The sequence below is a fragment of the Lygodium microphyllum genome, chromosome 25, assembly GCF_053477565.2.
Source record: "Lygodium microphyllum isolate KBCC chromosome 25, Lygodium_microphyllum_v1.1.10, whole genome shotgun sequence".
In the NCBI taxonomy this organism is placed as follows: domain Eukaryota; kingdom Viridiplantae; phylum Streptophyta; class Polypodiopsida; order Schizaeales; family Lygodiaceae; genus Lygodium; species Lygodium microphyllum.
Window position 1 is genome coordinate 68,868,228 of NC_141159.1, and position 144,179 is coordinate 69,012,406.

A 144,179-nucleotide genomic window follows, 5' to 3' on the forward strand; every position below is an offset into this window, starting at 1 on the left:
ACAAGTACCTCTCATATAGCTACCACACTTCCTCTCACAACAATCCATCTACTCTTCTTTGAATCCACAAAGCAAGAAAAAAAGATTGATATCAAGCATAGAGAGTCTTAGATATGCTCAATGCCCTGCCCTCATAAGGTGCCATCAATGATCCATGATGCTCTAAGTTGTAAGGCCCCCGTTATGAGGAGAAGCCTTGTGTGAGCATGGATATTGGGTGGGTCTGGACTTGTATGTCAGATGAGGTCTATGTGATCAGATGGCAAAAAGATGACCTTTGTGGATCTAGCCTTTGAGTTAGGTAGAGTAGTTATGCTGGTAGTAACTCGAGGAACAATAAATTAAGTTGCGAGGTGTGGGACTTATCAAGGGCCCCTATTTTGAGGTCCGAGGATACATGTATAGTAAAGGAAATATTCCCTAGAATACTAGCCAACTAGGGAAGGTTTATAATATGCTTGGACATGCCAACCAAACTACCTTTCCAAGCTATAAAAGTAAGACCTCTCTAAAGTCATCGTCAATCTATCTTTCACTTAGTTAGAGTCCTTCTAGCTACCCTTAAGCTCTTCGCCTAACCTTTATCTAGATTGCCATCTAAGCTTCACAATGGAAGCGTACGGGTGGATAGAGCCATCTTTGTATCATTTTTTTGAAATCAAAGCAACCTCTATTCTTCTCAAATTTGTTGTGTGTTCTCTACTTCTTGCTTAAATTCTATCCATTGTCCATATAATTTCTATATGGTATCAAAGCCAAGGGACTTTGATGAGGAGTGAAGAGTACTCGAGAGGTAAGAACTTCAACATCTAAGAGGAGAAATGCCACTAATCTTCATCACAAAGGCAAGTTAAATGGTACAAACTATACGTTGTGGAAGTTCAAAATCACAACTATCCTTGATTCGTATGAGCTTTGGGAGATGGTACTAGGGACTGGTGGTCCAAAACTACAATCCACCCTTGACCCATCAAATTTTAGTGTTATGATTCCTCCAAATATAGATCTTCTATAAGTTTCCAAGGAAGGCAGATGCATTGTGTGCCTTAGTTACAAGTTGTTTTGACAGTGTTTTGACCTTAATTAAGTATACAATCAAGGCAATAGAGGCTTGAAATGTATTGAGGAGTCAATACCAAACACAAAATCAAATAAGGATTCACAACTTGGATAATCAACTAGCAACAAAGAAATTTGCTAAAGGAGAGACAATTGAAGCATTCATCACTTGAATTAAGAATCTGCATGACTAGATGGCTAGCACTGAGATACAAAAGACTAGTGAGGAGCTACCTCTAAGGTGTCTTTGGATTTGTCTACCAAAGTTTGATGGATTGGTAACTGCCCTAAATATTCAAGTGAGACCCCAAGCTTTGATGTTTGAGGACTTTTGTGCAATACTAAATGGAGGAGGAGTTGAGGCTTAAAGCCTGAGAAGGTAGCAATAATGGAAATGCTGCATTCTTCGCCAATACAATAGGTAAAGGTGGTTCCTCTACCAACAGTGTGACAAAAAAGAGAAGAGTGGTAAGAAAAAGTTTCAAGGAGAATGCTTCTACTGCAAGAAGAAAGGACATGCAATTGCATATTATCGTGTTAAGAAGGTATATGAAAAAAATAGCACCGTGAAGACTAAAGGGAATGAGACAACCAATACAACTAAAGAAAAGTGGGAGTTATTCATGTCAACCATTGAGAAAGTGTGTTCCTTGGTGCAAGAAATATCTAACATTGACTCTTGGGTATTGGATAGTGGCACCTCCCGTCACATGACCAACAAGAAATGTCTATATAGTTCCATGAAGCCTCTTTAAGAATCCATCATTGTGATAGTTGGAAATGACGCTAAATGCCGTGCTAAGGGCACATATGTTATTTTCTTTGTTACTAAAAATGGTAAACTCAAGAATCTTTCAAATGTATTGTATGTTCTAGAGATTAAGAGAAATCTGCTGTCAATTGCTTCTATAACTGATATTGGCCATGAGGTTAGGTTCACTAAGACAGGTGCAAAGATTATCGAGCAATAGTGCTAGCAAAATTGTTGGCAAAGGAAAAAGAAGGAACAACCTATATGAGCTAAGTGCTCTTACAGCCGCTGTTGGTGTGGGCACAAGTAAACTTTGGTACGAAAGATTTGGTCACATCAGTTTTTAGTGTTGAAGGAGATGCATAAGCAAGGAATGGTTGCTTACCTATTTGCAGTAAACTAAAATGAAGGAACCATGTGAAGCTTGTATAATGGGCAAGCAATAGAGAAAGGAATTTCCACAAGAAAGCAAGAACAGAGCAAAGGTACTTCTAGAGTTGGTGCATGCTGACTTGTATAGTAAAATGCCTACAAACCCTTGGGAGGAACTTTTTATTTTGTGTTGATCATTGATGACTATATTAGGAAGATGTTGGTGTACTTCCTTCGTGATAAGGCTTAAGCTTTTGGTAAGTTTAAAGAATGGATAAAACTTGTTGAGAATGAAACAAGGCAAAGTGTGAAGAAGTTTAGAAGGAATGGTGTTGGTGAGATCAACTCAAAGGAGTTTGAAGACTTTTGCAAGAACAAAGGAATTACACATCAATTGACAACACCTCATACATCTCACCAGAATGGCGTTGTTGAATGCCAAAATCATACCATTATGGAAATGGCAAGGTGCATGCTTATAGGCAAGGGATTGCCTTTGGGCAGAAGCTATTAACATTGCAATCTACATTCTCAATCGGAGTTACACAAAGGCTCTTAAAGGGCAAAACTCCTCATAAAGTCTATTTTGGTAAGAAACCATTTATCTCTCATTTTAGAACTTTTGGATGTGAATGTGATGCACATGTTCCAAAGGATAAGAGAAACAAGTTAAATCCAAAAAGCACAAAATGTATCTTCTTGGGTTATAGTGATTTGAGCAAAAGGCTTAGAAATTGTATGACCAAGAGACAAAGAAGATCATAGCGAGCCATGATGTGGTGTTCAAGGAGCAACCACATATAGTGGAGGAGGAGAATACAAGTTCTTTCACTTTATTGTCTAGCGAATAAGTAGTCCACTATGAACCTATCCCAAAAGTTGTCCATACTCTCAAGGAGGAGGAAGCATCATCTTTGGATGATGAGGACAAAGTTCACCAACCTGCAATCACATCATTAGAAAATCCATTGCCGTGATGGGTGAAGCAACTCTATGATCACAATAATCCTATGCCTACTACAATTGAGGAAAAGGCAGATGGACCAAGGTTTTTAAGAATAGAGAAGAAAATAAAGGCTTGTAAAGGAGCCATCAGACTTGGAAGAAGCACTTTCTGATCCAGCATGGAGAGTAGCTCTGCAAGCTAAGTATAACAACATAATAACGAATGACATTTGGGAGCTATGGATCAGCCAAAAAAGAGAAAAATTATTGGCACCAAGTGGATTTGGAAGCTAAAGTACAAAGCTAATTGCAATTTAAAAATGTACAAAGCCAAATTAGTTGCACATGTATTTTCATAGGTTGAAGAGTTTGATTTTCATGACTCACTTGCTCCAATTGCAAGAATGACCACTATTCACATAGCACTTGTAGTGGCTGCTCATAAGAAGTGGCCAGTTTACCAAATGATATCAAATCAATGTCCTTGAATGGTGACCTCAAGGAGGAGGTGTATGTGGCTCAATCACCAAGGTTTGAGGCCTCCCATTTCGAGAACAAAGTTTATAAGCTAAAGAAGGCACTGTATGGGTTGAAACAAGCCCCTAGAGCATGGTACCAGCGCAGATAGATAAATTCTTTCTAGGTTTGAATTTCAAAAGATGTATCTTAGATGCTAACTTGTACGTTTACAAGGATAGTGAAAAGTATTTAGATTGATTTCCCTATATAAGGAAGACCTTATTATTACATGTGACTACTATGAAGATATGTTCCATTAGACTCGAAAGGTTTTGAGCTTTGAGTTTGAAATAATAGACTTGGGCTTGTTGCACTATTGTTTGGGGATTGAAGTCTGGCAAAATTTTCATCTCTCAAAAGAAGTATCCCATCAAAGATCATAAAAGAATTTGGCATGATCAAGTGTAAGGAGATAGCTACACCTATGGAGGTCAATGTGAAGTTATCCATTGAGGATACATCAACACTAGTAGTAGCAAATATTGGGAGGTGCATGAGGTTGGTTGGAAGCCTCATCTACTTGTATAACACTAGGCCAGATAGCTAGATATCAATTTTATTGTTGGGGTTTTGAGCAACTTCTCAAACAAACCTTGAGAAAGTCATTGGAAAGCTGGGATGATGACAAATACTTGAAAAAGGGAACTATTAACTATGGTGTCACATACAATTCTAAAAATGCTCTTATGGGAATTGTGACTCGAATTGGGTAGGTGACAAAAATTCTAAGAAATCAATTTTTGGATATTATTTCTCTTTAGGTTTGGAAACTTTCTCTTTGATCAATATGAAGCAACCAATCGTGGCATTGTCTTCTTCCAAAGCAGAGTATAAGGCAGCTTGCTTTGCTGCATGTGAAGTAGTATGGTTAAGGAGAATCCTATGGCATATGGGAGTACATGATGAAGATCAAACAATGATAAGATGTGATAATCAAAGGTGCATCACCATCGCTAAAAATCTGTTCTTCATTCATGCACCAAATACATTGAGATCTAGTATCACTATGTGTATGACTTGATCAAAGGATGGGATAATAGAGCTGGTCTACTGTCCAATGGAGGATAATAGAGTAGATATCTTCACCAAAACTCTTATGAAGCATCTCCTTCAAATTCATCTTCAGAGACTCGACATTGGGCCAAGAATGTAGTTCACCTATGGGTGGTCACTTGTAGGTGGACATTGAAGGGGGGGTGTTAGATATGATCAATGCCCCACCCTTGTAAGGTGCCACCAATGATCCATGGTGCTAAAAGAAGCCATGTGTGAGCATGGACATTGGGTGGGTCTTGACTTGAATATTAGACGAGGTCTATATGACCAATTGGCAAAAAAGTGACCTTTGTGGATCTAGCATTTGGGTTAGATAGAGTAGTTATGCTAGTAGTAACTCAAAGCACAATGTATTGAGTTGTGGGATATGGGTTATCAAGGGCCCCTATTTTGGGATTCCTGGGTAGCGCCCCCATTGGATGGTAAAGGAAATATTTCTTGGCTGACTAAGGAAGGTCCATAATACGGTCGGACATGTCAACTAGACTACCTTCTCGGCCTATAAAAGAAAGACCCCTATAAAGCCATCGTTAATCTAGCTTTCACCCAATCAAAGTTCTTCCAACTGCCCTTAAGCTCTTCACCTATCATTTATTTGGATTGCCATCTAAGCTTCACAATGGAAGAGCGCAAGTGGACAGAGCCATCTTTGTATCAATTCATTTAAAATTAAAGTAATCTCTATTCTTCTCATATTTGATGTGTGTTCTCTACTTCTTGCTCAAATTCTGTCCACTATGCCACCGTGTAAATTCTATAGGGAACTCACCTTCTTACCTTTTGCATTGTATTCAAGACTTAAAAGTTCCTCAATGACTCCACAATTCAAGTGATGTACTTTTGCAAATGCAGTTACTCCATTGTCTCCATGCCAATCCCTACAAGCTCCATGGATGGAAGGAGGAGGAGGAGGAGGAGGCAAGAATGGAGAAGAGCTTCTTCTCGAGGTCCCTCACCCTTCCTCTCACTCTCTCCCTCAATCCCCTCTCACCCTCTCTTTCTCTCTCACTCATACACACTCTCTCCATTATTGAGGTAAATTCCAATGCCCAATAGTACCCCTTGTATAAGTACACACTATTCAATCACATAAGCGAAGATAACAAAAAATAAGGATACCATTTTTTTGTCCACCACTTGACTCTCTTGTGTGATTCTCTCTCTACCCCCTCTTGCACTCTATAGTCTTTACCTTGCATCCCACCATTGCTTTCCTCCTAAATCATATCATATTCGAGGGACCTTATGTTTGGAGTGAGAAGTGCAAGAAGTAAAGCTTCATTGTGAAGATTAATGATTTGAGTTTCTTCTATGACATTTTGTGCTTATTGTCTACATCTTGATAGAGCTACTATTCTCATCACCAAACTATATATACAAGTTGAATAGGTGTTTTAGCTTGAGAAGCCATTGAGGATCGATTTGGGGGCTTTCATATCCCACCAATTAAGTTGCATTTGGGCAGCCCCATCAATTGCTAGAATTCAAGCATAATAGCATGGTTTTAGATACTCGAGAAGAGGTTTTGCACACATGCCTTTGATGTATGCAAGCACATGTCTACTTAAGTAGTGGGCCTGCCTACCAAAAGGACATAGCTTAAGTAGGGGTTTAAGCAAGGCCCTCAAGCAATATGGGCCTACTATAGTACATAACAAAGAAAAGGAAAGAGAGAGACACTTGATGGTTTGTTGAGATTGTGATGCCTATAGACAATGCTACTCTTGCGGATGCATGAAGAGGCTATTTATAATGAAAATGACATGTATTGATACAGTGGCATTCATTGTGGATCTTTACCCACCTGTCAAGCACTCATGGCCAAGCATGGTGCTACAGACACATTCACACCCACTAACTATGACATGTGGCGACCAAGCATGCATGCTAGCATCCCAAGGTAAGTGCCAAAGGATGGAGGGTATGCAAGAGGAAACCTAGCCATCTATGCATTACTACAAGCTTGCCCTACAATACAATCATTTCAACATGGTTGAAGTAGAGCACTTCCTTATGAAGGACCAAGAGCATCACAATGCAGCCTACAAGGTGAAGGTGTAGGAAGGAGTGAAAAAGTACACAAAGCCTTGGTCTGTTTGGTGCTCAATAGAGTGCCATAGTGCTATGTGTCACTACTACTAACTATTGGGATGTATTTCTATTTTATGGGCAAGCCTTCTATGGAGGAATACTTCTCCAGGTGGTTTGAAACAACTTATCAAGGGAAAAGACAACGTGCTATTTGAGTTCAAGTTTGTTGGAATTTGGGAAAGGATTCTACATGGCCATTCTAGGGTCAAAAGCTGAACGTGGCTAGATCTTGGCATCTACAATTGGGTATAGGGGAAACTTGGTATATGCCCCCCCATGGTCATCCTTTCTTCTCCCTTGATGGAGTCCTCACTCTCACGAGTGCCCAATAGGGTGGAGATTTGTGATTTGTCCCCCTCACTATTTGAGGAGGTGGCCACAATTACTAGCACACTTGGCAAAGTGTTGTATTCTCCCAAGCCAACCTACTACTTGGCGCCTACTCAAATCCACTAGCTACACATGTGTCCTCTAGGACAAGAGGAATGAACCCCCGGAGTTCCTACAACTTCAAGTCAATGGAGATATGGAGGTGGTCCTCAACACCGAGTTTTCAACTTTCATTGATGCTTGCTAGCTGTGCAAAAATAATGGCCATTTTGCTTGCAATTGTCCTACAAAGTCTGGCATTGCTCTTGCCACTCAGTCTCAAGACAAAGGTCCTAAAGGTAAGGGAGGCAATGGTAGCCAAGTTAGCAGGAATACAAGGCATGAGGAGGACCCCTCAAAGAAGAAAGCTTGGTAAAAAGATCCCACCCCAAACAAGACAAAAGGGAAGGATCCCAAAAAACTAGCAGCTCAATAGCTTTGTAGGCCAAAATGGTCCTTGCTATTAGCAAAATTGAAGTTTTTCTCTTTGGAACGTGTCACTAAATTGAGACCATTTAGAGACCAGTATTCCTAGTGCATCACTTAATGAGGTGATCAGAGCACTGTGATGGGGATATCTGGATCTGATACAGGCAGTACAAGTTATGAAGGGGGAAAGAAGTGTGTGGCAAGTGTAAGAGTGTACACAAGAACCAAGGAGTTACATATAAATGAAGATGGATTAAGTTCTAAGAAGAGGAAGGGCATTAGCATTGTGTATATGTATTTATGTGTGCATTTGCAGACGTCTGGGAATATTTACTTGTGTGTAATGAGCATTGCATTCATTTGGGGTCGTCCTCTCCCTTACAAGTCAAGGTTTAAGGTCTTTTCTTTCATTAAGAAATACGAGAGAGGTAATGCTCTCACTAAGAAAGACAAGAGACGTGATCCTCTAGAAGTGAGGAGAGAAGTGATTTTCTCTTTCTAAGGTCTAAAATGACACAAGCTTTTGTGTGGAAGTCAATCTTAAGGTCGAGGCCTAATGCAATTTAATGAACTCTCCTTAAGGTAGTTACATGGACCACAAGTTAAGAGTACAGTTTGAGAAGCTGTTCTTTTTAAAAAAGACATGGTGAATCCATTTTTAAAATATCTCGCGATAGAAAAACGATCTCTAAAAATGGGCCACGATGGTTATCGGAAACAGTGAGATCTACAACTTTCATGTTGGACATTTTTTCATCCGAACAACGCACAGAGAGATATCTCGAAATTAGTGCTGCAGAGTAGGTCCTAGAACAACCACATCTTGCATGAAGATCAACTCAAGTCTCTCTCCAAGAAGAGAACTTCTTGAAATCTTATAAAAGAGGAGGCTCTCCTTGGGTGTGAGGGAGGTGGATGGAAGCATCCCTTTGCATGCATCCAAGAGGGGAAGAGAAGGTGCAAGTGCTGCGAAAGCTCTACTGAAATCAAGTTCCAAGAGGAGAAGAGAAGGTGCAAGTGTTGCGAAAGCTTTGTTGAAATCAAGTTCCAAGGGGAAAAGAGAAGGTGCAAGTGCTACGGAAGCTCTGCTAAAATCAAGCGCCAAGAGGAGAGCCCTACACATATTGTGTAGGAGAGAAGGAGACTCAAGAAGGATCAAAATGTGCCAACTTTCAAGTTGTGCGTGTTAGTCGGTTGTACACCGTGCAAGGAACCATGATCTTTTTCCAAGATCTACAAGTAAGAACCGGTTTATGTGTAACAGAGGAGCTTGCTCCTTGTCAATAATATAACTCCACAAAGGGGGGGGAGGGACTGGCCCATCTTCCAGTCCCTAGTGTGTTGTCAATTTCTCTCTCTCTCTCTCTCTCTACATCTTTCTTTTCTCTCATATGTTCTCTCTCTACGCCAGCATAATATTCTTCTATATATATTTTAAGTATATAAGAAAGTCAAGCGTGTATTTTGGATCTTTTAATAGAATGTGAGGGGCTATGTATTGGAGATTTTAAAAAAAAGTGATATTGGGCCACATTGAACCTGAAGGGGGAACCCACATCACTGGATGGGAGGCCTTGGTGCACAGATCGGATGCTGTATCCGTACGTAGCGAGCGTCGGAAGGTCCCCAAGAACAAAATAACTCTATTTTTGCACAAAAAACAAGAGAGAAGACTTGCACGACATGAAGCAAAAAGACTAATTGGGTACAATCTCCACCATGCCTTGTGTGAGCGTTCCACAAAGCATGTATTTAATATATTATTCATCTCGAAGCTAAAAAATAACCCAAATTTACAATTAGCACACGTTAGCTTTTGTGTTTGCTTTTGTCCAACTAAAGAATAAAGCGGTTGGGCGCCCAAAGAGTCGAGATGTGCCCAAATACAATGTCCAATAACAAATATTTAAATCGTGCGTCCATGTGCATACAAAATAATAAATAAATATCAAACACTTCAATAAATAAGCGCGTCAAAATAAATATTGGCGCCACACCTAAGATGCGCGCCCATCAAAATGATAAATTTTTCTAAATAACTTGAATACATGCTATTGCCCAGTGCTTTCCAACGCCACTGCTGCCTGCTCTACACATCAACTAAAGCATCCACAATTGTTAGAAAAATAATAAAATTAAACCGATAAAAGTGAATACCTAGCAGTCTTCAGCTACAAAATAAATAAATTAGTTAGAACTCAATCCTAACCTTAATTTATTACGAGTGTGCACTCTAAACTCATAAACGTCCATTAATTTAAATATGTATTTTGCGGAATTACCCGCTATGGAATCACCCACTTGCACATTAAATTAACAAGACACCCAAAAAGGACAGGTGTCCCCATCGACTTTTCGCACAAGGAATCCACATTGTGTATGAGCCTCGGTAATAAATATAATTTTATGGAATCCACTGCAAAACCTCATGGAATCCACCGTGGAATATGCCTCATGGCATCATACCTCCGGGATGGGATAGTAATTGTCCTCAATTGCTATTAGCTCAATGTGGAGCCAATAGTGAGGGGTAAGCACTTAGGTCTCGAGTGTGCATCCATTGGGCCTCTTCAACAGGATTATTTTTAAACTTAACCAAATATCTAGAATATCTATGGCTAGTTCTAGTGGTCATAAAGTTAGTATCTAGAATAGTTTCAGGTTCAAGGATTTCAGTTTCTTCTTCTAACAAAGGAGGGTTTTCATAGGCAAGGTGTACAGGTAATTGGCCTCTAAAAGGTCGTAACAAACTGATATGAAAAGTATTGTGGATTTTCCAGTGTTGGGGTAATTCTATAATCATCAACTTTGAAACTCATAGCTTTTCTTTTCTTGTTAGCTTGTTTTGTATATGATTGCTGGGCTTTCGCAATCATATCTTTAACTTCATAAAAAATAGTAGCATGCATGTTAGCAATATCATCAGCAGTTTGAACTTTGTTTGACAATGATGTAACTGGTGTAGGCAATCTATATCCATAAATAATTTCAAATGGTGCTTTCTGTGTAGCTGTATGTTGTGTGTTATTGTATGCAAACTGAAGTAAATGTAAATGTGTATTCCATGTTTGTGGTTTTGAAATTGTGTATGCATGCAAAATATCTAAAATTGTAATGTTAGTAGCTTCTGTTTGCCCATTTGTTTTAGGATGAAATGCAGATGAAAAGTCAATCTTTGTTCCTAAATTAGCAAACAAAGTAATCCAAAAATTATTGCAAAATCTAGAATCATGGTAAAAAATAATAACTTTTGACAAACCATGATTAGTGAAAACAGTTTTCAAAAACAATTGAGCAGCTTGAGATGCAGTTAATGTTTTCTTGCATGGAATGAAATATGCTTGTTTACTAAACCTATCTACAATAGTCTAAATCATATCATGATTAGCTTTAGTGTTAGGCAAACCAGTGATAAAATCCATTGAAATCTGTTTCCATGGTCGTTCTGGAATTGGTAAAGGCATTAATAAACCATATTGTTTACCATAGTGTCGTTTAACTCTTTGGCAAATTAAACATTCAGATACAAAGTTAGATACATCATATTCCATCTGTGGCTAATAAAAATCTTCAATCAATGTACGCAAAGTATAAATAATTCCTCTATGGCCTTGATATGGGGAATAATGAATTTCGTGCAAGACAAATGATCTAAATGGAATAGTTACCCATAATCTTTTTTCATAAAACATAAATCCATCAGCGTAAGACAATGAATCAATTGGAATCTAGTTATTTGCAACTAATTTATTCCGATCAGCTTGAAAACTAAGGTCTTGGTCATAGATATCTTTCATAGGGAGAAGAGAATCAAAAGATATCACCGAGATATTATGAATAGTCGGTCTTCTACTTAAAGCATCGGCAACAACATTTTCTTTTCCGGGTTGATATTGGATAAGTGGATGAAAACTTTGAATAAAAGCAACCCATTTAATGTGTCGGTCAGATATTTGTGGTTGACTAAGGAGATGTTTAATACTTTGTTGGTCAGTTTTGATCATGAATTCAGATCCCATTAAATAATGTTTCCATTGACATAAAGCTTGTACTACAACTAGCAATTTCTTATCATAGGTAGAATACTTAAGTTCAGAGGGTTTAAGTTTGTAGCTAGAGTAGGCTATGGGATGGGAATCTTGCATAAGGACTGCTCCTATTCCAGATCCACTAGCGTCAATGACTACTAGGAAAAATGGTCTATTAAAGTCATGTAATTGCAATACAAGAGCATGAGTTAAAGCATGTTTCAGTAAATCAAAGGACTTTCGTTGATTGTCGGACCAATGATACACAATGCATTTCTTTAATAATTTTGTCAAAGATAATGCAAGCAATGAAAAATTTCTCACAATTTTTTTGTAAAAGCTAGCAAGACCTAAGAAAGAACGTAATTCGTGCACATTTTTAGGTATCGGCCAATTCAAAATTGCTTCTATATTTTTAGGGTCAACTTTAATACCTTCAGATGAAACAATATGTCTTAGGTATTCAATTTGTGTTTGGAAAATTTCACTCTTTTTAGGATTAGCATATAATTGATTCTCTTTCAATAATTTGAAAACCAAGGATAAATGTTCATAATGCTCGTTTTCATTCTTATTGAAAACCAATATGTCATCAAAAAAAACAATGACACAATGTTGATGCTTCAAAAATATGCGATTCATCATACGACTGAATGTGGCTGGTGCATTAGTTTAACCAAAAGGCATAACAAGGAATTCATAGTGTCCAAATTGTGTTCTAAATGTAGTTTTGAAAATATCATATGTGTCCAATCGTACTTGATGGTATCCAGATTTAAGATCTATCTTACTAAATATTACAGACCCTTGTAATTTGTCCATAAGATCGTCTACCCTAGGGATCGGATATCTATTCTTAATAGTGATTTTATTTAGGGCACGATAATCAATGTACATCTTATAGGTATTGTTTTTCTTATTCACTATTAGGACAGGTGCACCAAATGGAGAAATACTGGGCCTAATGAGTCCTTGGGTTCAACTTGGACTTGAATTTCTTTCTGTTCAATTTGGTTATGTCTATAAGGTGCTTTACATGGTGGTTGTGATCCAGGAATCAGGTCTATTTTGTGATCTTTGGGACATATAGGTGGTAAGCCAAGTGGTAAGTCAATAACAAATCAATCTTGAAATTGTGAAAGAAATTGTGCGTACCTAGGATTCATCTGATTTTCTTTAACTTCAATTTCATTCACCCGTATTAAGTAGGATTTGCTACCTTTTCGTAATGCACGTTTTGCTTGTGTATGACTAAGCAATGGAAAATTATCAAAAGTGTGCATACCATGCAATGTGATTTGTTTCCCATTAGAATGAATCTTCATTGAATGCGTGGAATAATCTATATCGGGATTATACTGATGACGCCAAGGCATTCCTAAGATAATATCACTAGATTGCAAAGGCACAACTAAGAAATTTCTACGTTCAACATAATCGCCAATTTTCATTTCTAAGTCATGTACTTCTTATGTTCAATTGTATCTAATGCATAAGAATGCAGCCTTGATGCGATAATGAGTAGAAACAATATGTAATTTCAATTCTTTGACCAATTTTGCAGAAATAAAGTCGTGCGTACTCCCATCATCATGTAAAACAATATTTTCTCTACCATGCACAAGACATTTCATCGTTAATAAAGAATGGGGATTTGGCATACCTGGTAAAGTATCTGAAGTAGTACTGATATCGTCATCGTCTTCCGTGAAATCTGGCAATTCTTCATAGTCTTCATCTTTAGTCGCTCCCAAATAGTTGATGTGAACAGTTGGCTTTTTGGATTGACAATTCGCTGCTAGATGTCCAGGTTGATGACATTTGTAACAGACTATGGGTTTGGCCTTAGACACATTATTGGTAATAGCGAGAAGTTTAGGAATGTTGGGATTTGGCTAGAAACATGGCTTCGGATATGGATTTGTGTTTGATGGTAAAGCAGGGGCTCGTGTCCAAGATTTACGGAATGAAGATAGAAGGAAACGATTTTGATTGAATCTTTGAAAATTTGAATTGAATTGTTTTGAATCGAAGTTACCATTAGTTGGGAATTGTTGTGGTTGCTTCTCTCGTCCTCAAATTTTGTCTTCAGCATCATGGGCCAAGGAAATTGCATCTTCGAGAGTCATTGGCTTGAACATATTCACCTCTGCATAAAAATGTCCAAGTAAGCCAGACATAAACTTGCGTTTATAGGTTGCCTCAGGTATATCTTCGAGCATTCGAAGTTGCATTAAAGCATTCCAAAAACGCTCGGTATAGTGTGAAATAGGCTCACGATCCCTCTCTTGCAGAAGATCCCATTGTTTGATTGCTTTTTCATGGAATTGGGGTGGAAGAAAATTTTGCAAAAATTTCTTTTGGAAAGTCTCCCAAGTAGTAGGACAATCAATGCTTTTGCGGACAATAGTCCACCATAGGGATGCTCTGTCCACTAAATGATTAGTGACACCCTTAATTTTGTCTTTCTCAACATACTGTTCTTCATGGAAATAATCATCAAATTGACTGATAAAAGCAATTACAGTCTTTCCATCGCGTGACCCATTGAAAGTACAAAATTGGAAATTTCTTTTACTTATCTTTGTTTCTTTCCGAATAGATTGCGCTTCAAGTGTCGCATCGATCGTATGTCATATAAGATCGTCCGATTGCAGTCCATCTTGATCAACGGTAGATCGTTGCAGATTGGCCAATTGAGCTTGTAAAGTTTGACATGTTCTTCGTTCCTCTTGAAGCTGCATCATAATTAGGTCCAATTTTTGCTCCATCGTTGGTTCCGGTAAATCACCTTCGGCCATAAAATCTTCCATGGTTTGATCGGACATCTTGCAAAATTTCAAACAACCTCACACACTCGAAATCTTGTTAGTGGGATGAGCGTAGCTCAAAGTCGGGTTTACAAGGCTTATTTCTTTTTTTTTTTTTTAATGGCTTTTTGCAATATTTCTTCTTTGCGGATGTTGAAGTTGATGTCATGGCCTTCTTCCAAGAGGATACTTCATGCGTGTAGACTGTGTATAGCAATCTGCTTGCTAGAAATCAACACTGTCACAGCGCAGGTGTGAACAGGGGCTTGCAGGGAGGTTGAAGACGAGTTCGTGATTGTTTCTGTGGGAACTGCTGCTATGAAGAAGATTTAAAGAGGAAAATTGTTTTAAGATTTAGAGAAGCTTAAAATCTTTAAGCTTAACGTAAATTTTTTCGTTTCAGAACGGCGGCATGTCCTGATCACAATCGACGCCGTTGAGTTCATCCTGCCGCCGCTGTCATTGAATTTTAGGAGATTAAGCTTTTTATAAAGCTTATTAAGCTTTATAGTCACACTAATTGAAAATTCTTATCTCTTTTTTCTAAGAATAGAAGACTTGATGAAGAAGCTTCCCGTATGGTCCTCTGTCTGTAGAAGCTGGTCCTTCATGATCCAACAACGTAGCAGGGGGTTCTTCCCTGCCAACAACACGCTGGTATTGACAGATTCTCGTGAGACTGACTGTAGAGCTCGATTGTTCCAGGAGCTTTGCCTTCACGTGAGATGGTAAGCGATTGGAAGCCCTCGATCTCAGCTTCACTCTAATACCATTGGTGCACAGATCGGATGCTGTATGCATACGTAGCGAGCGTCGGAAGGTCCCCAAGAACAAAAGAGCTCTACTTTTGCACAAAAAACAAGAGAGAAGACTTGCACGACATGGAGCAAAAAGACTAATTGGGTATAATCTCCCCCCATGCCTTGTATGAGCGCTCCACAAAGCATGTATTTAATATATTATTCATCTCCAAGCTCAAAAATAGCCCAAATTTACAATTAGCACGCTTTAGCTTTTGTGTTTACGTTTGTCCAACTAAAGAATAAAGCGGTTGGGCGCCCAAAATATTTAAATTGTGCACCCATGCGCATACAAAATAATAAATAAATGTCAAGTGCGTCAAAATAAATATTGGCTCCACGCCTAAGATGCGCGCCCATCAAAATGATAATTTCTTCTAAATAACTTGAATACACGCTATCACCTAGTGCTTCCCAACGCCACCGCTGCCTGCTCTACACATCAACTGAAGCATTCACAATTGTTAGAAAAATAATAAAATTAAATCGACAAAAGTGAATACCTAGCAGTCTTCAGCTACAAAATAAATAAATTGGTTAGAACTTAATCCTAACCTTAATTTATTATGAGTGCGCACTCTAAACTCATAAATGTCCATTAATTTAAATATGTATTTTACGGAATCACCCGCTATGAAATCACCCACTTGCACATTAAATTAACAAGACACCCGAAAAGGACAAGAGTCCCCATTGACTTTTCGCACAAGGAATCCACCTTGTGTATGAGCCCCGACAATAAATATAATTTTACGGAATCCACCGTGGAATATGCCTCCTGGCATCAGGTCTACTCCTCATTTATGGTCCTAGGCTATGCCGCCTTCTATGACGTAGTTAATAGGGGCAAGGGTGGCATAATGCTTATTGATAGTGAGGAATTGAATCCTACCTTGGTATTCATTGTGAGTGATGGGAGTGCTATAGGAGCCTTGGTCAGGGTGTGGCAGGAGGAACTACTACTATGTTCAGTGTAAGCCTCCAATTGTTTGTTTACAAGAGCCAGATAGTGGAAATTCTTGTCCCAACAACTCTGAGGTTACAATGCCATCATTGGCGAGGATTGGAATGTGACATCTAGAATTGGTGATCACTCTCATGGTATCGACTTCACCACAACCTATGATTTGATAGATGTTGCCCTATTGACTAACAATGAAGATAACCTGATGGCATAATTGTCATATTGGAGTCACATGGAGAGGGTCCAATCTTGATAGATTCTATGCCACCAATGGAGCTTGGTAGCTCAATGCTCAACTTGCATATAGAAGGATAGAAGAAGTGGCTATCTCAGATCATGTCCTAAATCTTGACCACTTCAAGATTATCCTCCCCTTTGGTATAATCAAAATGGTATTCCCCCTTCAGGTTCAATGTTTCCTTTCTAGAGGAAAAAGCATTCATCCAGAGGTTGTGTAGCATATGGGAGAAGGTTAGAGATCCCTTTGCCTCACTCAACTTCAGATGGTTGAAGTGCCAAATTGTAATCATGATGGTGGCCAAGAACTATGGTAAATGCAAAGTGACATATAGAAGGAAAGCCAGGGAGCCGATGTGCATGGCAAGATCTAATGTGCTAGAGGATCTATCTCTCCAACCTAATGATGTAATACTATAGATGTGCTTAAAAGACATGAGGGAGTTTATCAAGATGCAAGAGGATGAGGCAATCAAGGCCACTAAAGTTCAACTAAGAGGTAAGTGGGAAGTGTTTGGAGCTGGGCCCAACAAGTTCTTCTTCTCCAGTATGGAGGAGAAACAAAGAAAGAAAACCATAGTGAGCATTGAAAATAAGGAGGATTTGTTAATGTGTATAATTAGCCACCCATTGCCAATGTCTTCAAGGTCCATCTAGCCTCCATCATTGGAACTAAGCCCTAAGACATCCCTAACTATGAAACCAAAATCCAAGAGTTCTTATTTGAAGCTATCTCACCCATACCCATATATCATGCACTTCTTTTGGATAGACGCTTCTCCTTGGCAAAGGTAAAGGTGTCTGCTTTTGGCTTCAAGATTGGGGAATCCCCATATAATGATGGGCTTTCTAGCTGATGTATTTCAACAAATTTGGGGGTCTTGTGGATAAGACCTTATAGATATTCTCAATTGGATGAGAACCTTGGATATGATACACCTTGCCATAGATCGTGGCATTATCAAGTTAATTCCCAAGTCCCAAGACCAAAGCAAAGTATCCAACTAGAGGTTGTTGACTCTCCAAAAATTTTCCTATAATGTATTTGTCAAAGCATGGCTTTGAGATTTAAGCAGCTATTTTCTAAGATAATCCATCCCAAGCATTATGGCTTTGTGCATGGTAGAAGCTTTCATGATGCTGTGTTAACTTTGATATTATCCATGGATTATGCCATGAGTCATCAAGTAGACTTTGTGCTAATCAATATAGACTGCGACAAAGCTTATGACCATGTTAGTTGGGAATTCATTTTGGTTGTGATGGCAGTTATGAAGTTTGGGCCAATCTATGTATGGATGGTAGCTACCCTCTTCAATCATTTTGTCACATCCATCAATATAAATGGGGTCCTCTCATCCCCCTTTGCCCTCCATAGATCTATCAGGCAGAACCCCCTTGCACCCCTTCTCTTTGCCATGATAGCATATCCACTACTTAGGACGATAGACAAATGCATGGTAATGGTGTGCTTTTGAATATGCCTTGGCTTGTTTAGATGTTGATGAAGATGAAATGTTCTTGTCTTGGATCTAGTCTTATATCAAGGCCTCTTCTTGTATCAATCTTGTATCAAGAAATATACTATTGTACTTCATCCTTTTGACATAAAGAAATAAGTTCTTCTTCTTCTTCAAGTTATTCTCTAGTAAGTTGTGAGACAACAATCCTTATCCTTGCCAAGTTCTTGTTGCCCTCATAACAATTAAAGGCTTTCTAATATGGCAAGTCCCATAAGGTATAATTGTCTACATAGCCTTGGTTGAACACCTATTTAATACACAATTAGCTCACAACATCACTTCTAGCACTAGAAGCCATGAGACAAAGTTTGCACTTTTACTAGGGCATTGCCCCATTTCCATATGAATATTGTGCTTCCCCTCAGCCACTCCATTTTGTTGTGAAGCATAAGGCATTGTGATTTTGGATACCCTCTTGAGCCATAAAGACATGAAAATTTGTGAGTGTGTGTGTGCGTGCATGCACGCACACTCCTTCTCATGGTCTATATGTAATGTTTGGATAAGACCACAAACATCACTATATATTAGCTCTAACTCATTAGTCACTAGGACAAAACCATCCTTATGAAATAGCCTTTACACATGTTTTGCATGGGCCTAAAAATGTGGCAAATTAGACATCATGTCTTATCAAATAAGATGCAAGAAGGAACCATAACTTACAAAGGAAACAGCCTTTACACATGTTTTGCATGGACCTAAAAATGTGGCAAATTAGACATCATGTCTTATCAAATAAGATGCAAGAAGGAACCATAACTTACATGGTCAAAACATTCATGACACAAATTAGACATCATGTCTTATCAAATAAGATGCAAGAAGGAACCATAACTTACATGGTCAAAACATTCATGACACAAATTAGCATCATCTACATTATTAACACAAGCATGATGTATGAGCCTCTTATAGGCATCCATCCTATAAAGTCCACAATACAATGTCCCTAATGTAATAAATATATCACCAACATTGTGATAATGAACTATAAATCTGTGACCCACAACCATAACTATAAAACTAGTCGTCATGATTGCAAAAACCGATAGTAGATTCTGTTTTTATGCTAGGTACATGAAACACCAACAAGAGAGTAGTTGCACTTCCATTAGTCACAATAACTTGCACTTACCAACACCATTTAATAGAGAGTATGAGATGTTGTTGGCATGCTAAACAAAACCTTTATGTGAAGGCATTTCCAAATAGCAAACTCCTTATGAGGAGAAATATGGTCATTGGCATTGAAATACCGAACATCATATTCAAAACTTCTCATACATGCATAATGCACACAATGATTATAATTGCAATGTGTGATAAATGCATGTTCCTCTAGAATATGATACACTATATCCCTCTCAAAATCAAAACTACCAAACTTGCTCTTTTTTCTTCTCCTTTTGCTTGCATATCTTTACAGTCCTTAATATGTGACTTCATGCTAACAATAACAACAAAGATCTTCTCCTTATCAGCATAGTCATTGTTTTTACAAAAATTTTATGCTTAGTCAAACTAAGGCTTTGATCCACCAACGAAGGCCCTTTCCTTGCCATTTTAATAACTTGTGTCACAAAATGACTCTGCCTAGACTATCTTGCTTGCATTGCACTAAAGTTATCTCATCAAATGGGAAGACATAGGGGTTGCCTTTTATCATGAGCCAAAGTGCAAATATCAAAGCTTGTTTTTTTTTTGTAGAACATTCAACTAAAGATACCATCTTGTATGATTTTTGTACAACATTCAAAAGATTGGTAGCTAATATACTATCTTGCATGATTTAATCAATTGCAACAAGTTGCTCCTTGACTCTTGAGGCAAATGTGTCCATAAAATCAACCTCATTCAAATGCTCAAAATCCAACTAAATAAACTTGGGCATTCTTTGCATTCCACCTAGATTGTTGTTCAATATGTGGTACATCTAGCACCACATTATTAGGACTTATCTCATCCTCCATTGTTCCTTCACAAGCAACAATAGGACTCATGCTACTTCTCAATACCTATAGTAAAATTCCATAGCCCTTTGACAACTAGCACCTCACATGATATAGGTATTAACTATAAACAAGCTATTGAAAACATCATTGCTCCAAACATTTTGACAACTAGCACATCACATGATATATGTATTAACTATAAACAAATTGTTGAAAACATCATTGCTCCAAACATTTTGATATATCAAATGTACCTCAAATTGCTCAAGATAATTGTGAAGTATCCCCAAATCATGGCAGTATGGATGCTTCCAACATGGGAGAACTATTGTATCTAGTATCCCCAAATCATAGTAGTATGGATGTTTCCAACATGGGAGAATATTGTATCTAGTATTGCAAAATGGAAAAGACTAGAGACATTTTAAAAAGGTCATACCATGAACGATAAGAGTGAGTTCAATGTACCACCAAAAAACTACCACCAAATGTTGCAAGGATTGCAAAAGATGCATAAGGTTGCTAGCAAAACTTTTTAACATGCTACTTTAGTGAAATAGCCCACAAAATTGCAGTTTACGCAATAGTGAGCATCAAGAAGAAGTCCACCTCAAATAGTGTAAACAATTTGAAGAGTTTGATACTTTGAAAGAACGACTTGCAAGGGGGTGGAACACATGCTTTAATACCAATCATTTGAAAAGAATGGCAAGAGGGTAAAACAAACATGCAGACCGTGATAAAGGAGCAAGAGCAATCTTGCAACTCTGCAATTCAAGATAATGAAAGAGAGGAGGATTAAAAAGGTAAGTATACAACCATAAAATGGAATAAGCTTATAAGGTGCATAGTAAACGAAGGATAAGAACCTTAAAATGGACCAAGGTAAGGTGTGTACTAACCTGAGGATAAGGACCTCTTAAGGAAGGGAAAACCATAAGTATATGCTACACAACTGGATTGTAAAGCCCAGGGATTGAATTGTCATGCTCCAAGTGCCCCATTAATGGATTTGTTTGAGCCGTTTGTCCAAGCAATGTTCTACAGTCTAATATTTGAGAAGAAAATAAAGTAATTGTGGACTAAAATTAGTAAGTCTTTGGTAGCTTAACATGGATACCCAATTAGTGGGTGTAAAGGGACCTCACTACCCCTACTTCCTGGAGGGAGCAGCTCTGAATCTTCTTCAGTTGAAGCAAGATAACAAGTGATCTGACATGATTAGCACTATAGCCTAGCAGAGAACCAAAACCCTGAAGCACTCTCCAATCTTCTTGTTCTCAATCAAGAACCCTAGAGCCCATAGGACAAGATCAAACCACAGCCACTTCCAACTCATTAGAGTTGGAGGAACTCTGCCGTTAATCACTAAAATGTCCAATTAAGAAGATCAGATTTTGGCTGTCAGAGGAGAGTCAATTCTGATCTACAGCTTGCAGACCCAATTGCAGGTATCTCAAGCTGCATGGTAATTTCAATTCTTGCTTGTACAAAGCACAAAACCTTAGTACTTATTCCTGTTCTGTCCTAACAATTGTGTGAGACAATGCATTGGAAAGCTTTCATAGGCACTGAGTGGCTTTGACCTCTTGGGAGGCAATGCAACGAGTACCGGCCTGTTAGCCTTCATTTCGTCTGTGAACCCTATGATCTGAATGACAGGTTAGAAAGTATATACAAATTTTTGGTGTAAAAGGGGCGTCGCAATCTCCTCCTGCTTTCTTGTACTGTGGAATTGGCAACTAAAGACCCCAGATGGGATATGCTTCTGTGAACACTTGGATTCTAAATTTTTCGTTTACTGCAATAAATTTTCTTTTGTTACTTACAATGATAAATAAAATAAACAATTAACTCATTCCATAAACTTGTGGTCAGATAACTTTTCGTCATTATTCATATCTCATTTTCAGTATCGGCAGACTCCCAAATTTTGGCCGTGTCTTCATGGCCCTGAATAATGCTTCTGCTTGACAGAACCCCATGCTGCATGCAGCAAATCATGTGCTGAACATCAGAAAAAGTTTGTGTGCTTCCACAATTGGCCTGAATGCAGCCTGGATGTGGCCACAATGGCCAAACAGAAGTGGGGTGATAAAGAACCTATTATGCACCAACCGGATGCAAACTGACATCCAATTTTCTCTCTTGACCCAGATTACGGGTTGATCAACTTGCTTGATTTCTTGATGAATCATTTAATCCACAGGTGCTGAACAAAAGCCACAATCAGAACCTGTCAACTGCACTCCTGCATGCCTGATTCTCTTGCTTTTCATTGTACGGAGAACAACTTTTATGCAACACATGCTATCCATCCCAGTACAACTGTAGGTTCATGTGGTGTAAATCTTGGAAACAACATGTTTTAAGACATGCCATATGTTTTAAGACTGAACTTGTATATGTGCTTCATTTAGACATGTACTCGAGCTTTCAAATTGCCCAGCATGTCATTGCTTTGGATATCACATACAACAAGCACTCTATTGCCACGCATCCAACCTGTTTTTTCGTGCTCCTATCTCCTCAATTTTGTTTGCATCAGCCAACCTGCCAGCGTTTGCATAAATTCCAGCCATCAGCAGGTACGACTGTGTATCTTCTTGATTTATCAGGACAAGCTGCTGAAAGCACCGAAGTCCCAAGTCAATTTCTCCATGACTTTGGCAAGCAGTAAGCAGAGCCTGCAGAATTTCTTTGGATGGAAGACACTGCATGGCTTCAGAAAACCTCACTGCCTCATGTACATGTCCTGATCGTGCAAGAAGGTTGATCATGCAAGCATAATGATCCCGTGTCGGTTCAATTTTATATACATCTCTCATCACCTTGAAATATTCCTGGCCCTTGGAGACCAAGTTAGCACGACTGCAGGCAACAAAAAGACAAGTGAACGTGATATCATTTGGCATCACGCCCTGCTCCTGCATGCTCTCAAAACATTGGATGGCCATATTTATGTCACCATTCTCACCAAAGCCTTTTATCATTGCTGTCCATGATATGATGTCTTTGACAGGCACTTTATCAAAGACTTTCTGTCCTTCCATAAGTGAGCCACATTTGCAATACATATCTATTAACATGTTAGCCACTGGAAGGTCTAATTCCAATGCTAATTTTGCTATCTCAGCATGTATAGCATGGCCAATTTTCAAGGCTCCTATGGTGGCACAAGCTTTCAAGATGGAAATAAATGTTATATCATTAGGATATATATTCTCAAGCTGCATCTGCTTGAGCCAAGTAAGGACATCCTCACCAATCCCATAATCAGCATAAATTGCAATGAGTGTATTCCATGTAACTACATTTCGCACAGGTAGCTTGTCAAATACTAGCTTCACTTCTGCCAGTGAGCTGCGATTGCCATACATATCCACCAAAGCATTTCCAACATAATGATCACTTTCTAAACCCTGTTTAATAATCTCTGTATGTAACCTTTGGGCCCTTTCTACATCTTGAAGCCTGGCACAAGATTTCAGAAGAGCAACGAATGTATAAGTGTTGGGTTGTATAGACATGCTGCATTCAAGATCTTGACCACACCCATGTACCATTGCAGTCCATGACACAACATTTCTAGCAGGCATCTTGTCATAAACCTCCATTGCTTCTGTAATTGAGCCACATTTTACATACATGTCTACCAGTGTGTTAGCCACAAACATATCTCCTTCTAGCCCCCTTTTAATTATTTCAAGGTGAATTTCCCAGCCTGTTTCTAGATTGCCTGTGATTCCACAGGCTTTCAAACTGCAAGTGAAAGTGCCTGTGACTGGAGCTATGTCCTCCAGCTGCATTTTTCTGAAACAATTCAATGCTTCATCGCCACACCCATGCTGGACATATCCTGCAATCAATACAGTCCATGAGACTATGCTTCGAATCGGCAACCGGTCGAATGTTTCCTGTGCATCTATAAGCAAGCCACATTTAGCATACATGTCTACTATTGTGCTACCAACAAAAAGATCCTGTTCTAATCCCCGTTTACTTATCTCAATGTAAAGTGACTGGCCTCTTTTTATGTCTTTTATGCCTCCACAAGCTTTCAAGCTGCCAAGAAAAGTGGTCTCGTCTGGGGAAAAGCCCTCTACTTGCATCTCTTCAAAACAGGCAAGTGCCTCATCATCAAGCCCATGTTCAGTGTATCCTGTAATCAATGCATTCCATGAGACTGCATCTGGAGTGGGGATCTTGTCAAACACTTGCTGAGCGTCTGGAAGCAACCCACTTTTCCCATACAGGTCGACAAGAACATTGCCGATATACTGGTCTTCTTCTAGTCCCTTCTTGATAATGGAAGCATGCAAGGCTTGCCCTTTGTCCAATAATTCAAGCTTGGTGCAAATTTTCAGCAGGGGTACAAATGTGAAGCTACTAGGCAGTATATGGTCCTGCTCCATCTGGTGCTGGAGGTTGAAAGCATGCTGCAAATGTCCACATTCAATGTACCCTGAGATGAGGGAAGCCCACGAGGACTCGGTCCGGTACGGGAGCCGATCAAAGACGCGCTGGGCATCATGCAGGCTCCCGCAATCGACCAGGACCGGGATGAGGCAGTTGCCGACGCTCGTGTGGGTGTCGAGCTGGCGCTGACGGATGTGTGCGAGGAGGCGAAGGGCGCGCTCTAGGTCCCTGTTCCGCCTGCACGTTCGGAGCATGGCCACGAGGTGGGGGACCGCAGGCAGGTCGGCCATTGCAGAGGCCCCGAAGCTCTACAGGAGGCATGTTCACGGCTGCGATGGCTCCTCTCGTGCACGCTGGCGGATTCACGACTGCTTCCAAGATCTCTGTCTTCTTCTTCTTCTTCTTCTCCTTCTTCCTCTGACAGGCTACAACGTGCATATAAACATGAAGCTTTAAACAAATTCCCAGTACGGTAAAGGGAAAACACACCCCATCCCAATTGAGTAACAATTTCATAAGAAAGATGTGGTTTTTTAAAGCCACTTAATAATATAATATGAATTTTTTAAATTATAAATGAGCTTAACTTAAATCAAACAATTGAGCCATATAGATTTTTTTATATTTTAGATTTTGTAAAACTCTAAAGTAATGCATCCTTGAGTGTCATTCTATAGGCCCCTCATTGTCCATCTTTTATGAACATTTTATTTGTAACTAACACTCTTGATAAAAATATCAAAATATCAAAATATTTTTTCTTTGAGCTCTATATAATAAAAATAGTTTGACCATTAAAAAACATTTATGCAACTCACTTGGAAAAAAAAATTATAATGGAAGATTGCTAGATGACAATCTATTGGCCCTTTTACCCTAGGTATAACTCCCATGTTGTGAATGGCAACAATATCATAAGATGTTTTGCACCTCATACTTCGCTAGGTGCAATTGGATGTTGGGTTGCTATCGGCTCATAGATAGGAGCGTTGTGCCTCCTCCTTCTCAGAAGCTCATGATGTTAAATATGTTAGGGAAGAAGAAGAGAAAAAAATAGCCCCTTTTCTCATAGTGAAAAATGTCGAGAACTTCATGTGATATGCCTATATAAACCACCCTTGACTATCAAATGTATATACAATATAAAATAAAATTTCAATGGGAAAAGCCCTTTGAATTTTGCAAAAGAAGATCTAAATAGTTGAAACTTGCAACCTCTCAAAAATAGCACATATGTATCATTGGATCCGAAAAATCCCTACAAAAATTTTCTATCAAAGGTTTAATTGCTACAAAAAATTTGTCTTCGTCTTACAAGCTAGAACCTCCATATACACCCTCATGAACCACTACAAAGTGTTCGTAGATGTAAATATATAATGTGAGCTAATGTAAAATGATTTGCAAAAATTTTCAAAAAAAGCTTTCAAATTTTAAAAGAGTGATCATTTAGCATAATGCCTACCCTTTTTTTAAATGTAATGGTTTATTTGTAACTTTTTTAAGTGTGTTATATTATGTATATTTAGTTATTATTATTAATTGTGAATTATGCACGTTACATGATTATGTATACCAATGAGTGATTTGTCCAATATCAAAATGTGGTTCTTTTTTGTTTAAAATTTATCAATTGGTATGTCTGTCCATACATGATCAATTAGAGATTGGCACATTGCTATAGGTTGTAATATTACATGCGTTCCTTGACTTTTTTGAAATAACTTTTTTAATGGTGTTTTTTCTAATGTATCGCTATAATCAATGTTTAAATTTTTTGTAAATATGAATTTATATATTTTTGGAATGGTATCCACATGAGTTCTTGTATGGTTGGAGTTACTATTTTTGCACCTATGTTTGGAGACTTGTAAATGAAAATAATGTATACTAGACTAGATGACCTGACCAGCATCATTGTCAACTAGGCTCGCTTACCATGCTTTGTGTGGTTGGTATCATTGCAAAGCCTTCTAGGGCTATGCCTCACTTACTTTGTGTTTTTGTAAGCAAGGGGAAGCAACTATGCTATTGCACAATTACTATCCTTTGCTCACAAACAATAAAATAAAAAGCATGTTTATGTGCAATAAACAATGTATCATTTTAGCTACTTAAAGTTATATAATACAATTATTTCCTTTGCTCATAAAAAATAAAATAAAAAGTGTGATTTGCACACAACAAACAACATACGTTTTTTGCTACTTGAGTTTTTTTTTTTTTTTGGCAATGTGCATCATATTAAGATAAAAAGCAAGTAAAAGTTACAACATCAAACCATGTGACGAGGCTGAAGCTTTATGTTCCAGCTTTCTATGAAGCAACCTGAAAATCCAAATTTTAGGCTTCAAAGGACCTAGAATCATAAGCACCTCCTGCCTAAGCCTGCCAAGGTTGCAATCAAGCTTTTGTGTTGATTGAGCTCTAAAGACTATTGCATTTCTACTAGACCATATAGACCTCAAGCCAACACCACAAAGTAAGCTAAATGTTTACCAAAAAGGGCAATAGTGATATTGAAAGAGTCAAGCAAATTTGCTTCTTTGAGCCATTGCCTAATGGTCCTCCACACGAGTGGCATGAATACATTTCCAAAGGAGATGAACTTTCACTTCCTTAACAAAACCATAGAAGGGACATAGCAAAGAGAGTCTACTTACTTTACAGAGTCTAGCCCTTAAAGGCAGGTTCTTCATCAACACAACTCGCCACCTTAGGATGTTGTATTTGAACACAAGTGTGGCCTTCCACAACCTCTTGAGCCGTTTTTTTAAAGTTGGCAGCCTTGCCATAGAAAAGTCATTCTTCCATTTGGCATGGATGCTCATCATGAGAGTAGGGGAGGTTGTGTTAACCCCAAGCCAAGAAGGCGGAAAGACGAATGAAAAAGTAGAAAGAAGATGGAAAAGGAGCAAGGACACGCAGGCGGGCTCCAAAGCTAAGCCGTGGCCAAAAGCGTACCCCAAGCCGAGAAGGCGAAAAGACGAATGAAAAAGCAGAAAGAAGATGGAAAAGGAGCAAGGACACGCAGGCAGGCTCCAAAGCTAAGCTGGGGCCAAAAGCATAGTTTTAAATAAAAGGCACCTCAAAAACTCCAAAAAACTTTTATAAAAGAGTGCCAGGCTCCCTCCTGTGCCACTTGTAAAAGAATAGCCGAATATAGGCCTAGGGCACAAAGCAAAAAGAGGGAATTAGAAAAAGGGACCTTGCCACAATGGCCGGTCATGTAAAACAGAATGGGTGCCCATGGGGTTTTAGGGTTTGTATATATAAAGTTCAAAAAGTGAATGGAAGCTCATTCTTTGGTGTGTGCCCAACAAGAGCTCTTTTCTTCTCCTCTTCTTCTCCTCTCCTTGCTTGTGTGTGCTCTTGAGAGAGGGAGTGAGGGTGAGAGGGAGGGAGGGAGTGAGTGGGAGTGAGGGATCAAGGGGGTGAAGCTCTTCATCATCTTCTCTTCTCTTCTCTTCCCTTTCCTTCTTTTGCGCGCATGGCTATGGCGGTTGGAGTTTGGAGAAGGAGGAGGCTTGAGCATGCTTGAGCTATCATCTAGGATCGTGGAACTACCAGAGTGTGGAAGGGAGGAGGCAACTCATATCGGCATCAAGGTAAGCTCACTACACTCTTAGGATCGAGAGTGTGTCAGCTATGTGAGAGGTAGCCATTAGAGCTCGCTTGGAACGCTTGAAACAATAAGCGGTCCGTGGGTCTTGGTGGTTGAGTGAAAGCTTCCACATTTTGGTTCCATTGCCGGGACCAACGGATGCGTGCCCCATATCAAGCATCGAAGTAAGGGATTCTCCCCCGAAACGGAGCTTGAGGTAGGTAGGAAGGTTGGGTGTTTTGATCTTCGAAACAAGTAAGTATTTTGGGTTAGTTAGTTTGTTTGATGATTGGAAAATAGGGAGAAATCATGTCAGTTTGTTGCTTTTGATTCTCTTTGCATTTAGTGTAGGATAGCATTAGGAAATCGAATCGGGAAAGGGTAGGGTTTACTGTTGCAAACAGGGCATAAAACATGCAAAAAATGGCAAAAAGCTAGCTTGGGATGCTTAATGTCGGCAAGTGAATGATTGAGAGTGTCAAAGCCCTACCCGGGAAGGGGTTTAAGGGTCAGGAGGCCAAGGGAGAGCTCATTTGCAACCATTGCAGTGAGAGAGAGAGAGAGTGAGAGTGAGAGAGAGCCCCCGCGAAGATTCGATTCGATCACGTCGTTGGAGAGCCTACCGCTCACCCCAGGTATGCCAATCATTTCCCTTGGTGCCTTAGCCAGGATCTGGAAGTTTATGCATGGGATGATTGCCTGACTAGGGAGATTCGATCAAAATCGTCATTGCGCGGCATTCATCGTGCCGCGTTTAGCCCGTCCGAATGGCCCTTGTTAGGTTGAGTCCCAAACTCGGCCCTTGGACCCGCCCATTCGGACCTCGACTCGAAAACCCTACTCGACCCTCGAACTCGGCCCGTTCGAATTACTCGACTCGGCCCTTTGACCAAACTAACACTCGGACCCAGGTCCACTCGGCCCAAGTGTCCACTCGGCCCAGAACACGATACTCGGCCCTCGGCCCAACATTTGGCTCGGCTTGTCCGAGTTACTCCACTCGGACCTCGGCCTACAAAAAACTTTTTGCACTCGGATAGGCGAGATTCGGCCTGTCCGAGTCACCTGCTTAACCCCTGCAACTTGGACCAGTTGGGCCGAGTGAGTGCCCCAACTCAGTCTCAGAGATTTAAATTGACCCAACTGAAGCTTAGTGGTGCAACTTGTTGTAAGCCTTCCTGACACTTAAAGCCTAATTCTAGTGCACCGAGTAGACAAAATCGTAAGGCATGGCCGCTTAACAGTTCGAGTGGGTTGTTGTGATACCTAGAAACCTAGAGACCTATAGGTAACTCGCCGAGCCGTAAAACCCTGATTGAGCCCAAAAGAAACGGCAAGGCAACGTAGCGCCCAAGGGTGCATGAGATGCTTAGAGGCTGTTTGTCGCACTCACCTTGAATTTCCGCGCTTGAAGGGCACTTAAGAAAAACTAAAAGCCTGATTGAACACACGTGCACCAGAAAGAACACTCGCACGGAGTGGAGATAACTTGAGAACTGCATTTAATAAGTCAAGGAACTCACTTAGATAAGCCACTCAAGGAACCCACAAATAGGAGAGAACCCACAGACGGAGACAAACCATCAACACGCAAAGTGGGACCAAGCAAGCAGCGCAAGCGAAGGGGATTTGACAAACCCACCCAATCCAATTGATAGCTTGGCGAAGCACGAGAACTCGGCCATGGTGGAGGAAAGCGCGGACCTTAGGTCTAATGAGGAACTTGACATGGGCGTCTTCCCAGAGGCTATTCAGCAATTGGTCAGTAGCTACGATGCGCACGCCCTATATGAGCACCGCAGTCAGACATCAGATGCTATCATCATAGACTTAGAAGAAGAGAGGAAGCTAGCCCATAAGGCATTGCAAGGCATAGCCGTGTACAATAGAGACCAGCAGGTCAGGAGCCAAAGGCAAAGCGTGGAGTTGCGTGAGGTACAGTGAGTGCTGAACTTAGCCAGCCGAAACCGAATGGATCACGAGAGAGCCCTAGAAGGAGACTTAACGCTGAGTGAACTTCTTACGAAGCGCTTGTTAGACAACACCGCAGAAGAGCAAAGTGCTGCAGCATTAGCAACCTCACTACTTGCAAGGTTAGGAGCAATCCAAGGGTCTAAGAGCCAATCTAAAATTCCGATTGTCGCAAAGCAGCTCGACAAGTACCAACCCCATGACGACCCATATAGCTTTGTAGAGCAGTTTGAGCAAGTCTGCGAAGCCAACGGCCTCAGCGACTTGACTTAGCGTTCTCAAGTGTTCGGACTCTGCTTAGGTGACAAGGGCAGGACCTGGTATACAAGTTTAGACGCTGCAGAGTGGGCAAACTTCAACAGCCTCAAGGATCTCTTCATTAAGAGATTTGCCGAGCCTGGACACTCCGATAATCTGCTGGTGCAATTCATGAATGTCAAGCAGAAAGAGAAGGAGGACATTCGTAACATTAAGTCTAGGAGGCCTGCTTAAGCGACACCCCACCCTATGGCGAAACCTCAAGCAGTGGGTCGAGGAGTCACGAGAACAGGAGTCGAATCTGCAGGATCAGGACGCAAAAACACAAATACCGAGTCTAACACTACACTCTATGCCAAAATACTTGTACATTAACACTTTCTGGGAAGGCACCGAGATGCATGCAATGTTACCAGTCCTAGCCTTAGGAGACACAACAAGAAAGGGGATCATAGACACGGGAGCCGGGGTTAGTATGTTGAGCCATGCGGTACTGCAAACCTGGGGAAACCCACTTGTTGAGACCGCTCGGTTTAACGTCATGCTAGCAAACGACATGAGGGTGAGGCCATTCGGGGTACTTAAAAACTGGCCAATAAAAATCGCAGGTGTCCAGTTCTCGATTGACTTTATAGTCATGAAAGGGGTGGACTACGACGTCCTGTTAAGCTGGCCCTGGATGCGTAATGCCAAAGTTATTAAGGATTGGGGTAACGGCTTGATATTCTTAGGCAACAGGACGGAAGCTGTGAGGGTGGAGATGGACACTTGGAAAACCTCACCAGTCAACTTGGATGCCATCTCCTCGATGCTCAAGGGTGACAGTCAGGTCAAGAAGTCTTATGGGCCCTTGACTAAGTATATCCCATGTCCAGAAGACAAGCGGGATTGGATGCATGTCCTTGCTACAATCGACCTGCCGTTCACGGACCAAGAAGCGCATGAGCAAGCCATCACGATGATGGGCGCGACTGACGGCATGCCCACTATACCAGTGTGCATGATGGAAGGAACCCATCTTGGGAGACCTAAGCCCGTCACCTTCCAAGTGCCAGGCAACAAGAAAGAACTCCAGGAGGCCCTGGAATACTTAACAGACAAGCTGGCTGACAACTCAGCAGCAAACCTCACGCCTCTCCAGGACCTCTTAGGCGAATCCGAGTGGCAATGAACCAGAGTGCATGACTTGAACCTTATGTACAACTGGGCCTTAGTCCCGGATCAGTAACAAGAGAAGTACCAAGCCCTACGGGACGTTGAACCGGCTAGTGCAGAGGACTCTGACGATGAGTACGAAGACTGCCAACCCTTTGAGGACGAAAGTGAGGGGGAGGTGGGTTCGATAGAGTACGACACGGAGGGACATGTAATAAGACAAATACGGGTAGATTTCAAGCCGCAAAAAAGAAGTGCCTACAAGACAGAGCGAGGGATCATGCACATGAATTGTGACCGTGCCTGGTTAGAAGACATAGTAGCCAATAGACCTTGAGCAAGCAGGCCTAGCTCAACTAGGGACGACACAAGTGCTTAGAGCAGGATCACCATCTGAACTGTGACCATCAGGGGAGACCCCCTCCTCTAGTGAAGACGACGAGTTCGACTCTGAGTCAGAAGTGAGCTCGGATAGCGATCCAGAGATACCTAGGCCACCCAAGACCCGACGCATCGCTGGGGACTTACCTGTCCATCTGAGGTGCGAACGATTGAAGCAAGAAAAGGAGAAACAACCCAGGGACACCCAAATAGATGATCAATGAAAACCACGGGACCTTCCAAAATGATTTATGAAATTCAAGAAAGGTGATAGGGTAGTGATCTTGATGGGTGCCAAACGACAAGGGCAAACGAGCAAACCAATCGAGGGACTAGCCAGAGTCAACGAGGTGAACTTAGCCCAGGAAGGGGAGACACCCCGACCAGTCTTCGTTGCCGATGACTTGGCTGAGGACGAGGAGGCGAGTCTAGTCGCCCTCTTGCGAGAGTATGTGGATGTGTTCGCATGGTCCTTGGAAGAGCTTAAAGGGGTAGATCCGAGTGTGGTGACTCGTAACATACCCATGACACCAGACACAACACCGGTGAAGCAGCGGCCGTACCCAATGAATCCTAAGCACAGTCATGCTATCAAGGAAGAAATTGATAAGCTGATGAAAGCAGGATTCATTAACGAAATTGAGCACACGGACTAGGTATCACCAATAGTCATTGTGATGAAGAAAAACGAAAAAATTAGAGTGTGCGTCAATTATAAAAAGGTGAACGCTGCTACCAAGAGGGATAACTATCCATTGCCATACACCGAGCACATGCTTGAAAGAGTGGCAGGCAAGGAGGCCTATAGTTTCCTAGACGGCTTCTCAAGATACAACCAGGTGCAAGTGCATCTTGCCGACAGGCATAAGATTTCCTTCGCCACTGAGTGGGGCATCTTTGCGTACATAGTCATGCCCTTCGGGTTGACTAATGCCCCTGCCACCTTCCAACGTCTCATGTGCACCATATTTAAAGACATGCTTCGCAAGGAGCTAGAAGTCTTTGTCGACGAACTCTACATTCACTCGACCTGGATGGAATAGTTGAACAAACTCCAAGCAGTCTTTGATCGGTGTCACCTATATCGTCTCTCCCTGAACCCCTTGAAATGCCAGTTTTGGGTGAAACATGGATGCATCCTCGGCCATGTGGTGTCAAAAAACGGCATTGCCACTGACTTCTCGAAGGTTAGGGCTATTGTTGACCTTCCACCCCCAACCAACTACAAGGGAGTTCAATGCTTCTTAGGCCATACGGGATACTATCGATGGTTTGTGTTGAATTACGCATTGATAGCAAGACCTTTGTACAAACTGCTAATTGTCTTCGAATGGACTGAAGCCTGCCAACGCGCATATGAAGAGCTAAAGAAGGCTCTAACCACAACACCAATTCTATAAACAATGCTCACAAGACTCAAAACATTTATAGTCAAGGAGTAGAAGATACTGCAAATAAATAAGCATTTTCATTCCTTTCAAGGATATGTGCCCAAGGTGACGATGCCACAGAGGTACATATGGAATTGCAATCTGCTACCAAAAAATGGTCAATTAACCCATATATAAGCAAGGGGTAGAGAGTATTGGATTTAGCACCATGTGTGAGGATAATCTTCCATGAGGAATCACCAAAAGAAACCATATAGCTTGCATCATCCAAAGTGCCAAAACAGAGATAAGGCTCTTCATGAGAGCCGGTATATGATGTACATCATGAAGAGTAAACATGTAACATGAACCAAATTACAACTAGACATCACCAATATCAACTATCTCCAATGCCAGGTCATTACCCAAACAGACAAATCCAGTCATATTGCGAGAGGAGTGAAACCACTCTCTATGAGAAGTCACATGAAAGGAAGCCCCTAAATCTATTAGCCACCAACACTGAGTATACATTGACAAAGCATCAATCAGCTGCTGTGAAGTATCAAGAGAATAAGTTGCAAGGATGAAATCATCATTAGAATTAGAGTGCATAATATTAATCTCTTTAATATTAATACTGGACCTGCTATACAGATAATGATGCGATCATCATTTTTGTCCTATAATTTACCCTTGCCCTTTTCTTTGCACTTGCCTTTGCGTACTTTATAGCACTGCGGTCTAATATGTTTTGCTTTCGCACAGTAGTAGTGATAGGTCAAACAGGACTTATGGCCACGAGACTTACTGCGAGACTACCCACGTGACTGAGAGAAAGACTACCAAGAGTCTCTCCCACAATGGTCATTACCACTCCTATCATTATTTCCTCTAACTGTCAAAGCATGAGAGGTATGGGAAGCGTCAACATTCTTTTTGTTAATGTCTTCAACCAAGAGTGCACCCTCTGTATCCTACAACTATAATCCATTAGTAGGGATGTTGGCACAAATAATAGTACGAAAGGTATCCCATGATTCAAGCAATGTAACTAAGAGGAACAAGGGAAGAAGAGTGCCCTTGAATTCAATCCCCTGTGAAGACAAATGATTGATAATGGAATGAAACTAATTTAAGTGGGTTGGCATAGAAGTGCCCTCCTTCATGAGAAGGTCCATGAGTTGCTTCAGTCACAATACATTTAAGAAGTGGGGCTTTGCTTGCCATAGACATTGCCAATCTTTTCCCATAATTCCCATGCAACTTGTCCATCAGAGACAACATTATAGAACACCTGCTTAGAGAGGGATAATATGATGGTGGAGTTACATAGCTCATCTAATTTAGCCCAATCATCTACATCAATAAGTTCAGGCTTGACACCCTTATGTTTTAAGAGCCTAACCTACATTTTCTGCACTAAAACTTGTTAGATTCGGGCCTTCCAATAGATGTAGTTGGTGCCATCAAACTTGTCAATATTAAAGATAGCACTATCAGTTGAGCCACTAGCCATAATGAAGGCAAACAAGTGCAAAAACTATCAAAACAAGCTACTGTAATTACTGCAAAAAATCCTAAAACCACTACTAAAATTGGGGTGAAAGCAAGGGTATTGACCAAATAATGAACTATCCACAAACTTAATGCAAGGAATTGTTAAAGGAAGGTGATTGCTTGCATAAAGAGTGTAGTAAACTGCAATTATAGCATGCTGAAGATGAAGCACATCAGTAAGAAATCAATGCAAAAGAGGGGCAACCATTGATAAAAGGCAAATTGCAACTGCCAAGGAATAGCTCCAGTTAGTAGCGAATGAATATGCAACTGGCACCAAGAATTGTCAAAGAATTAGTGTGTTAAACTAAGATACATCCCATCGGCATAATCATCATGCATAGAGTAGGTCTCATGGGTAACAGAAGAGACCAATTGGAGGCACAATGGATTGAGCAATGTAACAGAAGCTCAATACATAACCAACCAAGATGCATACATCGTTGACAACATAGTGATAGAAATAGGTGCCAGCGCAAAAGGAATGTCAAATCATCCCACTAAGCATCAACTGCATACATAAAGCATGACAAGAGCATGTACATGTCACCAAGTCCCACGGTCTCATTGTAAGACCCTCAAGCTCAACTGCATAACCAAATGCTCAATGTAATATTCAAATGTCAAGAAGTGGCTCCCACTATAATGAAAGTTGAATTCCGGATGAGCAAACAAAACTCAAAATATAATGTGGAAAGCATCAATAGATCCAAGATCTAAGTAGCACATATCTGGGAGCATTCAACCCAAGTATCTTGTAAAGCTCTTCTTGGTGCATCCTAGAGACATACATAATAGTAAATGATAACTAATGTCAAGATTCAAAGCTCCAATCTCAGCTCAAAAGCAATTCAGGAGCATAACCAAGCATGTAACATAACCATAAGCATCAGTACACCAACCCAAGTAGTCGGTAAGCACCCGAGAGAAATAGGCATGTATTTCATTGATTAAATGAGCTTTAGACCTAATTATTATAGTAGTAAAAAACCTTTGTAAAATTGAGCAAAAGATTGCTCAAATCGGCCCCATAGCATTCCAATACATTGTCATAACATCCCCAAATGATCCAACATCAAATAGACATCTCGGGAAGCATGAGTGACCTCTAGACAATGAATGAAGTGCTATCCTGAATTGTAATACAACAAACTGTCATAAACTGTGAGCTAATGGTTGAACCCAAATATCTCCAACTGATGCCTAATGCTGAAAACAAGTGTCGAGAGGTGTTGCCAATGACCACTAGGGATGCCAAGAGTGCCAAGAGAGGCTGTTGGAGGCATGAGGAGGAGTGACCGAGTTGAGTACAAGATATTAGGCCAGGAATAGTTGCAAATCACGACGTGTGTCCTAGAGGGGTTGTAGGGTGGGTTGAAGCAAATGGGGAGCAACGCAAGCTCGAAGGGTCACCAAAGAAGGCCTAGAAGAGGTCCAATAAGCTTTGACAAACTTGTGAAGGGAGGGGCACCGACACGTATCACATCAAGTTGAAGCCATGGCTGCCATTGAAACTATGAGAGTTGAAGATTTTCTCCACAAGTTAAAGCAATGTCAAGTTGAGCTTCTCAATGCCGATGAAATGGCTTTGATACCAGTTGAAGGGCTTGAGCCTTGAAGTGGAAGCATGGAGTGGAAGCAAGAGCTATGGTGGAAGGAGCAAGATCAAGAGAAAGAGATACACACACAATGTAGAAACTCCAATAGACACAATGTGTGACTGGCCTTCCCTTTATTCAAATGTGACTGAGAGAATAAAGAATGAAATGATAGTGATCGGTGCCCACTACTTGAATGTACAAGTGTGTGGGTATGCGGGTATTGTCAATGTAACTAATATACGGGTGGCTAGACACAGATGCCTTCATCCCGAACACCTTTGGCATTAGGAGATATTTGGACTTACTTTTGGGCCTTTTAAGATCTTTGGGATTCTAAGGAATATTCCATAAGGACAATTGAGGTTCAGACTATAGTTACAAAACTTTTGGGGCTACCTTTGGGTTCGGAGGCCAACTTGAGCATATAAACTTGAAATTTGTCGTAGATTGACGTATTTGAATCCTCTCTTTTCCATTATATGTTACATGATATAGGTTTGAGGTACGATGGATATAGTCATCTATGGGCCCCCTTTATTTAATAGGATAATGACATGACAATCCTCACAAGACCCAAAAGTGAGTCCAAATTTTCCCTAATGCTAGATTCTCATCAATATATTTTTGTAGTTTTGCCAATTAATATTGAGATAGCTTATAGATTGATCCAAAAGATGGTTGAGCTCTCTCTTGCAACTCGATAGTACAATCATAATGTTGATGGTCAATAAGCATATTCACTTTCTTCTTTTCAAACACATCTTGATAATCATGATATTGGAGTGGGAGAACTTGTATACCTTTTTTAGTCAAGTAGTTTGACTTGCAAAGCATATATTAGAAAACTAGGATTTTTTTTGCTAATCTAATGAATACCTTTGCCCCTAGTCTTGTATTCCTCTTGTAGTAAATTGTATAACCTTGGTTCAACTTTTTGAGTTCTCCAATTGATATTGCGACTATGTAATTTGAGCCAAGGTAGACCAATGATGAGTGGATTGCTTGGGAGACATATAATATTGAATGCTATGTTTGTTACAAAGTTCTAGCTATTCCTTAATCAACACATTAGAATTAGTTAATCCACTAGTCAAAGATATATGGATCTATCTAGTTAGGTAGGCCATCATCAATATTTCCATGTGTTGAGCTTGCCATCTCAATACTCCCCTCAACCTCAATTGTAACTTTACAAGTCTAATTAAGCTTTGAAATCATTGATGCATGTTTGTATCCAAGGCCTCTATAAAAATGTTAACTAGGTCCTATGTGTTGATATACCAAGTTAATCTCACATGCAATTACCTTTTCTCTCACAAGATAGTAGTGCAATTCAGTATGTTTTATCCTAGCATGGGATATAAGGTTTTTAGCTTGTGGTTCTACCCAAAGAGGGAATTTTAAATAGAAATGGATAAAAGAAGAGGATACCATGCTTTATTTTTAAATACTTTTCATTTGAGGTAAGGCAAAAATAATTTGATTGTTGATTGTTAGTCATGTGCTCACTCTCCAACATTTAACTATGGGATAAACACGTCCATGAAAATGTTCTCAAATTTTTTCTATATTAAATTTTTCATTTTACTTTTTAGGATTTTTTTTATTTAAATATACGTACTAAGTTTTACTATTTATATTAGCATTTAAAATTTACATTTGAACTTTTCACTATTCTTCCATTAAAACACTCGTTTGACATATTTTGCACCTTAATTTAATCATCTAGATATTTCACATCTTTTTATTAGTAGAAAGTTGTGTAATGGAGGCACGACAACTTGGTAGTGAGGTTTGTCATGATAACTAAAAATAGGGAATTTCCATAATTGAAAGTTGGATGAGAACAACTTCCCTATACAGAAGTTCTTTGTAACAGGGAACTTCCTCATTGGAAAAGGCTTGTACAAGTTTGATGTAGGTGAAGAAAAGGAGCTAAAACTAACTGAGAACTTGAGTGCAAATGAATTAAGGGCATGGAAAGAATGGAATGCCAAAGACGAAGAAATAATACAAAGTATTTACATGTATCTTGGATCATATTTAAGTATATGTTTTTGTTAAATATAAAGGCAACAAGGATTCATCTTAAGCAAGAGTTAAGTACTTAAAATAAAGGAAAGATATCAATAAATGAACCTACATTGAAAGAAAGTAGTATTATAGATGTTTTGGCAATCGTTGATGTAATTCTTGATGGTGATGACTTGGTAATAAGGCATGGAGATCCTTTATTACTTCTATAAATATATTTGGTCTCTCTTATGATCATCAAAGATATCAATAACCAAGGTGAAATTTTAGAAAGAAGAAGTGAATAGGTCTAGTCGTTCTACTCTAGTTCAAGAAGAGGCAAGCTAGGTCCTCTTCAAGATGCCATTGTGTGGGGCATACTAGTGGTAATTGGTAAAAGAGGTTGAGTCAATAATTTGGTGATATGCAAGGTTCATGAGGCCATGGAAATTTTAGAGATAAGGGAAGCTTTAGGGAAAGAGGTGGATAACAAAATAGAAGTTCTAATAACTCTGGTGTTGCGTGTTGGGGGTAAAGGCACCTCCGCCTAGCCGCCTGTGTATTACTACACTGACAGTACCCGCCATTGCACATTGCATGTGGCGGGCACCTGTCACAGTCACTTATTCTTTATTCTTTTAGTGTCAGTTTGAATAAAGGAAGGCCCGCCCACACATTGTGATTGTTGGAGTTCCCATTTGTGTCTCTCTCTCTTCTTGCTCTTGCTCTACGCCATAGCTCACTTTCAAGCAAGCTTCGATCCTTCTCACCTTTCAACTCGTATCAAAGCGAGGCTTCCCAACTTTTTGAGCTTGGTTCATGGCATTCTTAGCTTCCATTCAAATACCTACAGCATTGGGTCTCCTTCCCGGCAGCCATAGTCGACCTTCCCGAGCTCCCGTCACTCCTCAGCTTCCCGAGCACCTTCCTGGCCTATTGAGGCACCCTCAGGGCATTGCTATAGAGGTATTGAAGTGTTCTTTTTGTGTTTTTCTTCAATTCTCAGGTTGTAGTCAAACAGGGCAACCTTGGAGCTTGGATCTTGCTCCCTCTCGCATTTGGGCACTTGAGGCTTGTTGTGGGCCTCCCCCTGGGCACCCCCTAGAGCCTCCAACCACTACCATTGAGGCCACATAGATGCACAGGAGCAGTAGAAGGGATCAGAAAATTTGCGCCATTTTTTTGGCTGTTCTGGACATCACACTACAACAGCTCACCTACTCCTCATTGATGGCTATGTCATGCTTCTTCGGGCTTGGCAATGCACTTGGCAATGGTCTCTAACTTTGGTTGAAGCCTCCTTGATCATTGGCATCAATTTTGGGTCGGATCTGTACATTCCCAGGACTGTTTACAGCAGTCCCACAGTCATGTTATGCAGAAGTAACATTAGCATCTAATGCTATGCTTGTTTGGAAACTTCTACTTAACCGGTTTGGTACCTATTGATGCCCGATTGTTTGGGGGATGCAAGGAACATGTTATGCCATCATTTTGGACTGATTTTCTTGCTGAAAATACTCAGTTTTGAACAGTATATCACTCATGTACCATAGTGGGCTGAAGCCTATTATCTCATGTTTGGTTATGCCTATTGGTTTCAGGTTATGTCTTTGGGATATATGCAATGAAGTATTGACCTTTGGGGTATGACATCGAGCTTGTCTTTGGTTCCGGAATGCTTTTGAGCTTGTATTAAGCTCTAACTTGGTTGTTCTTCACTGGCATTTGGCTTCAGTTGGCATGCTTTGGACCGGTCTATGCCTATTGTCACTGCTTGACATTTAGGCCTCTTGCATTTATACTTTGGTCAGATATGGATGCCACTTGGTTTGCCTATGCTTGACAGTTACTTGGAGATTCATCTTCAAATGTATTTGAGCATTTTGGATCTACTGGGCATTACATTTGGTTGCCAGTTACATGCTCTTTGAATGCTTTCAAGCTTATGCTTTACATGTCTGAGATATCTTGGGATTTATGCTCCGGATGTACCCTACTGGGATTTGGCATGTCTGATGCTATGTATTTGATGTATTAGAGCATTGCTTGCTCTCTTTGCATCTGACTTCACTTCCAATGGGAGCCTTTTGGTATATTCGGATATACACAGAGTCTTATTTACAGATGACCTTGAGCTTGTGGGACAATTACATGCATTTACTTTCTTGAGAGCTTTATGTCTGCAGTTTGTCTTTAGTGGGCTGATTTGATACGACTATTGAGGAAGGCGCCTATCTCTGTCACAGGTTTGTCAGTTTTATATGCATCTTGGATGGTTATGTATTGAGCTTCTTGCTCTATCAGTTGTGCTTGTGCTTGGTCTCTTCTCTTACCCCAAGACCCATTACATGCATGACTTTTGGACCTATGAGATATCTCTTGCCTGATAGGTTATTGGTTTGACAAATCTTGGTACCTTCTTGCCCCTGGAAACTCACTGTTGGATGTATCTTGTTACCTGGCAGTTGCAGTGGCATATGTATCAGTGATTGCTTCATTTTTGGGACAATTTTACATACTGTTGTCATTTATTACAGTAAGCTGAAATCTGTAGATTTTGAGCACTTCTATGAGGGTAATGCTTACTACTTGATGTTATCTTGGTCATATTTGGTGGAAGGTGCTTCTCTTGGTGAAATCCACCCCTTCAGCCAGTTTTAGTAGTGGTTTTAGTGCATTTTCTGCTAATTACAGCAACTTGTAATTTTACTTTTTTGCTTTGATTTGGGACAGTATGGCTGGTCATTTGAAAGATACAGCTCTCTTTAACATTGCCAAGTTGGATGGTCCCAACTATGGGTATTGAAAGTCCCAAATATGGCAAGTTTTGGTGCAGAAGTTGCAGATTAAACCCTTGCGTTTCAAAGGTGTCAAACTTGAGGATATGGATGATGATATGTTGTTGAAGATGAGAATCAGAGTGCATGGGATTTATGGGAGAAGATTTAGGAGCTCTATGCGCAGCAGAGTTATGCGTCATAGATGTATTGGCCGAAGTAGTTAATGGACCTTCGCATGAAGGAGGGGACCTCCCTTTCATCTCATTTCAGTCAGTTTCATGCTATCATGAAAAGTTTGTTGTCATAGGGTATTGAGTTCAAAGACAACTTGCACCTGTTGTTTCTGCTTGGCACCTTGCCTGAATCATGGGATGTCTTTCGTATCGCCATATGCACGAACAAGCTTGATGAACTAAAAATCAAAGATGTTGAGAGTGCTTTATTGACTGAGGAAATCAACAGGAGAAACAATGATGCTTCCCACTCTTCACATGCATTGACAGTTAGAGGTGGCAGACATGGCATGCATGATAATGATCATAAGGGCAGGGACTCTCAAAAGTCAAGGTCCAAGTCACGTGATCATAGTAAGTCCAGTGGACGGAAGTCTGATCTTACCTATTATTATTGTGTAAAAGCAGGACATATTAGGCCGCAGTGCCATAAAATGCGCGATGATAAGCGCAAGGAAAAGGGAAAAGAAAAAGTGCAGGAAAAGTCTTCTAAGCGTAGTATTGTACTTGCCAAGTCCAGTGCGAAGATAGAAAAGGTTAATGTCATGAAGGCCACTAATTCAGATAATGATTACATACTTGCAGCTTCTTCATGCGATGTCTTACAGCCTTGTGAGATACATTCTATGTATACGCAGTGTTGGCTCTTGGATTCGGGCGTGTCCTTTCATGTGACACCCTGTCGTGATTGGTTTCATACCTATCGTACCATGTCTGGTTTTGTGCGTCTTGGTGATGACAAGTCTCTTGACATTATGGGCATTGGAGATGTTAGGCTGCAGTTTCCTTCTAGCAATTCTTTTGTTTTGCATGATGTACGCCATGTACCTACATTGACTCGCAGCCTTATATCAATTGGACAGCTTGATGATGCATGGTATTTTTTGTCTTTTGGAGACTCTGCATGGAAGATTACTCCTGGCAGGCTTGTACTTGCAAGAGGTGCCAAGTCTGGCAGCCTCTATCCCTTATTTGTATCAGAAGCTACATTGGATCATGTTTTGTCTGTGGGTCTATTCCCCATGTATCCCTTTGGCATGCTCGTTTGGGGCATATTTCTCTTAAAGGAATGAAAATGCTCCGTGCTTTGCAGTATCTTCCACCTTTTGACTCTTCGCATTTTGATTCTTGTGATCATTGTTTTTATGGCAGACAGACTAGAAATATGCATAAAAAGTCTGGTAGGAAATGCATGGGTAAGCCCTTGGCTCTTGTGCACTCAGATTTATGTGGGCCCATGCCCTGTTAGTCACTTGGTGGGGCAAAGTACTTTGCTACTTTCATAGATGATTACTTACGTAAGGTTTGGGCTTATCCCATAAAAAGAAAATCCGATGTCTTAGACACATTTCAGTGTTGGCTTGCATTGGCAGAGAAGCAGTCTGGGAAAAGCCTCAAATGCCTCCTAAGGTCAGATAGTGGGGGTGACTATGTATCACATGCTTTTGAACAGTTTTGTGATGAGCGGGGTATTAAGCGTTAGTTGACTGCCCCTCACACCCCACCCTAGAATGGTATGGCTGAATGCATGAATAGGACCATTCAGGTAACGGTCCGTAGCATGCTTAGCCAGGCTAGCTTATTGCAATACTTTTGGGCTGAGGCAGTTACTACTACATTGCATCTCATTAACAGGTCGCCTAGTAGTGGCATAGACTTTCAGGTTGCAGAGGAGGTATGGGCAGGCAAGCCCCTATGATCATTTGCATGTCTTTGGATGTGAGGCATTCTGCCATGTGTCCAAGGACAAACACAATAAGCTGGATCCTAAAAGTGTCAAATGTATTTTCATTGGCTATGGATGTTGAGATATCGAGCTCCACTTGTGATATGCCAGGGTGACCGTTGTGCATTTATATCACCGACTTGTTAGCTGTAGATGCGGTTGGTACACCAGCCATGAATAATAGCTAGATGACAGCTATCCTTATCTACTCTAGTTTGTGGCTCAGTTAGTATGCCACCTTAGTTAGTTGAGTTTGGTTTGAGACCCATATACAGGGTTCTTCTATTTCTATGTACTAGAGTTCTTTTTGGCTTACACAAGTAAGAAGAGGAAAACTGTTTTCAGCCTCCACCTTTGTGTGTATTCCCCCATTGTGCAAGCAAGAAAGCTACAAGTGAGACTCCTTCCTTCTCTCCCACAATCTTGACATGGTATCAGAGCCTTGTTCGTGGTAAGGAGCTCAAGAAAGCAAGCCAAGTTCGCGGTGTTCTGGTAAGAGGACCAGTGTTGCTTTCATTTTTCTGTTCTGGGAGCAAGTCTCTGCAGGTAGCATAGCCGGAAAGTGCAAGAGTGCATTGTCTCAGATTGAGACGCCCTTCGGAGTGTAGCAGGAGGGCAGTATATGCTGCGAGCAAGGGCTTTAGCCCTCGATTGCTCTGTTTTTTTTATTTGAGGCCATTTCGGGGCCCGTTTTGGAGGCAGAAGTTTTCTGCACGCACTTAGGAAAAGGCCCAGTTTTATGCTGTGCGACCACTGTTCTACAGGTCGGTAAAAAGTTACTGTAGAAATTGTATCGTATGCCTGTGCGCAGAGACATTTGGAGTTACAGAATCATCCTTGTTGCCTGTTGATGCAAAATCATCACTAGGAAGTGACTGTGTGGTCAAATACCACTTTCGTCAATTTTGTAGATTTGCCCTTGTGAGGCTGAAGCTGTGTTCTTTGCAGTGACAGAATTTTTTGCAGTGTTCTGTAATGGCATCTGATTCTCTTTCACGGATTGTCACTGAAAAGCTTGACAAGAACAACTTCCAAGCATGGAAGTTCAGAATGACGAATTTCCTTATGGGAAAAGGATATTGGGAATTCGTTGCAGGAAATGAAGAAGAACCAGTTCTTCCTGATGTTCCCAATCAACAGCAATTGCAGGCATTTAAATCATGGCATGAGAGAGCCAGAGAAGTTATGTACTGGCTGTCTATTAGCATTTCAGACTCTATGATTGTGCATATTCAGGATGCAAGTACGCCAAAGGAGGCATGGGATACTCTGTCAAAAATGTATAGCACAAATACTCAAGCCAGGAAAATGCAGGTCAAGCAAGAGTTGCACAATGTGCAAAGAGAAAGTATGAGCATCAATGACTACCACATGAAGGTGAAGAAGATTGCAGATGCACTTGCTTCCATTGGGTCGCCAGTGGAAGATGATGATTTAGTTTCTGTGACCTTGAATGGTCTACGAAAGGATTATGTACAGTTCCAAACATCGATTTCCGTCCGTGAAAGATTTCCTGATTTTGAGGAGTTGATTGCTCTTCTAATTTCTGAGGAGCAGAGAAATGGTGGTGCATCTTCTTCAGGAGGAAGTTCAAAAGAAGCTGTCTTCTACTCAAATGCTGGAAGAGGTAGAGGCAGAGGTAGAGGAGGCCGATCTAGAGGCCGTGGTAGAAATCAGAATATGCAGCAAACTTAAGAAAACCAGTCCTATGGAGGAGGACGTGGTAACTCTAGAGGCAGGGGGAGCCAAAGAGGTCGTGGTGGATGGCAAAGAGGCCAAAATGCAAACAGCAATGTTGAATGCTACTACTGTGGTAAAATGGGTCATATGGCTAAAGACTGCTATAAAAAGCAGAATGACATCATGAATGGAAAATTTCAACAAGGGAATTATGCATCTTCTAGTAGACAGGGTGATGATAGAAATGAGCATTTATTTATGGTACAGCACATGAACAATTCTGTGACAAGTGCAGAAGAAAGCAACGATGTATGGTATGTTGACTCAGGTGCATCAAACCACATGACAGGTCATGCAGAATGGATGGAGGATGCAAGAAAAATGGAAAAACCAGGATTTGTGGAGACTGGTGATGATATTGCACATCCTATTGTGCAGATTGGAAAATTTCCTTTGTCTATGCAGGATGGGAAAAAGAAATACATGTCCGATGTATTTCATGTCCCGAATATCACCAAGAATCTAGTTTCTGTTGGTCAAATGGTTGAGCAGGGCTTGCAGATCAGATTTAATCCTCATGGATGCTTTGTTGAAGATATGAAAAATAAAGGTCGCTTGATAGCAAAAGGAAAGAAGAAGGGCAGAATGTTTATGTTGGATGCAGACATGCCTAAATTGAGTGCAACAATGTTTGCACATGGGACCGGTGTAGTTGCAGATGTTGATATCTAGCATAAACGCATTGGTCATGTTAATGTACAGCGACTTAATTTAATGCAGGCCCAAAATATTGTTGCAGGATTGCCTAAATTCAAGGTTGCAGAAATGCATAAGGTATGTGAAGCCTGTCAATTTGGAAAACAAGCAAGGAAACCATTTCCTAGACATGTTCAAGAGAGTAAGAAGCCATTGGAATTAATCCACTCTGATGTGTGGACTACTAAAGCTGTGTCTCTTGGAGGCTGTCATTATTTCGTCACTTTTATTGATGACTGTAGCAGAAAAGTTTGGGTGTATTTCATGAAAAAGAAAAGTGAAGTTTTTGGGCATTTCAAGACTCTTAAAGCTATGGTTGAAAAAGAAACAGGCCTGCAAATAAAATCCCTAAGGTCAGATGGAGGGGGAGAGTACCTCTAAAATGAATTTGCAAGGTTCCTGCAAGAGCATGGCATAAAGCAGCAATATTCATGCAGTCATACCCCATAACAAAATGGAATTGCAAAAAGGAAAAACAGGCATATTGGAGAGGTATCTCGTGCCATGCTCAATGAAAAAGACATGCCAGATTTTTATTGGGCTGAGGCAGTTGCTACAGTAGTCTACATAATGAACAGGACTCCCATTGCAGCAATACATGGGATGACTCCAGAGGAGAGGTATACTGGTAGGAAACTAGATATTTCTCATTTGAAAATTTTTGGTTGCATTACCTATGTTCATGTGCCAGATGAGTTGAGATCCAAGTTGGATCCAAAAGCTAAGAAGTGCATCTTTATTGGTTACTCTTTGCAGCAGAAAGGGTATAGATGCTATCACCCTTCTACTCGTAAGTTTACAGTGAGCAGAGATGTTGTTTTTTATGAGATGAGTAGCTGGTATAAACCAGTAAATGTGATTGATAATGTAGATGCACAAAATGGTAATGCTGCACAGAATTCACAGCAACAGTCACAAGATATTAGTGGATCTGGAGCGTCCTCTAGGAGTGGTTCACATTCTTCGCCATGGACAGGCAGATTGAGATCAGGAGAATCTTCTCAAAGCAATGCAGATAGTGGTATGCAGGTATCATGAAAAGGAAAAGAGAAGGTAGATTAGCCCATGTTTGATGTGAATGCAGGTCACTCTTATGTGGATGGTGAATCCAGTGGCTCAGAACAGAGCATTGATGATGAGTTGGGTATTCCTTCTATTGTTACACCTGGAGTAAGGAAGACCAGGGATATTTTGAGAGCACCTGGGAGTGAGTCTACTTTGCGTAGGTCTACCAGAGCTAGGTATCCTGTAGATAGGCTGAAATATGATGGATTTACAGCCATTCACTATTCATATATAGTCAAAGTGATACAGGAACCAGAACCCACTTCTTTTGAGCAAGCCATGGGAAAAGAAAAATGGGAGAAAGCCATGGATGAAGAAATGGATGCCTTGGAAGCAAATGCTACATGGGAGTTGGTACCTTTGCCTAAAGATAAGAATGCAATTGGCTGTAAGTGGGTTTATAAGGTGAAGCACAACGCAGATGGTTCTGTGAACAGATACAAGGCAAGATTAGTAGTCAAGGGGTATGCACAAACATATGACATTGACTATGAAGAAACATTCAGTCCGGTTGCAAGGATGGCAACCGTAAGAGCAGTCATTGCTATGGCTGCATCAAAGGGATGGTCTTTACATCAGATGGATGTAAAGAGTGCCTTCTTGCATGGTGATTTGCAAGAAGAGGTCTATATGGAGCAGCCACCAGGTTATGTGCATGCTGTTCATCCTAAGTTTGTTTGCAGGTTGAAGAAAGCCTTGTATGGCTTGAAGCAAGCACCTAGAGCATGGTCTGACAAGATAGGACAGTATCTTGTCACTATTGGCTTTCAGATTTCCAAGGCAGATTTCTCACTTTATGTGAGAAAAACAGAGAAAGGTATTATGTTGCTTGTCATTTATGTTGATGATTTGATTATCACAGGTGATAGTGATGAAGATATTCTTCATGTGAAAATGCTATTGAAGCAAAAGTTTGAGATGAAGGATTTGGGAGAGCTGCGTTATTTCTTGGGCATTGAGGTGATTAGATCACCAAGTGGGATACAGCTCTTGCAGAGGCAGTATGGATTGGACATGCTGTCCAAATATGGAATGACAAGCTATAAGCCTATTTCAGTTCCTTTGGAGCAGAATGTGAAGCTAAGCACAGATGCAGGTGAGCTTCTCGAAGACCCTACTATGTACAGACGCATAGTAGGAAGTTTGATTTATATGACTATTACCAGGCCAGATTTGAGCTATGCTATTGGATTGGTAAGTCAGTTTATGCAGGCTCCAAGGAAACCACATTTGGATGCGGCTAGACGCATACTCACGTATGTGAAGACCACATTGCAGTATGGACTATTTTATGAGACTGGGGTTCAGATACAGTTGCATGGATACACTGATGCTGATTGGGCTGGTAGTATTTCTGATAGACGATCTACCAGTGGATATGTGTTCTCTTTTGGGAGTGCTGCAGTCACTTGGAGCAGCAAGAAACAACCTACAGTTGCCTTGTCGAGCACAGAGGCTGAGTGCAGCAATGGCTGCATGTGAGGTAGCTTGGTTGCATAAGCTACTTTATGATATGCATCAGCCTACAGATGGGCCAGTTGTCATTTATTGTGACAACATGAGCAGTATACACTTGGCAAATAACCCAGTCTATCATGCTAGAACAAAGCACATTGAGGTGCATTATCACTATGTGCGGGAGAGGGTTTTACTAGGTCTTATTGATCTAGTTTATGTCAGCACAGAGGATCAGGTAGCTGACATATTTACGAAGGCATTGGGCGCAGAGAACCTGCGCAAGTTCAGAGACTTGCTTGGTGTGCAGGAATTGGGATTGAGCTCGAGGGGGAGTGTTGAGATATCGAGCTCCACTCGTGATATGCCAGGGTGACCATTGTGCATTTATGTCACCGACTTGTTAGCTGTAGATGCGGTTGGTACACCGCCTATGAATAATAGCTAGATGACAGCTATCCTTATCTACTCTAGTTCGTGGCTCAGTTAATATGCCACCTTAGTTAGTTGAGTTTGGTTTGAGACCCATATACAGGGTTCTTCTATTTCTATGTACTAGAGTTCTTTTTGGTTTACACAACTAAGAAGAGGAAAACTGTTTTCAGCCTCCACCTTTGTGTGTATTCCCCCATTGTGCAAGCAAGAAAGCTACAAGTGAGACTCCTTCCTTCTCTCCCACAATCTTGACAATGGAGATGCAGGAGAGATGGGTTATCGTCTATGGGATTTGCAGGCGCGGAAAGTGATCTTTCATGAGGAAAAAATGCATATGCAGCCTGAAAAAGTGGTTGAGGTACACAGAGTTATCTTTGAGGAGGAGCCACCTACTCCCGTTCAGCATCACCTGATGCTCATGGCCCAGATGTTAGACATGCTGATGTTAGACAGGATGTTGGTCAAGCAGCAAAGCCTGGATTGAGGCATTCTACTACAGATAGATGACCTCCTAACAGTTTTGCGCCCTCTATGGATCATGTACTAGTTATAGATGCAGGAGAGCCTCTCACTTATGATGAGGTTATGTGCAAGGGTGATTATCACTCTTGGGAGAGGGCTATGCAGTCTGAGCTTAACTCATTGCATAAGAATCAGACTTGGGATTTGGTTTCCTTGCCTCAGGGTAAGAAGGCTTTGCCATGCAAGTGGGTGTACAAGCTGAAAAGTACCCCTGGACACCCCAAGCCAGCATACAAGGCTCGATTGGTTGCTAAGGGTTTTAAGCAAGAGCATGGTGTTGACTTTGATAAAGTCTTTTCTCCTTTGGTCAAGATGACCACCCTACGCTTAGTCTTGGCCTTGGTTGCATAGCTTGACGAACTGGACTTGTACCAGATGGATGTTAAGACTGCTTTTTTACATGGGGACTTGCATGATGAGATTTACATGGAGCAGCCTAAGGGCTTTGCAGACCCTGGCAGGGAACACCTAGTGTGCAAACTAAAAAAGAGTATATATGGCTTGAAGTAGGTACCTAGGGAATGGTACCATAAGTTTGATGTATTCATGCATACACAAGGCTACAGCCGCAGTGCTATGGATTTGTGCTTATACACGAAGAAAGCCCGTGACGGTTCTTTATTGATTTTGGTACTCTATGTGGATGACATGCTCAACTCAAGGAGAGATTTGAGATGAAAGATCTGGGACACGCCTCTCATATACTTGGTATGTGCATTACGCGCAATAGATCTCAGGGACTACTCTATCTGTCATAGAGGGAGTATATTCATAAAGTCCTTGAGTGCTTCCGCATGCATGATGTTAAGCATATTGGATGTCCATTACCTTCTCATGTGAAGGTTTCACAGGATGATTGTCGGCAGACAGATGAGTAGAGAGCTGAGATGGCCAAGATTCCCTATGCATCAGTCTCATGGGCAGTCTTATGTATGCCATGATAGCCACCCGTCCAGATATAGCTTTTGCGGTTGGGGTTGTGGCATGATATATGGCTACACCTGGCAAGAAACATTGGGATGTCGTAAAGGGTATCATGAGATACCTAAAGGGCACATCATACATGTGGCTTTGCTATGGCAGCTAGGATACAGGAGTCATGGGATACACTGACTCTAATTATGCAGGACATGTAGATAGTAGGAAGTCCACTTTTGGCTATGTGTTCACTTATGCTCGAGGGGCTATCTCTTGGATGTCCAGGGCGCAGAAGTGTACGGCTCTTTCTACTACAAAGGTCGAGTATATTGCAGCCATAGAGGCTTGCAAGGAGGCTATCTGACTAGGCCGTTTGATTGCAGACCTTGGTATGACATATGATATGCCTACACTGCATTTGGATTCTATGAGTGCCATTCAGTTGGCCAAGAATCCAAGAATCCGATCTTCCATGTGAAGATGAAATATATTGAGGTGAGGTATCACTTCATTCACGAGGTCATTGAGGACAAGTTTATTGACCTTGTCAAGATTCCGACCGAGCAGAATTTTGCAGACTTGCTCACAAAAAGTCTCACTATTGAGCGCTTTGCCTTCCACACGAGATTGATGGGCATTGGATGAGATGACGCCTTTTTCCTCATCTTGTTATACATGTGTACATGTTGTATTATCTTTTCTTTTTTCTCTCTCACACTGGGATGAATTTGCCTTTAAGTAGGAGGTTGTTGGGGGTAAAGGCACCTCCGCCTAGCCGCCCGTGTATTACTACACTGACAGTACCTGCCACTGCACACTGCAGGTGGCGGGCGCCCGTCACAATTACTTATTCTTTATTCTTTTAGTGATAGTTTGAATAAAGGAAGGCCCGGCCACACATTGTGGTTGTTGGAGTTCCCATTTGTGTGTCTCTCTCTTCTTGCTCTTGCTCTCTGCCATAGCTCACTTCCAAGCAAGCTTCGATCCTTCTCACCTTTCATTGCATGTCACTATTGTGGAATAATAGATCATACTGCAAGCCATATGATTGTGACAATAAAAATGACATTAGAAGTGGTAAATTCCACCACAGGAATGTATGTATTATCCATCAAGCCATAACTACGACCAAAATGTTTGTGTTATCCCCATCAATGAAAAATTATGACCACAATGAGCATCTATTTGTTATGCAATAGATGATGAATGCCATTTTAGGAAAAGTCACTTTTGATGATTTATGATATGTTGATTTAGGTCATCTAACCATATGATCGGACATACAAAATGGTTTTAAAAAATATATAATTTGACAACCCAAGCTATAATGAGAAAGGTGATGATTCATGTCACCCTATCATATCAACAAAGTTCCATTGTCTTTGTGTGATGGATAAACTAAGTGCTTCTCAAATTTCTTGTGCATGTATCCAGTATCACAAAGAATCTTGTTTTTGTTGGAAATGGGTTGAGCAAGGGTTGCAAATTGGATTTAGTCCAAAGGGATGCTATGTAGAATATTTTAATGGTAAATACATATTCATCATATGCTTATATATGTACTTAAGGTGCTAGTATTTATTGTAAAAGAAAGTAGATATGCTTATATATGTACATTGGGTACTAGTATTCCTACCATTAATGCTAATATGTATACTAAAGGTAAAGGGGTAATTGCAAACATTGAAATCTTAGCAAAAACTTATTGGTCATGCAAATGTACAAAGGCTAAAATCAATACTATATAAAGATTTGGTTATAGTTTGCATATTTTTAAAGTTTCAAAAATGAAAAAAAGTTGTGAAGCATGTCAATTTCCTATGTAGGCAAGACATGCTTTTCCACATACAAATAATTTTAGTAGCAGTATATTGGATATAATTTATATTTATGTATAGGGGCCTATGCAAAATGCCTCATTAGATGGTAGCAAGTACTATGTAACTTTTACTTATGACCACTCTAGAAAGTGGTGGTTGTACTATATAACAGAAGAGTGAAGTATTTAAAAACGTTGAAATTGGCAAGGCTCTTGCTCGAATAGAAACAAGTCTAAAAATTAAGTGTTTGAGGTCAGATGGGGGAAAGTTACTTCTCTAATGAATTTCATGGTTTCTTGAGGGCATATGGCACAAAAAAGTAGTTCACTTATAGATCCACCATGCAAAAAACAGGATTATTTAATTGAAAAACAAGCATATTGCAAGTGGCACAAACCTCAATGGCTAGGACAAATAACACCAAAGTATCATTGGGAAAAGAAAACTCAAACTATTCTTTATGTTATTAATAGAACTCCCACACTTGGGGTTCATGGTATGACTCCCAAGAAATTCTATACAAACAAGAAACCATATATAAAAATTAAAATTAAGATAAATCTATCTAAAAATTTTGGTAAAATAAAATAAAACCTTTAAGGATCATGCAATTTGTTGGGGGAGAGAGAGGATACTAAACATGAATATAAATAGTATATAAAATAATAAAGAATATTACATAGAAAATATATTATATAAATAATATATTAACATAAATGTGTTGGTCAATAACACTTAAATATTACATGGGCCTCAACAAACAATTGATACATAAGGAACGGAGGAATTGACACATGTAAATAGGTGGTTGGCTAATAATAATCCAAGAAAGTTGTGTAAATGGCAGTTGATGTAAACCCATGGAGTATAAATAATGTTCCTCTAAATCTCTTTCTACTAGGTTTTACTACTCTTAAGAGCAACACAATATTAAAAGGGCGATAAAAGTTGATAGTAACAAACTACTTATAAACATGAGCTAGAGATCTTTTGTGTACAACATTTTGCCAATATAATGGAGGCATTATTGTGTCTATACTTATTGTAGTGGAAGCTCTAAGACTTCTTATCCTCTATTCATTGAATCATTGATCCATCTAATGCCCTTTCTCTTTCGGGTCCCTTCACAAAAGAAGAGCTATGTAATGCTATAACTAAGTTGGGTAAATGGAGATATGCAAGATGGAATGACATTAGTGTAGAGATTTACATAGCGTTTTGGGATGATTCACAAGAGATTTATCATTAACACAACATGGCATTCAAGGCAATCATTGCCTTCTTGGAAGTAAGGTTTGGTGAATTTTTTTCTAAAAACAAATGGTAAGAAACAATGATTGATTGGTCCCAATTACTTTGATGGTTGTGGCCCACAAATTTGTCACTAAAATTATTGTTGAACATTTGAAAAATATACCACATATAGACCTACATCAAGCATAATATGGTTTCATTTCACCAAGCACGGTTAGTATCTCAAATACTTTGCAATGGAGTCTACCAAATATACAACTCAAGACACCTTGTTGCTACAAATTGTGGGCAAAGCTCTCGACTCTGCATGTTGAGATTTCATTGCCCAAATAATGGTTGAAATAGGTTTTGGACCAATATTGCAATAGTATGTCATCTATTGGCTTTATCAAGCTAGTGATACTTCATGTATTGATCAAACATGACTAATTCTTAGTATCAAGGAAAATAGGTAAGACAAAATTGCAAAAGTGCGCATTTAGCTCTACAATGTATGCTATAGCAACTCATCCACTTTTGTGTTATCTTGATTGTTTTACAACTTTTGATCAACTTCATGATTTGAAACTCCATGATGGATCTTTATTACCAACAAACAATTAAGGGGATCTCTCTTGCATCATTGTTGCATTAGCATTTGTGCTATCAATTTTAAAAATCAACTTTCTTTGTCTTATCGAGAGAGATTGACATGTCTTGTTATAGTTAGGTGAAACTTTTTATTCATAGATTGTTTCTAGATATTTAGCCTATCCCATTGGTTGGAACCTAACTCTCAAAAAATTATTCCTAGAAATTTAGGTTATACCATTAGTTGAAACCTAAGTCTCAAACAAATGTTAGCATGATCATGTGAGAAATTGGTAGTTAAATGTGATCACTCAAAACCATCTACTTGGCCATTGTATGTTCGCTCATGAGGTATCCATTGTATCAAATTATTGGCCAAGCAAAAGGTCTCCTCTCCTAAATATCATGGTGGATTGAATGTTATGAAGATCCATCTTCATGTGTTAACTCATAAATGAACATTATTACAAAGGTTTTTCAAAGGACAGTGACCACATGCCAAATGTTGGCTACTATTTACACTATTCCGCATATGAATGCATTTGAACATTGGACTAGTATGGTTGAGGATTTGATTTTTAGGATCAAGGTAGACCATATTGAACCCTAAATATAGACTAAAAGATTAGAGCATTTCATGTAATGATAAAGATTTTCATATTCATGAATGATTCTTAAGCATATGTTGTTATTGCTATAACCTCCACATTGGATTTTAGACCATGCAAATGCAATTTGGATTACGAACTCTTTAGTGCAATCCCACCATTGTTTGTCAGAATATAGAATGCCAAATTCTCTCTTAAAAAGCATCTTTTGAGAAAAAGATGCATGCTTAGAGCTATTCTTTTCAGCTTATTGCTTGCAACTCATAATTTTGTTTCAATTACATGTGAAAGGTATGTAGCTTCCTAAGAGTCCTCTCCACACATTGTTTAGACTTGTCCTCACTCTTGAGCCCTCATTCAAAAAGTAATAGATTATTTTACACTTCACTTCTTGCATTTTATATTTAGTAAGCTTCTTTGGTTTTTTAGTGCATTTTCGTCCAAATTAAATCCCCATGGTACCTTTTTATTGTGTTCACTCTCAAGATTTATGAACTATTTATCATTGTGGATGGCTAATCCTAATATAGAATATCTTTACAACAATCTCTCTTTAATAGTGTTGCCATTAAAGGATTGGATCAACCTCAATTATATATATTTTTACAAATGTTTCTAACACTTTCAAGGTGACCTATTTTATAGTGTCAAGGCTCCTTGTGTATTGATCTAAAGTTTTCAAATCACTCTATGTGTGTGCACATGCATGCACGGGCATGCGCACACATTTGAATGTGCATGTTTGCATGTGTGTGCACATGAGACAATAAACAAAAGTGTTAGTAGTCATGTTTGTCATGCCTTGTCATCTCTTGCCTGTGAGCCTCAGTCTGAGTCAGATGAGGACTTTAGGAGCTTTGGCCTGTCTATCTCTTGTTTTGATGGAGGAGGTAGCTCATTCTAGAGCACTAAAGTTATTGCATTTCAGTGCGTTTTCTCCTCCAATTGGGATTTTATGTGCATTTTCGAAGCAGTTTCTACATTCTTCAGCCTCTGCCTCACTTGCCAGGCATTGTCCACCCTCTCCAATATTTTTTTGAGCATTTTTGGCATTTTTACAAGCATTAAATGCTGGTTGGCCATATTTTTGGCCCCAAATTTCAAGTTGGCCAGTTTTTTGGCTTTTTTGGGTTTTTTGGCTCTTTATAGCCATTTCCCACTTGGCAATCAATTAGATTATCATCTTCCCTCCTTCCTTGGCAGGTGCACACTTCGACTACATCATCTTCCTCCGTCTTTAGTGTGGTTGTCATCATCAGCTTGATCTAGTTCCCTCACTGATGTTGTGGGCTGTGTGCAAGGACTGATCAATCCTCCTTTTGTATTTAGCATTTGTTCCTTATTTAATGCAAGTTTCTTTTCTTCTTCTCATACAGATTATCTCTCTCTTCCTTTATGTTATTACAAACATGCAACATTGCTTATGAAGGAGAGGACATGCTTATTATATGATTAATAATCAATAGTTCATCCTTTCTTGGGATTTCAAACATGTACCCATGCTTCTAGACTACACTTCCTTCATAAGCTTTGAGAGAAGGTGGAGAGTAGAACAAGGAGAAGCAACAAAAAGCAATGTTAATTTATCATGCCTCCATTTTGTAGTGTGAGGCTATTCTTATAAGGGCATAATGTAGCCATGATGGGCATATGCTATTGATTTGAGCCATCCATCCATAGGAGCATGAAATGAAGATTATAGATAGACAAAAATATCATTCTTACATTGTATTTTAGAGTAGAGACAACGTTCGAAGAGATTCTTATCTAGATTTCAACAACATTACAATAGAGAATACTTTCGTTAAAATGCTTCTAATTTGAAAAAACTAAACAAGACCTTGTATGCCTAGATAATTGAATGTTTTTGTTTTACAAAAAGGTTTCAGAATGCTAATTACAAACCTATGCCTATTACCCATAGGTTTAGAAATATTCTTCCTAATGTGATGCATTTAATATTACATTAATGCATCTATAAAGTATGATCCCCCTTTGGGCTTCTTAGCATTCTCATCTTTTAATGTAGCATTGAACTTTCTTTTCCTTGTTAATGCTATGCAAATTTTGAATGTGCAAATGCATATGCAAATGATTTCCTATCTAACATATGGTAAAAAATCTATGCACACTTGCTGGCCTCTTCTAGCGTTTTAGGAGATTGAGTTTTCACCTTGGCCTTGTAGGAGGATTGTTAGGAACATTGGATTAGCCATAAATGATGATCTCATCATCAATATAAAAAGGCAAAGAAATATTAAGGTGTTGTATATCAAAATGCAATATATGAAAAAAAGACCAACAAAAAGAAGCTAGGAGAGGAGATAGGGTTTATAAATCCTTCTTCCCTTCTAATTGCACTATTTTTCAAAGGTCTCCCTCCCCTCTTTGAAATTAGAGAGTGCACGTATGTATCTAGGCTCTCTTAAATGATTGTTAGTGTGTCCATTATTTTAATAAAGAAGAGTGCTCGCATATGGACTACATATGTAACTAATCAAAATCGTTTTTTTGCATGCAAGATATTACAAAATATGTAGCAAGTATAGATTTTATTCCACAATTTAACAATGAGAGCTATATCAAGAAACAAGTGTTTACCTATTGCATCGACCTGTACTAATTAGGAAAGTGGATAGGTAGTGGTAACATAAGGGATCACCACCCGTCTTGATGTGTGGTCCCTTGGTACACACCAATTTTCTTTTCTAGTAAAGGATACAACTCCTATAGTGTAAGCTTGAGTAATGGGTAATTCCTTGAAAGGATTAAGGTGACAAGTTGCCAAAGAAGTGCTTTCTCAAACATTTTTGGCATATCTATTGACAACTAAACTTATTGATTTACTAGTGGCATACACATGATTCTTAGAATACAATATAAGCACTTGGAATATAATAATTTTATGCGCCCACAATTTAGAACAACTACTACCCCTATGAACAAAGTGAATGCAATTAAAAGGAAGATGTTTGCTTTTGGAAAATACCCTTATGAGAAGCCCTTCAATTTTCTATACAAGTTCCATGTTAAGAAAATGAGTGGATTGCAAGATAAAGTGCTTGGTGTCACAATAGTAGAAGAGATTATTGAAAATATCAAAGTTTAGGGATGCTTTTGTCGTAGATATCAAAGGAAGAACCAACATAAGCCCAAAAGAATAGGGTGAGGTTAAGCACAATTAATTAGAAATAGAACATCATAGTATTTAAACAAGTGAGAGAATTGCTCAAAATTATCAACTATATTTGCCAACAAAAAGTCTTTTACATAATTATATTCACAATAAAAGACGTATAGTGTAGAGTAGACACAAGAGCAAGCCAGTTCAATTGGAATGCCAATACATTGTCTTCTTATATTTCCCTTGAGAGAGATGATTGTGTTTTCAATAGTCCATTGATTACACTCAAAGACATTCTTGCAAAGAAATCTTAAGCTCTACTCTACTTTTGTGAGACCACGAGGCTTTATGTTAGTATTAAAGGGTGGGGGAGAGCTAATTTTTTAATGAGAAAGCCCATGATATAGCTTTAGTCATTATAAAGATGAGGCTATCATCCCCATGTAAGTGCGTGCACACATATGTGCATGTATGTGTGTGTTTTTTTTGGAGGGGGGAGGAAGGGTAAAGGGTATAGGCTTTGTAGCTATAACATGGTGTTGAAGCTAGAAACACCTATATAAGTAGTAGTAGTGACGTTAAGCCCTACTTGGTTTCCACTCTACATGTGATTCCCTATACTCGGTGGTTGGTGAACCCTCACATGTGCGGTGTCACAAGGTGTAGTCCTGAGATGTACCTCAATGTTGTATCTTTTTATATCATGAATACAAAAATGATTCCTTATTGATATATCTTGTGTGCCTTTCCATTGTGCCATTTTGTGCCTCATGACATGTTATGACTTGAAGTCTCATGAAGGTCCATAACAATTGGTATCAAACCAACTCTAGCGTAAAGTATACTAGCTTGAGAGGGGAGCAGGTTCATGGATGTGGAGATCCTACCATAACATCATGCAATGCGACGCAATGATCCTAGCACGACACAACATGACACGGCACGATGCGATACCCCGTGTTGCGATGCCCCCTAGGCATATTACCTATTAGAAATTGGAAAAGAACGTGTTATGCCAACAAAGTTGAGAGGAATCAATGGCATTATAGGGATACACAGCATACCATTTAGAAATGACTTGGAGAGGGTTGAAGCTATGGAAGGACACTTTCTTTGAAGAGGAGGATGAGTTATGCCACTAGCTCAAAATTACATACAAGAAGAAAGTGTTGCAGCTCAAACTAATCGAGCACACAAAGAAGACCATCAAAGCACTAGAGAAGGCCCACAAAAAAAATAGATATTCTATGCAATCTAAAAGAGAATATTGAAGAGTTAGATGAAAACCTGGAGGAGGTTGACTACCAGTTGATCATGGTGCAAGAGAGAGCCAAGCTATGACAAGTGAAGATAGTCCTAAGACGTTGACATGGAGCTACAAGAATAAATCATGTTGGGATGGAACTGGGAGACTACCTCTAGATCTAAAGAAGCCAAAGAGCAGGCTGAACTATACTTGAAGCAGATGAGAGCCGAAAGAGTCCAAGAGTTGAAGAATGGAGTGAAGCCAACCAAATAAGAACCAAGGAGCCAAGAAAAAAAGAAATAAATGATAGAAAAAGAAGAGTTATGGTCAGAAAAAAATAAAGAAGAAGACAAGGAAGAGGATGAGCTCATTCGGCCCAAATCTTGGAATACCTCTCGTCCCCAACAAGGAGCCAACTGCTACTACCCTGGCTACTATCTTGAAGACTCCTACCAAGAAGGCTACCTTGAAGACCAATACCTCTACAATGGCTATCCTCTTGAAGAAGACAAATACTACTATCTCAAAGATTTACCCATCAACTACCTCCCAAAAGGAGAACCTCTACACTGACTACTCCTATCCCACAACCCGAAGGAGTTCAAGAAGAGGATGAAATAATTAAATATTATGTGAAGGGAGAAGGATGGAGAATGGATGTGCATTCAAAGGTAGAAATTATTGTGATGGAGTTAGAATACAAGAAAGAAGATGAAGATAGGTGGACATGTCAAAAGGATGGACCTTTGCACTCACAGGTTGCAACCTAGTTAAAAGAAGCAATGTTAAAAGAAATGGAGTTTGAGAAGAGGGAGGATGAGCTCGATCCTAATCTTGGAATACCTCCACCCATTGAGATTGAGGGTAAGGTCAGGTTGGCGCCCTCCTGTGAGACATGGGATGCCTTTAATGAAGAGGATGATGATGAAGCAAACAAGGAGAAAGAAAATGAGAATGGAAGGGCGAAAGCACCGTGGCCAAGGCATCCACTACATGGTGCTAACACTTTTAACTTAAGATAATGAGATAGGTAAAGGAGAAGAAACAATGAAGAGTCAGAAGATAAAGAAAAAGAAAAGGGAGAGTCTGAGCTTAGCCTATATCTTGGAACATCGCTATCCTAACAACCCAAAGAAGAAGAGAAGGATTGCCTAGATCTTGGAACATCTTGACCCCGACAACCCCAACCCCAACAACCAACCAAACCCATAGTTCAATGATGATAGGCTAGAAAGAGAGTTGAAGGAGAGAATCATGAAAATATGGGATGAAATAGAAGAAGATTATAGGAAAGGAAGAAAAAGACATTATAGATGGAGCCATAGAGAAGATCAAGGCAAAGATGAGACAAGAAAAGCGAAGAAAAGAGATAAAAGAACAAGTAGAGTTAGCTAGGAAGAAGCTAGAAGAGAAAGAAAAGCTAGAGCAGATTATGACAAAGCAAGTAATAGAAAACAAGAAAAAGAAAGTTAAGAAAAAGTTTGAGCAAGTAGAAATAGGGGAAGGAGCCAAGCTAGAAGAATGAGTGTGAAGAGCAAGGAAGCCAAAGAAAGAAGATAGACTAGAACAATAAGAGCAAGAAAAGATAGATCAAGGCATGAAGGCCAATGAAAAAGACAGAGAAGTTGACTTAGACTTAGGCAAGAACAAGGAGGAAGAGGAGTAAAAGATAGACCTAGCTAAAGAAAGCCGAAAAGAAGAAGAAAAGATAGAGAAAGAGATGATTGAGAATGAGAATAAGAAGAAGGAGAAACCAAATGCCAAGAAATGGAGGTAGGCCACTAGAGCCAAGATGAGAGACGAGAATGAATATGCCTCCAAAAACCCCCAAGTTCTACTCTTGACTAAGAGTGATGCAAACTAAGTCTTCAATCCAAGGTCACGTCCCATCCTAGCCAACTCGGATCAAAGTAGAAACCAAGTGTATTTCAACAATGGATTCATTGGCTATACCTTTGAGCCCAAAGAGGCAAATCCTTTTAAGTTTGGACAGAATGAGTCAAAAGATAAAGCCTCAAAGAAAAAAGAGCATGAGGGAGTGCTCGCAATATGGTTTGATCAAGATAACTTAGTGTTATAGAAGGGAACCTTGCTAATTGAGTCTTGAAGAACTCTCCAACTCACTCTTAAGGTGAATGTCTTTGGACTATGAAACCCATTGGAACCATACTCGGTACTGGTAAAGATTGAGGTCTTGGCATTCAAGCCGCAAGTAGTGCAAGGAGTTGTAATCTTGATCCTCTGGATCCGTAACACACTAAGCACTCCAGATTTGGGCATCACCCCAAGAACTTCAATGATATCACTACTTCTACAACCCAAAATCCAGTCTAAGTGTGACGACTTAGTCCATTCCCCCCTAAGAACTTAAAATAACCAAGTCTAGATGGATAAACCCTACCTAGTTTGACTTTAAAAATGCTAGGTTAAGTCCCTGAAGTCGTAGTGCAACAAATACTATCCAATTTGATACCAAAGGCTTCATTAAGACTCCACTAATGAGTCAAATCCTAGACCGACAAACACTGACCAACTTTATAGAATTAGTTGTTTTAAGACCTCAGAATGAGTTGAGAAAACCACCCTTAGATTGTTGAGGACAACAATCCATTAAGAGAGGGTGTGTAAGGATATAGCGTTTGTAGCTATACCATGGCATAGAAGCCAAAAACACCTATATAGGGAGTGGTGGTAACTCTAAGCCTTGCTTGGTTTCCACTCTACATGTGATTCTTTATACTCAATAGTGAACCCTCACATGTGCGATATCACAAGGGTGTAGTCCTGAGATGTGTTCTATATCATGAATACAAAGGATTCCTTATTGATATATCTTGTGTGCTTTTCCATTGTGCCATTTTGTGCCTCATGAAACAAATTATGACTTGAAGTCCCGTGAAGGTCCGTAACCGAGGTGGGGGGGGGGGATTACACAAGTGCGACAAGGATATGCAATCAAAGAGAGGTAGGTGTGTATGTGTGGTTGCATGAATACGTGTGTACATCAATAGCTACTCTCATCATAAACTCAAAAGCCCCGTTCTACCTACCTCTCTCAAAAACTTTCAAAACCCCCTTAGATCACAATGGTCTAACAAGCCAAAATACCAAAATATAAAAGTTAGATTAAAGCTGCATGAGTAACAACTATATTCCCTCTAATTAAAAAGAATGTCCACTTTGATTAGAGGCCATATGCATTATGCATGTTTTCTTGCAAAGTTTCTCTAAGTTTATTGAAGCTTTAACACAATGGTGCAAGTGATAGAACACTTTGATTTCTTCAATCTTACCGCTCTCATGAGAGACGGGTGTAGGCTCACATTTTTTTCCGTTAACGAGAGACTTTTTGCTTGGACCTTCAAATTCTGAAGGACAATATCCATTCCATTGCCTTTTTTTTTTACACAGTAAGCAGACGTGGAATATCAGCTGGACATTGGGTACCATTGATTACTATTGTGTTCTCCACACGAAGTCAGATGGGTATCTCACAAACACACCATGCGAGCTATCCTATCTCTGCATAGGAAAATTCCAGCATGGTGCTTGCCTGCTGTCTCAGCTACTATTTGGTGGGGAGGCCCCCTCCCCAAAACCCCCCTTTCCCTTTGCGAACATTCCGATGTGTCTTACCTTCTGAAAAAAAAGAAAGGGGGGTAGCTGAGGCTTCCAATTTGATGGGCATGTGAGCTGTTGCATGTTCAATAGCTAATATACAAAGGGAGAACTTGTCACTGATGAATACTTAATTGAGGAAACCTAGTCCAGAATCTCCCTAGGCCACAAGCACATCCAAGTATTGATCTCATCAGCATTCTGCAGTTTTCGGATGCCACCATAAAATCCTTCAGCATCATTGCCTTCTTCACGATGTGTATACCTATTTACTGCCCACCGTCTCCATTGGGAACCTGGAGTGTATTGATTGAACTCCAGCCAAACTGTTCCTGTTTCAGATTTAAGTGAACAGAGTTGAGCACAAGAGCTCTTACAAAAAATAAATGGATGATTCTCTAGACCAGGCAGCTTTACTGAGCAAGCTTATAACGTTGAATCAGAATCTTTCAATTAAAGACAGCTTATTGGGCTATCCTTACAGATAAAAAGGAAATGATTAGTTTAAAAAAGAAAGATTTATTGTGCTTAAAAGCTTGGTTTTAAGCCCACAAAAGATATTAAGCCAATCATTCATCTGGTGCTGGTCCGTATGAAAGCAGAAAATGAGAATTGAGCATGTCATGCCAGAAAGTTCTGACAATCACACTCATTTCCTAGGACGTAAAGTCTAGTTTGCAAAGCCATTTAAAAAATACAAACTTTTCACACAGTATTATTCTTGAGATCTGATAGAACCTGCTTACCATCCAGATGGCAGTGGCAATGGTGGATGTCCTTGTCACATATATCAAGGTGGCCAACAACACCGTACCACCAACCTGAAATGCAAAGGAATCAACATACATAGATTATGTCTAATGATCAGAAGGATCTGAAACCTTAACCGCATATCCCTCTGCATACTCTACCTCTCTAAAGGCAGCAACAGCAACTGGACAACATCGACCGCATGGTTCTCAACACTTGAGGGGGATTTCAATCCCAATGAAAGTTCTTAAAAATGAAAAATACTATTTAAAAAATATAAATCAATTTAAAATTGAATAAAATAGAAATGTGATCGAAACTAGACACTCACTATGCATATGCATGGACTAAGACCTTTCTGTCACTTATTAAATAATTGTGTTGCCCAAATTTTAATCCAAAATGAGTTGTATTTCTTTTTATTTCCTTTTCATCTGATTCAAAAGGAGTTATGTTTTAAGGCAAGTTTATAACTACTACTTTAATGGCCTCGGAGTTCAGCTCAAAAGCTGAACCTGTGCATTCAGCAGCCTTTGGTCATGCAAGCAATGTTTCTGACCTATGCATACACACCGCTGGACCATGCCTTACTTTGTCCCTAAGCTTGTCAGTAGACCATGTCATAACCATCTCATGTTGCATTTCTCTCACTTATGTATCCCCTTTCCATAATCATTGTACGGGATTAAACATGTCTCTTTAAGGTGAGACCTTCCCATCTTTTCTTTTCTGCGTTTCGTGTCAAGGGTTCATTCACCCATGACCGAAGGGGAGTTTATCAGTAATTTTCCACACCTAACGTGTGTGTATATGTGTGTTAAAGCTGTGAATACCTTTTATACCTCCTAGCATTAAATAATTGTCAAAAGGTTGGGTATACACCTTAGCCTTTATAATCACACCCTAGTTGTTGTACTTTCATCGTCACTTATTATTATGACTTCATTCTCACAATTTATATACTTGCAACAGCTCTCTCTCTCTCTCTCTCTCATGGGATTCCATCCGCCGTGGATGTTTTTGACCTCCATACCCAACATGAACAAAAGGGAAATAGATTCAGATTGTACCAAAATGAAGGCACAATTGAGGGCTGGTACTATTTATCCATGTAATCTGAAGACTATTAGATGGTGATTTTGAGAAACTGTCAAACAGAGGACTAAAAGCATTAAAGAAAATATGGTATAATGCATTGTAAGCATGTTCAAGTAGACACTCAAGGACTTAAGCCTGCATCCTTAATAGACAATGGTCTCATTAAAAGTGAATGAAAAGATTTAAACAGAGGTTGTAGTACCACTTTGCAGGCTGTTAACCCTTAGATGAACAAGGTGGAGAATCTAGAAAATCTAAAGCAGAAGACAAGGCCAAGGCAAAAGTGAAACAGAATTCGAAGGGACGCCAAGAAGAATTTGGAAACACAAGAAGTGCAGAAAAGTCCTAAATCAAGGAGAAAGGTGCACAAGAAAAAGTGCAAGTCAATACTTTTGTAAAAGAGCGCAAGGCGCACCATGATTTATTTTAAGAGTGCCAAGGTCTCACCCGTACAATTTGTAAAGGTGGATGGGCAGTAGGAAGGAAGCTAGGAAGATAGAAGGACAATGGCAAAAAGGGCCTACCGGCCATGTAAAAAAGGGGATAAGGGGATGACCACCCAAAAGGGATTTAGGGTTTTCTATACAAAGTTGAAAAGTAAATGAGAAACTCATTCTTGTGTGTGGCCAAAAGTAGCTCTCCTCTTCTTCTTTTTCTTCTTCTTGCTTGCTTGAGCTTGTGCTTTAGAGAGAGAGTGTGAGAGTGTGAGGGAGTGAGTATGTAAGGGTGAGGGACTATGGTGGAAAAGCTCTCCATCTTCTCCTCTTCTCTTCTCTTGCTCGCGGCAATGAAGCTTAGAGCGTGGAGCTTGAGGATCGAGCTCGCTTGAAGCTTGCACTTGGATCGTGGAGCTACCGGAGTGCTTGGGAGAGGAGGCAACTCGATCGGGCATGAAGGTAAGCTCACTACACTTGTAGAGAGAGAGAGCGTGTCGGCTATGTGAGAAGTAGCCATTAGTGCTCGGCTTGGAACGCTTGAAACAATAAGCGGTCCGTGGGTCTTGGTGGTTAAGCTCGCCTCTACATTTTGGTTCCATTGCTGGGACCAATGGATTCAAGCCTTGAGTACTTGCGCGCTCCAAATCGAGTATCGAAGTAGGGTTTTTCCCGAACCGGTACTTGAGGTAGATAGGTAGGAAGCGAGGGAGTTTGAAGAGACTTTTGATCTCCTTAGCAAGTAGGTTTTTGGTTTTTTGAATTTGGAAAAGTAGATTGAATTAGTGTAGGTGTTTTCTTTGTGATTTGGATGCATTAGGGTAGAAAAACACAAAGAAAAAAGGAAAAACAAGCATTAAGGTTTCTGCTGCCATAACAGGGCAAGAGGGTTTGATTTCTTTGCTGATTTGTATTTTGGAGTTTATTTATTATTCCAGGTATACACAATCTTTCATTAGGATCTATTCTTACATTCTGGAAGTTTGTGTGACCCCTCATGACCAAAATCGTCAGAATTGAGTGATTTTCGTCATCCCTGAAAACTCGTCCGCGGGAATCGGACATTGTTACCATAGTCCGATTCCTAGAATCGGACGGTTTAATTTTCAGACTCGGACCAACCCATCCAATCCGATCGGACATAACTTGTCCGATTTTCAAAATCGAACACCCCATAATCGGACTCCCAAAATCAGACGCATGAAAATTGGACACACAAAAATCGGACCACCAACAATGACTTTCCTTTGCTATGTCTAGTCAACTAGGTCTCAAGTCTCAAAACTATTATATTTTCACTCTATCTACTGATAGTTTTCTAGTCTAGATTGTAGGCCATCTCATGGGCTACGTGTTGTTGCGCTCTCCTCAACAAGAAAATAGTAAGAGAAATTTATTATTCATAAACATTACTCGACTCCATTGAAACAGCCAGCTTCTCTTCAATGGTTTATTATTATTTGGGCATCTATTTTCTTTACCTTTTGTATTATTGTATCATGTGCGTAATGAAGCACGTGTTGCTAACCTACGCAAGTGACTGGAAGACATTCGCATGGGAGGTAACATGGATGCCTATCTCAACAATATTAAAAATCTTATTGAATATTTATTAAATATTGATGAAGAGGTTCCAAATAATCAGCTTGTTTCCATCACTCTTAATAGCCTACCAGAGTCATATCAAGGTTTTGCTACCACTTTGCAATTGGTAACTATGGGCAACCAAATTACCTACAGCTTCAACTAGCTTGTCTCTCTCTTACTGCAAGAAGAACAAAGCCATCTACTACCATGGCAGTCAAACAAGTCTTTTCTCTCCATGAACGTGGCAAAGGTGAAAATCAAGTGAAGAGTAAGCACGCTGGTCAAAAACCAGTAAATACCCATGTTGGCCATTTATCTTCTTTATCAGATAATCCCTCCAAGGCACTTTTTCATGCCCATCCATTATCTTTCAACCCTTCCAAAGGTACATCCAACAAACCAAAGAGATACAATAACTATTGAAAGTGCCAACATTGTGCAATTTCTTTGAGATTTGCGCAAGGAATTTAGGTCTTTTGCAATTTTTGCATCTGGCATGCATCCTAATTTGCTGTCCAAATGCATCCCAAGGTGACATTCCATCCAAATTTAAGGTTGTAAGTATAAAATCTCTAAAATTTCTTAGAATTTGTTCACCAAGATTTGGGGCTTTTGCATGGCACACATCCCCAAAGTAGTGGACAAGTGCAGCAACAACATTGTTTTGCTGTTTTTATGACACTCCGCAAAGAAATTGGGGATTTTCAGCACTACAGGCAATACATCTACTATATGACACCTCTAAAGGATAATCAAACTCCCAAAGCTCATATGTCCATAACAAGCATGCCAAAGCTCCACATTCTACATAGCGAGCGTAAGACTAGTGATTGCTAGAGCACCGTGAGATTGTCGGTCATAAGTATCTAACAAGAAAAAACCTTGTGCAGGGTGCCGGACAGCCAGAGTGCATAGTCCGATCTCTCTATCTCTCACAATACATTTGTCATCTTCAAAGATGACCTAAAAGTCGTGCTTATTGAAAGCTGAAATAGACAACAAGTTCTTTGTAATGCCAGGCACAAATAATACATCTAAACGCATGAAGTTTGAACCATCTGCAATAGTAATAGTGACTGGCCCAATGCCATAAACCTCATAGTTGTTGTTACCCATGTGACACGCTTCCCAAGAGGGGCTGAATGCAAAGAAGTAAACAAGTACTTCCTAGAAGTAATGTGCTTTGAAGAACCACTATCAAAATACCATGTTTGCTCCATTTCAATAGCATTAAATGCTGAATCAACCATAGAAGAATCATAACTGCATGTGAGAAATACATAATCCTTCTCTACCAAGTTAGTTGCAGCATCACCAACTAATGATTTCCTAGTTGATACCTCCTAGACAACCAAACTAGAGTCTTTCTTCTCGTCCTTGGCCAATCTCTTTCGGTACTCATCAATATACTGATCGGGCTTCTTGCAATAATGGCATTTTCCCTTCTTTTTAGACTATCTTGGACAACCTTGTTTAATGGCTGTCCAACATAACTCTTTTGCTAATTTTGTGCATTTTGCATGGCTTTACCTTTGCCTTTGAGCTTGGAAAGCATAGCCACATCACTTGAACATAATGCAACATTCTTTTGAGTTTGTTCCTCTTTACACCAAGAGGCCTTCCAACTCCACAAACGTAACGGGCTACTCCCCCCCCCCCCAAAAAAAAAAAGACAACATCAAAGAGGTGAAAACCAAGATATGACTCTGGAAGGGAGTTCAGTGTGATGTTCACCAATTCAACATCCTGAATAATCTCATCAACATTGAGCAGCTACTCACACAAATCACGTATATGAGTAAGGTGATCTGTCATGCTATCACCCTCATCCATGTTTACATTTGATAACTCTCTACGAAAAAAGGAGATTCTGGCCTCAATGCGGGCAACAAACATATACTCAAGTATGTCACATGCCGATTTTGAGGTCTTACAAGACCGAATGTGTAGAATGATAGCCCTTTTCACTAACAATACCATCAAAGAAAGTGTCTGAGCATCCTTCAAATCCCATTTCCTCTTATCCTCAATAGCAAGGGGAGGAGCAACAGCAACACTAGTAGCCTATCCTCGAGCGTGACGTTGAGGTGTGTGAGGTGCAAGACCTCTTCCTCGTTGCAAGTCACCTGTAACATAGTCCCACAAGTCCTTTGCAACAAGAAGGTTTCAAACCATAAAACTCCACAACGAGTAGTCGGAGCCATCAAGCTTGTCCTCCTAAGTGAGGATACCAAGTATGCTACTTTGATCATTGTTTCCCTAACATGCCATGCTGTCAGGAATGAGCAAAAATGTACAACCAAATACTTCGATCCTAAAGTATAGTGTGTGTACTTCTCCAAGTAACAGAAATCCTTCGGGATTATCACTATCACACAAATACCAAAGTGTGCACTATGTCACCCAAATCAACACTCAACCACAAGAATAACAGCAATGCACTTCTGTTTAGTGCTATAGTACACCTGCCTCGTAATGTGTACCCAAAAAGTAACAAATTCCAGCAATTTAATACCAATTCTCACCAAATTTTTACTTTCCCCCAAATTGACTATCCAATCCAATTGTAGCAGCAATTAAATGTTGTTGTACCACTGATTTCCTGCCTTGGGATGCATACAAGGCAAAAGCCCCAAATTTCTTCCTAAAATTTCAAAGAAATTGGAAAAAAAAATTACCTTACAATCCGAATTTCTGCAGAAATGTCGCCTCAAGACACATGCCAATAGTAACCAAAAGCTGGAATCCACCTCCTGATACATGCCATAGCAAAAAAACTAAAAAGCCCCAAATTTCTTACACCAATGTCAAAGAAATTACACAATGTTGGCAATTTCGGTGGAGATTCACGCACATGAACTTAAATCGGGCAAAAGCCCAACTTTCCTTGAAGAAATTTTGAGAAATTTTAGAAATTGGAAAAGTCGGCCGAAAATCCCTGAATTCTTGGCACAGAGTGTGAGAAATTGAAAATTTCTTCGAAGACAAGCAAGATGGATGAGAAATTGTAGAAAAACCCTAAATTCAAAAAATTAGGGTTTTTTTGTTTTTTCTCAGATCTGCAAAAAATGGTGGACAGGGCTAGGCAAGCAAGGTTGAAAAAATGGCAGGTAAGCCTACAAATATTACGAACAGGGCTAGGAGAGGCTATGTATATACAATTGCATGCAAGGTTGTGTACGAGATTGCATGCAAGCTGAAAACACCAACAACACCTCCAAAATAGCAACTTCTCTTCCTCGGGTCAGGGGTTGCTGCAGGACCTTGGCGAAGCGGCACCGACTAACAGTGGTTGTTCAGAATCCGTGCCTAGAAGCTACTTTGACACCAAATGTTGGAAATGAAGGAAGAGTGTGTGTGTGAGCACAAGACAATAAGCAAGAGTGGGCAGCAATTCCACACACAAAAGATGCAAGTGCTAGAATGATAGAATGAAAGTACAATAGGTCTTAAGTAAGTTAGAGTTATCTGTACCTCAACTAAAGTTAATTTAACTCTAGAGACTAGAACTAACTCTAAAAGTGGTCACACAACCCCTCCATTCATCTTGGTCTTCACAATAATCTCGACACCTTTCAAGGGAATGAGGAGAACGTTTCTCTGAATCATCAAAGCCTACAAACTCGTGATAAGACATCTTCTATGAGCTGCAAATCACCCTTTGAAATATGTGTATGCTCTATAGACATCCCCTTGAACAATGGAAATCAGCTATAGGTTTGCGATGGAATCGATGTAGATGGTCTGCCTAATGGAGATCAGCAGTTGAATGCAAACTTTTTGGTCTGCCTAATGGAGATCAGTAGTTGACTGCAAGAAAAAGCTTGTGTTTGCAGCAAAACGCCGATGTAGAAGGCTATGTTGTCAGCCCACGGGGTCGCCTCTACCCTAATCAGCTCTGTGTCCTCACGTCTAGCGATGATACCATGTGAGAGTGCACAAAGGAAGAGAACCACGAACATAGAGACAAAGAGAGAGACAACAAGAAGAGAAGATAATGTGAAGTGATAAACTGCACTGAATCTGAAATGAATGCTGAATATATAAAAGGGAAAAGAGTGGCCTGATCAATCCCTACACACAGCCCACAACGTCAGTGAGGGCACCAAATCAGGCTGAGATCGATGATGGCAGTACCCAGATGGAGGAGTATGCTAGAGACAGAGTGTGCACCACAACCCGCAAAAGAGAATGAATTTGGCCAGCCACCCGAACAGCTATAAATAGCTCTAAACATGCCAAACTAGCCAACTACATCAGGCCACCCTAAAACTATAAAAATGTGCAGGATCTAGAGCATAGCAAATGCGGAAGCTATGGAGGTTGGAAGAGAAAGAGTGAGTCTATGAAGACACTGACATGACTAATTGTTACACAAGTGAATTAGGTTTCAAGATGGAAGCTTGGACTCATAAACACAATCTTGTGTATTGATTGACAATGACATAGAGACTTTACTGAAGGACAAAAGTACTATGACATTGCATTAGAAAAGAGATCAAGTACAATGCTTTATAGGAAACTGGGTGGTAGCACTTCTCCTATTGTGCATATGGGATTCTAGTCCTGAGTCCTCACTGCTCCTTACAAAGAGACTAAGTAGGTGTGATTGTAAACATCTCAACACCCCTCCTCAATCACAACCAAAAGTACAAAGCATATAGAGGCTTTAGTGAAAGCAACACTTGCAAAGTATGGGCACACCATAAACATGGCAAAACACCAGAGGCTGTTGCAGAAAAGGCTAAGTGTGGGTACCACAAACATGATGGTCATCAAAAGGCTGTAACAGGGGCCTCACAAAGTGTACAGAGGCTCTAGTACAAGGCTACATGAGGAGTTTACAAGTTTATGTCCGAAGCATTAGGACTAGGAAGTACAAGGCTAAAAGAGTCTATCCGAATAGAAGGACTGATGAGATTTGTCCTTCTTTTGGTGGTCTTCTTCTTCTTCTTCTTTTGCTCCATGTTCTTCTTCTTCTTTAACAGCAACTAGATAGGCCTTTTGAGACCTCTTTCTCGCATGGCAGAACTTCTCGGTGTGTCCGGTCCTTTTGCAGAAGTCACAAAAAAGCCGGCCCTTCTTGCCTTTGTACCTATTGCCAACATATAATGCTTGTTTATCTCTAGAGGTGCTTGGTTCTTCCTTAGTTTTTAGCTTCTTTTCCTCCTCTAATAGCGATGCCTGGATATCAACAAGCTCAGGGTTTGGCATATTGATTAGAGTTGTTGATACATTATTATATTCAAGAGGCAAACTTTTAAGTAGAACACAAATGAAAACATCTTCTTCAATTTTAATGCTGATTCCTACAAGATGGGTTAGAAGTCCTTCCATGTAATTTAGATGTGTGGCAAATGATGTGTTGGACGTTATTTCAAGCCTGAAAAATTCAATCAAGAGACCATACTTTGATGACTTAGACTGTGCACCAAACAAAGTGTCAAGTCTCTTCCATGTATCCTGTGAAGTATCACTGTTATCCATATAGTGGATATAGCTGTCGTCTAGCTCTAGTTTGATAATGGCATGAGCCTTATCATCATTCTTTTCCCAAGTGACTGCAAGGTCCGCATCACGAGGCTTCTTTTCTTTTCCAATGGTAATGGCCCAAAGGCCCTTCTTCATCAGGATGAGTTTGATGCAGGTTTGCCGAGTGTGAAACCCAACTGCTTTGAAGCGAGCTATTGGAGAGTCTTTTTCCATGTTGGATTTTGCAGGGACAGTAGTAAATCAGCTCCAGAATTCTCACATTTTATCAATGGAAGAATAAATTACGGTGTGTCAAGAGACACAAGTAATGACAGTGTGAAAACACACTATGTAAAGACTATGTCTGAGTTGATGTCAAACTTGAATCTTCTTAGTTCGGGGTCATCAATCCTTCTTCAATCTTTCCACATCCTTCCCCTCCTTGATTTAATGCTAGGACAGTAGATCAGAGTGGCAATGAGTTGCTCCAGGTGGCAGGAGAGAAAATGATGAGATTTTCGAGCTTTAGTGAAGTTTGGCTATGGCTTCCTCGATTAGGGTTTTGACCAAGGCCTGGTTTTTTGCAGATATCAAGAGCTATATTTGATCATTTTTTAAACTTTTTTAATGGAAATGAAGCTTGAATGATGGGCTATCAATGCCCTATGGTGGTCATCGACATCGCGAACTGTAGTGATAGCGGCAGCAGGCGCATTCTGGGCAGCGACCACGAATTTTGGCAATGCCGGGCTCAAGGCACACCAATGTTGGGGTTTGATGTAACAAAGAGAAGCGCCCTGAGTCGAGGGAGATATCTCCAAAAGGAATCTTGCAAAGATATGGCTTCTATGAAGAGTTCCAAGGGCTGGCTATGGTTGCCGCAAGGTGCAAGATGAAAATGAAGTAAAAAATGAAGTCATGCACTTATCCTGAGTTTGGACTGAGCTGGAGAGGAACTGAGAGAGAGCAAAGAAGAACTAAGCCAAGCTGAGCCATGCCCAACTGGGCTCTGATACCATGTAAAAATGTGCGGGATCTAGAGCATGGCACATGCGGAAGCTATGGAGGTTGGAAGGGAAAGAATTCATGAAGACATTGACATGACTGACTGTTACACAAGTAAATTAGGTTCCAAGATGGAAGCTTGAACTTATAAACACAATCTTGTGTATTAACTGAAAATGACACAGAGACTTTACTGAAGGACAAAAGTATTGTGACATTGCATTAGAAAAGAGAGCAAGTACAATGCTTTATAGGAAACTCGGTGGTAGCATTTCTCCTACTGTGCATATGGGATTCTAATCCTGAGCCCTCGCTGCTCCTTACAAAGAGACTAAAGTAGGTGTGATTGTAAACATCTCAACAAAAACTACCCACGCTAACTAAAATAAATGTAGTCGCAATGTGGCAGGGGGCAGCAAAATGACTAGAAAACCTAGAAAATGCACTAGAAATGCACACTCAACTATCAGAGCTCCAATGTCTCCGTCAGACTCTGACAAGAGCCCACAACCAAGAGATGACGAGCTGACAAACCCTAAAATAGGCAAGCTAACACATTTTCTCTTAGACCAGCCATACCTTTCCGCATCAACTGCCATGGTATCAGAGTAGCGTTGAAGGGCTGATTGATCATGGGCAGGATCATGAGCAGACCTCAAAGGAAGATTTTAGTGCAACAAAAGTTTGTGTTTTCAACACTCAAGGACGAGCACGAGGGATGCACATCAACACAAGGCTAAGACAAACAAGTGAAACACGAGAGCACAACAAAGTTGCTGATTTTTGCAGGCTTTTGTTGTTCATGAAGGAGAAAAGGTTGTGATTTCAGACTTTTGGTGCAGATTTTGTGTTTCCATTGCTCTGAAACAAGTTCAAGACCAACACTCGAAGCCCTAGCAAACTATGGGGAGAATGACCACATTTGGCAGGTAATGATGGTTGCCATCTTGGAGTCCTATGATTTGGCGGAGCTCATGACAAAGGCCATAGACTATCCTACAACCTATGATGTCTCCAAGCTTTCTGCCAATGAGAGAGCTGAGTTGGCGAAGGTATATGTATATTGGAACAAATTAAATGCCCGCATCCGATCATTTCTATTTCTCTTACACTCGAGCCATAATAGCTCACATCGAGCATTTGACTATTGCTCGAGAAAGATTGTTGAAATTGGATTAGTTATACAATCAGATGACCATGATGAAGGGGATGTCTCTAGAGGTATAGATATGGATATTGAACCCATCCAAGTTTGCTTCCATGTGGGAGCATGTCAACAAGCTTCAACAATTGCAAAAGCAAGTCTAGAATGCAAGGAAGGCAGTTACCTCAAAGAACATTGCAATAACTCTTCTTTTCATAATTATTGCCCCAATTTAGTGCATTCTACTTTGCCTTAATTACTTCAAGGTAGACAAATATCCTTAAGTGGAAAGAGTTGGTTCCAATGGTCTTGGATCAAGGAACCAACTCAAAGGCCAAAACACTCCCAAGATGGAGGCATTGATAGGTCAGTCTTCTCAACAAAAAGGAAAGAACAAGAAGAACAAGAAGGCCAAGCAATCTCCTAGTCACATTTATGGCAAGGCAGTTCATTGGAAAAAGGATTGCCCTAACAAGAACAAGAAGGACAGCAAGAAGGAGAAATCTACAAAGAACTTAAGAGCTGTGATTCTTCCTTCATCACCCACCTTTCTCAATTTGGAGGTAATTAAGAACTTGACACTCACAACTACATATATAGCAATGATGGCCCCACAATGTCACGAGTGGATTGTGGATAGTGGCACTTGTTGAGAAACCCTTCACCCGCAGTTTGCGTTTTTGCGTTTCTGTGTTTTGCATTTAGGGTTTGCAGCCCCAAAAAGGGGCGCCATCCTAGACTGACTATGCCTATTTATAGGCCACTCTCTCATTCATTCCTCACAGCTGATTCATTCAATCCGTCCCCTCTTCTCTCCAGTCTCTCCACTACCCTCACACCCCTTCAGGAGGACATTGCGGTTCGTAGTTCATAGCTGTCTTCATCATCTTCCTTGTGCTACGGCACCTTTGTTCCCTTGTATCACATTCACTCCATGATTCAGGTCTTCATCATTCCATTCATTAGAGTTTCTTCTCTCTTCTCTTCTCTTCTCCATGTTTGCCGAGTTCACTCCGTGTTCCTCCCCGCAAACCCTACTGTCTCGCGAGTACGTCATCTTTTGACATGGTATCAAAGCTGGATTTGCTCACCTAGCAGCGAAGATCCTCAACTCCAGTGAAGGCAAAGACCGGTGGCGGGTTCGGCATCCACTTCTCTTCTTCTTCCACTACATCAAAATCTCGTTTTGCAAATTTCAAGTGTTTTAGCTTGCTGCCCACACCCCATTCGCGGAGGACATCTCAGCCGAAGCTGTCCATTGCTGTCTCCATCAGTTGACGCCTGATTTCCAGCCCTCTTCACGTAGTTTGGAGCTAGTTCTAGCTAGGCGATTGCTGTTCCTGTGCAGACGTGCTGCCGTACAGCCTGCCACATCATCACAGTCCTGTTGCCTGCGTTTTCAATCTTTCTCTCTCCTGCAGGCTGTCTTGCTTGCGTTTTTAGTCTTTCTCTCACCTGTTGCCTATGTTTTTAGTCTTTCTCTCTCCTACAAGCTGTCTTGCCTGCGTTTTTAGTCTTTCTCTCTCCTCACTTGCATTTTTTTTACTGGTTGCAATCTCTTACTGCTGGTCATATCCTCCTCCCACTGGTAGCTCACTTCTAGCCCTTCCACTACCCTCCTACCCCTTGAGGCGGACATTGCAGTTCGTGCTTCACACTGCCCTCACACCCCTTGAGGCGGACATAGCGGTTCGTGGTTCATGGTGGCTGACCTCTTCCTTCTTTAGCAAGGCACACTGGTATCCATGGCTTCTTTACCAATAGATGTCCAAACTACTGGGTGCTCCTACTGTGGCATCACCGAATACACCACCGATGCTTGCTCACTTCGACCCTTGCTCCCCACCCCCCGGAGTATATGCGTCTTCCACCAGGCACTCCTTGTGCCACCTCTCCTTTCTGGGCCACAGAGATCGTTCTACATCGGCTATCAGAGCACTATGCTCAAGACAATAAGACGAATCCGATGCGCACTAAGTCCTTTCGAGCACATGGAGAATCGATTGGCGCTACAACCTCTTGGAGATCGTCGCAATGCCAGCGGCAGTCTTCTCCCACTTATTTTCAGATACAATGCCTTCCACAACCTATGGATTTGCAGTCCGCTCCATTGAGAGATAGTGATTGTTTGATACCGTCTCCTCGTCAGTCTGCTCCTTCGAGAGACAATGGCTGCTCGACTCCTTCCTCTTCTTCGGTTACCCAGTCTGCTCCACTGAGAGACAGCGATTGTTACCCACCTCTTGCTCATTCTCAGCCCCACCTTTCCCCACCCTCGACTACTCAGGTTCGAGAGGCTACCTCAGGGAGCTCTTCGGCACCCCAAATACCTTCTTCAGTACAACCAACGGCACTTCCTTTGTCATCAGACATTTCGGAGTCCGTGATCCATGAGTTTTTGAATTCCCTATCTACTTTAGAGGGGGATTCAGAGGGGGATGTTATTTCTTTGTCCTCGAAGGGAGCATCTATTTCTTCTTCGACTTCAACGGGGGCCCCTCCACCTCCCACCACAAAGGGGGAACCTACTCCACATGAAGCTCTTTACCCATCCTCTACTTTCTTGGGGTGGCTGTCTTCAACCAGCCATCTCTTCTACTGATATTTAGGATCTTCAAGTACCACCTAGATCAGGACCTTGGAGGTTCAGCTGCGACTTGGTGACGAGGCCTTCGTATTCCTTCTAGCATGGATGCACGGAGCTCGTGGCTTCTCTCCCGAGGTTGAGTTTCGGGTTCTCCAGCTCACTCAGTCTACTGTTCTTTACTGCAGGTTCCTTTTCCGGTGGAAATCTTGGATCTTAGGGATCCTCTACATCTTCTTCCTTCTCTTCTTCTTGCCTTGGTCACTTGGTCAGCATGGAGCCAACTCCCACGATCGAGTACGGGCATATCCTTATGGTTCTTGGCACCACACAAAGTCCGACATTCCTCCTATGCATCGTATGTTTTCATCATCTTTGTAATAGGGCGCTTGGACAAGTGAACAATTTCCCCACGAGGGACACTGTCCAAGTGACACCTGCTGCATGAGCATTCTTCAACATGTAGCATTACATCTCCACCTCACTCTTCTCTTGTTCCCCTTTTTAGGTCTTAGAGGGGGTGTTAAGAAACCCTTCACCCGCAGTTTGCGTTTTTGCGTTTCTGTGTTTTGCATTTAGGGTTTACAGCCCCAAAAAGGGGGCACCATCCTAGACTGACTATGCCTATTTATAGGCCACTCTCTCATTCATTCCTCACGGCTGATTCATTCAGTCCATCACTTCTCTCCAACCTCTCCACTACCCTCACACCCCTTCGGGAGGACATTGCGGATCATGGTTCGTGGCTGTCTTCATCGTCTTCCTTGTGCTACGGCACCTTTGTTCCCTTGTATCACATTCACTCCATGATTCAGGTCTTCATCATTCCATTCATCAAAGTTTCTTCTCTCTTCTCTTCTCTTCTCCTATTTCCGGAGTTCACTCCGTGTTCCTCCCCGCAAACCCTACTGTCTCGCTAGTACGTCATCTTTTAACAGCACTTCCCACCACACTTTTCCTTCTGTAGATGGTATTTCCCATATGCATCCAATGGATGGGAAAATTCTCGTTGGTGACAGTTTTTCAATCCCCATCACAAGCAAGGTGGTGCTCATACATCAAAGGTTCTCTATGTGCCGGGTTTGAAATATTATCCTCTTTCAGTGAGCAAGATTTGTGCTCTTGGCCTTATGGTCGAGTTTGATAAGGACTCCTTCCGAGTTGTTGATGGGGATTCTCAATAGGTTATTTGTGCAAGTCACGAGGAGAATAGAGTCTATAAGATATGAACTTCATCAGCCTTCACTTCTTTACTTCTTTCTTCACAAACTCAAACCAAGCTATGGCATACTTAGTTGAGCCATCTCAACTACAAGTGCCTTAGGAAGGCAACTTGTGGATGATCAGCTTGTGCATGGATTTCCAAAGCTTGGGGTCAGCCACCCGCCATGTGTGTCTTGCATTCATGGTAAGAAGCATAGAGATGTAATTCCCAGCAAGGCTTTGCAAAGGGCAAAGGATCCCTTGGAGCTTATTTCGACAAACTTATGTGGATCGATGAGGACATAATTCCTTAAGGGGAGTAAGGATTGGTTAATCTTCGAGGAGAAAATGTCTGGTAGGAAACTCAAAACCCTACGTTCTGACAAAGGAGGGGAGGTTACCTCCAACAAGCTAGCCAGGTTTTGTGCAAATCATGGCATGCATGTTAACCTTGCTTTGCATGGTCATTAATATGGCTCTTTAACCTTAATGGTAGGATCTCAAGGGGCATGATGATAGTCGAGTGGTTGGATCTCTAAAGTCATGTGTCAACTATAAATGTAATGTTGTTCAATGAATGAAGGAGAAGCAGTTACAAGTCGTTTCTCTCTCTCTTTCTTTTTTTTTGCATGAGAGTCAATTCAGTGTTTCTCTGATAAGGGCGTGATGCCCCAAAAGCATCTTGTAAGAATCTCCTATTTTTGACATCCTTAGAACCAAAAAGCTTACTTTGAACTTCAAGCCTGCAACTTTGATCAATTGATTCCGTAGAATATCTAAAGGTTGTAGTCTTCTCTGATCTACCATCCTAACCTAAAATGGAGTTGGTAGCAATTGCTCTTACTTTGTTGCCAAATATGTATGCTCGGGTAGTATATTCACTCCCGAACCACCATCCAGCAATACATCTTCAAGATTCCTAAATTCTTGATCCTGCACTACTGTACTATCAAACACCTTGTGTTTCTGTTTGAGCTTCAACAATAGCTTTTCCTTGAAACCAGGAATTAAATCCAAGATTTGTTCTAGGGTTAAGTCCAAGGAACACTTTGCTAAAGCATGAAATAACTCCTCAGAGCCACCTCGCTGTGAATTTTCAAAAACTAAGCCTTTAGAAAACTATTCCTGATATTCAAGGCTCTCATCCTGCAATTCAAGAAACTGCTTCTGCAGTTCAAGAGATTGTTCCTGCATTTCAAGGAGACTGCATTCCAAAACCTCTACTATCATCCAACTGCTCCAATTGAGACTTTTCAGCAAGCTTCTGAAACTTTTTAACTTGCCTTATGGCTTTTTTCATTGTCCTCTCTTCTTCCTGCCAATCCAACTTTGGGCCTATTTGACTCCTAGTGACTACTAGTACCAATGCTTCATCAAGACATTCTTCCACTTGAATGCAATTAGAACAATCACATTCAACATGCAAACTTACAGCATTTGATATTCTTGACCCATTTTCTGACCCTTTAAGGACTGTTTTAGGATACCTTTCCTCATAACCAGCAACATTTGAATCTTCCAAAGGCTGCCTTTGCTCTTGTTGGTCAGAAAGCTCTATGAGAACTGTTGCAACCGAAGCAAGTGGTTGCTATGGATGAGGTGCTCCTACAGGTCTTCCGTCATTGCGTGACCTTGCTATTGGCATTCCTCTCTCAATCCTATGCCTTGCCCAAAGTTCGCAGTTGGGTCCAACAAAATGCCCTTGACCACCACAATAATGGCATGCTCCCATTTGTGTAGGTTGTTGCTATGCCTGAAAAATTCCCCAAGGCTGCCTTGTCTACATTCTTCTGGGTCCCCTAAAAAGTCTTTGAGGCACTATATTAGACATAATCTCATTAACTGCAGCTGGCTGCATAGGTCTAGGCCTAGGCTGCATCATTGGAACCTGTTGTGCTATCCTGACATTAGGATTATACCAGCAATTCCGAGTCTCATGGCCATTTCTCTGGCAGATATCACAATATTTGTCTTTCTTCTTAAAATTAGAAAGACCCAAATCTTGTAGCTTCTCTTTAATCTTCTTGTCCAATTTACTTTCCACAACCTTTGCTTTAATTTTATCTTTTGTTTTCTTACCTTTGCTTTTGACTAAAAGAGATTTCTTTTTCTTCTTTTTCTTATACTTCTTCTTCTTCTTTGAATCATCCTCATCCTCTGAATCATTGAAATCATCTTCTGAATCCAAACTTAAATCACTTTCCTCTTCTCCCGTATCACTCTCTGCTCCTGAATCCAAATCGGAATCTGAATCTGAGTCTTTATCTGAAGAATCGTCATCTTTCTGGGACTTTGACCTAGAAGTGCCCAACCTCTTTTCCACTCTCATAGCAGCTCTAATCATAGTATCCATAGTATCATTCTAACCAAGTTCCAAATTGACTATAAGGTTCCTCACCTGACTTTTAAGACCCTTGATAAAGTAAGTAATCTGGATTCCTATGGATGGTACATCAGCAGCATCCAACCTCTTAAGGAGATTTTTAAACTTCTGAGCATAATTCTCAACCACCATACTTTTTTGCTTAATCTTCTTGATCTTCCTCAAAATGTCTCTAGGAGTTTTATCCTTCCTAAACCTGCTTAAAAATGCAATTTTCAATGCATCATATGTATTAAATGCTCCCATTCCATAACTACTAAACCAATCCATAGCTTTTCCTTGAAATGTGGCTGCAAACTGCTGCTTCATAACCTGATCACCATACATCTGGTTAAACCCACTTGATGTCCACCTAGTTTCAAATTGGGCTACATGACAATCAAGGTCTTCTTTTTTCTTTCCTGAAAACTTAGAAGCTCTGACCTTTGGGTTGACAAGCTGATTGGGATTCATTATGTTTGGCTTATGAGGCCTCCGTAATGGTGATAATGGATTAAATTTTAAAGACTTCTTAACTTGAAATGTTGTACTTCTTAGTAAAATTGATCTCACAAGCATTATATGCTATAGCCTCTCCAGTGCCTGCTTAGGAGGAGTTTCCTAATCTTCAGTGGCAATAATGGTTCCTCATCTTCTGAAACATTAGGTAAGATTGAAGGAGTTGAATGAGTTGAAAAAGACTCTTCAAAACAGCATGAGAATTATAAATAGTTGTTGTACCCCCAAAGGGACCCACATCCTAATCTCCCTGACTATTAGGTACAATCTGTTCTTCATCCAACCTGCCTAATGCTACAACTACCTCTACATCATTACGAAAACCTTCCTGTTGCTATGGCCATGCCAATGCCTCCCTTAATTCTCGTGATTTGCTCCTAGTAAGAATGGGATTGGATAGATAAGGATAATTGTCTAACATAAATGCTACCCATAGGAGGCACCTGATACATTGCCAATGCCATGAGCATTCCTGCCGCTTGATCTTGCCACCGAATTTCCCAGAGATTAATTCTAGATATGCGCCTAAATCAAGAGATTAATTCGGTGAAACTAGCAGGGATCGCCAAAGTGTTTAGAGCATTTGCAAGAAGAAAGCAAAGAATACATAAACACGCCATGGCACCAAAATAAAGAACACAAGCATAGACGTATTCTCTGCATAAACTTCAACCCCCATAACCGGAAATCATTTATGGTTCCAGAATACATAGACAGAGATTCAAATACTTAAAGAGTATGACCAAAACGTTGAGAACAGCCTGCAACGACCATGAAAACCTGGCGTTGACTCTCTTTGTATATTGAAATCGTGTGACTCATTTCAAGAAAATACAACTACCTGCATATCAAAATCAGCGCCTGACATACACGTATCTTATCCTATGACATTTAAAGACACAATCACATAGGCTGATCTCAAACCATTATATCCTTATATGAAAGCAAGAGACTAAGGTCATAAATGGAATTCAAGACCTAGGGATTTATGCCCCTAACAATGCACTAGGAGCTTGCCAATATGAATACACCTTAGGAGAATGGCATATTGGAGCAGAAGAATCACAGTGTGATCAAGATGGCACAGACTATAATGGAGTATCAACAAACACCACAATGCCTATGGGCTGAGGCAATGGCCACTGATGTCCACATCCTTAATCGATCACTTATATCAGCCATAGTTGGTATGATACCTTTTGAGGAGTACTTTGATCAAAAGCCAGATATGTCTTAATTCAAGGTATTCGGGTGTGATACCTATGTTCACATTCCAAAGAAACAAAGGGACAAGTTTGAGCCGACTTCCAAACGACAAGTGTTCGTGGGTTATAGCATGCAATCACAAGGAACCAGGCTTTATAATGTCATCTCACAAGAGATCTACATGAGTCAAGATATTCGGTTCATGGAGTTTCTAGCTATAGAGGCGGTATTGACCATTCTCTCCTTGGATATCCAAATGACAATTAGGCACCTAAGCCAATGCCTTTGGAGCCTATGTCACTTGAGGCTCCACTATCACTTGAGAAGGAGATTGCTTCACCACCAAATTCACTCATTGAAACACCATCTGTGGATATTCCAGGACTTCATCAGAGACAAAGTGACAAGGGAAGTACTAGTCTCCTTCTCATTGGGCATGATGCAAGAATTGAGGGAGTTCCTAAGGAGTGGCAGCCACAACATGGCTCATAGTGATCTTGGAGGAACCAAGCACACTTCACCAAGCTTGTTTGTATTGACTATTGTTTGATGTCTCATGCCATACAAGATACGGACCCCACCTCTGTAAAGAAGGCTTTGCAATCACAACATTGGAAGAAGGCTATGGAGCAAGTTGTTGAGCAAAATGGCACTTGAGATCTTGTGTCACGGCTCGTTTACAGGACAACGATTGGAGTTAAGTGGGTCTTTGAGACCAAGTACTATAGTGATGGCACTCTTGATAAGCACAAGGCGCGGCTCGTTGCTAAATGATTCGCGCAACAGCCAGGAATGGATTTTCATGATACCTTTGCAACTACAACTCGAATGGCTACCATTAGGGCTGTTCTTACCTTAGTCAACCATAAAAGATGGCCGGTTTATTAGCTTGATATAGAGCTTGTCTTTCTTAATAATGGTGATTCAAAGGAGGAGATCTATGTTGAGTAGCCTCCTAGCTTCTCATCCAATGGTAAGTTGTATAGGTTGAAGAAGGCCCTTTACGGCCTCAAATAAGCTCCGTGTGCTTGAAACAAGAAGATAGACTTGTTTACGAAGGCTCTTTCCTTGGATGGGCACAAGCAGTGTATTGTTGGATAGTTAGTACTCCCGAACATATTTATGAAGCTCCTAGATCAGGTCGGATAGTTCCATGCAATCGCCAAGAGATTTCCAACAGTTCCGAGTAGTTAGGCAAGCCCTATAGGCTATGTAGGATGCCACATGGCAGGCACATTATTTACACAGCTATTATTATTATTATTTTATTGGTGCAATTGATTTTACGTAGCAGTCGACCGACTTTTTTTTCCTATTTTTTGGCCTATTTATTTGCTAGCTTGCCCCAATTATTCTCACTTGTTTTTTTAGGTAGAGAGAGATCATCCCGCAGAGAGACACTTGACAGCCCGTTGTACATATCTGCCTTCTTTATTTCAACATTCATTCACTGCAAATTTTTGTGTTCTACTCTCTCTCTCTCTCTCCTCCTCTCCTCTCCATGTTCATTTTCCTTCAATTGGGTCATATACTTCCACATTCATTGCACTTTGACATACCTCCCCACCTTGTGATGTGTTTCATTCACAAACCTATTGCTGGATATGCACGATGGTAACCACACACTTGGGGTAGTACCCTTGAGAGTACTCTAGGCTAGCCTAGCTTTTCCTTTGCACTCTTAGTTTCTTAGGCTAATGAGTCAAGCCCATAGGCTAACTTAACCTTTAGGATTTCCTTCATTTGTCTTCTATTGCATTCACACATTACCTTACTTTTGTTCTTCATTAATTGTTGCTTTACTTTCATTTGCACTAAAGCATCTCTGTATGAAGCTAAAATGTGGACACCAACCCTTTTTGGAATTGTCGATGCAAAACCCTAAATGAAGTGTATAAACTGAAGAAGTGATCTTTCAACAACCCCTCTCATGCCCAAAAAGGGATGAAGAAAGAGGAGCAAAGAGAAATACGATGAAGATGTAGAGGATCTCGAAGATCCAAGATTGCCACCTAAAAGGTAACCTGTAGTAAGGAACAGTAGACAGGATGAATTGTAGAACTTGACTCCACCTCGAGAGAGAAGCCACTAGCTCTGTAACTCCATGCTGGAAGGAATTCAAAGTCTCGTTAGCAAGTCGTGGTTGAATCTCCAAGGCCCTGATCTAGGTGGGCTCTAAAGATCATGAGTATCAGTAGGAAAAATGACTGCTCGAGAGCAATCATCCCAAAAGAGTAAATGGTGGGTGACAAACTTCATGATAAGGAGATGCTCCCCCGAGGGTGGAGGTGTAAGAGCCCCCTTTGAAGCCAAACACGTAGAAGCCCCCTCTGAGGGCAAAGAGAGTACATCCCCCTCTAAATCCCCCTCTACAAGAGAGGGAATCTAAAAACTCATGGATCACAGACTCTGAATCATCTGATGACAAAGGAAGTGCCGTCACTCATGCCGAATAAGGTTTCTAGGGTATCAATGATATCGAAGAACCAAAGGTGGCCTCTCAAACCTGAGTAGTCAAGGGTGGGGAAAAGGGAGGCTCATGTTGAACCAAGTGTGGGCAATAGTCAATGTCTCTCAGTGGAGCGGACTATGGAGCCGAACTAATAGAAGGGTCGAATAATCATTGTCTCTCGAAGGAGTAGACTACCCAAGATCCAACAATCACTATCTCTCGGAGGAGTAGACTGCAAAACAGCAAGCTGTCGAGGTGGCATTCCTAAAACTTTAGAAGAAGTAGAAGCAACCTTTGAGGGTCGCAAGGAGGCCGTGGTACCAGTCGATCCTCTTGTGGATCGAAAGGGCTTAGTGCGCATTGGATGCATCTTATTGCCTTGAGCATAAAATCTAAAAGCCAGTGCAAGATAAACTCGGTGGCCCAGAAAAGGGAGAGGTGGCACAATGAGTGCTTGGGAATAGACAAATATACTCCGGCAGGGTAGGGGGCAAAGGTCCATGGTGGTAAGCATCAGTGGGGGTTCTAGTGATGCGAGAAGAGGAGCACCCAGTGGTCTGTCCATGTGCTTGTAGAGAAGTCATAGCACCGGAGTGTCAACCTATAAAAGGGTGGATGGGTGAAAGAGGAAGAAAAGGGTATCTCTGTCTCCTGGTGATACAGCAAAAATGAAGGGGGAAATCAATAGATGATATTGAACCACAACTTGTATTTGCCTTCTCTGATGAACATGGTCTTTAGCTCTCTGAGCTCTTGCGCTCTGATATCATGCCAAAAATAACAAGTATGCTCTGATACCATGCCAAAAATAACAAGTATGCTCTGATACCATATCATCATAAGCGATGATGCAGACACAGAAGGGTTTGCGGGGACTAACACAATGTGTAAAACACTAAGAGAGAAGAGAAATTAGAAACACAAGAAGAACACGGTGGTGATACACTGAATCATGTTATAAGAAGAAAAGCTAATACAGCACAGCCAAAGCTCAAAAGATAAATGCATTGTCATGTTCGAATTAGGCGGCAATACTTGTGGGAAATCTACACAATGAAGGGAGCAAAACACACTCCTCCAAGCAGTGGGCTATCAAAGTAATCGCTAGAAGGTGAAGGACAACTATCAAGGGACCTGACCTCAATCCTCTAATGCCATTGGAGATATGGAAAATGATCACCAACTGTCGAGGGAGTAAACCATAGTCCTCTAATACCGGAGAGTAACCTAGGCAACAAAACACAAATCCCAAAGTGTTGGAGCTGTCAAACGCAGGAAGGGCAGCCCAGATGTTGGCAACAAGTGGATAATGATAACGCCAAAAGATGGAAGATGAGCCGAGCTGCAAAAACATAGGTCCCAGCTACCTCTGTGAGAGACGACTAATGCTAGGTGATGGAGGAGCCACGTTGCAAAATCGCAAGCCTCGACAGACCTTGTGACAAACGAGTGACACCAAGTGATGGAGGAGAAGCCATGCTGCAAAAACATAGGTCCCAACAGCCCTTCTGATAGATGAGTGATGAAATCACTGACGCTCAGTGATGTAGACTATCGCCAGAGACTAGGATGCTGATGCCAAGCTAGAGATGATGACGCCAAGCAAGGAGAAGATCTCCACACTGGAAAACGCAAGTGAAGGTGGAGCCTGATTGGAAAGGACGTTGATGCCAAGCAGATGATGGTGACACCAGGTGGAAGATGCTCCAAACGCAAAGCCTGAAGCTAGAACAACGTGCCTGAAGCAGAAGAGGAAGAGAGAAGGCAGCCACGAACCACAATGTCCTCCTTAAGGGGTGTGAGGGTAGTGGAAGGGGCTAGTAAAGAATAAATGAAGTGACTACCTATTTATAGGCATAAGCTGTCTAGGGTGGCACACCCACTGTGTGGGGGGCCACTAAAAAAGTGGCCAAAATATGGACACTAGCCCTTTTTGGGGCTATCAGTGTGAAACCCTAAATAAAGCATGCAAACTAAGGAAGTGGTTTTTCAGCAGTTCGAGTGGTTTCATCATCTTTGTGAGTCTTGGTAGGCCATTGGACAACTAATTGGCATCCCTTGTCTGATGCCTTGGCCTCTTTGGGGTAACCCTTTGGGCTCCCAACGTAATATAAACATCATCTCTACAGTCTTGGTAGGTCCTTAAAGTATTCGACATGCACACTTGGCCCAATGTTGGCTGCTTGGGGATGAGAAGCCTTGGGGTATTATGGCTCGCGCTATTTTTCCACTTCCTCTTTGGTTCCCATGCTTGAGACGGAGTGTTGGCTAAAAAAGATGCATTACAAATTAGATCTTCATCAACTCGTTAAAACAACCTAACAAATTTGAGAGCGTATCATACCTCGAACAGATCTCAAAACACAACAGGCAAGCTCTATGAGTAATCAATTGGACTACTGTAAATGCAGGCCATGGTGTCCCGACAGACCCAATTGCCCAACACAGTCTACTTGGTCAAGTGCAAGCTTGAGGGGGGTGCAGTTAGCAAATATGATCTGGATTTGCTCATGGAGGTCGCATTCTTCTCTCCAAGTGTGTGGCTTGCAAATGTCTTTCAAATTTTTTGGTGACTGCATCGGCCTCCTTGGGGTGGCTTTCTATAGTCCAAACGGTGCATGATGAAACACCAAAAGAGGGAAAAAAAAAGATGGGGGGGCGGGGGCAGGGGATTTTCAGGGCCCAATGAGTATGAAAGGTCTATAATGGCTATCGTTGACTAGAAATAGAAGGCTACCCAGCAACTCTGTTCATCCCTTCTTTTGTAGGTTCAGCCATCATCTTACTTTTGCCACGCCATCATCAGTCCAAGGCACCTTGTTTTCAATTGTTGCTGCTCTAGGTTGCTACATTTGCTGCTGCAGCAAGCCACCATACTATCCATCACCCTAGATAATAGTTTCCACCTTGCATTTGGTTGCACAAGCTGCCCAACATCCAACTACCCTTTGTGAGCTATCACTCAGCTGCACACTATTGCATGTAACCAACTACGTACTTTTTTTCACGGTACTTTGCTGTGTTTACTAGTTCTAGTCTCCCAAATTGTTGTGTTTTGATTTCTAGCAGGTTACCCTTTCATTTTGAACAAAATCTCAACTCCAACTAGTGGTTACAGCCCTTGGGATCTACCTCTAGTAGATGTCACTCTCCAACTACTCCCTTAGTTAACTTCCATAGAAGTCATTGGTTCATCAAGCACAAGGGCTCTAGCAAATTACGGGCCACCACCGCTTATTCGTCAAGCGTGGGGATTGGAGCGAATTGCAAACCACAACCAAAGACATAGTCACTGGTCTCATCTAGTAGCTTGGATAGTGTCCACATAGGCAGCTACCCAAGCTATGAGTTGGAGGCAATAACAATGGACTGTAACGCGGTTACAAACGCGTGGCTAGAGGTCATAGCCACATTGGAGAGAGAGAGAGAGAGAGAGAGAGAGAGAGAGAGAGAGATTTATATAAACAATCAAATTACAATGAAATGTTTGATACATTGTCTCAAGCTTGGTTTTCAAACTTTGATTCAATTGCTTGCATAGAGATTGGGATTTTTCTTTAATTTATACTTTTATAACATACTATTGCTTACACCATTCATATAATGTTTTATTTCAACTGTATATTTTCATGCGATGGTTACAGCATAAATCTATAAAGAGATCTTTACCACATATCAATCGCGAATCTTGTGAGATAGGGCTAGCTCGATTTCTAATAACTTTGTCAAAGACCCATCCAACCAAAGATCTCTTTAACACATAGGTACAATGTATAAAAAAAACTGAAGTGACAAATGTTTTCAAAGATATCTAAATTATGACAAATAATTCTTATATTACTAACTAGTTCTATTACATTTAAAAGAGTTTTTCGAAGCAAAACTTACTAAAGAGACGACATGAATTCTCTTTATGCCTAAAAACTTCAAATTTCCTCATGGTTTTAACTCTCTATACATTAAAAAACTTCATGATTTAAGGTAAAATGAGATATTTGATGTACAATAGTCCATGAAGAATGAACGTCCTCAAAACTTGAGCTCCTAATCATTCATTCTAATTTATATAATTCAATACCTCTTTAACCATTAAAGGTTTAATTTTTATATATTCATATTTTATTTCTTTGTAAAAAATATTTTATTCAAAAGTACCAGCTTTTGATAATTATCAAAAGATCTATTGAGGCATTTACGCTTCATATAGAAAAGTACATTTAATCATGATCCTTCAAAACAAAAATAAGGACTTCTCTTGAAAACTAAGACACGCATATATAATAGCAATGAATCATCTATTTTTGGATGGTTAATGATTATTTTCTTTCACTCGGGTTATGTATTCCCATTGTTTCCAAAGTTAAGAGTGTGAGAGCATTACTTGAGTTTTTTTTCATAGCATTAAAGCACAAGTCTAGCAATCATAAAGACCAATGCAAGAAAGCAAAAGAGTAAAACAAGTTGCACTCAGAATAAATAAGTTACACAAGAAAACCAAGTCAATTTTGACTAGACAACTTTTATGATCAGTAAGACTTACATGACCTGGTTGACATACTCACACGCTTTTGCAACTAACATGACTTATATGTTGCAATCTTCTATTGTATAGCACTAAGAACAATATATAGACATTGTAAATAGTTGGGATTTTTTCGATATGGCATAGGGTCTCTTCTACATATTGCACAAAAGTCCTCTATGCCACAAAACAATATGATGTACAAAATGTCAATGCCAAAAGAGTATTGAAAAGAAATATCAAAAATAAAAAAGGTCATTCTTAAGTTTCATACCATTTGACTAGTGTTTCATTCACAATGTATGATATCAATCACCTATATATATTTTGTTCATAGATCTTTGCATATAAATATAGATACATTTATATCTAAGAACTTATCATAAAAAACAGTTGTGAGAAACTTGACATTGTGTAAACAATAAAGTAAGGTTGAAAAACCCTAGAGGGAAATTATTTTTTATGAAATGCTCATCCATAACAAAAATCTTTGAGTCTCTTATTCCTAACCTACAATGATCATGCTATAACATTTTCTTGTCGCTCGAATATAGTAATATGCTTCTATTGTCTCTCGTTCTGACTTCACGTCTACCTTGAAAAGTGTACTCCTCTCAGTAATCTCACTGCGTGGGCAATGCCCTTTTATAGTTCTATTTGACAATACCATTGATTTAATCCTCAGCTCTCCTGCCCGTCACGTCGTTGTGCCCCCGCCCGCCTGTTCGTCGTGCCTCGGCCCACCCCATCCCGTCGCTTCATTGAGCGCCAGTGCCATCGATAGCCACCAGCGCCATCGACTCCCTCCCTCGCCATCGACAGCCACCAATGCCCATCTTTCTCGCCTTCACCAGGGCCCTTCGCCAGCTCCTTACACGCCGCCTACGTCCGCCCTCCCCCCCCCTCCCCCCCCCCCCCCCGCGCCTGCCCTGCCTCCTCCGCCTGCGCCTACCTGCTCCCCCTCCCCTCGCCTATCTTTTTCCCCCCTCCCAACCCCCCGCCCCCCAAGTGCTATCTTGCCAGGAGGCCTAGCCCGCTATCAGGCTGCAACACCACCGCCATCGAAAACAGAATACCCCCCCCTTCGCCATCGACACCCCCCCCTTCCCCCTCCAGTTGCTCTCTCCCCCTGCAGCAACTGCCCATCCAGTAGCACAGCAGTGCGATAGGTAGGTTCTCCCAGAAGGGACGCGCAATGGAAACCTATGGTCAGACACCGGCGCACTCACCGAGTACCCCCCAGTCGAACACCTTGCGCGTAGTCCTCTCTGAGGAGCAGCTCTTAGCCGTCCAAGCTAAAGAGCTAGAGCTAATGGAAACAGTGATTTATTGTCAGGTAGTAGGACACTCCCCAGCCAGGGCCCAGCTTCGGGACTAGCTTCACTCCACGTTGCGCATCGGCACAGCGCAGATCATGGAGGCGATCCTATTGGGCCAAGGGATCTTCATGGTCCGCCTCAGTTCGGCAGACGCAGCTCGCGAGCTACTCGCCAGTTCACCATATGCATCCACGAAGGGGGTCATATACATGGTCCCTTGGTACAGTGGCTTTACTGTGGAGGCGTTTGCACTCCACAATAGGTTTCTTCAGCACACGGTCACCCTTCTTTTCCCCGGCCTGGCGATTGAGTACGGCCAGTTGGTGGAAGATTTTGGGCGGCTCTTTGGCACTGTCCTTCCCGCGTCCTTCACAAACGCAGTGACAGCTGTAGGGGTCCCAAAGGTACAGGTGGCAATGAAAGAGGTCAAGAATATCCCACAGTTCCTAGAGATTGAGGCAGGCGGGCACTCCTTTAGGCAGCAGGTCATTGTGACTGGGCAACCAAGGCAGTGCCTGCGCTGCCACGACTTTGGGCATCGAGCAGCAGTTTGTACGCGTTTCGGAGCCAAGGCGGCTCCGCCCACAGGTCCGCAAGTGGACGCTGACGGTTTCACACGAATCTAGAGGCAACAGAGAGGGAGACGGCAAGAGGGGGGGGGAGGGGGGGGGGGGGGGGGGGGGCAGCCAGCTCCTCAAACCCAGCCTCGTCAGCAAGGTGCTGGCAGGCAAGCGGCCCCCTCTCGTAGAGCACTCCACAGCCCCCCCCTGTCTGCCCCACCCGACAGGACCGCAGCCCCCCACTATCTCCACATGTGCCACAGACTACCTCGCCTGAGTTCCCACAGGCCCCTCACCCACCCCTCCCCCCCACATCCCATGCCTCCCCTCCCTCCACTGACCTTGGCCCATAGCCCCCCCTTGCCAGGGCCACCAACCCCCCCCCCCCACACCCACCATGTATCTCCAACCATCCCACCATATCTCGATCCTCTTCACCCCCCTACCGAGCACCCCCCCTGATCCGCACCCAGGTCAGGTGAGCCCCCCAGACCCATCCCCCCTCCTCCCACAGGAGGTAATGAGCCACACACACCTACCTCCTCTGCACACCAGCAGTCTCCCCCCGTCCACACAGCCACCAGCTCATCTGCCCCTGCCACCCGCCATACTTTCTCGAGACAGGCACAACTGTTGCCACAAGAGTTCTTCCGCAGTGACCCATGGTCCTACCTACGAGTTGCGGAGCGCAAAGAGTTCCCACTACCTCTACAGGTGGGGATCTTCGTGGTTTGTAAGTCGAGGGGCAAGGTCCATCTACTAGCACCACTGGATGGACCAAACTACGCCTTTTTTCTTCAATCATCTTACTCAAAGGAGTGGACGACTACACAAATTGAGGAGGAGTTGAAGAGTCACGTGGCAGATCACATCTCCCAGTGGATGGGAGATGAAGGATTAGCACCGTCTACACAACAGTGACCAGGTTGCATGATGGACATTAACTGGTGGGCTGGTGCCGACGTCCCACACTTGAGCATTATCTTTCGAGCCCCCCCACAGTGGAGAGTGCCGAGGAACGTGATCGAGTGGCCCCCGGCACAGGCAGCCCGCTTCTACCAATGTACAAAGTCGCATTTTTCAGCATGGCTGATAGATGCATTGATAGTACCACCTGGAGCATCTATCACCCCTATGGTTCAGCCGAGGGCCACCATGGGGGATTGGAGTTCACCATCCAGACCGATAACAAAACGCACCTACATACCTCACAGTCCCTCTTCGTCATCTGCAGCATCCACACCGAACAGATGCATGTTCGGTCAGTCACAGGTTTCCCCATGAGCTTACATCTTGCATCCTGGAATGTGAACAGTTTCCACTACAGTGGGACACGTGGCTCAAGGAAGCTGATTGTTCGGCAGGAGTTGCAGCCTGCCCTTGCCGGACGGATAGACATCTTGCTTTTGCAAGAGCACAAGCTCACCCTCGCCCAAGCTCAGCGGGTTGGGAAGGTACTTCCGGCCAGCTCGCATACTTACTGGGAGCATGCCATAGGTGCCCACGGCAGGAGCGGAGGCATATGCACCTCTATTGGCCCGAGTCTCACCACTTGTGTACAAGACCACGGGACGATAGTGGCAGGAAGGGTTCTATGTGGATCAGATTGGATATTGGGGACTCGTGTATTGGAGTCCTCAATGTCTATGCCCCTATGGAGGTTGGGGCATGCAGCAGGTTCTGGGTGGAGATTGCACCTGGACTCCCAGAGGTGGACTCCTGGATTGTTGGAGAAGATTTCAACAACCTGGAGGCTTTGGAGGACCAGCAAGGCAAAGGAAGAAACTACCAGGGCATGGCTAGGGAGGAGCAGGAGGCATGGGAGGTCTTTTTGCTTGCAGTCGGAGCACGTGATGCCTGGAAAGACCCTGCCTTGCACAGGAGGGAGAGGTCGCTGGACTTCTCTTGGGGATACAAGCGGCTAGGTGGAGCCTTGTTGGAGCGGTTGGACAGGTTTTATGTGGGAGAGTGGGGAGGCTCTCGTGGAGGGCCAGATTCAGCGGTTGGCAGGCATCACGTTATCTGATCACTGCCCGGTTCTCTTGGCACTTGATCTCCCAGCATCCGTCCTAGATACACGATCCTGTCAAATCCCTGACTTGATCTATAGGACGGTGGAGGTGTTGAGACAGATAGAGGAGATTTGGACCAGAGAGTGGGTCAAGAGGGATAGGATAGAAGAGGAGATTGCAGAGGTCCTAGCCGAGTCAAGCAAAATCTACCGAGAGGCAACCGTACAGGCTAGGTAGCAATGCTGGGAGGAGGAGAGAGCACTCCGGCGGGACCTTGCAGCCACGCAGAGATTATTGCAGGAGGCACCAGGGGACCCCACCTTCCAACCACAGGAGGTCCGCGCGCATGCAGCCATTGCTGGCCTAGAGGACAGCCCCTCGGAGTTCTCTTTCCGCACTTCAGCAACCTTTTGGGCGCGGAAGAGGGACACAATGTGCAAGGAGTTCTTCCAAGTGCACCAGCCCCGCACAGCGGGAGAGCAGATACGCAGCCTTAGGGATCAATATGGGAGGGCCCGGTCTAGCCCTGATGAGGTGATGGAGATTGCCACCGACTACTACACGCGCCTCTTCCAGCACGAGGCAGCTTTAGCTAGAGGACAGAGATGCAGACAGCAAGTATGGGATCACACCCTGTCCCTCGTCACAGAGGAGATAGGACACGCCCTCCTAGCCCCCTTCACAGAGAAGGAACTAGAGGAGGCTTTCCATACACAGGATGGGCAGAAATGCCCAGGGGAGGATGGCCTCTCTAAGGCTTTCTTCAGTACCTACTGGGATGTGGTGAAGGATCCCCTACCGAGGACTTTCCAGGAGATCTTCACCTCAGGACAAATGCCAGGGAGGCTCTCGGCAGGCCTTATCAATCTTCTCCCCAAAGGGGGGGACCAGCTGGAGCTCTCCCAGTGGAGACCAATCACCTTATTGTCAATGGCCTATAAGGCTCTGGCAAAGATGATTGGTAGGCGATTACGCCATGTGCTTCCAAATATCATTCATGACACACAGACAGGCTTTGTCCAGGATAGGAGCATCCTGGACAATGTATTTACATTCTTTGAGGCGATAGAGTGGGCTCAACACAGTGGGCAGAGACTAGCAGTACTACTCTTGGATTTCGAGAAAGATTATGACAAGGTGGACTGAGATTTCCTAGAGGGCACCATGGTGAAGTTGGGATTTCCTCACGCTTGGCTTCGCAGGGTCTCTAGCCTGTACAGATCAGCCACCAGCAGGGTTCTCATAGGCGGAAGGCGAGGGAAGGAGCTTCCGCTGGAGAGATCGGTCCGACAAGGCTGTCCCTGTCAGAGTGCAGTGGTGCGGAAGTGTAGGACTGAGAGAGAGAGAACGCAGAGAGAGAGAAGAGAGAGAAAGAGACAGTGGAAGATGAAGATCTGCTGTATAAAGTGTGCTGTATACAAAGATACGCAGATATATACACGGGCGCAGTGCACTGGACTGCGTGTCTCCACCTTGACGATGCAACCTGCTGTTCACCTCGAAGTCCGCTGCTCACTGTCTCCTGTCTGAAATCTGCGAACAGAGACAGAATCTGCGCGAGCCACCAGCCTGTAATCTGCGAGCAGAAGAGTGTGGACAGAAGACTGAAAACTCGGCTATAAATAGCCAGGATCTGGGCGCCAGAAATAACAGGTCGGCTGCATTAAATGCAGCCAACTGTACTGCAGTCAGTCGGACTGCCACGTGGCAGTCCGACTGTACAGTCTGACTGGACTGTGCAGTCCGAACAGGCTATGATCTCTAACACCCCCTCTCAGAGCCTAGGCGGGGTAGAAGCCTGAGGGATCTGGAATGTCTCCGAAGTAGAGCCTGGGGAAGTGCCTTCGTAAACAAATCTGCAAGATTATCCTCCGTCTTGCAATACTCCACGGTGATGGTCTCATCCAGAAGCTTCTTCCAGTGGTACTGGATCTCTATGTGCTTCGTCCGGGCATGAAAAACAAGATTCCGTGCCAAGGCAATGCAACTCTCATTGTCGCATTGCAGCAAAGTAGAACGAGTCTGGGGGCAGCCAAGCTCCTCCAACAATCTCCGAAGCCACACAGCCTCACATGTGGTGGAAGACGCGGCCCGATACTCCGCCTCAGTAGACGAAAGGGCTACCATGGGCTGCTTCTTGCTACTCCATGAGACAACACCTGCACCCAAGGTAAAACAGTAACCTGTAGTAGACCGCCTGTGGTCCACATCACTGGCCCAATCGGAGTCGCTCCAACCTGCAAGAACAAGATCTGAACCACCTGTGCCTACGGGATAATGAATCCCTAAATCAGATGTCCCCCTCAAATACCGAAGTATCCTCTGAGCAGCCTGTCAATGCACCGTCTGAGGTTCACTCATAAACCCTGCCAAGAGCCCAATAGCAAAACAAAGATCAACACGAGTGTTGAGGAGCCAAATCAATGATCCAATCAACTGACGATAGCGGGAAGCATCCGCCATGGGAGAAGCTGAATGGGAAGTGGCCTTCCAGTTCGGATCCATAGGAGTAGAAATGGTCCGACAATCCTCCATCGCAAAAGAAACCAAGAGCTCCTGTACATATCTCTGCTGAGAGATGAAGATCCCCCTCTGAGACTGATAAATCTCATGGCCCAAAAAGAAATGGAGTAGACCCAAGTCCGTCATCTCGAATGTCCGATGTAAAGCTGCCTTCGTCTCTTGGACCTTCTGTGCATGATCACCTGTGACAATCAAATCATCAACATACAACACAAAAAGCACACAATCAGCCTCGGAAGTGTGTACATAAAGCTGCAGATCGGCCTTAGAATGCCGATATCCCAACTGTGACTGAAGGAACGAATCAATCTTCTCATTCCATGCACGCGGAGCCTGCTTGAGGCCATACAAGGCCTTCTTCAACCTGTAGACTTTCCCATCTGAAGATCCAAAGCCAGGAGGCTGCTCGACATAGATCTCCTCCTTCAAATCACCATTAAGGAAGGCCAACTTCACATCCAACTGATAGACACGCCATCTCCTATGGCCAGCCAAGGCAAGGACAACTTGAATAGTCGCCATATGAGCAGTGGGGGCAAAAGTATCATGACAATCAATCCCTGGGCGCTGTGCAAAACCTTTAGCAACAAGGCGAGCCTTGTGCTTGTCCAAAGAACCATCGCTAAGGTACTTGGTCTTGAAAACCCATTTGACACCAATCACCTTCTTATTCGGGGGGCATGGCACGAGTGACCAAGTGCCATTCCTCTCAATAGCCTCCAACTCGGCTTCCATAGCTTTCTTCCATGGTGCGGACTGTAAAGCCTCCTTCAAGGAGGTGGGCTCTCGATCCTGCATAACACGGGTCATCAAACAATAGTTAGAGCAAACAAGCTCCGTAGAATGTGCCTGGTGCCTCCGTGACCATCGCGGACCATCCTGCGGTCCCCACTCCTCAAGGACCCCCTCGATCCCTGAATCACGAAGTGTGTCACGGACCCAACGAGGAGTAGGCTGGACCTCCCCTCGTCTCTCTCCATCAGCTGAAGACTCTGGGATATCCACCGGTGGTAACTCCTCGGGGGTGACCGGTGGAACAGTAGACTCTGTGTCAGAAACAGAATCAGAATCAAAAGGCACGGGCTCCAATGGAACTGTAGCGGGAGCCCAACTCTCCCCTGGATCTCCAAGAACGGGATGCTCCTCACCCGCTGGTATGGCCGGAACCTCCACAAACCGCACATCTCGACTCGTGTACACATCCCGCTTGACGGGATCATACAGACGATAGCCGTGGGACTGGGAGCTGTAGCCAACAAATACCTGTCTTCGGAAAGCTGCTTCAAATTTATCACGATGAGCCTTGGGAATGTGAACATAGGCATCACACCCAAAGACCCTAAAATAAGAAACATCGAGCTTAGTCCCAAAGTAAGCCTCAAAAGGTGTCATCCCATCAACGGCTGAAGTGGGGGATTGATTAAGGATGTGGACTGCAGTAGCCACAGCCTCGGCCCACAGAAACTGAGGTGTCTGTCGGTGCTTCATCATGGTGCGCGCCATCTCGATCACACTGCGGTTTTTCCGTTCAAAAATACCATTTTCTTGAGGAGTGTTGGTATTAGCAAACTCCTAGTGAATACCTTTATCTGCACAAAAACGAGCAAACTCATTAGAAACAAATTCACCACCCTTGTCAGATCGCAAGGTCTTCAATCTCCGACCTGATCGGTTCTCCTCAAAGAGAAGCCAATCCTTGAAGCGGGAGAAAGCTTCTGACTTCAATGCCAAAAAATAGGCCCATGTCATCCTGCTGTAGTCATCTACGATCAGCATGAAGTACGAGCTCCCGCGCAAGAACTCATTCCTCGTAGGGCCACAAAGATCCGCAGATACAAGCTCCATCGGTGAAGTAGACTGCCGCGAAGCTTTGTGGGGAATGGCATCCCTATGCTGTTTCCCACGAATGCAAGAGACACATGCCTGCTGGCTCACCACTATGTCCGGCAACCCTCGAACAAGCTGTCCACGTGACGCCCTCCGAAGATAATCATAGTTGAGGTGACCAAACCGAGCATGCCATAACTCTGACTGTGTCTGACAGGTAAGAAGAAGAGTAGAGAGGGCGGTGGAAGACTTCAATTTATAGATGCCGTTCTCCTCATATCCGGATGAGAGAACCTTCCGAGATGCACAATCAAGGACTCGCACCGAATCGCTGTCAAACTCCACCAAAAGTCCAAGGGAGCAAATCTTATGAACTGACAGAAGATGATATCCTAAACCTAGTACATGCAAGACCTCTAAGGTATGGATACCGCCGTGTCCATCTGGAATAAGCTGCATCTCACCCCGTCCTGCAATAGACACGGAAGAGCTATCTCCAATGAGAATCTGCCCACGCGAGGAACTGGGCAACACCATCTGATGAAGGAGTCATGTGCCGGGAGGCACCACTGTCAATGATCCACTCTCGAGCCTGGGGAGCCGTCATCGCAACATCAGAAGCATTCGGTGTAGAGTCCTCAATGACAGCTAGATGAAGAAATGCAGCTGATGAGGGTGCAGCCACCGCTCCAGAATCCTTCGTATCCTTCCTGTTGGTGTCCTTCTTGTCTTTGTCAGGGCAGTCCTTCCAATGGCCAGTCTTTCCACAAATATGGCATGTGGATTCTTTGTCCTTGTCCTTGTCCTTCTTTGACTTGTTATCCCCCTTCTTCTTCTTTTGGTCCTTCCCCTTCTTCTGAGAGGCTTGACCTGTCACCGCCTCCGACTTGGAAGCATTCTGTCCCTTTAGTTATTCCTCTTGATCCAAGACCATAGGAACCAACTCTTCCCACCGAAGAGTGGACTCACGCCCTGAAGCAATAAGGGCGGAGTAGAAAGCACCGAATCGTGGTGGCAACTGGGACAAGAGAGTGATCGCCATGTCTTCGGAGGAAATCGGCTTCCCCGCATTCTGAACCTGCATCTGAAGCTGTCTAAGCTTGTTGATGTGCTCCCGCAACGAAGAAGACTTGTTCACGGACAAGGTCCGCATCTGAACCTCCAAAGAAACCCGCTTCATAAGGGTCATCCGGTTATACATCTGATCAAGCTCCAACCATATCTCCCAATCCACCGTCAAGTGCTCGATGTGAGCTATCACGGCTGTAGTACAAGACAGAAAAAGAAATGAATGAATCCTGGCATTCAGTTTGTCCCAGTGAGATTGTGCCTTGGCCAACTCTGCACGAGCATCGGAAGAGAGTTTGGACTCATCTCTCACCAAGGGCCGGTCGATCTCCTCCTGTACAAGCTCCGCCAAATCGTAGGACTCAAGGATGGCCAACATCATCACACGCCAGATGCGGTAGTTGTCGCCATCGAGCTTCTGATCTGCGGGAAGAGCCGGTAAGACAGGCACCTTCCGGTCCATAATCGTCTGGAACTCCAAGTCAATCTCTGTAGACATCTTCACCTGTAATGCCTTCACAAACACAAAAGCAGCCCCCTCTGACTGTGAAAACTCAGCCTGCTAGGGCTCTTCTGCGTCCCAAAACTTCTTCACCCGCCGGAGGCGATGAAAAAGCAAAACCTGCACTTGAAAACTGAAAACTCAAACTTCCTCCTCGTCAAACAGCAGTAAACAGCAGCAAATCCACCAGGTACTGGAGCCCACAGCAGACCACTCGGAGATATGGGAGATCATAGGGAGTCTTACTAGATGGCATATTTGGAAGGCACGATGCCAGGTGGCTTTCAGCAGAGAGAGACTTTCAACACTTGCGACCTTAGCAAAGCTATGGACCTCCATCATCCATTCCCTCCACGGCCGATGGGATTAGGTGCAGGGCGAGTCCAAGGCTCGTCAGGAGCTCCGTGGTCACTTCATGCGTACTTGGGGCGGCTAGGGCCTGTTCTTTGTGATGCAGGCAGGCAGCCCCATTTGGCGATATACCCCCCTCCCCATGGCTTCTTGCCCCCATCCCCCCTAGACTGCCTTGAGAGGCTTGTATACATGATGTATTGGTGACTTTGCATCAGCTCCAGTTAGTCTGTTGAGCATGAGCACTCTGTTAATCAGTTTTTTTGAGTAATATAATCAGCCACATTTTACTTGCAAAAAAAAAGTAATATGCTTCTATCGTCGGTTCACATATTACCCTAACTATCCTCAATCTAACAAATTATTATCTCCATCAAAAGTCTTCATGAGTTTATATACACCAAAAGCATTGTCCAAAGGATTTCTTGCATTACTCTGTTTTAGACTCACTTTAATTATAGAATAAATACATAATCATAGGCAATAAGGTAAAGGAGCCAACAAAGTGATGCCTCCCAAAAGCAAAACATACCCACTCCAATTTAGTGAAAATTTTATAAAAATCGGGCAACTTTTTAGCCACTTAAAGTTATGCTACAATTTATTTTCATATTACATATAAGCCCAATGAGTCAAACAATTGAGCCGTGTAAATTTTTATATATTTTGGATTTTGTAAGAGCTTCAAACAATGCATCTATAAGTGTCACTCTAATGGCCCCTCATTGTCACTCTTTCGTGAACCCTTCATTTATAACTACATCTACTAGATAAAAATATCAAAATGCCTTGAGGTTTTTTTTTTTTGAAAGCTCCATATAAGATATATAGTCTAACAATTAAAAAACATTAATATAACTCCCTCAAAAAATAAAATATAACGGGGGACTATTAATGACACTCTATTGGCCCCTTTAGGCAAGCTAGCTTGTAAGCACGATGAGCATCTAGCTCATAATTAGAGACAATTTCTTCTAATTTCAAAACGTGCTCAAAAAGCATTACTCTCTAGGTAAAACACTCCAAGACTAATAGGTGAACAAGATGCTACATACCATATGGAAAGTCCTTATTTCTTCTCCATTGGATTTCAATGTGATCTCCTGGTTTTAGATCAGAGAGGCTGCCAGTAATATGCAGATCATGTGGAGAAGTATTTACTGGAGAGGCACGTAATCTCTGCCATTCCACTCCTTCTTCAATGCTAATAGGATGCAAACCATGAGGTGGATACCTGCAGAAAGACCATGTCAATAATATTTATTTTCAAAACAATGTAGCTGAGGTAAACTACACTTACACACTCATCGATGCAATCAAATCTCTAAACCTTGAGCAGTAGTATTAAACCAAGTATTCATTTGAAGCTTGTTTTGTTCAAAAACATTATTTAGAGACTAGTAAAACAAACCACACGATGCACACACTTTTCAAGTGCTACATTCTAATATTACTCCAGGCAATCCTGAGTCCCCAGAACAGAGGAAAATCCACTTCATTACTCCATGCCATTCGAAGAAATTCCAGAACCCTCTCAACTGAGAATACTAAAAAAAGTAAAGTAACAAATTAGAACAATTCAATCAATCATTGTCAATCAATCATACAATGATTGACACAATGATCAACCAAAATATGAGTACTTCTCAATTCTGGATGTGGCAAAAATTCTATGATTCTGGTGAATGCAAATATACAATACAGCTCACAACCTCATCCATGCAAAGACTGCTGCACAATCTGTCAAAAATCGTTACCATATTGACCAAAGAGATTCTATATTTGTGAAATATGCCCCTAGAATACAGTGCAAAGCAAGAGGAAACCTCAGTACCACAACAATCCCAAAGCAATGATTGGAATGTTTCCGAAGTACAAGCACAACTTGAGCAATGTGCAGTAACTATCTTTCTATTCACCAATGTTTCCAAAGCACATGCATCCAAAAAAGGCTTGCTTGATGGCAAATATCCCCACAATTTCCTCAAGTTAGCTTCCACCATTTAATGGCTGGCATATTTGTAAATTTGTCTTTGGCATGGTCTGCTCTATTGAAACGTGTGAAATGATCAATCTGTAAATACTTCCAGATGAAACTTTTGTTAATCATCAAGAATACCATATCTAAAGCAAAGGAGACAAAAGTGCGGCCATTTTCAGCATGCTGTTCATGCTGTACAGCACCTTCATTTTCATCTCCAACACCTACATTTTCATAATCAGCAAGCCTATCTTGCTGTCCATGACCTCCTTGTGCTCTTATTTGCTGTCCATCATCATCTGGCTCAAAAATAACCGGCTGATCATCAGTTTCAACCTGTGGTACAGCACCATGAGGCTTATTTTTTGAAGTAATAGGTGGCTGCAAACTCTAAAACTTCACCTTTTTCATATCTTCATTAGAGGCTAAAGTACCTTTCAACAATTTTGCCTCATTAAACGCAACATTACGGCTGCAAATAATTTTCTTGGACTGAGGTAACCACACTCTGTAGCCAAATTCACCCTCATTACCATAGCCCATGAAAATGCCTTTGGTGGATTTTGGGTCAAGTTTACTCCTCAGCTCATCCCTAACATGCACAAAAGCATCACAGCCAAATATGCGCAAATGGTCATATGAGGCCAATTTGCCAGATCGACCAATAAAATTTGGGGCTTTTGCTGTATTGGTGAAATTTTGCTCAACTGAGTCAAATTGGCTGACATTCATGCACACTTGGACCTGGAAATTTTGGGGCTTTCGCAAAATTTTGCGAAATTTTGCTAAATTTGCCCGTTTTATGCTCTCGGGAACATGTATTAATGCAATTGGGGGAGATTTCAAAGTGAAATTTTTGTGGCTTTTGCTGAAATCTATGGATTTTGGCAAACTTAATGCGTGAAATGCACTTTGGGAATATTGCTAAAGCAATCTTGTGGGTATAAGCAAAGTGATTTGAGCATTTTTATCTTCCGCTTGTGCGATTTTGGAGAAATTGCAGAGATTTCTTGGTGTTTTGGGTATCAGAAGATGATACGATCACATACGTATGCAGTATACTTGCCGGATAGCTTCCATTGAGTTAATGTATTGCTGATTATTCATGTTGCAGCAGTCTTAGTGATCATTTGCAGATTTAGGATTGGTGCATATGTATTTTTGGTGATATTGCTGAAGTGGGAGTTACCTAGCAATGGTGTATGCATTTAATGTATGCTGAAATTGCAATCATACTGCTGAAAGTCATTCTTTCTACTGCTGTACATGTACTTGGACTGAATCTTGCTATTATTTGCTGAAAAATTGGGCTGAAATCAACTGAATATTCAACTCATTTTTGCTGTCATAAATTGCAGCTTTGAATTTCTAATTTATTGCTGAAAAATGGCTGCAAATGCTTCTAGCAGCAATGACACTAAATCCCTCTTTGAAATCAAGAGGTTTTATGGCACTGGCTTTGACTTGTGGAAGGATAGGATGCAAGGCATTTTGTTTCTCAAGGACTGTGAAGACGCTCTCTCGGAGACTAAGCCTGCAGCTATGAGAGATGTGGATTGGGCTAGACTTAATAAGAAGGCCATTGCATACATTAAGATGGCAGTGTCTAATGATGTACTTACAAACATCAAGTGTCTTGACACAGGTTATACTGTGGAAAAAACTTAAGGACACTTATGAAAATACAACTCCTGTGAATCAAATATATCTTATGCATAAACTTGTGAACATGGAGTTGGATGAATCTAAGCCAGCATCAAAGCATTTGAGCACTTTCATAGGGGTTTTGAGTCAATTGTAGGACTCTGGTTTGGTGGCTTTCGAAGATAAATTAAAAGCTATTTTCTTATTGATGACTTTGCCTAACAGCTGGGAATCTTTGGTTGTGTCACTTAGCAACAACCCGCTTTGACTTTTGATGGTGTTAAGAGGTTCAATCCTCTATGAAGAAATCAGAAGAAAGTCTAGTGGTGAGAGCAGTCGCTCAGCTTACCATGTAAGAGGCAAGTCTGGAAAAAGGGGTAATGCAGCCAGAAAAGGTAAAAGCAGAAGTAAAAGCAAGAGCAAACAACAAGATGTCACATGCTATCAGTGTGGGCGTAAAGGGCATAAAAAGCCTGATTGCTGATACTTCAAGAAAGAGCAAGAAAGAAAGAAAGAAACAGCAGGGTAAGAAAAAAAAGGATGATAAGAAAGATGATGACAACTCTTCCTCAAAAGAAGTTGCAAAGGAAAATGTTGCATCTAGTGTGGTCATTGAAGAGCTTCCTGACACTGAAGAGATACTTGTTGTAGCCTCATGTAATGATGCAGATATTATGGCAGCAATAGGTGATATGCACATCACCAAAAAGAAGGTAATTGATGCCTTACTTTCAATTCATGATGGGCTGTCACAATCATGGATAGTGGACAGCAGTGCCTCTTTTCATGTTACTCCCTTTTTGGAGTCATTTTCTGAATACACTGCAGGTTGTCTAGGCAAGGTTTACTTGGGTAATAACTATACATGTGAGATAGAGGGTGTTGGCACCATTCACTTGGCTCTTGAAAATGGCCAAGAGCTGATTTTGCAGGATGTCAGATTTATACCTGGCATAAAGAAGAGTCTACTATCAGTTGGGTAGCTTGATGCTACAGGGTATTTTACTACATTTGGTGGTGGATCCTGGAAGGTCCATAAGGGCTCTATGCTGATTGTTAAAGGCAGCAAAAGGGGGACTTTATATTACTTGCATTGTAAAGCATTACCTAGCAAGTTCTTGGCTGTGGCTGAAGTCCATTCACAAATGGAGCTTTGGCACAAAAGACTTGGTCATATGAGCCAGAAAGGCCTTCAGGTTCTCTCCTCTTTAGGGAGATTTGATGTAAAAGGCTCTGGTCTCGAATTTTGTAATGATTGCTTATATGGAAAACAAGTGAAGTCTCGTTATTACTCTAGTGTCATTAAGAAGTCTAATGCTCTTGACCTAGTACACTCTAATGTGTGCACTATGCCTATTAATTCGTATGGGGGTGCACGGTACTTTGTTACTTTCATTGATGATTTCAATAGAAAGTCATGGATGTATATACTTAAGAGCAAAAAGGAAGTGTTGGACTCTTTTAAAAAGTTTCATGCTTTTGTTACCACACAAAAAGGGCTTAAGTTGAAAGCCATAAGAACAGATAATGGGGATGAGTATGTCTCAAAAGAATTTAACAAGTTTTGTGAGATGCATAGCATTAAGAGGGAGTTGACAGCCCCTTATAATCTTGCATCAAATGGCATGGCTGAAAGATTTAACCGCACACTTTGTGAGAGAATCAGATGCATGCTATCCACAGCTGATCTCCTGCAACAGTTTTGGGGAGAGGCTCTTAAAATTGCAGTTCATGTATTCAATCGCTCCACCAATCGTGCATTGGAAAATGGCATTCTTGAAGAGGTTTGGTCTGGCAAACCTGCTTTATATGACCATTTGCGTGTCTTTGGCTGTGATGCCTTTGTGCATGTACCTATACAACAAAGGACCAAACTAGACATGAAATCCATCAAGGGCATCTTCATAGGATATGGAGATGAGGGAGAGATGGGTTATAGAGCTTGGCTTCCTCAGGGCAGGAAGATAGTACGCAACCAAGATGTAGTATTTAATGAGGCAAAGTTGCTGAAAAATACTACATATGGTGATCTTGACAAAAAGAAGGTCAAATTTCAGCATGAACAGCTAGCCATTAGCTGAAAATTCTGTCCCTTTTGATGCTGAAAATGAGCAGCAACCTATTGTGCTACAGCCAAAAGATCATGGACAGCAAATAGAGCACAGGATGAAATAGAACAACAAGAAGAACATGCAGAAAACTGATTACAGCAGCAAGAAAATGCTGAAAATCAGCCACCTGGTGATGGTGTACACATTCCTCAGGATGTAGGCCCACTGCTTGATAATATAGATCATTGGGTAAGACGGTCTACACGTGTCAGAAGGCAGCCACAGAGGTTTCAGCCGTCTTTGGATTGCATTTTGTTAACTGATGAGGGTGAGCTGCTAGTACCATGAAGAGTATACCTTATGCATCAGCCCGTGGAACTTTGATGTATGCCACGGTTGCAACTCGCCCTGACATTGCTCATGCAGTGGGAGTTGTTAGAAGATTCATGTCTAATCCTAGCAAGCCACATTGGGAAGCAGTGAAATGTATCTTCAGATATTTGAAAGGTACACAAGAAAAGTGTATAAGCTATGGAAAGGGTACACTAGAGTTGCAAGGATTTTGTGATTCAGGCATGGCAAGAGATCTTGACACTAGGAAATCTACCAATGGGTATGTTTTTACTTTGGCTGGTGGGGCTATCTCTTGGTGTTCAAGATTGCAGAAAATTGTGGCACCAAGTACTACAAAGGCTGAATATATTTCAGCCACAAAAGCTTCTAAGGAAGCTATTTGGCTTGGCCATCTAGTCAAAGATTTTGGTCTTTCTTCACGTACTCCAGTGCTTGGTTGTGATAGCCAGAATGCAGTATGTCTGGCTAAGAATGCCATATTCCATGCACATACCAAACACATAGATGTTCGGTATCACTTTATTCGACAGGTCTTGGATGATGATCTTGTCACACTAACTAAGGTCAAAACCCAAGATAACCCTGCAGATGTTCTCACTAAGTCTCTTGCAAAGGCTCAGCATGAGCATTGCATTCGTTTAGTGGGAGTTGGTTAGCTTAAAGGTACCACTTCGGGCCTTTAACTGGGAGGTTGTTGGGTGTAAAGTCCCTTCGTCTCCATGTAAATAGACTTACGGGTGTGAACACACCCTTAATATACCCTAACATATAAATACATTCTTTTATTCTTTGTGTACCATCACAACGGTACACCTATCTCTGCGTTTACTTTCTCTAACTCTTAGCTCGGCTCTACTCTTCGGCTAATGCCTTGATCTCGCACACCATTGCGCAATCTCCCCTTCACTTTGCTCTTGCTCTTGTTTCTCTACCCTACATTTGCATTTTTCTTTTCAGCCCTGCCTCTTATATTATAAGCTGAGTTGCTGCCTTCTCCACTAGACATACATCTAATTTCTTCATTCAAGATAGAACCCCTCACCCCATCATATGAGAGATTGGGGTTATTGCTGAGTGAAACCACTAAGATCTCCCAAGAGTCAAGCAATGTCATGATCAAAAGATCGCCCTCAACTTATCATCAAAGCCCAAATTTGCATCTTTGAGCTTAAAATCCCTGTAAATGCACTCAAGTGCTTAGCTGCAAGCTTTGACTCATCCAATCGCATATTCACCAACTTGCGCATTAAATGCACCTGATTAACAGCTGAGGTGATCTCATAAGTAGTTTTCAGCTTCTCCCATATTGCATAACCTGTATCTAAACCCTTAATGTCTGTCAGAATGTCATCAGTGACACCCATCTTTATGTAAGCCACAGCCTTTTTATTTACTCTGGCCCAATCTGCATCAGACATTAGTGCGGGTTTATCTTCCTGCAAAGCATCCTCACAATCCTTTAGGAACAAAATGCCCTGCATATGGTCTTTCCAAAGGTCAAAGCCATGACCATCAAACTCTTGATGTCTGAACTGGAAGAAGTTGAAGCCATTTTATCACGAACACAAGAGTAAATGCATTAATCTGCAAAAGCACAAGCTGAACCAGCAAAATACACTGCTGTTCTTTCTCAATCAGAAATAAATCTCTGCTGTTTGTGCATGAAACAGCCACCACACGGGTTAAAAATGCAAAAATTTACCAAATTCTGCACAAATCCCCAAAATTTCAAGTCCAAAATTGCATAAATGTCAACCAATCTAACCCAGCTGAGCAAAACTTTGCCAATACATGAAAAGCCCCAAATTCTTGGGATCCAATGTCAGGAAATTTTGCTCAAAGTAAAATTCTGACTAATTTGGCAAAATCCCCAAATTAATTGAGGTTACTGCTCGCAATGTCTGCAATTTCTGACTCGAAAATCACTAACAAGCATAAGAGAGTCGATTCTAGGAAAAGCCCCAAATTTTTGGCTCAAATTTTCACAAATCTGAGATCTATGCCTCCAGCGTGTGAACTCCCGCTAAGGCAAGTGGTAATTGAAAAATTAAAGGAACTTTTTTTGTATTTTTAGAAAACTGATGGGGGGTCCGTTGACCGTCGCGTGAGTGACGCGATTGACGTCTGTCGTTGGTTCCGTCTGCCGGTAAGGTCGTCGCCTACCCGCTTCTCACTATGCCCAACTCCTTGTAGTCGTCGCCTGGTTCATGCCTGCTAGTCGTGTTCAACTGGTCCACCATACAAATGCCCAGTCGCCTAGTCATTGCCTAGTCAACTGCCCGTTACGTTGGCCTTCACATCGACTTGCAGCCATCGCTTGCAGGTCGACGTGTAGTCGTTTGCCCGTTGCAGTTGTCACTTGATTTCTCTGGCACCTAGTCAGCTAGACCTGACTAGCCTCCTGCCTCGAGCTGCCTCTACGACCTGTCAGCTGCGCCTTGGTCCTCAGAAGCGTGCAAAACCTTGGGCTCTGATACCAATTGTTGGGTGAAGTGCACAACTAAGAGAGATGGAGGTCGAGCAGGAGTGAGCGAGAGTGTGACGGCTGGAGAGAGAGTGAGCAAAGTGAAAGTACCATTCAATAAGAGTGTGCCAACAATGTGTTGGTATAAAATGTATTTATACTTAGGGCACGTAAGGGTGCATTCACATGTACAATGTGCGTATACTATACACAAGGGTTAAACCAGGCCTTTATCCATGTCATCCTGCTAAAATCGTCAACAATAAGCATGAGATACAAACTCCCCTTAGGGGACTTCATCCACACAGTCCACAAAGATCTGTAGAAACAAGCTCCAAGAGTACTGAAGACCGCCTCAAAGCCTTGCCAAGAATGGCATCATGATGTTGTTTTCCACGAATATAGGACACACAAGGCTACTAGCTCACCACTATGTTTGGCAAACCTCAAACAAGTTGTCCCCTAGACGCCTTTTGAAAGTGGTCATAATTACTCCAGCAAAAGGAGACCTCAACTTGTAGACTCCATTCTTCTCATAGCTTATAGAAAGCATCTTTCTTGAGCCACGCTCAAGAATCCTGAAAGAATCTGTATCAAACTCAACCAACATGCCAAGAGTACAAATCTTGTGCACGGAAAGCAAATGGTAACCCAGACCTGGCACATTAAGCACCTCAAAAGAAGTACCACCACGTCCATTTGGAATCAACTGCATATCACCCCCTACCCTGTATGGAAATAAAAGAACTCTCTCTTATGAGAATCTGCCCATGCAAAGGCTGCAAATGGGCAACACCTACAGAAGAAGGTGAAACCGGTCTATGACTCACATAAAGCGGTAGTTCCTTCAATTAATACCTGATCTTTTCACACACACATACAAACAGAGACCTCACTCCCTCGCTCAACACTAGATTGGCCCCGAAGACCGGCGCCCCTCTCGGTATTTCTTTATCAATTAAAAGATGGAAAGTTACAAAAATGAAATGTTCCAAAATACGTAACATGTGAACAGTTGGTTTTCATCTTTTCTAAGTAAATCCCAGCTGCATAAGGACAGTACAGCATGACCAGAACAACATCCCTTTTAGGAAAGCATTTTCTGTGACCATAACTCAATTCTCAATGATTCATGTGCAGAATTACAATCTGCAAAACTCTGTATTTACTGTTTTTGCTCTCCAACATATCCAAAACAACATCCCTTTTATGCTGGCATCATTCCAGCAATAAAACAGTCCCACAAACAACACTAAATCAGAGCTAAAAAGCCATGTTCCTATGTGGCATGGTCATCACTTTCTTTAGTTCCTGCATTGAAGAAGCCATCAGCTGCTTCTAAACGTGGATAGTGAGGCTCTTGCCTCAACAGAAGTTCAAAGAAAACACAGAACTATACATTTGATGGAATCAGCACATCACGCAGAGCATTTCCTCTAAGAATAGAGAGAGAGTTGACCACAGGGAGCAAGCTCTACCTCTGTACATGAGTCAAAGACAAAGAAGTACTCTCCATAGCTAATAAACTTGTAGCAATCTTCCCTCAACTCCTCAAAACTTCATTCTCAAATCTGACCCTCATGCCTATTACGTTTTTTTTAAATGCTCTCTCTCTCTCTCTCTTGGGAATTTGTACCATACATGTAACAATTTTCCTATTTAAACCTTCCGGTCTAAAATTCTCCATGATCGGTGCAAAATTTGACCTCGGCACAGACTAGAGAATAATTCTCAAGCAAAAACGAAGATAATGACGCGAACAAATTTTAGGGTTCAAAAATAGTAACTCCCTAAATTTTAGGGATGGTGACCCTTGCATTCCTCAAGTTGTTCTGAGCAACTTTTATCATTGCAACCACATCAAAAAGTGTAATGTGGCTTAGTTACGGTGACTTTTATTTCATGAGCATTCTTACATGTGCATCTTCTATCTTGGCCAGGCTCATTGTCCGGCACCATCTCTAGTGGCTAAGCACACAATCCCAAACCACTGGCATTCTATTCTTCAATGCCCATTCAATATGGAACCGGTCCTGAGACTCAGACAAACCATTAGTCCAATTTTTCCCAATGGCAACCTCTTCTAGCCATGCAAAGATCCTAGCTTAATCCAAGAGAACTCTGGGGGTAAAAAGTAACAACCAAAGAAAAGAAAAATAAAATATTTATATAAGTAAATAAGGAAAGCAACTGCAAAAAGTATCACCACCTGGTGACAGAAGGGATCATGTGCCGAGAGGTACCACTATCAACAATCCATTCATGGGGTAATGGAGCCATCAACGTAGCATCAGAATCCTTCGGGGTCAATGCCTGAACCACCTCCAAACGGAAGAAAGTTGCTGATGAGGAAGCGGCCACGAAATCCCTTGAAGCCTTCTCCTTCTTCATGTCCTTCTTATCCTTGTCAAGGCAAATCTTCTTCCAATGACTTGTCTTGCCACAAATATGACAAATAGAGTCCTTCTCTTTGTCCTCTGGTTTATCGTCCTTCTTCTTCTTCTTGTCCTTCCCCTTCTTCTGAGAGGACTGACTTGTCAATGCCTTCAACTTGGAAGCAATCTGCCCTTTAAATTGTTCCTCTTGGTCCAAGACCATAGGAACCAACTCCTGTCGAAAAGTCAACTCCCGCCCTAAAGTAATCGAGGCGGAGCAAAAAGCATCAAACCTAGGCGGTAACTATGACAAAAGAGTTATCACCATGTCGTCAGATGTGATCACCTTCCCTGCATTCTGAACCTGCATTTGAAGTTGTTGCAGCTTGTGGCGCGCGTTATGATGCTTGCCATCTTGGAGTCCTATGATTTGGCGGAGCTTGTACAGAGGCCATTGACTGTCCTGCATCAAGAGACGAGTCAAAACTTTTTGTAGATGATTGTGCAGATTTGGCAAAGGCCCAGGCACATTGGAACAAATTGAATGCTCGCATTTGCTCATTTCTCTTCCTTTCATGTACCATAGCTGTGATTGTTCATATTGAGCGCTTGACGATGACTAGGGACATATGGCTAGAGCTTGATTAGTTGTATAACCAAATGACTGTTATGAAACGAGTGTCTTTGGAGGTGTAGATGAGGATGTTGAACCCTAACAAGTCATCTTCTATGCGGGAGCATGTGAATTTACATATAGAAGGGTGTAATACAAAGGGGTTATTTACAAATTGAATAGAAAAGGGTTATGTTTTATTCAAGAAAACTTTAGAGATAAGGATATTTATAAATAGACCTTGAACGCACGTGATGTAGAGGATATATATATAGTAACTTCCTTGAGATTGCACGTAAGGTCCAATAGGTCTACTTATCATCTCTTGGAGCTTGTTGGCCAGCTCTATCTTTACATCTGCTAACTCTTGGCTTGAGTCAACACTCTTTCCTTTCTCTTCGTTACTCTGGCTAGATCTCTTACTAACAGTTGTAGCTCTCTTTGAGGTTCTAGAGATTGCACTATCTTGCCTTGTGGCCCTCCAGCCTCTCTCTTTGAGCAAGTCCTCCACATGTATGGCTTCTTCAAAGATCCTAGCTAGCACGTCCCTTTGCAAGTTTGAGTTGCTCACCAAGGCCTTGTAAAGCTTCCACTTATGAATGCAGCAAAGATGTTGAGATGGCAAGCTCAACACATGCGGACATTGATGATGGACTGCGTGGTTAGATGGGTCCACACGTCTACACTTAGCATGTCGGTGGTCATTATGACTCTCACATGGCCACTGACTCATTACTTATATTCAGGTTGTTACACCTATTTACAACTGGTATAATTATAGCGCCAGTCGACTAGTGTAGTCAGTTATACATTGTTTGACTTAGTAGGGCACTTTCCTTTATGTTGTATCTTATCTATACTTTGTGTACATTGTAAAGTGTGTGGAAGAAGAAGAAGAAACCAGCAAGAAAACGTTTTGGCCTCCATCTCTCTTCTTGTCTCTTGATGAGTGAGCTTCTCCTTGTGCATTCTGTGTGTGTTCGATGCAGCATCTTAAGCAAGTCCCCCACCACGTGATTCTTGACATGGTATCAGAGTCGTGCCACACGCGGAGGTTCTCGCCATTGACCTTCTGATCTGATGGAAGAGCCGGTAGGATAGGCACCTTCTAATCCATAATCGCCTGAAACTCCATGTCGGCCTTAGAAGACATCTTCACTTGAAATGCCTGCAAAAACATAAAAACAGCCCCCTTTGACTGTAGAATGCGACCTACTAGGGCTCTTCTCCACTTGTCCCGCACCTACTTCACCCACTTGAGGCGATGAAAAAATAAAATCTGCAATTGAAGACTCAATGTAGCATTCCTCCATCCCAAACAGCAAAAATCCGCAGCAAAATCAGCACTTTGCTTCTTTCCCACACATCCACGCTCACCTCAGCCTTCTTCCAATGCACAGCCCTCTTGCTTGCCCTCGCATGCTAAAAATGTAGCCTTGTGTCATGCTAATAACTCCTCTTCAAGTCTGCCCATGATCAATCAGTCCTTGCATTGTTCTAGTACAATGTTAGAGTGCAGCAGTGCGGAAGCGTATGACCGAGACTAAGAGAGAGTGAACACGAAAAAGGGGGGGGCGGGGGGAGAGAGAGAGAAGAGAGCACAAATCTGCAATATGAAGAATGTTGAATAAGGAATATAGATATGTATATGGGCACAAATTGTATGTCTGCACATCTCCGCCTCGATGATGTCACCTTGTTGTACACCTCGAAGTCTGCAACAATCAGTACGATCACTGCCCCAAACTGAGCCTAGAATCTGCAACCACCATATATCTGAAAGTGTGCTGAAAATCTGCTAAATATAGCAAAAAATAGGGGCAAGACAAAATAGCAATCAGCCTGCCAAATCTAGTGGACTGCAAGAAATCTAGCTGACTGTTGACGTGGCATCTTGCAATAAATGCAATGACTGTACAGGCTGTTCAAACTGCTACATGGGCATGTGCCTGTCTAAGGGATGACCAAGTGACCATATCTCTAACAAGTTCAGCAAATCATCTTTATCACTATTGTGCATTTCCAGCTCCTATTGACACCCCAACACCCAAGCAACAATTTCCAGCCATCAACCACTTTAGGAGGCTATGTTAGCAACAAATGCAAGCCATCTACAACAGATTCCACAAATGTTAGTTTAGGACATAAAATCAATTAAACCTCTAATCCCAATAACATCAAAAGTCCTTTCCAAGGGGAAATTCAACGTCCCTAACCATCTCTCCTAGGTACCCTACTAGCACCTATCCGCAACAACTTCAACGTATGTGTCAACGTGAGACACATCTTAGTTAATCTCACATGTGCAAAACAAGTGTTACCACTTGACTATCCAAAGAGCATTTGGAATAGTTGTGCACATGTCAACTGCAAGTTAATTTGGGCATGGTGACGATCCAAAACTTAACTTGGGTAGTCAGGGACATTGACAAAAATTGTTAGGGACGGGTACTTGTGGGTCAATGGTGACAATCTTGGACTAGGACAATAAATGGTCCTTGAAAAATGACTTGTGGTGTCATTTGGCCCAAGGAGAAACAAACATTTAATGTCTAGACTAAGGCTAATGAAAGTTAGAACAGCTTTCAAGATCAAAGGGCTTAGCAAATTAAATGTGGATAGACAGTGGTCAATTATTGGTTAGGAACAAGAGAATGATTAATTTCCAGCCATCAATCAATGGCTGGAAATTCGAGTTTAGAGGCTGAAATTGCATTAGAGTGTCACTTGGCAGTCAAGGAGAGGACCTGCCATGCAAACTGGAGGAGGGTTGTTTGGGGGCTGGCTGAGGAAGAGAGGAGGCTGATTCCACCAAGGCACTTGCTGTAGGAGGGTGCTCAGCCACAAGAGGAGCAGCGAGAGACCAGGCCATAGCACCAAAAAGTTGTCCAGCAGTTGGCAACAGCCTCTACAGGTTTAGAATCTGCAAGTGACAGCATTCTCTCTCCTCCAGGCAGATGGCAACTGCATTAATTCCAGGCTTACTGCAGGGGCAACAGCAAATTAAACAATGTCAATTTTCTCTCCCTCAGCATATTCTCTCTCTATCTAGCAAATCCTCAGCCTTTCTCAGGAGATTAAAGGTGGACAGCAGTTCAGTTGCTGTCAAAATCCTAATTTTCTGCAAAATTTGGGTTTCTTACCCAACTTGCAAAATGTGCCCATTGATTGGAAGCCCAATGATCTAGCAGCTGCAATTGAAGAAATTACAGCTGATCTAAAGAGGATTGCACATCCACATTTGATTTGACCTGCATGCAAGTGTTCCCAATTCCCCATACGTGGAGAATATCTCAGCTAGAGCTGTCCCAAACTGCTGTCCACCTACTACCAGCACCTGCTATCTAGCCTCTCCTTGCTGTAGGAGACTGTTTTGTGCCCCAAAATCATTGCTGTCCATCAGGCAACTGCTGTTGCCCTCTTTCCCAGAGTTTTCTACACCCAGAAGGCTGCATTTATTGCTGATTACCCCTGAGCAACTTGTGTTCATTGTCGATCTGCTGATGTCATCTGCTGGCAACCCATCGTCAAGCTGCATTTTTAGCAAATAGCTTCCGCCTACTATCTTTTGTATCAGTCGCCATCTACATTTTTAGTTCTCTCTCACCTCATTACCCGTCTATCACTAATCAAGCATCCACTGCTGCAATTGCTACTGCTAGACACCTTCAAAGACTACCTTGCTGTGTTTTGAGAACCGTTAAGAGTACAATACACTCTCCAACTCATACTCTGCCCCGGTCCTCGAGACTTGGGAATTCGAGGGTCAATATTCATTCACTGCATAATGTGTTTGCTGCATGGGCATTGTATCAAATTCATTCATTTCATTGTTCACTCTGTTCATTGTCTCTAAGCTACCCTAACCCTAACTATGTTCTATTATTAGTTTGTGCTTTGCCGTACAATTGTATTTGAGTTTCCGTCTTAGGGCATTTATTTGCATCTCCAACTCCTCTTCCAGCTCACCTCATCCCCAACACAAAGCTTTGAGGCCCATTGTTTCATAGCAGCATTCTCTAATTCTTCATTCATTCACTCTTCATTCTAAGGTCTCTTCTCCTTGAGTTCTAATGTTTTTATTGAGTTCTTGTCGTACACTTTGAGTTCTCGTTCTTCATTCAAGCATTTCTTTACAAGCACAACTCTCTTAAATACTAATCAAGGCTCAAATCTCATTGAAGTAGACATGGAATTTAATGTTCCACAATCTTGCCTTCAGGCTTAAACTTTGGCAACATTGGACTCGCTGCATGATCTGGAGAATGGATTGGCTCAAATCTTCGTTAGTTGAATATAGTACGTATCACAATCTGCCCAATACAACTGAGTGAAGTGATGAATAATATTATATTGACACCTATTTGAAGCATCTAAACAACTTATATCTTTCTTAACCTCACACAGCTGCCAATTGTTCTCCTTGCCCTTGCATTTGCTCAATTCTCCTCTTCATCTTCTCCTTTAAGTTGACTAACCTTGAGTTCTTACTCTAATACTCGTTCAAACAAAAGAGCTCATTACAATGGTCATCGGCCCATATTTAATTAGACTCTTTATAATGGCCTGCTTAAAGCAATCATAGACAGTAACAAAAATGTAGCATGCACACTCTTTACCTCGACTTGACCTCTCAAATATCTACTCAAGCATGAAACTTGATGTCTGACACACACAGCAGTAATGCACCATTCAATCCTTCTAAGTTGGGTCAGCCATTGTAAGTCACTGACACATGACTCTCCCAAGTTCCTCTCCATGCCCAACAAGAAATCTTGATCAAAAAAAGCTAGTGAGGATCCGATAAGACAAGATCTGCATTAAAGCCCAAGGATCCAGCATGGATTGCTTTGGTTATGCAATATAGATGACCATCATGCTATGAAATGTATGAGGTTACTGTGCCAGAATTGGCATTCACGTGAGTGCATGACTCCTGTCCTAGATCTACTCTTTCAAATAGTTCACAATTGAATCCAAGTGTGCACTCACCGGGCACTGAATGTGTCTGTGCTGTAATCGTATCTCACCTCAGCATCGTAACAAGACAGCATAAAGCCCACATGTCCGTGCTGCAAAGCAACTTCAACACTTCAACCAACACAAAACGATTTTCTATGAACCATAGCCAAAGTTGCTGAAGCATGAAATGATGGCAGACCAAAAGTGGCAGAAGCAAGAATCACACAAGGCAGTGCGAGCTTGGACCTCACGGTTATAAACTTGGGCAGGGAACCAGAATCTGCCATGTTGAAGGGCCCAATACATTGACATCATCCAGGTATGGTGGAAGGTCTCCGATTTGGGCTGTGTGCCTGATTTTTTCTGGCAAAACATCAACGAGAAGGACCATATGCAACCAAGAGGCCACCTACAATGCTTGCCACTGCTGCGGCCAGCGAGCCCTCGATGGAAAGCCCCGCTGCGGTGCCACTCTGAGTATGCTGCTTCACCAACTAATTTGCCCCATTTTGCCTTCACGAGGGGCGCCCACAAGCGGTTCCGTGTGCACATTGCGCGGAGCTCTCTGTTGACGCCTGCCATGGCGCAGAGGCTTTCTGCCGGTAACCTGGACAGGATGTTCTCCATGGCGAGCTCTGGAAGGTGGAGCAAAGGGAATCCTTTTCTGGTGCTGGTGGGAATGGTGATGATGATGTCTTGGTCATCATCATCTTCCTCGTTCTGCACTCTCCAGCTCCTCGAACACATTCTTATTCTTCTGTATTACGGCGGCCTGGTGCATCCATGGACCAAGAGTTCGTGCAGGTTATTAGCTGATTCTTGCCATAAAGATAGGACACAGACACAAGAGCTCCCGAGGTGGACGGACCCAACAGTAAATAAAGTCAGAGATTACTCTGTTTTCTTCTTGATGCGTACGTAATCTCGTCATGTACGCCGTAGGGGTGAGCCACAAAATTACGTCTTCGTTTTAATTCGACATTGACATTGGCATTGGCATGTGTATTAAGAAACGCTAGCACTTGCGTTCGTTATCCTAACGCTTCGCGATCACGGGTCTCAAGGAAGCCTGTAACACTGTTTTTTTACCTCCCCTGCTCCCCCCACCCCCTCTCTCTCTCTCTCTCTCTCTCATCCTAGTGCATGTCTGAGAGAGCTCAAAGCTCATGTTGGATTACCCACACGTAAAACCAACAACAAACAAATATCAAACCACCATGTAGTCTTAAAATTGATTTCTTTTGTGAGCCATACCAAAACGTTAAGTCCATCACCCATTTGCAAACATAACCAAAATGCTATGTACACTCCGGGTCTTGCACTCCATCCAAAATCATAAAGGAGCCTCTAATCCATGGCCCCATTCTCTGCGCATATTTAAAAAATGTACACTTGCAAGAGGGAAAGAAATCAATGATATCTGAAAGACACTTGCACGTCCAAATTGTATCATCTAGTCTTCAAACTGTCTTCTTTTGCAAGCATTGCTATTAACAACAGCAAGTGTCCTCATTTTGCACATGCACGGGTGATGTAATTATAGTTGAAGCATTGCAAGCACACTTTATTTTTGTAGAAAACATGCAATGTGCTACAACAACGTAACACAACATTAGCAAGAGTAGATTACATGAACACACCAAACAACAAAAGCAAGTACATCAAAGGCAAAGAAATACGTTGGTTGATATTCATATTCAATTGATGCAGCACAACCAAGCAACACAGATCATGACACTCCCATTGTTGCCACTAAGAAGGAATCCTCCTCGAGTGTGATTGAGACACAACGTGGTTGGCAAACGGGGGACGCCACATAATAGCACTACACATATCCCTCATAAATAATCTCTCAATGAAAAGGCCTTTGCACGTCTGAACAATTTGAAGATTTTGAAGATGCTCAACCACTTGTGCAAAGAGATCTACGCATTATAAATTCTTTTACCAAATGTAAAAATTCCTCTTACAATCTCATTTGAACTTGAGATGCATGGTAGTAACCAAATAATGGGGTCCTCATTTCCGTACAAAAGAAACATGAAATAATTAACCAAACTAACATAAGATGAATATTTGAAGAGAAACAATGTTCAAAACAATCAAGCATGACACACATTACAAGTAGCTGAACACAATCAAACTCTTTGCAAGACTTCCTTGTACATAATGTTAATAGTGGAACCCCCATAGCGATTGTTGTCAAGCAATAAGATTTTTAGGCTAACAAAGGACTTCACCTATGAAAATACCACATGCAACCGCCCATGTGTGTAGATGGGGCTCTAAAGATAGAGCCCCATTGAAGCTAGAGTCTATCCTTGAGCATTGTTAATTATCATTGTGAATGCTAGTTGCACTAGAAATTGTTGTTGCCTCATAGAGAAGGGAAAGTGCAACATTGTGGGAATGAAGCCTATTCTTGGAATGAACACCCTAGTACCAATGTTTGTACCTATAAAATGATCTCATCTTCCTAAACCTTGTTATTGAAAACCTTGCATATCAACCTTGTTCCATTACATAGTCCTCTTGTAGGATTTAAGTTTCGAAGCAAAATAACAGGTGCATTAGCCTTCAAAGAGTAATAAATGCGGTAAAAGTCTACCACCAAGATCAAGATAATTCAAATATTCTACATAGGAAAGAAATAAAGTATCATCTATATCAACTATACTATCAGCACTATAATATTGCCTCACATCTCCTATTATCAAATGTAGTGCTTCTAAATTCAATTGTTCAACCTCCACATTCCTTAAAGCAAGAATCGCCCTTTCTATAAAGAAAGTTGCTTGATCATGCACATTGGAGAAGCAATTATAAACACATGCAATGAGATCCATTATTGACCCCCCCCCCCCCCCCCCTGTATAGCCATGTTTACATGCAATGTAGCTCTATCAATAGTATCTATCAAGGCCACACCATCTCCATTACCTTGAAGCCACCTAACGAGTCATGCATCCCCAGAGTCATTATTCTAATGCACTCACATGTTTTACAATATTCCTTTAATGCCGCAAAGTGCACTCAGAATGTCCTCACCACCTCCCTTGATCACAACTAGCAATACTTGTCTAAAATCACCCAAAAACAATACAAATTCCGCACCAAAAGGTTGATTGCAATACATGATATCTCATGGACTCTTTACCAAGGCCTCAAAAGCATAACAATAGATCATCAGAGCTTCATCCCACAAAATGAGGCAGGTCTTCCTTAATAGTCCTACTAGATCACTTGGCACAAGTATATTCCATATAGAGTGGCCCTCCAATTGCAATGGGATATTAAATCTCAAGTGGGCTCTCCAACCATTGGCAATAGCAATGCAGCAATCTTGGACAATGTAGTCACCAAAGCCAAAGGATCGCTTGTACATAGTGTTGCCAAAACACACTTATAAAGAAATGTCTTGCATAATCATGGATGATGTGGTCACCAAAGCCAAATGATTGCTTGCACATAGTGTTGCCAAAACACACTTATAAAGAAATGTCTTGCATGATCCCCCTAGACCATCCAAGAAGAAGAGCTACCCCTCACTAGCATCCAAGGCACCAAGAACAGCATGAAGTGTAGAATCCTTAACCATCATTCACTTTTGATTTCATCAATTCAAGTAGTCTATGCCTCTTCACATTGATCATATTCAAGCTCCTCAAGAATAAAAGAATCTTCGTGTGACACCTCACCTTGCACATGTATTTCAGGAATTGAGAAACTCTAATAGAATTTGGCCATGCTTTCTCAAGAGTGATCTTAGATATTTCAAGGTCACATTTCTTGCCTCTATTCTTAGTTCATCACATTGCATACCACCCATTTTGTATCTACAAATGATATCCTGTGTAAGTGACTCTTTAAATATCTTCCACAACCTTCTTGGTGAGCATGGTTTGCAAAATACCAAAGTCATAATTGCAAACAAATTCCTCAACTATACACCTAGCTGCATATTTGAGGCTTCTTGCAAACATTGGAACCACTCATCATTGCTCTCCAATATACGCATCATTGTGCAAGCTTCCTTGAACATGGGATACAACATCAATCCAATAGTTCTCAAGCCCTCAAACGACATGCTCCCCCCTCCAAACCATCAATAGCATACACAAATGGTACCATTCACCATATGTTGGAAACACAAAGTACATTTGACCAATGGCATTATACTTTTTCCTTTTCGTCCAAGCCCTTCTGCTTGCATTTTAAACCCATTGAGAATGGAAATATTGGTACAACAATATCCTTGCTTATGAATATGACTGAGTGTAGGAAAACCACTTCATAAGAGTGGTCTTCCTAACATTATGATTGGCAAGCACATCTTGTACATCATCACCATATTCGAAAAGCACAGTGTTTTCTCTTGGCAAATGGACCTGTAACCTCTGAATGTCAGGCTTCTCATTGTGCAAGTGAAAATCCAAAATACGCAAATATACCTTGGAAGCAGAGATATAGCAAGCATCAAGGTATCTGTCAATCTCATCAATCATTTGAACCACAACATTAGTATCATCACCTTTTGCTCTCACAAATGCAAGTCTAAGTATAGCTCTATCATGGCCTTTATAAATGTACTTGTAAAGATCTTCATGGCTAAGATGGTGGAACATATCTCAACATTGATGTGTGCACTATATTTATTTGAAAGATATGGATTGTAGGGTAAAATCAAACAATTATTAATTATACTACCCCTAATGTCCACACTTTTACCATTGTCACATCTCCCATAAACAAGGTAACCAATATCAGTTAAAACAATCTCACAAATGAACTTCTTTGGGTATCCCTTTGTACACTTTCCTTTGCTCATACATGGATTGTGAAAATGGAATAGCCCACATGAACCATGTATGTTACATCTAAGAATTGTCTCATGCAACACATGGAATTTTTCTTTGTCTAACTGCTCAGCACAAACTATTGTGTCATAATGCTTTGTTGTGGAAGGCTTGAATGGTTCTTCCAAAATCAACAACGTATGAGAGTGTGGCAATCCCCTCTTTTGAAACTCTATAGCACTAACATATCCAACTTGTGGAAAATCAAAGTTGGAAGCATGAGAGTGTGCACAAGAGGGAGAGAGAGAGCTCAAGTACAAGAAGAAGATATTGCTTAGTAAGTTGTTCAAAGGTACAACTAGTACACTCTCCTCTACAGTGAGGGTGTACTTTAGGCAGTTTATATGGCCCCTACAGAAGTTAGGGTCAGGGTTTCCCCTTGCCCCCCTATCCTCCAATTCATTTACACCTAGCTACCCTTATCCTCTCCAATATAAGGAGAGTTCACATGCTTACTTCTCAACACCCCCCCTCAATGTGAGGTGGCACTGAATAAAGCATGATAGGATGCCCCCCCTTAATCCACAATGAGATGCCTTTATAAATCAAGCTACAAAATATGGTTATAGGTAGAGAGTGTTACAAGACTCAAAAAAGTCGATCGTTTGTGGATTGGGAGGCAAAATTGGCCTCCAATTCCTTAAGTACTTCTGGAACACTGGGACACTTACTGGTGATATGCCTAGTCTTTTTGCATTTATTGCACTTCATTTTGTCAGGATATTTCTTCCAACAATTACTTATGATATGTCATTTTTTATGACAAAAGGAGCACTTTGTAGAAGTTGAATGGACTAACACTTGCTCACGGGAAGTAAATGCTGAAGTCCCTTCATTATGGTTCCTCTTCTCTTCATCCAGGCACATGACTGGATGGTACGGTTGGAAAGACCTTCTTCACAGACTTCAGAAGGATGGCAATGGCATCTTCATCATGAATTGGTGCTTGAACGGAGGCCAGTTGTGCCATGAGCCCCTTCATATGTGAAATAAACTTGCTTAGATTTTCTCCCTGTTTATACTCCAAGCTAAAAAACTCAATCTTTAGAAAGATCTTAGAGTTCTTCCCTATAGCACCATAGAGCGTTTCAAGCTCATCCCACTTCTCCTTAGCAGTGGAGAGTTGGTCAATATGATGAATTAAAGATTCATCCAAACGAAGCATGATGATGGCCTGATCTCTTTCATCATCTTCTACATCAGGGGGATTGGATGGGTCACTAACTTTGGTCCCTTTTATGAAGGGCCACTAGCCTCGTTCCATCATTTTATATTTTACCAGGACTTGCCAAGGATGGAAATCTTTTCCATTGAACTTGCAAATCTGAGGCCTTACATCTACATAGGCCATGGCCATTATAGGAAGGTCTTACCTATTGCCTTAAGCAATGGCAATGTCTAATCCTTTACAGGTGGCCAAGTACAAACCAAATAGCAGAATTGATAGCCCTACAAATGATAACCAACTTTAAAATTGTAAAGATGAAACAGGTTGGAAATCATACATATATAATATCTCAAGATAAGATTTTGGTGGTCCTATTCTTCAAACAACCCTTGATTTAAGTTTTACTATTTTCCTAGGTTTCAATGAGGTGAATTGACTGGACTTCTGGCTCCTCCTAATAATGTGGCCTATTATAGGAGTTCTTGGTGGAACACGGCTTATCAATCAACTCTATGCTATGGGATGAATAAGAGGAGAGTACAATAACACTCATTTCTCTGATTTACCAGCAGCAAACAGTAAGAAGCATCAGTTGAATGCATCAATAGTGCTAAGAAACACTCTTTCCAACTTCCATTCTTTTACTCATAATGTAAGTCGATCCTTACAAGCTTAATATTGCCCATGGAATGAGAAGAAACTCTGCATTTAAGCTCCACATGGCAGTAACAAATCTTGACAAGGGTTTTTTAGTGATTAAGCTCACTGTTGATAATGCCCAAATTGAAAAAATTTGAGAATGTGAGAGCTTGAAGCTTCCTGGATACGGATGCTAGGAAACCCATAATTTGAGGAGCCCTCTTGTGGGAGGATAGCCAACTAGGGGAGCTATCAAAGCCCTAAGGTAGCCGCCATTAATTCGCCCTTAGTTGAGCACGCAGTTGTTCGAATCTGCATGCTGCCCCAAATTGCACCTGCTTGCGTTTTTTGACAATGGTGTTCAATTGCGTGGCCAATGTTGGGGTTTGCGGTGCTAGGAAGGAGTGCCCGATGCTAAAGAAGGTTTCTCTTGAAGAAATGGGAGGCCAATATGCCCTCTTTTGCTCACACGAGCTCCTCCAATGGAGATAGGTACTGGCTAGCTATGGAGGTTGAAAGACCAAGATGAGAAAATGAAGCTTTTCTTGTGCACTTAGGTTGAGCTGAGGTTTAGAGAACCTAAAGGGATCAGAGATGGCTCTGATACGATGTAGAAAATCAGAGTTGGAAGCATGAGAGTGTGCACAAGAGGGAGAGAGAGAGCTCAAGTACAATAAGATCTTGCTTAGTCAGTTGTTCAAAGGTACAACTAGTACACTCTCCTCTACAGTGAGGGTGTACTTTAGGCAGTTTATATAGCCTCTGGAGAAGTTAGGGTTAGGGTTTCCCCTTGCTCCTTTGTCCTCCAGTTCATTTACGGCTAGCTACCCTTATCCTCTCCAGTATAAGGAGAGTTCACATGCTTACTTCTCAACACAACTATGCCACCAAATAGTTTTTCCTCAATAAGTGTGTCCATCAAATCAAGATGCTTTGCACAGAAGATATGAGCAGTAAAGTCATGGCAGTTATGGGTTGATTGCCCTTGCAATAGCGCTTATCGAATCTCAAGCCAGTTTGGGTTGCATGTAAAAGTTATAAAAAGATTGGGCTTCCCCTTTGTACGCACAATTTCCATTATGTCCTAATACAATTGGTGCATGAACCTCATGCAACCAACAAAAGAGGAAGAAATAACAATTCTCTTACCAAGATTTGCCCCAATGATGCAAACATCAGCATTGTTTGCATCACAAACCATGTTAGCCAAGGTAAAGTTTTGTATGCAATGTTCACTGATTCTAACAACATCAACATTGTTTGCATCACAAACCATGTTAGCCAAACCTTGGTAATGTTTTGTATGCAATGTTCACTGATTCTAACAACACCATGCAAGCCTACATTGCTCAATATTGCAATATGCATCAATCATGCATTGTTGCAACAACCTTCCTCCTCTTAGTAGACATGGCATTTTAGTCATCATGCACTTGAATATGGTTTGCATAGAACTCCATCTATTTGACACAAACCTTGTTTTGTTCATTGGTGCAAAGACACATCATCTACCACATCACTATATGGAATCTTTATATGCCATCCATATTCTCCACTTGGAAAAGTCAAGGCATACAACGTTGGCATAAACACCTGATGCAAATTTGACATTTGCACACACTGACGCTCCTAGGTGTAGACATGGATATCACAATGGTTGAGTTCATCCTCATCACCATTCCCATGCATAATTGTAGCAACCTCATTTCCAACAAGCATTGCATATTGCCACAATATTGAACAACTCTCTGTAATCATCATCCTCAACTCCACGACATCACTTCACTAACAATTGCACCAATTGAACAAAAAGCTTGGGCATAGATATTGTGACCATGCATCATTTCTTGAAGCTCTTGCAACAATTCAAGAATCAACTCAAGCACACTTGCAATCAATTTGCCAATTCATGCGCCCTATCATACATTTATAGTTGTGTGAATCGAGGTCTTGATTCATGCTTAGCACTAAGTAACATTGGACAAATGAGATGATACATCGAACCATGCACATGAAAAGTGTACCCATTTCCAGTAGCGCGCATAAGTTCATCCACATGTACCCCCATTGAAACAAAGAAAAGGGAACTATCATAGCCTCACATATTATTTTTGACCTCGCAACTATATCTATGACAACCATCAAGTAGACTTCACAATAGTTGAAGTGATGTTTGAGAACATATATTCATTGTCTCCACACACCATAGCATCATGGAGCGATGCATGCATATTTTATTGAGGCTCCCAATGAAAAGTACTTTAAGATCTCTAGATGCCAATATATGCATTGAGGGATGGCTATCCAACTCTAGCAAGTTGTACAGAATGAACCAAAAACCACAATTTCTAGGGAGAAATGAAGGTTTGCCTTGCAATATCTCATCCGAAGCAACCATTTGGTCTTATTGAATCACTTGGTCTCCCTAAATATCATTTTCATTGAGCAATGATCAACTCTCATCCTATATTTGCAATTCTTCTATCATAATATGGCAATGGTCTCCCTTTGACTAGTGTTTACATAGCCCACTAAGGGATGCCACCTCAACACATTCTTTGTGCACAACACTAGTCCCACAAATTGGAGGAGCACTTCTAAATTTGTGGTACATGGGACATTCTATAAGCACATCATTATAGGTTCCTACATTTCCTAAGATATTGTGATGCACATTGGCAATCACATCATGATGTGACGCACTAATATTTTCCATGGAAAAACGTGGTGACACTTGTATTGTTCATGACACATCTAGATCACCATGCAAAGCATTGAATGGGACAACACCATTGAAATAGATTTGTTGATGGTGATACATTAAGGGAACCACAAAATTATACACACCAGAAGTATGAAAGGGTCCAAAAGGGAGCAATGTTCCCAAGAGCCCAAACTCAAAACTCCCCTTTGAATATTTTGAAAAGATTTTCTTACTCTTGCATGAAGCTTACGCCTTTCTTGTGTGCTTTCCAAAAGTTTTTTTTATGAACCCCTAATATGTTGTTTCTTAGCATGTCCCTCACTATTTGAGGCTTTGTTTATGAAATGATAAAGAAGGAGCCACCTATGCCATGAACAAAAGGATGTGTTTCATAAGTAAGACTTATAATAACAATTATAAAAATAACAACGATATGTCATAACAACAACACATGGATGTTGAAACAATATTGCTCAAAACTCGTATCACAAAACACACATGTATGCAAGCATGCATAACGTGTTAGATACACATAGAGAGGGATTGAGATATTTATTTATTTATACATACATACATATGTATGTATGTACATACGCACACAACTCACACGTGTATGCAAGCGTGCATATAGAGATAGATACATATAGAGGGAGACTGAGAGAAATATCTATACATATGCATGTACATGCACGCGCTAGTGCGTGCGCTCACACACACAAATCTATGTGAATGAGGGTGAGAGAAAGAGATCACTTTAATATCACATTATGTTAGATGAGAGAGAGAGAGAGAGAGAGAGAGAGAGAGAGAGAGAGAGAGAGAGAGAGAGAGAGAGAGAGAGAGAGAGAGAGAGAGAGAGAGAGAGAGAGAGAGAGAGAGAGAGAGAGAGAGAGAGAGAGAGAGGCAACCATGTTTATGCATGAAAAGTCAAGTAAATGACAATAGAAAGATGAAACCTTTAAAATCTACCAACACGATATCACATCTTGGAAGTCCAAGAAAAAGAATGCAATAAAACACTTTAAGTATCCAACAAGGACCTCTAATGCCCAACATGCAACTCGCTCTTCATTTTTTCCAAAAGACCTATGAACTACCTAAGGATAACTTGAACTCCCCAACCTCCCTTCACAATAGTGGCACATGCTCCATCAACTGAAGAAATCGGCCTGTGATTTCGCACACCATGGACTTCTTCCAATGGCCTATAAAGGTATCTAGAACTATTTTTAGCCAAACATAGCTCTTTCCCAAAGCATGCCCACTCCGTTTAATACGACATATATTAAGTAGGACCATTGAATATTTCTTATTAGATTTGCAAGATCCACCCATCCATGCACATAGTGCACATTTGACTATTTTGTGTGCAATTGAGTTATGCCAACTCCGCATGGTCATATTTGCGACGAGGGTGCTCGAAACTATGTCCTAAAAGACATATCCATACTCCATTGTCACGATATTCCATGCTATCCATCTCAATCAAATTTTTGAAAAAAATGAAACATACAATAATAAAACAATGAACCACACACTAATACAAGCAATAAAATATCAATTTCTAAAAAAATGACACATATTATGAAATCACCATTAAAAACATAAGCAAAAAAAGTATTGTCATTAATTGAGAATAGTCTAAAAACCAACATTGAGTATAGTCTAAAAACCAACATTGTCCAAGACACATATCAATTGAATATAGTCCAAGAATTCTCTGGCTACAAAATTGATGTAGTAATAAGGCTACAGTCAAGATAATTTGCGGCTCATCAAGGACCTCAATCCCTTGAATTGCCGCATACAAATTTGCAGGGATGCAACCTCATCACACAAAGTGCTCGATCCTCTCTCAACTGGGAGAAAGGCAAGGTGCATGTACTGCTGCACATGGTGGGTCAGCGAGGAGAATCCTCTCCCTAGAGGACATTCCACATATCATAAAAGATGATATCTGCAAATCGATTGGTTTGTGCAGTACAACCCCTTCACCTCCCACTTGACTTCAAAGAACCACATATTAAATATGGTTTCCGCATAAGCATTCAAGTCTCCATAGTCCTTGGCCAAGGCTTGTAATGCTTTAGAGAGTCACGTCATCGCCATGCAAATAACATCTAACTCGACAATGCCGCTTTTTTATAGTCTCTCCATTGCAAACTTTCAATATTATATGTGCATTGCATGCTTTCTCAGAGCATGCAAGCTCCATTGGAGCCCCATTAACATCCTTAGCACTAGAACATCCAACATTTTCCATTCCTACATATGCACACACAAAAACAATAAGTATGTGAACATAAGGGAACCTAAAAAGAGAGAGAACATACATGCACATATACACACATACACACACAAAGAGAGATTGAAGCAATCATTATGAAAAAATAGAAACATTCAATTATACACATCCATATGAACACAAAAAATGTGTGTGTGTGTGTGTGTGTGTGTGTGTGTTAATGCATCACACATTAAATAGGCAAAGCAATCATTATGCAATAAAAGGGAGAGAAGCACACATCTATACTTACACAACAAAATCAATACATAAAGTTATAATCGCAATCATGGCTGTGAATAAGTCGGCGAGCCTACGGGATCCCATAAGTGATAGCCATCTTACCTACATCTCCATAACCAAGAAATATGCATTTATGGAGTTAAGATCCAAATTATTGCGTTTGTCCTTAGGAACATAGCAGAATGCCTCACAGCCAAAGATGTGCAAATGAGCATATGATGGAGGTTTCCCAGACCATACCTCCTCTACAACCTAGAAATCAATAGTAATGCAAGGAGACCTATTAATCAAGTGTATGGCAAAAGTAATTGCCTCAACCCAAAAGTGTTGTAGTAAGCCTACTTGGCTAAGCATACTACAGACTCTCTCCTAGATCATCTTGTTCATACGTTCAGCAATACCATTCTAGGAAGGGATGTAAGGGGCCGTCAACGGAAGCATAATACCCCACTTATCAAAAAATATATTAAAATCTTGCAAGACCTACTCACCCCCATTATTAGACCTTAGGTATTTCAACCTATGCCCAAACTAGCTCTCAACAAGAGCAAGCCAATGCTGCAAGGTAAACAAGACATCCAATTTCTACTTAATAAGGTAAGCCCAGACCTTATGGGAGTAATCATCAATGAAGGTGACAAAGTACTTCACACCACTTCGAGACTGACAGGGCATGGAACCACATATATCCGAATGAACAAGAGCCGAAGGCATATCCATGTGCTGATGCATACAATGTGTCTACCTTCCATATAAACCATGATCACAAGACTTAAAACACTTATAGTTGAGCGGCAAAAGATAATGCAAACTAGTAAGCATTTTCATTCCTTTCAAAGACATGTGCCCAAGGCGATGATGCCAAAGAGAAGCATGTGGAACTATAGCTGTAGCCAAAACATGGTCAACAAACTCAAATACAAGCAAGGTATAGAGGATACTAGACTTAGCATTGTGTGCAATAATAAGATTACCACGGGTAATCTTCCATGAGGAATCACCAAAAGAGACAAAACAACATGCATCATCCAAGGTACCAACAGAGATAAGGCTCTTTGTGAGAGCTGATATATGATGTACATTATGAAGAGTGAACCTACTATTTGAACCAAATTGCAATTGTGGGCATCACTAATACCAACTATTTTCATTACCCAAATGGACAGATCTAGTCATACTGTGATAGAAATGAAACCACTCTCTATGAGGGGTCACATGAAAGGAAGCCCCTCAATCTATGAATCAACAATGAGTATATCCTAACAAAGCATCAATCATATGTGAAGCATCCAAGGAAGAGGCTGCTAAGATGAGATCATTAGATACATTGAGTGCACCACATTAATCTTCTCAATCTCGACTTTAGACTTGCTAGGTACAATGATGCGCATCATTCTTGTCTTGCACTTTACCCTTTTCCTTTTTCCTCTGCTTGTCTTCATTCATTCTATGGCAATGTGGACAATTATGACCTCTTTTCCACAATAATGACAAGTAAGACCGGACTTATGACCATGAGACTTACTACATACTATCCACATGTCCTAGACTGAGACATTTGAGAGTCTTTGCAATGGCCATTTCCATCCTACTGGTCTCTCACAGTTAATGTATGTGACATACATGAAGTATCTACATTCTTTCTATTCACCTCTTGTGTCCAGAGAGGGCACTCTCAACAACCTACAAATTCAACCCATCCTTTGAGGTATTAGCACATAGAGCTGTATGGAAACTATCCCATGACTCAGGTAGAGTACCAAGCAAAAATAAAGGATGCAAAGGATCCATGAACTCAAACTCCTGCGAAGCTAGATGGCTGATGATGGAGTGAAACTCATTCAAATGTGTAAATATAGAAGTCCCTTCCTTCATACGAAGGTCCATCAACAACTATTTCAGTCAATACATTTGAGATCTAGAACTCTGCTTGTCATAAAGATTCTTAAGCTCTGTCCAAAGCTCATATGTAGTTTGATTGTCAATCACAACATTGTAGTGAATCTACTTAGAGAGTGATAAAATGATTATGGAATTGCATAGCTAATTCAATTTAGCCCAATCCTCAGCCATAATGTTTTCAGGTTTGACACCCTCATTTTTGAGCCTACAATTTTTGCACTAAAACTTGATGTATTTGTGTCTTCCAATAGCTGTAGTTGGTCCCATCCAGTTTTTTAGTGTATTAAAGATAGCATTGTTATGAGAACCACCAGCCATAGTGACACCAAGCAAGTGCATAGAAGGGAAAAACAAGTTGCTATAATTTCTTGCAAATCAATCCCAAAACCACTACCAAATCAAGCAAAAGACAAGAGATACTGCCAAAGCAATGAGCTATACACAAAGTGTAAGCAAAATATTGTTATGAGGAAGTGACTACTCTCATAAACTGTGTAGTAAACTATAATCATAGCATGCTAAAAATAGATTACAATAGTAAGAATTCAAAGCCAAGTATGAGCTATCACTGATAAAATGCAAATTGCAATTGCCAGGGAAGAATTGCAACTAGCAGTGAGTGAATATACAACCAACACTACGAACTATCAAAGGTCAATGTGTCAAACTGAAATACATCCCATAGGCATAACCATCATGCATGTAGTAGGTCTCACAAATAACAAAAGAGACCTGCTAAAGGCACAATTGATTGAGCAATGCAATTGAAGCTCAATACATAGCCATGTAAGATGAATACATCACTAATAACAACTTGACAAAGTGTCGGCCCAAAAAAAAAATCAAATCAACCCATTGGACACCAACTACATACATGTAGCATGAAGAGAGCATGCACATGCCACATCGAGTCCCATTGTCTCACTGTAACAAGCTCAAGCTCAACTGCATAAGCCAAATGTTTTATAGTATATCCAAGTGTTAAATGTGACTCAATACATAAAGCTGAAGAGCTCCAACTAAAACAAAACTTGAATGCCAAATGACCAAGCAAAGCTCAAAACACTAATAAGTACATGACATCAGAGCATCCAAGGTACATGAAGCATAATCCAAAAGCATAAAGCCCAATATATTCTTCAAGCCTATAGTGGCAATGATGGAAGCATAAAACCAAGGTGCCAAAGCATCCAATGTGGCTCAAAATGGAGCCTCAAATTTCACCATAGACATGTCCAAGCCCATACATCAATGCCAACTATGTGCAATAGCATATGTTGTACTCGAGAACCATGTAAGCCTTTAATGCACAAGGCTTTCAAGTGAAATACTTGCTACCCACCTTATATACAATAAAGAACCCTACTTTAAATTGAGCAACGAAAGCTCAAACCTATCCAAGAAGCATCTCAAGACGTGTACCAAGCATCCTAGCATCAATGCATAGGTGTCTGTGAGCATTAGTGCAGCTCAAACAATGAAATAATGGCTATCCATGTTTTATGTTAGAATGCTGTACTGTTTAAATAGTGAATAGTTGAAGCATTCAAGATTAAAAACAATATTCCAAATTGAGTACCAATGTCGGGGAGGAAGCCAAACAATGCCTATTGAATGCCAAGTGCCACGGGGGCCAAAAGAGGGCTACTAATGTATATGGAATAAGCAGGGAAGGCCATGCCTAGAATAGGCACAATTCATGCTAATTATGTTGTTGGTCCTATTGCTGCTAATGATTGATTTTGAGCACTTATTAAATCTCAATCAAGGTTATCCAAGCTTGGGAGCAAGCCTCAAGTGGAGCGAGCAAGCAGGGTAGAAGCTAGAACTCAATGCATATCTCAGGGTGAAGAATCCATGGTTGCCTTTGTTGAAGGGTTGAAGCTTTTCAAATTTGGGCTAAAGTAAATTAAAGGGGAAGAGCTCCTCGATCTAGCTTTAATATCAGTTGAAGGAAGTAAGACTTGAGTGGACGCCCATGAGCAGAAGTAAGAGCTATGGAGGAAGGAGCAAGAGCAAGAGAGACACACACAAGATGTGGGAACTCCAATAGTCACAATGTGTGACTAGCCTTCCCTTATTCAAATGTCATTGGAAGAATAAAGAATGAAGTGATAGTGATGGGTTCCCACCACATGCATTGTACAATTATGTGAGTACTATTAGTGCAACTAATACACAGGCAGCTAGGCACAAGCACCTTTACTCCCAGCGTTATTGTACTAAGGAACATCATGCAAGATAGTTAAAAAGATGCAATGACCAACCTTCTATGAGTCACTATCATTCTCTTGGTGAGATAGTAGACTTTGCTATCTCTTATCTTGAATTGTAGGAGAATCAATCAAATCAATCGAGGAGATCAGAACCCAAACCATCAATGAATCAATCAAAGGGTTTTGAAAAAGGTAAAACTAGTTGGAAGCTCACCTCTACAGTAGCTTACAAATGCACTATCCTAGAGGATATGTGTCACTTATGTAAGTGGACCCTTGATTAATGGATGTCAACATTACTAGTGGTTGGATTGTCTTTTTTGGTAATCTTGCCTCAAGTCTTTATTTTCCTCATCTATTGTCAATGACTTAAACAAACTATTTCCCCATCTACTGTCAATGTGGTTTGCGTGGCCACATGTATCTCTCTCAAATTGAAGAAATTTGTCTTTTTTTGGTCCTCTAGCTTGTGTGGCCACATGTATCTCTATTTTTACCACAAGTGTCTTTTTGACTTTCAAAATGTATTTGGAGTTTTTAGACTTTTTATGTGTGCTCTTGCATGATAATAAATGTATCTCTATTTTTACCACAAAAATTTTTAAACATTTGAATATTTTTGGGAGTTTTTGGACTTTATAGAGACCTTTTTGTTCATTAGGTTTGTTTTGGAAATATTGGAAAAGCTGCCTCTCATATGATCTTGTCAGCTTCAATCTCAACTTTGTGAGATTGTAAAATAACAGGTAGCATAGATGTTTGAGCTTGTCTTGCACCCTTTGTGGATAGAACTTTGCATATTAGAAGAGCACCCCCTAAGTTGTCAATTGGGTATTCAACCTAGGATTAGATGCAACACACACAATGCATCCAACCTTAAAGGTTCAAAAACTAAGTCTTGTTTAGATTTTTATACATTATATTAGATACATGAGCTTTAGACTTGAGCTTTCTAGGCATAGCTAGCACATCATCCTTCAAGATGGAGAAAAAATCCATTGGAGCACAAAAAATCATCTTTCAAGGAGTTCATATGCTGCAATATAAACTTAATTGTCAAAGTTTCCATGAGCTACAAGGCTTTTATAGTTTCTTCACAAAACCAACCTTGATCTCCAAACAAGGCGACCTTGAGGTCAAGGCAGCTATTAAAGTTGGCTTCCTCCAACCATGTCCTTGCATGTCTCCAAAATGTTAAAATTTGTCCTCCCTTGTCTCCAAAATGTTAAACTTTGTCCTCCCTTGTCTCCAATAGGTTGGACTATAACATAATCCAAACAAAGGTGAACTACCCTTCCTTCATTCCTACCACAAACACATTGGGACACCATAACCTTTCCCACTAGCATATCGTATATTGGAAGTTTGAGAGTTAGAAGTCACCACCATGAAAGTAGATTGAGCCTTCTCGATGATCTCCACACCATGTTTAGCCTCTGCTTCCAAGTTCTAGTCCTAGCATGTGGGAAGGTTTTCTTCCACACCTAGTGCAATGGGCTTGAAGTGACCTCACAATAGTTAAGCGAGACATGGCACCAAACCTATCAACTAGTTATACACTTTCACTCCTCCCTTAGCTACAGAAGCTCTGATCCCAGCCAGCCAGCCAGCACTACTGCACAGCATATCCATAAATATAAACGCTATTCTGATCCGTCATAACTACTTTGCATACAATACTTCTGTTAGCCGCCCGTGTATGGCTAATATAGTGCACAGGAATTGCAATGGCCGATGCTTGCACCGCCAAATAGTAGCAGAGCTTTTGCTCGTACAACTACTTCAGCTAGCAGCTGGGACGCCAGCAGCAGCGGCCATGCATATTCTTTGCAATACCTAATTGGGATTGTATATCCCCTAGTCAATCACAAGTGGTGCAAGTGATTTTTAAAGATTAGAGAGCACTAATTGAAGATATGTAGTGGGGTAGACAACTTAGCATTAATGGAAAGTATATGGATCACCCCCTATGCATTTAACCCCCCTTTTTTTGTAGCTATCATATCTAAACCTAGATTGTCTAAAGCCATGTATTTGAAAGGTCTAAGGACATAATTTGACATATGGGATTTTGAGACACATACCTTCTAGGGGGCTTGAATATATACATGATCATTTCAAGATCAATGTTAAGGAGAAAGTATGACTGATAAGAGCGTTAGAAGAAAACAAAGACATATCTATTATTGCCAAGCACCCTATCAAAAACCTTCACATGATTGGCATTGAAGTTGGGTGCTAGGTCTCACTCAATTGTTTGTGAGGTTTGGGTGCATTGCTCTTTGCATAGAAAGGTGGAAGAAAATATTTCCACATATTAGTACTAGAACTTTGAAGAAGAGTGTGAACAAGGTGTGGAGATCCATTTCATTGGCTCTACCATTGACAAGCACCCTATCAATTGGGGGGCTTCCACCATCTTCGGTCAAACCACGTTCCTCTTTTAATATGGGCACAAGTAATCCATGACTAGAGAATGCACATCCGTAGCTAATTCTACTCAAATATTCTAAAGAGAGCAAAGTTTAATGTCTTGACCTTGTCAATCAGACTCATCAAACCTACGCCTCCATCCACTTTGTTATGACGTGCCTACCTAATGAGTCCTTCATAGAATGATTTTGGTAGTCCATCAAGAGATATACCTAGGCAAGTACATTCAGAACTCCCACGGAATATCCTAACTTTAGGGTCTAGGAGCACTTGAGTCTACACTTGTAGGAAAGCTTCATCTCATTTCCATGATGATTGACTTGCAATAAAGGTCCTAAACCGATTCTAAGGTCTCCTAACAAAGTTTCTAATGTTAGTTATGGGCAACTGCTTATGCAAGACAACCTAAACTAAAGTGAGCCTATGTCACACTTGATTCAACGAGAGTGAGAAACAAGGGGAGCTACACTTGTTGATCCCTCTAGTAGGGTAAAGTCTCACTTTGGTCCCCTAAAATGACTTCAGGTTCAAATTTGAGACTAAGCTTTAAGACCATCAATGTTTGGCTCTTCCTAGAAGTTATTGGTCTAACACTTCTTGTGGGAAATTTCTCGACTAATCGAGACCACCCAACCATAGGACAAACTTGTTGGGGATTTGCCCTCCTGCTTTTCATTCATGACAAGGTTTGATTAGTTTTCTAATTACCTACCACATTAGTTTAACATATACAAATAGATTCCCTAATTAATATGTCATTCATGTCATTTAACACAAACACAAAAACAATAGAGAACAATCTTTTCTAAAAACATGACTTTTATCCCAAAGTTGAATAATTATTGTCTTATTACATTGATATCATCAATATATAGAACTTTGCCTAAAGGCAAGAATCACCAATCCACCGTCAATAGCATTAGGACCTCTTTTGTACTCATTAGGATTAGACTAGACCTAGTATGCCTAAGGAATTATGGCTACAGCCCCCCATTGGCTCCTTGGTGCCTCCTAGCTAACACCTAATCTCTACTAAGAAATCTCTCATGTCTGATGCTAGTCTTAGAATCTAAAGTGGACAAACAACTCCTTGGTGAAGACCATTCATAGTTAACCTTGGGGGAGGTCTAGCGTTCATCTCCAAAAGTTCAAGCTATGTTGATATGACCTTAGCTTAGAATACATAGTCATTCAAATAGTGCTTTCTAATGCACCAAGCAATTGTTTAAATACAATTTATGCATCAAAATCCATTTTAGGTGTCATTCCCTCTAACATGAGGTTTTGATTGACTTATTTAAGTTGCCATGAACTTATCATAGGCCTAAATCTACTCCTTGAAGGAAGGATCAAACTTGGGGGACTATTCTAGTATTCATATTTAAGTCTAGTCTCCTCCTTGGAGCTTCAATTTTTCCTAAGTTCAACTTGATGATTTATTAAGGTCTTAGATTCCCTCTAGCCCTAATCTCTTGCCAAAGCTATAGGGAATTCGATGTTATCACTTGTTCAAGAGTAATGGAAAAACCTTGCTAATAGAGGATCTCATAAAGAAGTCCTCTACATAGGTAGGTTCCTAAGTCCTTTTCAAACTAACCTGTATTAAATAATCATTGTATTTAAAGCTTTGTAGTAAGGATAATGCCTTACTAGTTTGAAGGAATGGTGATCCTTAGTAAGAATGTATTATTCTTCTTAGCTAATCCTTCTCGAGGATGAAATGAATTTATTAAAGCAATGTCAAGGTTGTTCAACCTTGTCAAGTTTAGATTTCCCTTTTATATTCGCATGAGTAGCTTATTACCACTTAATCTATCAAATTTCTCTTGTTAAGAAAGGCTAACTATTTAACCTAACATCACTCTAAGTGTAACTTCCTCAAGGAAAACCAAGTATTTAATCTAACATTTCATCAAGAAAAAATTGTAATGATAAATTAATTTTGGCTATTAAATAATTATCCTATTGTTACTAGAAAGAGAATACTTTTACTAAACTTATGGTAGCAAGGAGTAGTCCCACCATAGGAGGGATGATCCTTTTGAAAATTTCCTCTTAGGGGACTATGCTACTATATGTCTGCTTGAGTCTCAAGGTGTCCATAAGGACCCTTGAACTCAAGTTGTTGTGCCATATTATACCCCTGTTTTTGAATTAATATCCCTAGTATTGTTGTACCAAAATATACTTGTATGCACAAGAAGGGAGCTTAGACTTGAGATAGTGTAATGGGGACTGTGTGTGTGCTACTTCTTGTCTAGTTCCTATGCACCTTTGCTTTGAGGCCATCATGAGCATGCGAGCTCTCCTAGTGCATCCCTTGTCCTACTCCTCCTTGGGTCTTTATTGGTCTTATAAGACTCATACATCCTTGGAATTAGGTTCTGCAAGGCAAAAAGAACAATCAAAGGTGTAGAACTTGGATAGTAAAAGAGGTGCTTTGGCTTGTGATGGAGGATGAACCTTTAAGGCTTTAGTAATATGGTATCTTTTGGATAATGGAGATGTTTGAGGTTAGAGGCATATTGAATGGATCAAGGATGCAAAACAAGAAAATGAAGTGTGGTTAAAAGGAGATGAAGATCAAGAAGAGTAGATAATGGAGTTTGATTAGAAGGTGGGAGAGGCTATCAATAATGGATCAATAGGCCAATCCTTGGGATTGATGTGGAAAATATGATTCATAAACATAGAAGGACAAGGTAGAACTTTGACTTGATGATATGTGATATCCCTTTGGCTTTAAATGCCTCTCTCTCTCTCTCTCTCTCTCTCTCTCTCTCTCTCTCTCTCTCTCTCTCTCTCTCTCTCTCTCTCTCTCTCTCTCTCTCTCTCTCTCTCTCTCTCTCTCTCTCTCTCTTTGTGTGTGTGTGTGTCTCACTCAATAGTGTACTTTTAAGGAAGAAGAACAACCCTTGCAGTCTTTTCTAAGCCTTAGTACATAGCCTCTCCTTAGTCTAATAATGGTCATTCACTCTCTTATTTTGTTCGACTTATCTCCTTTCGAGCCGTCATTGACTATAGCCCATCACCATCCACCCCTAAGCAGCTTGTTTTCAATCATTGCCCTGTTGTTTGGAGGTCTCCATCTACTGCATTATCATAACACTTGATCAACCTATGTTTTCAACATCTAGTGTGAGGTCACAGACTACTATTCTCTCTCCAACCAAGAGATTGCTACAGTACTTGCATTCTGTTGTTTAATAGGCCATCTATATCAACAAACACCTCTTCTATTATCATTCAATAGTTCTTTGCCTCAAATGATTAGTTTTCAGACTTCTCGGGTGGTACACTACAATGTTTACTAGATCTCAACCTTTGATTGTTGTGTTTTGGTAATCACTCTACTACCCTTCATTATTATGTACTCTCTCTCCTTTGACTTGTGGTTATAGCACTCAGGATCTGTCTTTGATGGATATTACACTTTGACACTTTGCTGCTCTATCCTTAAGCATTATGTACACTTTTACATTTACTTACTATATTGATTCATTCACTTTAGAGTTCTCCTTCTCTCTTTGTTTGTGTTTGTGTTTTTGTGTTCTAGGTTTTGAGTTTAGGATTTAATGTACATGTAGCCACACAATATGCTGAACGCTATTGTTTAAAATATAGAAGAGATTTGAACTCTTTTCAAGCCAAAACAAGAGTCACTTACCATTTGAAGGGAGAAAGCCTTAAGTGGAAGTCCATGAGTAGAAGCAAGAGCTATGTTGGAAGAAGCAAGAGAGCAAGAGCAAGAGTCACATGATATGGGAACTCCAATAATCACAATGTGTGACCGGCCTCCCCTTATTCAAATGCCACTAAAAGAATAAAGAATGAAGTGATATTGATGGGTGTCTGCCTCTTGCAGTGTATAGGTCTGTGGGAACTCTCAATATAATGAATACACAAGTGGTTAGGCATAGGTGCCTTAACCCCCAACAACCTCCCACTTGAAGGCGAATGTGTCCCTAGCAAGGAGAGAACAAGAAAAAAATGACAAAGTACAAATGTACATAAAGTATAATAGGATAAAGTGATAATGCACCTCAATGTACTTGTTCTCAATGACCTCTTGGATAAAGTGGTAACACATCTCAATGTGCTTTATCTTTGGATAGAAGACTAGATTCTTGGCCAATTCAATAGCACTTATAGAATCTAAATGTCATTGAAATAATAAAGAACGAAGTGATAGTGATAGGCACTTGCCACCTACATTGTATAGATGTGCGAGTACTGTCAGTGTAATGAATACATGGATGGTTAGGCACATGTGCCTTTATCCCCAATAACGTCCCACTTAAAGGTGAATGTGTCCCTAGTGAGGAGAGAATAAGAAAAAAATGATAAAGGAAAATTGTATATAAAGTACAATAGGATGATTAAATACATAATCTCATCCAACACCCATAAACTTTTTAAGGAATGCAAAATGCTCTGCTGAGAGACTTTTAGTGAGCAGATCTATAGGATTTTGGTTAGTTGAGATCTTGATAAGCTCAATAAACTTGTCCTCAATGACCTCTTGGTGGATAAAGTGGTAACACACCTCAATATGCTTTTTCTTTGTATGAAAGATGGGATTCTTAGGCCAATTGAATAGCACTCATATAATTTGAATGCAATGTAGAGACCAAATAAATAATATCAAGGTTTGATGGCCTAACTAAAGAGCCTCCTTGCAAGCCTTAGTGTGGTTGCAATATACTCGGCCTTGGTAGTAGAGAGGACCATGCATTTCTGCACCTTGGACATCCAAGAAACAACACCTCTAGCAAAGGTGAAGACATAGCCAGAGGTGGACTTCCAACCTATTTGCATGTCTTGAATAATCAAAGTTAGGGTATCCCATGACTCTTGTATCTTGGCCATCATAATATATACACATAGTTGTTGTGCCCTTTAGGTACCTTATGATACCCTTCACAACATCCCAATGCCATTTGCAAGGTGTAGCTATATAGTGTATCACAACTCCCATTGCAAATGCCATGTTAGGACGAGTGGCTATCATGGCATACATCAAATTGTCCATTACAGATGCATAAGGGATGTTAGCCATCTCAGCCTTTTTCTTATCATATTATGGACAATTGGCTTAAGTAACCTTCATGTGAGAAGGTAAAGGACATCCAATAGGCTTAACATCTTGTATATGAAAGCACTCAAGAACCTTTTGGATGTACTCCTTTTGTGACAATTAAAGGAGACCCTTAGAGAAATTGTGTATGATGCACATCCTAAGAATATGTGAAGTCTATTCCATGTCCTTCATCTCAAAGCTCTTCTTGAGCTGCTTTTTCAAGGCATCTAGCTCATCATAAGTGCTCCCAACAATTAATATATCATCAACAAATACCAAAATCATAAGGCTGCTATCACAAGCCTTCTTCTTGTAAAAACACATATCTATATCACTATGGGTATATCCCTAGGAATGCATGAAAGTATCAAACTTGTGATACCATTCCCTAGGTACCTACTTAAGGCCATAAAGGCTCTCTCTCAACTTGCACACCAGGTAAGCCCTTAGGTTATTGCATATAGATCTCATCATGCAAGTCCCCATGTAAGAAAGCTATCTTGACATCCATCTGCTGATAGAGGTCCAAATCGAGTAGTGCATCTAAAGCCAAAACTAAGCATAGGGTAGTCATCTTGATGATAGAAGAGAAGATTTTGTCAAAGTCAACACCATGCTTTTGCTTAAAATACTTAGCAACCAATATGGCCTTATAGGCTATCTTGGGGGATCTATGGATATTCTTCAACTTGTATACCTACTTGCATGGCAAAGCATGTTTTCCACTAGGAAAAAGACAAAATCCCACATATATATTTTTTTGCTATGAGGCATACTCTAATCCTACATACCTCAACCACTACTCAACCCTAAATGGTTGTGGATGAGCTTTCGAGCTTGTGGATCCCATAGGCAATAGCCCATCTCACCTACATCCCTATAACCAAGAAAGATGCATTTCATGGACTTAGAATCTAGCTTACTGTGCTCGTCTTTGGAAACATGGTAGAAAGCCTCACAACTAAAGACACAAAAATGAGCATATGATAGAGGTTTTCCAGACCATACCTCCTCCTCTTCTACAACTTGATAGTCAAGAGTAGTGTGGGTATTGATTAATCAAATATATGATAATATTAATTGCCTTAGCCCAAAAGTGCAATGGTAAACCTTCTTAGCTAAGCATACTATGTACTTGCTTCTGAATTGTCCTATTCATACACTCAGCCATACCATTATGGGGTGGGGTGTATGGGGTGATCAATTGACGCTTAATACCCCTCTCATCATAAAAGTGCTCAAAGGCTTTAGGTACATGCTCACCCCCATTGAGGCATTTTAACCCAAACCCAAAGTGGTTCTCAACAAAAGCAAGCCAATGTTGAAAGGTAGCTAAGACTTTCGATTTTTGCTTTATGGGGTATGCTTAGACCTTATGCGAGTGATTCTCAATGAAAATAACAAAATACTTCGCATCACCTAACGACTTGCATAGCATAAGTCCATAAACATTAGAATGAACAAGAGCGAGAGGCTCACCCATGCGTGTAATGCCAAACTTCTTATGCAAATTACGAGCTTGTCTGCCATAAAGGTAATGATCACAAGAATAAAAATCCTTATAGTTAAGAAACGGAATATATTGCAAATAGATAAGCATTTTCATTTCCTTTAATGACATGTGCCCAAGGCAACAATGCCATAACGATATATGTGGTATTGTAGCCATTGCCAAAATATGGTCAATAGACCTAAATACAAGTAAGGGATAAATAGTGTTAGACTTGGCATCTCGTTCCAAGACAATATTTCCACATGTAAGCTTTCACGAGAAATCACCAAAAGATACAATATAACTTGCATCATCCAACTATCTAGCCAAAAGCAAGCTTTTAGTCAAAGCCATAACATAGTGTATATCATGAAAAGTAAACATACTGCCTAAAGGAAACCACTATTGGACATCTCCAATACAAACAATATCCAATGTAAGGTCATTATTCAACCTGACAGATCCTATCATGTTACGATAGGAGTGTAACTACTCTTGATGAGGGGTGACATGAAATGAAGCCATTGAATCAAGTAGACAACAATGAGCATAGGTAGATGAGGCATCAATTAACTGTGAAACATTAAGAGAAGAAGCTGCAAGTATGTAGTTATCATTAGAATTAGTCTGCACGATATTGATCTCTTCAATCTTGATGCTGGACTTGCTAGGGACAATGCTACAATCATCATTCTTTTCTTCCACTTTATCTTTTTTCTTTTTCTTACACTTGTCATCATGCATTTTATGGCACTGTGGCCAAATATAGCCATGCTTCCCATAATAGTGATAGGTCAATATAGACTTACGACCACTAGACTTACTGTGAGACTATCCATATGATTGAGAATGGGACTTTTGAGAGTCTCTCCCATAGTAGTCATTCCAGTTTATACCATTATTATCTTTGATTATCAAATCATGAGAGGTGCAGGAAGCATCGATATTCTTTCTCCTAACCTCTTCATTCAAGAGTGTACCCTCTATATCTTGTAATTTTAGCCCATCAATATGTATATTTACACACATAGCAGTCTAGAATATGTCCCATAACTTAAGCAATGTAACTAGTGAGAACAAAGAGGAAGATTGTCCTTAAATTCAATCCCCTGCGAAGAAAAGTGACTAAAAATAGAATGAAATGAAAGGTGAGAAGTATCAAAGCTTGCTTGGAAGAGCTATGAGATAGGAGAGCAAGAGAAAGAAAGAGAGAGAGACCAAATGGGAACTCCAACAGTCACAATGTGTGACTAGGCCTTCCTTTATTCAAACTATCACTAAAAGAATAAATAATAAAATGATGGTGATGGGTGCCCGCCACCTGCAATGTGCAGTGGCGGGTATTGTCAGTGTAGTAATACATGGGCAGCTAGGCAAAGGCGCCTTTACCTCCAACAACCTCCCACTTAAAGGCTAAATTGCCCTAGTGATGAGTGAAAAAAAAAAAGAAAATGTAGTACAATGTACACATGTACAACAGGATGAGGAAAAATATCATCTCATCCAATGCCCATCAATCTCTTGAGGAAGGCAAAGTACTCAGTAGTGAGGCTTTTTGTGAGCAGATCGACAGGATTTTTGTCAGTAGAGATCTTGACAAGGTCAACAGACTTGTCCTCCATGACCCTACGTATGAAGTGATACCTTACCTCAATGTGTTTCGTCTTCGCATGAAAGACTGGATTCTTGGCTAGCTAAATAGTACTCATAGAATTCAAATGCAACATAGGTCTTGAATCAATCCCAAGGTCATGAACCAAATGACCCAACCATATGGCCTCCTTGCAAGCCTTAGTAGCTGCAACATACTCAGCCTCAGTGGTAGAGAGAGCTGTACACTTTTGAACCCTAGACATCCAAGAGATAGCACCTCCAGCATAGGTGAGTACATAGCTAGAAGTGGACTTCCTACTATCTGCATGTCCTACATAATCGGAGTCTGTGTACCCCACAACTCATGTATCCTGGCTATCATAGCAAATACATATATCTACTGTGCCTTTCAAGTATCTCATGATACCCTTCACGGTATCCCAATGTTTCTTGCTAGGTGTAGCCATACAGCGTGCCACAACACCAACTGCAAAGGCAATATCTGGTCGAGTGGCTATCATGGCATACATCAAATTGCTTACATCTGATGTATAAGGGATCTTGGTCATCTGGTCATCTGTCTATGGACAATCGGCCCGTGAAACCTTCACATAAAAAGGTAATGGACAGCCAATAGGCTTCACTTGTCCTGTATGCGAAAACGCTCAAGGATTTTATGAATTGACTCCCTTATGAGAGATAGAGTAGTCCCTGATGCCTATCACGCTTAATGTGCATACCAAGAATGTGAGAGGCCTGTCCCAAATCCTTCATCTCAAAGCTTTTCTTCAACTGAGATTTAAGAGCATCCAACTCATCATGAGCTTTCCTTGTTATTAGCATATCATCCACATAAAGTACCAAAATAAGCAATGAGCCATCACAGGGTGTCTTAGTATAAAGACAGATCCATAGCGCTTATGCTGTAGCCTTGTGATTGCATAAAGGCATCAAACTTATGATACCACTCCCTAGGTGTCTGCTTCAAGCCATAAAGACTTTTCTTCAACTTGCACACTAGGTGCTCCCTGACAGGTTTTGCAAAGCCCTTAGGCTGCTCCATGTAAATCTCATCATGCAAATCCCCATGCAAGAATGCAGTCTTGACATCCATTTGATACGTGTCCAAGTCAAGCTATGCGACTAAGGCCAAAACCAAGCGTAGAGTGGTTATCTTGACCACAGGAGAAAAGACTTCATCAAAGTCAACTCCATGCTATTGTTTAAAACCCTTAGCAACAAATCTTTGGCTTATAAGCTGGCTTGGGGTTTCCAAGGGTACTTTTCAGCCTGTATACCCATTTGCATGACAAAGCCTTCTTGCCATGAGGCAATGTAACCAAATCCCAAGCCATATTCTTATGCAGGGAGTCCATCTTAGATTGCATAGCCCTCTCCCAAGAGAGACTATCACCCCTGCACATAGCCTCATTATAGGTGAGAGGCTCTCATGTATCTGTAACCAAGACATAATGCATCGAGGGCTCAAATCTATTAGGTGGATGTCTAGCTCTAGTAGACCATCTCACTGCAGGCTTTGCTGCATGTCTAGCATCTTGTCTAACACCCTAGCCATGTGTATCAACTGATGCTGCAGGCTATCCAACTGGTTGTGCAGGAGCACATGGCTCCTCCTGGAATATAGCCTTGTGTATCTCGACCACCTTCTCAGGCTGCCTATGCATCTTATCTTCATGGAAGACTACATTATGATTGCGGATGACTTTTCGCGCTTGCAGATCCCAGAGGCAGTAACCCATTTCACTTGCATCTCCATAGCCAAGAAAAATGCATTTGACACTCTTAGGATCCAGCTTACTATGCTTGCCCTTGGGCACATGGCAGAGTGCCTCACATCTAAAGACACGTAGATGCACATAAGACGGAGGTTTCCCAGTTCATATCTCCTCTGCAACCTGGAAATCCAAACCACTGGAAGGTGATCTATTTATGATACGCACAATTGTACTGACTGCCTTAGTCCAAAAGCTCTATGGTAGGCCTGCATGGGTAAGCATATTGTGTATACACTCTTGGATGGTTCTATTCATCCGCTCAACCAAACCATTCTAGGGTGGGGTATAGGGAGCGATGGTCAAGTGACGCTTAATACCCCTCTCATTACATAGCTACTTAAAGACACGTGACACATATTCTCCCCCATTGTTAGTCCTAAGGCATTTTAGCCTATGCCCAGTTTGGTTCTCAACTAATGCAAGCCATCTCTAAAACACAACCAAGACATTTGACTTAAGCTTAATGGGATAAGCCCAAACTTTACATGAAAAGTCATCAATAAACATCACACAAAATACTTTGCACCACCCATAGACTGACAGGGTATGGGCCCACAGACATTCGAATATACTAATGCCAAGGGCTCACCCATGCGTGTTGGACCAGACTCCTTATGTGTATTCCTAGTCTGTCTACCATAAAGACAATGCTCACAAGAATCAAAACATGAATAGTAAAGGGGTGGTAAGTATTGCAAACCAGAAAGCATTTTCATTCCCTTCAAAGACATATGGCCCAAATGAGCATGCCAAAGAGATATATGTGGGATGGATCT

At 41.2% G+C, this 144,179-nt stretch overlaps 2 protein-coding genes across 3 annotated transcripts; both read right to left on the reverse strand.

Moving 5' to 3' along the window:
* Window positions 1-22,394: 22,394 nt before the first annotated feature.
* Window positions 22,395-24,617, reverse strand: LOC148014341 (pentatricopeptide repeat-containing protein At2g33680-like). The gene has a single exon (XM_087666541.1). The coding sequence runs from the start codon at window positions 24,615-24,617 to the stop codon at window positions 22,395-22,397; it is 2,223 nt and encodes a 740-aa protein (XP_087522667.1).
* A 36,983-nt stretch (window positions 24,618-61,600) lies between these two features.
* LOC148014342 (F-box protein At2g32560-like) lies at window positions 61,601-116,081 on the reverse strand. Of its 2 annotated transcripts, none has more exons than XM_087666202.1 (6): window positions 115,893-116,081; window positions 115,244-115,769; window positions 115,028-115,107; window positions 99,609-99,787; window positions 62,800-62,874; window positions 61,601-62,385 (listed from the first exon to the last, which is right to left on the reverse strand). In XM_087666202.1, exons 2-6 carry the CDS (start codon window positions 115,742-115,744, stop codon window positions 62,198-62,200), a joined length of 1,023 nt encoding a protein of 340 aa, XP_087522328.1. In that variant the 5' UTR covers window positions 115,745-115,769; window positions 115,893-116,081; the 3' UTR covers window positions 61,601-62,197. The 2 variants fall into 2 exon arrangements, with proteins under 2 accessions (XP_087522328.1, XP_087522329.1); XM_087666203.1 differs by having other exon boundaries at window positions 115,916-116,079.
* Between the last annotated feature and the right edge of the window lie 28,098 nt (window positions 116,082-144,179).

Excerpts from the sequence above, each read along its gene's own strand:
- LOC148014341 (XM_087666541.1), bottom strand. The coding sequence starts at position 24,617 with ATGGCCGACCTGCCTGCGGTCCCCCACCTCGTGGCCATGCTCCGAACG.
- LOC148014342 (XM_087666202.1), bottom strand. The coding sequence starts at position 115,744 with ATGTGTTCGAGGAGCTGGAGAGTGCAGAACGAGGAAGATGATGATGAC. Across the intron at positions 115,108-115,243 it reads CCCAAGTTTATAACCGTGAG|CACGGACATGTGGGCTTTAT; the intron begins GTCCAAGCTCGC and ends GTTGCTTTGCAG. Across the intron at positions 62,875-99,608 it reads AAATAAGGACTTTCCATATG|GTTGGTGGTACGGTGTTGTT; the intron begins GTATGTAGCATC and ends TTTGCATTTCAG.